We start from the raw sequence: 144,179 nt of genomic DNA, 5'->3' as shown, positions 1-144,179 counted from the left end.
TTCAAACACCATACTTCAGTCATAAGACAGATCTGTAGCTAGGGCAGCGAGGCACAACCTGTGCCAGGCCAGCAAAGATTACATTTAGAGAAGGAGGGAGAGCTAGGACACTGCACCCCAGAGCATGGACTTTTTTCCCAAATTCGGCCCCAAACCTGCTCAGAATTGCTGCCGGAATGGGAACAGGGTATTTTCGCCCACTGTGGGGAAGTAACCTGTGTTTGGAAAACAGTACTGGCAAAACTTTGATATTGACATTTTTTTTAATTTTAATTTTTCTATTTTGATATTTTGTACTTTGATTTTGGTATTTTGATGTTGTACTTTTTATATTTTAAATGTTAATGTTTGCATTTATATATATATATAGGATATATATATATATATATATATATATATATATATATATATATATATTTTAATTTTGATCTTTTTGGGGGTTTTATATTTTAGCATTTTTATTTAAATTGTTTGAGTTTTGGTTTTTCATTTTTGTATTTGGATATTTTTGATTTATTTGTGAAAAATATTTTAATTTTAAATTGTGGATTTTGTTGGGTTTTTCTGACATTTGATATCTGTATGGAAGATGAAATTTTGTGAGTTGCAATGTTCGGATACAGTGTAGCCAGCTCACTTTGTTTTAAGTTAATTTTATTTTACATTTCTGTTCCAGTGTACCAGCCTTACCTTTCATCTTTCATTATTGCACAATGCCAGTGTCCACCCTTTTTGTACCAGTTTTTCCTCCCAGCTTCCTTTGTTGTGAGATCTCTGCTTTCCCGGGAGCACGTGAACTTTTCTTCTGCTCCCTGAAAGTCTTGAAAGTCAGGGAGACTCTGACTCATCGGCACATGCTCTTCTCCAACTGGGTGTTCTGGCTCCCCGTGGGTCCCCAAAGCCAATCCTTAAATGTCCAACATTAGCCAGTTTTTGCTTGCTCTGCTCCCGCTGCTCCTCCCTCCTACATTAACAGACGACCAAGAGAGCTCTTTTCTCCAGATCTGCCATTTGGCAGCCAATGCACTCAATTAAACCAACTGCTGGGCCTGTGCCCATTATGCCTCCCCATCAGAATGCACAGTACCCACTCTAGAACATACCTGCCATTTTCTCATCTGCCATCCTTGGAAGACCAGTGCACACCTGAAAATAAGAGGCTCTAACTGTGAGGAGGAGAAGGGGGAGAAGATGTAGCCACCACCACCAGATGCCAGTCCACAGTGCTCCGGTCACACGAGCACCCCTTGGTACGAAGAAAATGGAACAATGCAGCCCCACCTCATACCTTACATTACCTGCTGGCTGTGGAAGCTACCCTTACCTTAGTGCCACCAACCAGGCACCTGATTGGCACCTGAAGAACTCTTCTGGAACTGAGGTAGCAAAGACTACAAGCAGCTGCCCGAACTCTGGAGCGGCAGCTGCACCCTGGGCCATGTGGTGCCCACCATCAAATGCTGTGACCTACAACAAGTCCATCAACACCTACACTCCTCTGAAAGACGCACAGCAGTATGGCACCACCCCAGATGGGTATCATGAGAGTGGTATGGGCTGTATATCAGGACATTCTGTAAGTGGTGGTGAATGAGGTTGCTGTATTATTGGGAACTTTGGCAACAGAGCACAGGGAGTTGAAAAAAACAGGCTAAAAAACTACAATCTGATATTGGCTTCCCATGGCGGAGTGGGTGCAGTTATTGGATCAGAGCAGTGTGTGCATTTGTTTGAGACTCCTCTGATAAAATGTTTGACAATGCCGCTCACATCATCTGCATTGGGGCCTCCCCAACGATACCTCCAGGAAGGAATAAGAGACGGCTTCAGCTCCTCTGGGGACACATGCTTTTACGTGTCATGTATGTTGATGGGAGTTTGTTTGCCCTAGTTACCATCTGCAAACTCTGCCTCATATCAAGGTGGTGCCAGATCCCTGGACCCTGCTTGACCATGGCATACGCCCCTCACATCTAAAATATGGACTCTGTAAACAAAGTATTTGTGGAGTGGGAGTGGGACACCGATGGGTGAGACGCAGTATCCCCCTTCTTCTTTCAACACCTTTTCCCCATCCTACCATGCAGGACATGCCAAAGCACTGCCCCCATCCCTTTTCCACACAAACACTTTCGCAAACACTTTCGCTCTTCACAAAAGACAATGGACTCATACCAGGGTCATTTACCTGACGTGTCCCAATACAAGGGTCAGGCAAGGTCAGGCAATTGTCCAGAATCACACACACCTGACAGCTCTTTCCCTTCCCCACAGGGATAGAAGGTGGAGCAAAAGAGCACAGTACGAGCAAGGCAGACCGCAATGCGAGACAGCTATCCAGGTCCGGCAGTTCAAGAGTAGTAGAAGGGCGACAGATATCGAGAGGCTGACGAGGACAGACACAACCTAGCCCTTTTTGACAAACCCTCAGCAGACGGAATCGTAAAACCAAGGACAATAGCCCAAGTGTGCGGCAACAGATGCCGACAGTACACAGAGCGTGTCTACGCTGATAGGCAGGAGCGAGTGAAGGCGCCCGCTACCGTGGTACCGGCCTTGACTCAAGATACAAGGGAAAGCCAAGCAGTTCATCACAGCCGGTGAGTTGAAGGGAAAGCTGAAAAGAACCGGGCTGTGGTGAATGAAAGTCGCAAAGTGAGAAGTTCAAATAACTGTAAAATAGTAAAGGGGGAGACCAGCTGCAGAAGGGGACCGGCACCACGTGGGTGCTGCTCCGATAAACCCTGGTCGATCTGCGTCTGAGTGAAAAGTAAAGATTCCAGAAGGCCATAGGAGAGTCGCCAACTTGGGTCAAAGTGGTCACGCAGGAGGTCAAGCAAAATCCCTTTACAGTTGAAAGCCTTTGACCTAACAACTGTTAGTGGAAAGCATTGAGAGCAAATGTGAATGTGAAGTTGGCAAGAGTGAACCCAGGAAGAGGGATACTGACGAAGAGGGGGCAAAGTCTAAAGTCTCAAGAAACATTGTGTTGACAAGAGTGAACCCGACCAAGGGATTTCCACTGGAACTGTTTAACAAGACATTAAGATTTGTGAAGCAAGAAGTATTACAAGACAAGGGGAAGGGAAGCGCCCCCTTGTTATTTGGGATCCTAGCCCGGCCGAGGGAGATCCAGGGGTGGAAAGCTATCACCCAAGGTATATTTAGAGCAAAAAAGCCAAGCGGTTCATCACAGCCAGTGAGTTGAAGGGAGAGCCGATAAGAAACAGGCTGTGGTGAATGAAAGTCGCAAAGTGGCAAAGTGAGAAGTTTAAAGAACTGTGAAATAGTAAAGGGGAGACCAGCTGCATCAGGCCTCGAAGGCAAGAGACCTTTTAATGCAAAAAGACTTTACTATTGAAGAACCTGTTAGCTGGAATGGAACTGTCGGCTCGTGCAGAGAAACCTCGAGCGTGTGCTATGCCCCAAAGATCCACCTTGTCCCGTGCTAAAAACACGGGGACAGGAGACGTCAAGGCGATCACATCCTGACTTATTATTTGAACACTGTTTCCTGTATTTCGATACCCTATCTCACACACTTTCTGTAATTAGTTGTAAGGAATTGGCAATAGTTTTTTTTAAGTATAGGCACTTTTATTTTGACACAACGCCACTAGGACTGCCTTATTTTTCATTTGATGATCGATGCTTGCTCCTATCTTAGATTTAGGTTTAGCGTAGGTGTTTTTTCACCCTGCATTCATTGTTCAATAAACACTCTTGAACTGTGATCACTTGTGTCTGTCTTTACTGTTGCCTCTATAAGTTCCTTACAGAGAGGAGCCCTTCCATCTCCTTCCTTTGCTGTTGTCCCTGGATGTTTGTCCACCTTTCATGTCCCTACACCCTTCTTCCTTAGTCCCTTCATCCCCCTTCCTGTGACAGCTGTGGAGGAGGGGGCTGTGCAGCCACCATTATGTCCATCCTGGGCTGTTTGCCCACCTTTCTTGCCTCTGTCCCCTTGTTTCCTTCATCCCCTTACTGAGACACCCATGAATCGCCACCCTTTTTCCTGTCACTTCGACCCTGGGAAATATTTTGACCTCCTGAGGAACACTTCTCCTCCCGTGTGGGGGGGGGGAAGTAACAGCTGTGGAGGGGGACCGGTGCCTGCATGTGTCATCCTACATGTCATAATCCCCGCCCCTTCCCCCCTCCCTCCTTGGACGCTGTGGGCGGGCTCCGAAGGGGTGGAGCAACAGCATTTCAAGTGGACAAAGAACCAGGGCTCGGTCTCTTTCTTGGCTGCAGTGGTGGATGTGTGGGTGGGGCAGGGGAGCTACAGAGAACCAAGCGGGTACACTTTTCCCAATCTGGCTTACTCCCTTTCCATCCCTGTGAGCCCCTCTCTGCCCCTGCCTCTGCCCCATTGACTCTCGCTCTCTCTCTGTCCATCGGGCCCTCACTCTCTGACTGTGCCCTTCACTCTCTGACTGTGCCTCTCACTCTCTGATTGTGCCCCTCACTCTCTGTCACTCACCCTCCCTAACTCTCTCTCTCTCTCTCTCTGTCTCCCTCACCCTCACTCTCCCTCCCTCACTCGCTCTTTCCATGTCTCCCTCACTCACTCTCACTCTCTCTCACTCTCTCTCACGCTCTCCCTCTCTCTCTCTCTCTCTCTCTGTCTCCCTCACTCTTCCTCACTCTCCTTCTTGGTGTGCCTAGCCAGTATTCCTCTCATCCCATTGTGCGTGCAGACCCGTGCAGTCCAGCATCCATGTCTAATGTGCCTAACTAACTCTGCTGCAATGAGCCTACTTCCATGTCTGTAATAAATGTGTTTCCTGATTTCTGCAAAGAAGTTGATGCCTTCTTTTGTGTTCTCACTTTCTTGGGTAGCCTGCCTGCTATTGCCAGAGGGGGGACCCAGTCCGCATACACAACACACACCTACCGGGGTCTGTTAATTCCCTCACCCAAAAAAGTGGTTCTGTCTGGGGCCTCCCACACAGCCATCCCCATTTTGGCCTGCCTTCCACTTCCACAGGGGCCTCGCCCTTGGCTGCTCCTTCGCCTTCTTTCGCAGGCCTGCCAAAGTGGGACACACTTTCTGGGCTTTAAAGAAGTCAGTCTGATCAGGGCCCCCAGCTGATGCAAACTCATCCAGCTTGGGCAGGTCCTTCAGATCTGAGCTCACCTGGTCCTCCACCTCAGGTTCCTGTGCTGCGCCAAGCAACTCTGATGTCACTGAGTGCTCTGTACCAAAGTAGGCTCCTGAGTAGCTACTGGCCCCTCTCCCACAGGAGTAGGTGACTCAGCAGTCTGTGGAACTGGACTAGGGGCTACGAGCCACGCCACTCCATCCAACAAGCCCTCTGGAAGCACTCCAGGCCCTAAGGCTCTGAGAGTCTTCAATCTGGCAGTCTCTTAGGCTCTCGATCTGATAGCCGCCTTGACTTTCTCGGGATTAGGAAGATCATTACCCAACATACATGGGACAGGGATGGAGTCTTTCACTGCTACACTGTTTCACCTCACCAGCTGAGCTCTACTATCACCAAGGGGCACTTATTCTTTCCGTCAAACCCACTAATCCTACAATTAGGCCCATCAATATACTGACCTGGTTGTACCCACTGCTGGGTGACAGTAGTGAGGCTAGCTGCGGTGTCTCGGACCACAGGAGTTCTGTGTCCATTGATATACACATGTTCTAGAAAGAGTTCAGTATTATTGGGAACTGGGATATCTTCTGCAGACCCGGTACCGTTCCCACTCAGTGTACCAATCCACGATGGGCCACTCCTTCGCCTAGCGGGAAGTCCTCCTCTAGGAGGCCCACACTAATGATGGCCTCCTCCACGAGTCCAACATTCACTATGGCTTGCTTGTGTAAGTCCTTGCAAGTAGGATCCTTTTCCTATGGCCCAGCTCCTTACACAAAACAACCTTTGGGTGGTGAGAACGCAGGTACCCCAGTGTTAGGGGTGCCTGAGCTCTTCTTTTCAGCGTGTACGGCTGAACTAAAGGTTTGGTATTTCCCTTCATTCTTTTGGGGACCTGACTTTGAAGAGGATTGTGTTGGACCTTTGTCCTTCCCATCCTTGTTAACTTTATTGTCCGAAGATTTCTCTTCCGGTTTGGGTGTGCTCGCCTGAGCCTTTTTCTGGACTTGGGTACTCACAAACCTGTTGGCAGCCTTTTCAAGCTACCTAGGGTCGGTGGTAGTCTTGTCCACAAGATGCTGGTGTAGGTCAACCTCACAATTCTTCAATACATGCTCACACGCAATCAAACTGTACATCCCATTAAATGTGTCAACTTTGTTACCAGCCACCCACCCGCTCAGATATTTCAATGACAAGTGTGTGGATGCTTCAAATGTCTGCCCACTTTTCTTTCCAAGCTCTTGAGATACTGTTCAGGGGTTTTACAGAACTTCCCGAGGAGGGCCATCTTCATGCTTCATAAACGGGCCTTTCCTCAGGAGTTAACTGAAGAATTGCATCAGTCCCAGGTGTCGGTAAGCGACCCATCATGGCTGCACCCCACAGTACCTTGTTCAACCCCTGTAACTGAAAAGCAAGCACAAGCACTTCAAACCCAGTAAAAAATATCCTTCCCCACCTCGAAAGCCTGCAATAAGTCTTTGGGGATTATCCCGGTCACCCGGGTTTGAGCCACTACCACGGATTTTGCTAGAGGTGGATCTGTTGGCCTCCTTCTTGCCGAGTGCCAGTCTGCGCAGCTCTATTGCCCTGTCCCACTCGGTAGCGACCTTGTCCCGCTGTTTTTGTTCCTCCAGTGCTAGTCTCCACATCTTTAACACTGGGACAATTACTGGGCCACTTAGAGACTGTGCCGAGGCCTGGAACCTGTGGGATGTTGCACTAGTCCCTGACCTCCGTGACACGCTAGAGTGTTGAGAAAACCCACTTGCCCCGACTGGATGGTTGGTGAGAAACACTGCTTATGCTATCTCCCTCGTCATTTCCACTACCGCTCCCGGAAGGCCGTCTTCATTCGGGTGGACAGGGCTAACCTGTCCCCTGTGGTCTCCTCCCCAACCGCCCTCGCTTCTACCCAAGCTTGGAGGCTGGTCAGCAGCTCAGGTTTATTAACCTTACTGCTGTAGGGAAGTCCCCTCTCTTGACATAGGACGCACAGGACACCCTTGGTCATGCCTTTCACAGTATATGTGTGTGTCAAAATCCATGATTATTACAATTACCTAGCATTGTCTAAACGTTGCCTGCAACAGCACTTTTATCGTTGGGTGGCTAAGCTGTGCGCAAGGCTCCAACTCGATCCGACCACCTGCCACCTATGTGAGGAATCAACTTTGGGGGCACCAGTGGTCCAGGGGCAAATATCGGTTTCTAAACCATCAATCTGCTCCACACCGCTATTACACCAGAAGAGATCCGAACAGATTGGAAACCCAAGCAAATTATAAACCTCATTGAACAATTTTGGTAACGCGGGCAGGCTTATCCCAAAAGGTTGTGGATCGTTGGTTAGTTGACACACAGTGAGAATACAATTATTACCCAATGATGAAATGGGCTGTCCAGTCAAGGTTGTATAAAAATATCTACTTTATTAGTATTACAACAGAGGTCTAGCACACTACGATGCACTCTGGATCCTGACAGGAGGGTAATTGGTATAGTAATTAATTGCCATAGTTCAAGGATACTTGGTTTCAACACAAAGAGAGCAATGGGTTGTAAAATGTGACTAGGGGCCTTCGGAGAAGGACCAGAGGGACAGAACTACAATGTAACTGGTGCTTGTAGGTGAAGGACCAGGGGGACAGAACTACAATGTACCTGATGCTTGTAGGTGTTTTTGGTGCTCAACAGGGTTGAGTCGGTTTCATGGCACTTTGCAGCTTCTGTGACAGAGTTCAAGACGGGAAAATGCTGTGGGTATCAGGCAGGAGGCAGTTCGGCGAACAAGGCTGGACAGACAGCTACAGGCTGGCCTACACGGCAGCTGGGGTCAGGAATCATTGTCTCAGTACTGGTCTGCGGTTCTGAAGCACTGGTTGAGGCGTCTCGGACGGCGCTAAAGACTGCGGCATAACAACACTCAGTGGTGCAGTCGGTTGCAGCTCGAGAGGCTCGACTGGCTTGAAAATGTCCTTTAAGGCAGACATCGGTAGGTGCTTGTCGATGAACTTCTCCTAGCTTCTTCACTGGGCTTGTGATGTCCTTTAAGGCGGACGGCCCAAAGCTGAGAAGAGTGTTGCAGGCAACTGCCTTGTCCTTAGCTTGGTTCAAAGACTCTCTGGCACTTCCCACATAGAAATCTTGCTGCAGAGCCGAGCAGGGCATGCAGTATGCTGGCTGGGTACCAGTTCTGGAGCTGCTGGAGGGTCCTCTCAATTCAGAATCTCCCTCTGTCCCCTGGGAGATGTTGAGGGGAGGGATCTTGCTTCCCTCTTGGAGGTCTTGACCAATGTTGAGTTCTTCTTGCTACTCCTTGCAAAGTCTTCAGATGATCTGCCCAAAAGAGGGGCTCAACCCTCTTTTGAAGCCAAATGGACCAAAGGGATTGCTGTAGGCTAAGCCTACCTTAATAAACCAATGCTGGGTCCTGTGAGAGAGGCATGGTATCAAGAGAGTCACAGACTCAAAGGTAACAGTTTCAAAACCCTTTATTTAACAAAGTTCCAGGGTTGGTGTAATACCTAACTGGCCCTAAATTTAAAGGGGTTGTTCCCTCAATTGATGTTTCTAAGGGCCGCTGATGTCTGAAAGTCCAAAACCTAAATCTGTCTGTATCTAAACCTATGCTTGCCCTCACTCTTTGACAAAATGTGATAGGAAGTTTTCTTAAAGAAAAATAGAGGTTCAAGAAAAAGGAAATGTAAACCACAGCTGGTTTCAGGTAGTCTTACCAATAGGTGTACACAAGTGGGTGAAATATGTAGGGGTTTTTTGTTGATACCAACTCTGTTTAAACCATGCACCTGGTGTCTGTTGCTATTCGAGACTGAGTCGCAGATGTGTGGGGCAAAAAAAGAGGCAAAGACCCCCACCTCTTGGATCAACAGTGAAAAACTGCTCGCCTCACACTTTTAAAAAACGGCGCCACACTTGATAAATAAGTTTTTCTGGGTTTAAAGATCCTTGTTCAATAAAACATAATTGACAAACACTGCCCTTAAGGATAACACGTGTTTTGACACATCAGTGTCCTTGTGAAATCCGGGCTAGTACAAACTAATTCGGCCGACGCAAGGAGACTATGGACTAAACTTTGCAGGAGGATTTAACCCGAGAATCTATGGCCTCACAGATTGGAACATGTAATATGAGTTTTGTACTAGCCCGGATTTGAAAAGGACACTGATGTGTCGTAACACGTGTTATCCTTAAGGGCAGTGTTTTTCAATTATGTTTTATTGAACAAGGATCTATAAACTCAGAAAAACATATTTATCAAGTGTGGCGCAGTTTTTTTAAAGTATGAGGCGAGCATTTTTTTACCAATAGGTGTAGTTCTGCAAGTGCAAGATAGTTCAATTCAAAAGGGGAGCCCTTGGAACCTTCCACACAGGGCTCTTACACAAATCGACAAAGTTCATAAGGTCTCTGGGTCTCCTGGGGTTCCCTTCCCCAAGCTCGGACTCCTCTGGTTCCAAACAAAAATACACTGTTCTTGTCAGACCTCTCAGTGTTCCCTTCCCCAAGTCTAGTCCTCTCTTTACAAAGTTTAACAATATCTCTTGGACAATTCTTGTTAGGCCTCTCAAGGTTCCCTTCCCCAAGCCTAGGCCCCTTTCGTCTTCAAACAAAGTTCTCCTGGTGAGGATGTACCTTTCACTGTACAGTTCTTAAATGGGGGTTGTATCAGAGACTTTAGAAACAAGCTGGGCCGTTTGCTCCTTCCAGGCACGACCACTCTGACCTCCTCTCCTTACTTTCTGTACCTTTCTTCTGACACCTTTTCCCTTATGTGCCTCTTTCAGTCTGTTCTTTTCCACTTTGCTGTGCCTCCTGCACGCCTTCTTTTCTATTGTGCACACTTGCACCCTCTTTTCATCTTGTATGCCTCTTGCACACTTCTCTTGCCTTTATCGTGCACCTGGCACCCTCTGTTCCTTTGGTTGTGCACCCTTGCACCTTCTTTTAACTTTGTCATGTCGCTTGTTCTTTTCTTTTTCAACCTTCGGGTCGCTCATACCCTCTTTTCGCTTTCTCTTGCTTTTACTTTCACTTTTCCAGTCTGGCAGGTCACTTGCACTCTATTTCCTGTTTTGGGTCACTCGCACCCGCTCTTTTTTCTCTGATATTCCTTAAGGTTCACTTTCCTCTCTCTTTACTTCAGTGTTGATAGCACATCTTTTTTTCAAGCTTTCTTTCTTGCTTTCCGCTCTCTTTACTTTCTCGCTTGCTTTTGGTTTTCTTTACCTTTGTGCCACTTGTAAATCTCTTCTGTCTTCATTCCCCGCTCCAGCCACCTGCACGCTTCTGAGTTTCTCACTTCACTGTCAGGAAACTCACCGGGTAGCGCAGAGCTGGCAAGCGGTCTCCTCGGGATACACTGGGTTGAGGTCAGGGTCTCACCACCTGCCGCTCAAACACCCTTGGGACCGGCACACGTCCCAAGGGAACAAACATCTTACTGGACTCGACCAGCAGGTCGTAGTCTGCCTCACTCTGGCTCTCAGGAGACACGGCTCCTCAGCCACGCTGCAGTCCCTCAAACCCACCAGGCCAGTGTCTCAATACACCACTCCCCTCCCTCCGGACTCTCCAGGCTTCTCTTCCTGCATCTTCCCGCACCTTGACTCCTCTGGTCAGTCGGCATCCCCAGCTTGCTCATTGCTTCTGGCAAAACAACACCTTTTATACTGGTTTAAAGAGTCAATTGGAGTCAGGTGTGCACAGTTGGAATAGAGTGCCTGACCTTGCCTGACTCTATTAGTGGGACAACCTAGTGGTAGGTTGTAGTAGGCCCTGTCTTGTTTCCCAATGGGTAATCATCATTGTTCTTAGTCATATCTTCCTCTTCTCAGTGTTTGTTGGAAATGGGGAGGGGGAGATGAAAGGTGACTGTAGATTAGATTTATTTAGTAAAACATTAGTAGGTGACTGACAGGGGATACAGGAAAATCCTCTAGCCTTGGTTTTAAAGGGATAGCTTTCCCTCTTGGTAGGTTACTCTGTACCCCTGACTTACTGACATAAGCATAGGATTTGATAGTATTCCCTGTGGTCTAGAGTAGTGGAAGGTGAATGCATAATTCCCTTAAGACCATGGGCCTCATTACACGGTAGGCGGTAAGGGTTTACCGGTACCGGTGTTTTACCAGTACCGGTAAACCCTTACCGCCTTACTACGAGGTCCCTTTGCAGGTTGGTACATTAACGCCTACTTTTAGCAGGCGTTAAAAAACAAACCCGCAAAGGGACCGGGGTGCTAATTAGCGCCTTCCCCTTTCCCATTATGCCCTATGGGGCAAAAATGGGAATGGGGAAGGGCAATGGAAGAAGAAGGAATTACCGCCTTCCCAACCTTGGAATAGGGCAGTAATTCCCCTTTCCTCCAAGGCGGTACCAGTAAATTACCGGCATGAACCATGGCGCTAATAGCGCCATGGTTTACCGCCTACCGTGTAATGAGGCCCCATGTCTTTGTCTTATTCAATAGTTTTTCTCACCTAGTTTCCTATAATAAAATCCTTTATTGTCCTCTCTTGAATCAGGGTTACTGAGGCCTAGATCAGAGAGGATGGAACCAAAATATCGAATAAAAGCTTCTAGGACTTCTTCTTCCCCATTTATCATCCCCTTGGGATACCGCATCTCTCCTTTGGACGCTCTTCCCGCAGTTCCCAAGGACCCCCTGCCCAGGTGATTCTCCCTCGCTTGTCAGCCCCCCAGGTTTGGGATCCAAGAGCGATGACCCTCCCCTGGCCAACTGAACAGTGGATCCCTGGGGACTACTTGTGAGAACGCCCTCAGGTTTCCCACATAATCTTCCCACAGAACACCAGCTACCCACATAGGGTTACTTTGTTTGTGAATTTGAGGTTTCTTATTTTCCTTTTCCTTAGGTTCTTCTTTGGATTGGGCATAGAGGATATTTACACTAGATAATTTTACTATCGTTTTATGACCTACCCATTTTAATCAAAACTTTTTAATGTTGGTAAACCCAGGAGATCTACCCTGTTTAAGAGACAATATCTAGTGAGATATCCAGAACCTTGACAAGAAAAACCTTTCCGGTTTAAGGGGGGGAGATATGGATAGAGAGAATGGTACTTCTCTATCTGCAGTACCTATCGCCGGTGTAATTGTCCCGGTTCTTCCTAGGGTGACCAATTCTTGATAATTGGTTGCCATTTGTAAAGCCACAGGACATGGTTCATTAAAGCGGTTGTTTCCCCCCATGAGTAACATGATTCCTCAGCATCTAGTGATGCTGGACATGAAGAGAGACTCTCATTCCCTCTCCTCATAGTGTATAACTCGTGGCCTCTACCTTCAGACTCAGATAGTTCTGATCTCAGTGGGTCTTTAAAGGATATTCCTAGGGAGGAAGACTAGGGAGGAAGACATTTGTTTTTCTTCATTCAAAGGGAAATCTGCTATGGTTTTTCTTTCTCTATGTATTTCTGTAGCTCGAAGGAAAAGGATACTGGTATCAGAAGGCTTGATTCCCCCTTTTCTCTCTGGGACCAACCCCGGCTCAGAATGTTATATGGGCCCTGTGATAGACGACATGGGATATAAAAATGTCTCACATGAGGAGTAAGGATCATGTCCTCTATGTGATCCTCTGAGTCTTCGTGGAAGGCTGCAATATATTCATCTTCTTCCAGTCGCATTTCAGGCTCATAAGCAAGTCTTTAGAATCAGTGGGATCGATAGGGACTCCTATTATCCTACGAGATCTATGGATAATTCACTGGTGAGAGGTCTCAATAGAGAAGAACAAGTTACTTACCAACTGGTAACGTTATTTAGACTGGATGTTCCTCCAACGTATTCCTCATCTTAGATGTATTCCATCCAGCTTTAGCTGCTTCGGAAATGTTTTCTCGGCAGAGGGCAAAGTGCGTCGATGTCGTTGAGTGGAGGTCCTGTGGAGGCCTCAGTCGAGGGTGACATCATCGGGTATACAAGTAGCACACGCGGCACCCTTTGGCCTCAGTACTGTTTTTCCTCCTCTTGCTCTGTTTTATAGATAGTGTAGGTAGCCAGGTGTCAGCCTTGCGAGAGTTGAAGTGGCAATAACCCGGAAAATCTATAGAGGGGTAGGATGGGAGGGCGATGAGGAATACGTTGGAGGAACATCCAGTCGAAAGAACGTTACCAGTTGGTAAGTAACTTTTTCTTCGAATGGATTGTGTCTTCCAACGTATTCCTCATCTTAGATAGACTCCCAAAGCAGTGTAGAAAGCTCTCTGGAGGAGGGAGTCAATTTTTCATATTATTATATGGCCAAATATAGCACTTCTTTACCAAGTGCAAGCTCTTTAGACTTGGAAGCATCCAGACAGAAAAAGTGTGCAGCGATGACCAAGTTGCTATGCATCTGGTGGAATGGGCCCTTAAGCCTTCTGGTGGGTCTTTGCCCGCCAATCTGTAGCATTCTGAAATGCAAAGCACAATCCAACGTGATATGGTTTGTTTTGACACCGATTGACCCAATTTCCTTCCGGTGTAGCCAATGAAAAGTTGATTATCCACTCTATGCTTGGAAAGCCTAGAAATGTAAAAGCTTAGAGCCCTCCTCGGATCCAGCCTGTGCAATCTTTCCGCCTCCTTACTGGGATGAGGTGGAGGGTAGAACACGGGCAGAATAATTTTCTGATTTAAATGGAAATCAGACACAACTTTAGGGTTTAACCCTCAATACCACTATGTCCATGTGGAACACAGTTTAGGGTGACCCAGAAGACAGTGCCTGCAATTCGCTCACTCGTCTTGCAGATGTTAAAGCAACCAGGAAAGCTGTTTTCAATGTTAATAATCTTAATGGACAAGTGTGCAAGGGTTCAAATGGGGCACACATTAAAATCTTTAACACCAGATTAAGGTCCCAAACTGGGACTTGGAAAGGGTATGGAGGGAACACATTGGTGAGTCCCTTTAAGAATTGTATTATCAAAGGAATTTTAAAGTAGGAACATTCTTCTGAAGAGCGCTTGAAAATGGAAAGCGCTGCAAGATAACCTTTAATGGTCCCAACATTTAGGCCTCTATGTGCTAGGGACAGGAGAAAGGACAACACTTTCGGGATAGGACATAGAAAAGGATCAACATTCTTTTCTTTGCACCAATTGCAAAACCTTTTCCAACGGCAATGGTATAGAGATTTTATTGCTGGCCTTCTTGCCGAAAGCAACCCCTCCATGACGTCATCTGGAAGGTCCCAAACCTAGTATCTCAGCCTTTCAGATACCAAGCATGAAGGTTCAGAGTCTTGACCTCTGGATGGAGAACCTGGCCCTCCATTTGTGAGAGAAGGTCCTCTCTCTGAGGAAGACGTAAAGGAGGGCAGATGGATATGTCTAGAAGGTCCGGGTACCACGTTCTCCTGGCCCAATCCAGGGCAATTAGGATCATGCGGTGTCTGAACTGTCTCAATCTCCTGATGACCTGAGGAATGACAGGACTCAGAGGGGACGCGTATAGTAGTGGGAAGTTCCACTCCACCACAAACGCATCCCCAAAGGGTGAAGATCTCCTGAAGGACTTCCTGAGCCAGTTCCCACTCGTGGGACACCATGCTCTGCCTGCTCAGAGTGTCCGCCGTCATATTCTCCTCCTCGGCCAGATGAACTGCTGTTAAGGAGATTCCTTCTTGAATTGCCCAATAGCAGAGCCGCATTGCCTCTCTGCACAGAGGTAGTGACCCTACACCTCCTCTTTTGTTCAGATAATGCATGGCCACTGTGTTGTCTGTCATTATCAGGACATTTTTTCCTCGGATAGATGGCAGAAAATCCTTCAGCGCTAGTCTGATTGCTCTCAGCTCTAAAAGGTTGATGTGTAGTTTGGACTCTGATGGAGACCGACGACCGCTGATAGTCAGATCGTTGGCATGAGCTCCCCACCCCATAAGTGAAGCATCCATCACTACTGTAATCTCTGGCCATGTTTGCCAAAAATGTTCTCCTTTTAGGATGTTCTCTGTGCAAGTCCACCACCGAAGATCCTGCTGAACCTTGTTCGGAATCTGAAGGAGATCCGTCATTTGACCTGAGAACTGGGACCATTGAGTCTTTAGAGCCATTGAAGGGATGTCACCCTGAGGTGTGCCTCTGGCACTAGGAAAATGCAGGATGCCATGAGTCCGAGCAACCTTAAGAAGTCGTAGGCCTGGAGATTTTGGCCATTTTTGGAATTTTGAAACCATCTGAAGAATGTCTTGAGCCCTCAACTTGGGAGGCAAGCTCTTTCCCAAGGATGTGTCTAATACAGCCCCTATGTACTGTAGCTGTTGGGAAGGTGTCATTTGTGACTTCTTGAAATTGAGGGAGAAGCCCAGTCTGTGGAGGAAGTGGCAGGTGACTTTCAGATGATCCAGGGTTTGTTCGCCAGAACGTGCCCTGATCAACCAATCGTCCAGGTAGGGGTAGACGTGAATCCCCCATCTCCTGAGGTGCACTGCCACCACTACCATTAACTTGGTGAAGATCCTTGGGGCAGAAGTCAACCCGAATGGCAGGACTCGAAACTGATGTGTGAGTCGCCAACTACGAACATCAGGTATTTTCTGTGCTTGAGATGAATTGTCACATGAAAATAAGCCTCCTGGAGGTCCAATGAACACCAACCAATCATGAAGCTGAAGGGCCTGAAGGATCTGAGAAAGAGTGACCGTCTTGAACTTGTCCTTCCTGAGGAACTTGTTCAAGCTTCTTAAATCCAAGATGGGTCTCAGTCGTTCGTCCTTTTTGGGAATCAATAAAATAGGGGGAGTACCTTCCCTTGTTCCTTTCCGCTACAGGTACTGTTTCTATAGCACCTTTCTTCAGCAGAGTTATGACTTCCTGCTGTAGGAGCGGATCTGGAAACTTCAAAGAGTGTCTCCCTGGTGGATTGCTTTGAGGTTGCATTAGAAAAGGAAGGGAGTAACCTTGGACTATTATTTCTAGAGCCCAAACATCTGAAGTAATGGCCCCACCATTCTTGCAGATGCTGTGAGAGCCTGCCTCCCACAGGCGTCTTATGTTGCAAGTCCTCAAAGTGGTTTTGTGGTGGTTGCTGCAGCCACTGATGGTAAAGAGGCTGCAGCGGGGGCTGGCTTTGCACTTTTTCCTCATCCACCACGAGTGGCTTTTTTCTGGCCTCTTTGATTGGCCATTCCTCTCGCCTTTCCATATGAGGAGTAATAACGATAGGATCGTCCCCTCCAAGATTTTCCTGATGCACGAAAAGGCTGAGGTTGCCTAATAGCAGCTCCTAATGATTTGGCAGCCGCTTTTGAGGTCTGCAACCTCTCAAGGCTCTCGTCAGCCTTGTTGCCAAAAAGGTGAGACCCCGTTAAAGGGTATGTTCAAAGGACGGTTTTGCACGTCCGGTGCAAAACCTGAGTTTCGCATCCACGCAAATCTATGCATTAGCGTACTAGTGGCCATGGACCTGCTCACACTATCTGCAGTGTCCAACCCAGACTGAAGGTATTCCTGCATGGCCTCCTTTCCATCTCTAACAATGGCTAGGAATCCTTCACTTTCATCCCCTTCTGGTATGTGCTCCGCCACCATTGCAATGCACTCCTACAGAGTGTACGAAAATGTTGCCAAGGCACATGTGGAGTTGGCCAATTTTAACGCCATACTCCCAGCTGAAAATACCTTGTGCGCCCAACCATCCACACGCTTGTCGTCTCTATCCGGAGGGATGGAAGGGTATGCCACCTTATTTGAAGATGTGGCTGTCTGGACCACCAGACTCTCGGGAGTAGGGTGTGTTGACAGTTAGCCAGGGTCGCCACTGGAAGGGCGGAATTTTGAAGTGAGGGACTTATTCACCGGAGGAATGGAGTCCGGGGTCTCCCAATTTTTGGCCACCCTATTTTGTAAGGCTACATGGAAGGGTAAAATCAGATCTTCAGTGGGACCATAATCCAATATATCGATCAAATCATCTTGGATGAACTGAGTTGGTGGTCTAGCCCATCCTACATATTCAACCACCTTTTGTCATTAATTGCCTGTATGAGGGATTGGCATGTTCCCCTGTTTCTGGCTTTTCAGGTGAAGTATCAATTCCACTTGCATTATGCAAGGTTTCCAGCAGATCCCTCATCCTGCTTTCCTCAGAAATCAGGCATTCATGGACATTTGGGGTGCCATATTCCAGTCCAAAAGGAACATCCTCCTCCTCAGACCTCTCCTGTTCTTCAAAAATTGAAGTTAAGGATTTGAAATATTCTTTCCTCGGAAGAGGTTTGAAAACCTTTTCTGGGAGAGGTGTATCAGTGGAGCCTGAAGACTTTACAGCCTTTGCAGCCTTTTCTTTTGCTGTTATTTTGCCAGCTTCTGGCTGAATTGGAGCTTTTAGGACATTTGGCGCCAAGGGCTTCGGGGTGTGTTGGGTTCTGCAGGGCGTTGGTGACCTCGAACGGTCGACTCGACTCGAGCAGTCTTTTTCGCTGGGCGTCCTGGAGGGTTCCCGATCCTTTCTCCTTCGATCACCCGGGCTCGAGGGTACGCGAGTGTCAGAACGGTAACGCTCCCGGCCGGCTTCCGAAGAAGGCGCGGACCGAGGCTTAGCCTTTTCAAACACCTCCATCATTTTTATTCTAAATGCTTCCCATTCTTCAGAGAATGTTTTGTGGGGAATTTCATTCTTTTGAGGGATTTGTCCGAGGACGAGGTGGAAGGGGACCGGTGACGTCTTTTGTTGGACTTTTTCGTCAAAGACAAAGAGTGGTGTGAACCACTTCGGGACCTAGACCGATGCTTTTGCCTTTCTCGTCGAGGAGATTTCTCCTCACGGGTCCTCGACTCAATGCTAGAGGCTTTTCGGTCAGGTTTTTGACCTACCTGCAGTTTTCCCTTCCTCTCTCGCAAGGCCTTCCCCGTCATTGCCTGACACTTCGTACAGGCCTCCATGTCGTGGCCTTCACCGAGGCACCGCAGACATTCTCGGTGCAGGTACATGATGGACATTTTCGAACCGCAGGATTTACATTTTTTGAACCCCGAACGCGGGGTAGTTGGGGTTGACGACAAGGACATTATTGAATATCTTCTTCAGTAACTGCATCACAAAACTACTCGAGGCGCACTGAGTCTCTGAAGCAACACGTACTGTGGAAAAACAGAACTCAGGCCAACGCGCGTGCTACTTGTATACCCAATGATGTCACACTTGACGGAGACCTCCGAGGGACCTCGACTCGATGACATCGATGCACGGCATCCTCTGCCGAGAATTATTTTTCTGAAGCAGCTAAAGCTGGATGGAATGCATCTAAGATGAGGAATACGTTGGAGGACACAATCCATTTGAAAGCCTACTTTAGGGTCTAATGTTTATATTTTACGCATGATACGTGGGTAATTGATTACATGATCGTATTTATTAACTAGTTCCTTGTTAGATACGGTGATATAGGTGAGCGCGCACTGTGAGAGTTTTTTCGGTCCATCTTTACTACATCTTTGATGTGCCTTAATAGGAATTCGAGTTTTACAGGGCAACTGTGACCTAATATACTTTACTATATATGGTGATAAAAGTGAGCATGCACCTATGGATTCTCATTAAAATTAGAGTATACCTTTTTGCGTATTTTGATTTTAGGCGCACTTTGACTTGCTTCTGCATCCATGCATATAGATTTTGCATCGTGATTGTCAACCACAGCCTATCATTATCTTAACGTGGCTGTTATTACTTTACTGCATCAACCTATTTATAAGGTAGGATCTGTTGGTTTTATTATGTATCGGTCATCAGGATATTACTGATCTCTTGATCCTCATGGCAATTTTTGTCCATGTTGCAGGTGACTGGCATTTTAGCCTGAACTACTAGTTCAAGCAATACACCACTTAATGTCACTTTAGAAACTAATCATCCTGTCAAGGTATGTTTCCCTATGGCTATCCTCACACACCATTTTTCTTTGCCATCTGATCCCTGATTGCATGGTTTCAACTGACATTTCAACTGACATAGTGAATCAATTATTTTGCAGATTTTACGATTTGGATCTTTCTGAATAGGGTAAGCCCAATGTATAGAAGTGTACATTATCTGTATGGTACACTATCTCTTAGTGCCAAACTTCCCATAGTCTCTATTCACCACAGCTATACATTTGATATAGAAGAGAGCATGCTTTACATTATTCACAAATATGCATTTAGTTGCACTATAAGGTGTTCTAATCTAAAGATAGTCCTAAGGATTCCACATCCCAATGGCATGTCTATCCTTTTTAACACGTGTTCCAATCATTTTACTTAGATACAGACGATGGATGTTTGTAATATTGACACATAATGTTTATCTTGCCAATTTCGGTTTTTTTTCTGTTCTTTTTTGTTTCCCTTTGGAGCACACTTTTGATTCAACCACCCATCTCCGTCCTGAAATGCGGTATGTTTGGGTGCCTTGCACATATTTATTTTTCTTGTTTGTACCATTTTTGTCATATAACATGCATTGTGTTAATATGTGAATATCTGTGGTATTTGTTTTATTATTATAATTTGATCCCAATACTACAATGTAATTCTATTGTAAACAGCCTTGAAAACGACCAGGAGGTTGAAACACGTGTCGACTGTACCATTGCACCAACTTGTGGAATAAACCACATTCATTACAGACTTTATAGAACTGTGTCATACCACGTTTTGTCTATATTTTTCGATCACCAATCAGAGCCAGAGGGCCCGCCCCAATCTTCAATCCTTTCATTAGCAGGTCTCTATAGGTCTGGGTATGTATTGAGGTGTGTGTCTAAGGTGGAAATATTCTCCCTCTCCTGATTCCCCTAAAAGTATTTTAAAGAGGGTTCCCGCTCTGCCCATAAAGGGTCTGACAGGTTAATAATAAGGAGTGGAGACCTTAAAGCTGGTGTATCTGGTTTTGGAGACACTCCTTCCTCATTTTCCTGAGTCTCATAAGTTCCTCTTCTAGGTTCTTGGGATCGAACTCCATAACATGACCCCATTCCCTGCAAAATAGGCAACGTTCTGGGTGTCCAGTCAACTGGTCGAAAAAAAACTGGTCGACAGCAATTTGGTCGACGCAATTTGGTCGAAAACCAAATGGTCGAATTTATTTTTCGGGTTTTTGTTTAGTAAAAAAAGGGGTTTTTAGAGAAAAAAAGGGGGTTTGGGGGGAGACCCCCCCAAAAAAATGAAAAAAAGGGTTAAAATAAAAAAAACAAAAAAATCGACCATTTGGTTTTCGATCAAATTGGTTCGACCATTTGTCTGGTCGACCAATTTTTTTCGACCAAATGTCTGGCAACCAACGTTCTGTATCAGAGGATTCTAACTCCTCTGTGGAAGCAATAAAACATATAGAGTGATCTTCTCCTGTCCTGCTTCCTTAGAGGCTCAGATGTTAGGTTGTCCTGCAGAATCTTTTGCTCTAACTGCGTTATTACAGAGAGGGGTTCTAGTGAGAGAGTCATAAACTCAGATGATACTTTGAGTCCTCTCGAAGAGGTTTTTCTTGGACTGGTATTTCTTTCTTTTCCATTAGGTGGTGAGAAAGTTTTTCCAGGGCGTTGTACTCCCCTAGTTCTCCCTTGTTCTCTTCAGTGGATGGCTACCATGGCGTCTCACGTTCTAAGTTTCCTAATTTTTGGAGTTTGGTCCACTACTCTCACACCTGACTAGATCTTCCTTTTTGGGTGTGTCATTGAGAGATGATTCTGGGGAAGATGATTCCTGTTCTTTAAGCTCAAGAGGGCAGTAATCTGGAGGGAATCTTAACTCTTTCCCTGAAGGATCTGGGACCTCTAAGGAAATGGGCAGGTAGTCAGGTGGCCCCCTTTTGTTGGAAAGATATGTTATTTCCGATGCCCTATCCCTCTTAGGGTGAGATACCTGTTCCCCCTTTCCGCTGAATAGGTCAGGATGGTCATCCTGGGAGAGATCAAGTGTCTTTGGGATTTTGATGGTGGTTAGCAGTTCCCACATGCTTTCACAGATCAAGTCACCCACTATCTCTCCCCTGCTGATTTTCACTGCGGCAGAAGAGAAATTGAGTAAAATAAATTTCAATTCATTCCCACAAGAGAGAAGGAGTAGCATCTTTCAGGCTAGGTGAACTGCTGATGCGGAGACACCTTATGTTGCCCAGCACCAGAGCTGCATTGCATCTCTGCACACTGGTAGTGACCCTACACCTCCTCTCTTGTTGAGGTAGTACATGGCCACTGTGTTGCCCGTCATTGTCAGGACATTATTTCCTCGTACAGAGGGCAGAAAGGCCTTCAGCGCTAGTTTGATGACCCTCAGCTTCAAAAAGTTGATGTGTAGGTAGGACTTCGATTGAGACCAATGAACGATGATTGTCAGATTGTTGGTATCGGCTCCCCACCCCGTGAGTGAGGCATCCTAGACTACTGTTATCTCCGGACATGGTTGCTAAAAGGGTTTCTATCTTCAGAATGTTGTCCTCAGATGCCGACAACATAAGATCCTGTGAGGCTCTGCTCAGAACCTGAAGAAGGTCTGACATCCTGCCTGAGAGTTGTGACCATTGAGTCCTGAGAGCCCACTGGAGAAATCTCAGGCAAGCCTCTGGCACCAGAAAAAAACAGGATGCCATGAGGCTGAGCAACCTCAGAAAGTCGAAGGCTGGAAGACGCTGGGCATTATGGAATTTGGTGACCATCTGCAGAATGTGTTGAGCCCTCACCTCAGGTGGCATGGCTTTCCCCGAGATTGCATCCAGGACTGCTCCGATAAACCAGAGTCTTTGTGATGGTATTATGTGGGACTTCTTGAAGTTGAGGGAGAAGCCTACTCTGTGGAGGGAGTGGCAGGTGATACTGAATCGTCCAGGCAGGGGTAGTCATGAATCCCCCCTCTCCTGATACTCGCTGCCACCACAGCCATTTACTTGGGGAAAAACCTTGGGGCGGAAGTCACCCCGAATGGCAAAACTCGAAATTGATAATGAGAACCGCCAACCGCAAACCTCTGTACCTTCTGTGCTTGTGATGCATAGGCATATGAAAGTAAGCATCTGGAAGGTGCAAAGATACCATCCATTCTTGGAATTTGAGGGCCTGAAGGATCTGAGAAAGGGTAACCATCTTTAGGTTACGTAAATCTAAGATAGGTCTCAATCCTCCGACCTTCTTGGGGATTAGAAAATACGGGGAGTACCAACCCTTGTTCCTCTCTTCTTACAGGTCGGTACATGTAAACAGGTTCTATAGCACCTTTCTCTAGCAGGGTCAAAATGTCCTGCACAAGGAGCGGATTTGGAATTTTGAAAGAGTTATTCCGCGGTGGATAATCCTGAGACCTTTGTAGAAAAGGAAGGCAGTAACCATGGGCTACCGTTTCCACTCTCCCTCATGCACGACAAGGGAAACCTTTTTGGCCTCTGTGACAGGCCTGTGCTTTCCCTCTTCCAGCTGTGAAGTAGAATTGAAAGGACTTACCCCATCAAGACGATGTACTGGGGTAAGAATGCTTTGGCTGTCTGATTGCAGCACTGAGAGACTTAGCCATCACTTTAGAGGTCTGCAGCTTTTCCAGACTTTCATCAGCCTTGCTGCCAAACAGCCCTGAGCCATCAAAAGGCATATTGAGAAGCCTAGATTGTACATCTGATGCAAATCCAGACTTTCTCAACCACGCAAAGCTGTGCAGCAAGGTACTCGTTGGCATGGATCTGCTAACACTATCTGCAGTATCCAGACCTGACTGAAGGCATTCACACATTGCCTCCTTAACACACTTGATGATAGCCAGAAATCGGTCTCTTTCTTCCCCTTTGGGAATGTGGTCAGCTGCCATTGCTACGAAGAAATCCCACAGGGTGAATGTAAACTTTGGCAAGGCACAAAGCCATACTCCCAGCAGTAAAGATCTTTCGTGCCCAAGCGTCCACCTGCTTGTCATCCCTGTCCGGAGGAATAGTAGGGTATGCAGATTGTTTGGTGGATGTGTTTGCTTAAACTACTAAACTTTCCGGAGTTGGATGTTTAGTTAAATATTCTGGGTCACTGCTGGATGGTTTGTATTTTCTAGAGATGTGCTTGTTAACTGCCAAAGCAGTCTCTGGAGATTCCCAATTTGCTGTACCTCTTTTCTGGAGAGCCACATGCAAAGGTTAAATTAGATCTCTCTGCGGACACTCATCTAATATGTCAGTCAAATCATCCTGATCAAATGGCAGAGCAGGTCTGCTTGACCCCAAGAATCCCACTACCTTGATCATTAGCTGTCTATATGAAGCATCAGCATGGTCAGAAGGGTCTGGCTTTCCAAATTCTAATTCGGGTGATGTATCCACCCCACTGGCTGTTTGTAGCTTCTCGTACAAATCTTTCATTCTAGAAATGAATGCTTCTGGTAGGTTTGGGGTACCAAATTGCAAGCCAAAAGGTGGAGTGTTATCATCTGAAGGCTCATGGACTTCATATATTGATGCTGAGGCCTTTAAAAAAATCCCTTTTTTGGCAAAGGTTTATATGTATTTTCCTGCATCGGTGGGGGCTTTGACAGCTTCAATAAAGTTATTGATAATGATTTCAGAGTATCTTTCAACTGTGTCGTCGATGATTTCGACACTGGCATCGAAGTCCCCGACATCGAAGGCGTCAATTCAATTACAGTCGAAGTTGCCGACTTTTTCTTCTTCGAAGAAAACTTCGAAGGACTCGAGTCTTGGCTTGTCGAAGCCCTGAACCATTTTTCGTCAGACCGAGGCTTTGATGGCTCTCAATGCTTATGTCTCGGACTCAAAGGTTCCCTTTGTTGTCTTTATACAGAGCAACACGGGCATGGTCTTTCACCTTCTCTTTCGAGGGGGTCGGGCCGCCTTCTTCAACACTTTAATCATTTTTCTCCAAAGCCCATCCCACTTAGTCAGGCAGTCAGATTTGGTCAGGCATATGATTCTCTCTGGAGAGGAATCACTTGAGGTCGAAGGAGATCTGTGCTGTCTTTTCTTTGTCTTTTTTAAAGAAGCCAAAGAATGATGCAATCGACTCCTCGATCGAGATCATTTGGATTTTTTCCTACGAGGAGATTCTCTCGACTCGTCGGATTTTCTCTTCTTCGAAAAACTCGTAGGTGACTTTGAGGGGTCCTACCTACGGCTAGTTTACCTTTATGCTCCCGTAGAGCATAATGCCTGACAGGAATTACACTCCGAAGTGCGATGTTCAGTGCCGAGACACCACAGACAGATCCAGTGGGGGTTGGTAAGCGAACATTTTGCCCCACAGTCTTGACATGTCTTGAAACCTGTCTTAGGCATCGATGGAGCCAACGATGAAGACATTGCCATAATGAAATTTGTTCAGTGAAGAACCAAAGCGCAACATAATTCTTCGAAGCAAATGCTCAGAAAAACAGAACTGAAGCCAACAGGCGCGGTACACGCTACTTATACTGATGACAATGTTGAATGGAGGCCCTCGAGGGACATCGAGTCGACGTTATCGATGCACAGTGCCCTTTATCGAGAATTATTTTTTGCAAAGCAGTTGAAGATGGAAAGACTATTATTCAAAAGATGAGGAATACGTGGGAGGACAGAATCCATTCACAATAATGGTTCAAGAAAAAGGAAGTGTAAACCACAGCTATTTTCAGGTAATCTTACCAATAGGTGTAGATCTGCCAGTGCAAGATAGTTCAATTCAAAAGGGGAGCCCTTGGAACCTTCCACACAGGTCTCTTGCAGGAAATCAACAAAGCACACAATGGCCCTCATTACGACCCTGGCGGAAATCGAAAAACGATGGCGGAAATGCAATACCGCCATCGAATAGCGCTCGGTGCGACTATGACCCGTCACCGCAAAGTACGAAGCCATTAGCGACACCGTAGTGAACGCCAACGCTAACTGCACCAAGCACGCGCGCGCGCGCCATGCCAAACCGCAAACACCACCATGGTGCAACGGTACGCCAATTCCGACCCTAGCGGACATGTACCTAACGCCATCAGGCATGGCGTAATGTACCATTCCGCCATGGCGAGAAGTACGGCATCGCGAATCAACCGTAAACGGCCCCACTGAGTGCCTGTACACCGCTCCCTGCCCACAAAGTACAACTCCCCGTAGGTGCAATGAAGCCACAATGCAACCATTGAAATATACAAGTCACCCATGCATGCCAACGAACAAAAGAAACACAACAGGGGCCAATGGGAGCTGCAGGGCACAGATGGCACGAATACAGAAGCCATCCCAATGGACATGACCACAGTCCCCCACCAAGAAACGCACGCAAACACAGGCACCTGTGACCAGCCATATTCCGAAAATCACATCATTCCACCAGTCCACCTGGCTGACCGGCATCTGTCACACAAAACCCAATCCCCCGCCCCTGAGCATGACAACATTCAAACTGTCATATTGCCAGCCCCCATCCCTGACCTCACTGGGCTTCGTAGGCAAACGCGCCCAGTACAGTACCACGCAACTAAACCCCGAAGCCGGAACCCGATGCAGATCTCCTCACAATACATCGCCCCCCAAATTGGCATATGCCACATCACTTGCAAAGAAAACGCTACACGGGCCAAATCCGAATAGAAATTTAATGCACATCAAAATCACCAAGCCCATACAGCCATCAGGCCATGAACTCCAAAACACCAATCACCATTGTGGGCTGCTTCCGCAAGAAATGACCAGCCACTACCTGTGTGTCGCCCTGTTCCCCCATGGTACACAGAGCCACAATCACGTACGAAAAGGCAACATGGAAGCGCACAGAACCGCATGCCCGTCCCAATGGGGAGGCACTAGTCCAGCTGAAAGGCCGAAATGTTGCTCCGAGCCACCAGTACTGCATAAGGGCATGTGGCCCATTGGCGATCGTCCCATAAGATCGTAATGCTGCTCCACTGATTAACACGAAGCAGCAGGTGTCGGGAGTAAAACCCATCTGCAGGAGTGGCATACAGATGGCAGTGGCAAAAGGGGAGGAGATACCTGTCAACCAAAAGAAAAGAAAAAGAACAGAATGGCCATCAGAACTACATTCCAACTACTCACTTCAATGATCACACGAAATCCACAGCCATATGCATGCTAGCCCAACCAAAAGGATCATCACCACCCCAAAACCACTTGCGACTCATAGCCATCTATATCGAGGTGCAAACACCATCACAAACGAGTGTACCTGTGCATGCGTCTGTCAAAACAGATTCCATCAGATGGGAATGTTAACGTGCATGGACACAAGTGTCTGAGGGCGCCTCGAGACAGGGAGGGCTCAACAAGGCCAGATGGACGATGGTCCCACAATGGCAGCCCTGCATCACATAGCGTAGGGGAGGCGGATAGATCCCAAGAAGCCCTGTACATGGCAAACTCTGCATCAAATCACCTGCCCATGCATCCATCCATCATTCCCTCATCCCGGGATCAAAATGCCTGAATAATTACTCACATAACATTAGAAACATCCATTGAGTCCGTGCGTTATGCAGCCTGCTAAATCCACAGTGCCCCAGCCCGTAATTCCAGTGTTGTGAAGTAACATGTTTTTGGGAACGGACGGCCTCATCGCCCACGTAGCTATTGCGCATCCCAAACTATTCATATCAATCATTGCTCCCTCGCCATGGGCCCTGTCTCAAGGACATAGAACAATAGAACGTTACATTTGCAGTCAGACCTGTGGGCATTTCCTCGCCGCTAGCTGGAAACCGAAAGCGCCGCCCCTCGAATTCCTCATTTGCAACATCACGTCGAAAAGGCATCTGTGGCCGTTTGAAATCACTAATTATTCCATCGAGTGCGGCTGTGTGTGAAAATGGCAACTGCCTTCACCCACGAATGGGACGCCCCGCCCGTCGTTGAACCTCGGTGCAGTGATGCATGAGGGTCCACCGTTACTCGAGTACTACGTTCCACTGACCCCTCACAAGTCAGTTCGCGACTGCACAGATAGTAAGTGAAACAATGGGACCACAGCAGAATGAACATATCAAACAATCTTACACGGCCATCGGGTACAAATACATGGTTGCAATAGCAAGATACAATTCCCCGATTTGCAGCGTTGTGCGCGGGACGTGCTCGGCCAAAGGGGAGAGCAGTTTGCACAGGTGGAATCAATCACCACAGGTGGAGGCCATACAGCCTGAAAACACATAAATTGCACAGCCAGTCTCCTCCCACAACCACACCGAAATGCTACCGGCAGGACTCGCGATGTTGGCCCTGGGGGACCTGATAGCACTGCAAGCGCTCCGACTCCAAGAAGAAGACGAACACCAACTACAACCAGCCGCACGGAGGAGACGCAGGAGGAGGAGGAGGGCAAGGCAGGGCCAGCAAGGGCCGCCAGCACAGCCACTACCACCACGCAGGCAGCCCGCAATCCCACGCCTCCGAGCACATCCGTTCAACCTCACTGATGAGCAGATCCACACCCTCTACCGTCTGGACCGGGACACCATAGCCGCCATTGTGGACATGACACAGGCTGACCTTGTCAGCATGATAGATAGCCCAACCGCCATCCCACCCCTACTGAAGGTGGTGTCTGTACTCCACTTCCTGGCCACAGGCACCTACCAGCACACAGTCGGACAGTTGCATGGCATTTCTCAGCCACTGTTCTCACGGACACTATTGCAAGTGCTCGATGCCCTCCTGAAGCACGCAGACGACTACATCTCTCTACCACGCTCGGAGCAGGACATAACCAACACAAAAGTGGGATTCCATGCACTTGCCGGCATACCGGGTTGCATTGGTGCCATCGACTGCACCCATGTGGAATTGGTCGTCCCACATGCCATGGAGGCCCAGTACCGCAACCGAAAACAATTTCATTCCCTGAATGTACAGATGGTGTGTGACTCCAACAGGATCATTACACATTGTTGTGCCCGATTCCCTGGATCAACCCATGATTCGATGGTCTTGAGGAACTCTACAATACCATGCTACATGGAGCGACACGCAGGGAACAGATCCTGGCTACTCGGTGAGTCTCATTACATGCATGATGATGTGGGGTATGTGAATTGGCATTGACCTGCCAGGAAGGGGGGCGGGGTGTGCGTACGTATCAATGGCATTCCACATCATACGTTTCTCGTCCACATACAGGTGATGCTGGATATCCACTGAAGAGATGGCTCCTCACACCAGTCCGGAACCCACGGGACCAGCATGACGAGGACTACAACCATGCCCACTCACGTACCCGTGTAGTCATTGAACAGGCATTCGGCCTACTGAAGACCCGTTTCCGCTGCCTCAGCAGGTCTGGCGGGGCACTCCTGTACCGCCATGAGAAGGTTGCAAAGATGGTGATGGCATGTGTCATGCTCCACAAAATGTGCGTACGTAGAAATGTGCCCATGCCCCCTGACGCAGAACTGCAAGCACCTGATGATGGTCATGATGAGGGTGGGGATGTGGCAGCACCTCATGGAGTCTGCGAGGCACCGGAGGCCCGTGACATTCGTCAGCATCTCATTGATGTATGCTTCTAGCACTCACGCCTGGTGGCTGATACATGGACACGGGACTCGTGGCACTGCGTGTGTCTGGGACATGCACAATATGGACTGTACGCCTATGATGGCCTAGTACACAGAGATCAATGTCCACACTTCTCATTGGTTGATCGTGCACTTTTTATGGCATATGTGATATCATGTTAAACACCCTATCGACCCGCCACCCAAGTGAGCCCAACACACCCCCTCCACCCTCCTACCTCCCCCCCGAACACCAGTGTCCAAAGATGCTCATTGTAAGTGGGCTGTCGCTATTGCATGCCCCCTCTGCGGGTATCAGGGGCACCCCTGCCTGTGGAGCGCAGGTTCCTCCCAGATCTACGTTGGGGGCTGCCCTGGACGGAACTTGCAACGGATGATGTGTCTGCCTGCTCACGTCCATGCATGTCCCTGAGGGTTTGCGAGAGCTCAGTGAGCACACGGCGCACTGCGGCAAGTTCGGCACATACGTCTTTGGACGTCGCATGCAGTTCCCCCCTCAGGCTCTCGGTGCTTCTCTCAATTTGTGCCCTTAGCGTCTCTGTACCTCTCGCCATTTCTGCCCTAAGTGTCTCAGTTGATGTTTCTATGTCTGCCTTAGTGCCCCCACATTCATCGGCATGGTCCTTGAGGAGTGTGGCCAGTTGCTGCTGTTGTTCGATCAACTGGTCGAGGGACTGTTGCCTCTGCTGGGCCATGGCCATTTGCGGGGGTGTCACAGAGGGGCTGTTGTCCTCATGTTGCCTTGCCACAGGGCTTGTGGGGGATGGCCAGTCGTCGTCTGGTGGGTGCCCCTGCGTGGTATCCTCATGTTGTACGGGATGGAACAGACAGGGGGATTGGGACAGGTCATGGATGGATCTGACTTCGGCATCCCCGTTTTCTGTGTCCGAGCATGCTGCCATCAATGGGGTGTCACCTATGGTGCTGCTGCCACCAGAGGCAGTGCCTTCTGTGGCATCCATTGGGGGGACCTGTGGTGGTGGTGTTGTGGGCATGCTGGCTGCTGGGGTGCCTGTTGATGTTCCCTCCTCTGTGCTGCCACCTGATTTGTGCTGCTGCCGTGTCTTGATGCGTGCAGCTGAGGTGGAGGGTCTCTGGCCGTTGGTCTTGGCCCTCTTTGCAGGTGTGCTGGTAGGGGTGTCCTGTAGCTCGTCGTTTGGATCGGACCCTGTGGTGGAGTAAAGGAGGGCGAGGGTTATTGATGGGTCTGTGGGAATTGGAATGGCATTGTATCACATGCATTGGGGTGGTACCTGAGGGTGATTTGGGTCGGGGCCTTGTAGGTGCTTTGATTTGTGTGTGGAGTGAGGGTGCAGTTGTCTGGCAGCCTGCAGTTAGGGTGTGCCTGCTGCACGTGTAGTGCGTGTATTAGGGGTTTTTAATTATTTATGTATTTATTGTGGGTTTTAACGTGCGCTTGCAGGCCGATGTGTGTGGACGTTCTCCTGGACATGTGTTTCTGTTGCACTATGTGGACGCATGGTACTTCACATGGATGGACTGTGTGGATTTGGCATTGTTTTATCTGGCCCACCTACCTGAATCTTCGGATGTCTGCACTCCTTTCTCCATCCCTCCGACTCCCTCTATGCTCTCCATTCCGATGGTGGAGGCACAGATTTCTTCCCAGGGGGTCAACTTGATGGGTGATTCAGGACCTCCCCCGGTGGCTGTGGCAATGTTGCGGTTGGCAGAGAGTATGCTGCGGACGCGTATCCGCAGGTCGTCCCATCGCTTGCGGCATTGCTGTGGGGTGCGGGGTGCGGTCCCCACCGCACTTACCCGCTGTGCCACCAGAGCCCATATGGCCTTCTTGTTTGCAAGTGCCGTCCTGGTCATTTGCGTGCAGAAGACGACGGCAGCATTCTCCTGGAGGGACTCTGTTAGCACGGTGAGTTCCTCACGGGAGAAGTGGACCTGCCGCTTGCAGTCGCACGCTTTCTTCGCTACTTTTCCCATTTTTCTTGGTTTCGCTAGGGTGGTTGACGGGTTGGGGTGTGTTTCAGGGTAGTGATTTTAGTGGTTGTGTGGTTTTAGTGTATTTATGGGTGTACGCCGGGATGTTTCCCGTTCCGGGCCCATGTTTTAACTTCCGTTTCCGTATATTTCCGGCCACCGTACTTTCCGGTAGGCGCACACTGCGGTGACCGCTAAGAGGGGTGGCGGTATTGCACCTAGGGCGCCGTACGGCGGCGGTGTGGGCCGTTTTAGGGTCATTTCCGCCATTGCGGACTTTGCACTTCCGCCATGCCGTGGTGCTCGTGCCCGATGGGTCGGAATGGGCCGCACTTTGCTCCTTCGTGCAATGGCGGAAACGCTATTTACGCTGTGGCGCTCCGGTCAGTCGCTTTCCGCCAGGGTCGTAATGAGGGCCAATGTCTCTGGGTCTCTTGGGGCTCCCTTCCCCAAGCTCGGACTCCTCTGGTTCCAAACAAAAATACACAGTTCTTTTCAGGCCTCTCAGGGTTCGCTTTCCCCAAGTCAAGGCATTTTTTACAAAGTTCAATAATGTCTCTTGCACAATTCTTGTGAGGCCTCTCAAGGTTCCCTTCCCCAAGCCTAGACCCCTTTCGACTTCAAACAAAGTTCAACTGGTTAGGATGTACCTTTCATTGTATAGTTCTTACATGGCGATAGTATCAGAGACTTTTGAAAATGCTGGGCACTTTGCTTCTCCCAGGCATGAACACTCTGACCTCTAACCCCTCTCCTTACATTCTGTACCTTTCTTCTGTCACATTTTCCCTTATGTGCCTCTTTCACTCTGTTCTTTTCCACTTCACTGTGCCTCCTTCATGCCTTCTTTTCTATTCTGCACACTTGCACCCCCTTTTTATCTTGTCGTACCTCTTACACACTTCTCTTGTCTTCATCATGCCCCTGGAACACTCTGTTCCTTTGGCTGTGCACCCTTGCACCTTCTTTTCACTTTGTTGTGCTGCTTGCACTTTCCCTTTTCAACCTTCGGGTCACTCGTACCCTCTTTTCGCTTTCTCTCGCGTTTACACTTTTCCAGTCTGGTGGGTCACTTGCACCCTCTTTTCTGTTTTGGGTCACTCGCACCCTCTATTTTTTCTCTGACATTCCTTAAAGTTCACTTTCCTCTTATCTCTCTTTAATTCAGCACCGCTTGCGCATCTTTCTTCAAGTTTTCTTTCTTGCTTTTCACTCTCTTTACTTTCTCTCTCCCTTTCGGCTTTCTTTACCTTTGTGCCGCTTGTAAATCCCTTCTGTCTTCACTCCTTGCTCCCGAGTTTCTCCCTTCACTGTCATGAAACTCACTGGGTAGCGCAGCGCTGGCAAGCAATCGCCTCGGGATACACTGGGTCATGGTCAGGGTCTCACCACCTGCTGGTGTAAACAGTCAATTGGAGTCAGGTGTGCACAGTTGGACTAGAGTGCCTGACCTTGCCTGACTATTAGTGGAACAACATAGTAGTAGGTTGTAGTAGGCCCTGTATTGCTTCCCAATGCTTTTCCTATGGGTAATCTTAGTTGTATCTTCCGCCTCTCAGTGTTTGCTGGAAATGGGGAGGGGGAGATGAAAGGTGACTGTAGATTAGATGTATTTAGTAAAACAGTAGCTGACTGGCAGGGGATATAGGAAAATCCTCTAGCCTTGGTTTTAATTAAAGGGATAGCTTTCCCTCTTGGTTGGTCACTCTGTAACGCTGACCTACTGACAAATAAGCGTGAGACGGTGAGACGAGAGTATTCTCTGTGCTCTAGGGAAGGTGAATGCATATTTCCCTTACGATCTTGCCTTTGTCTTATTGTGTCTTTTTTCTCACCTAGATTCCTATTATAAAATCCTTTCCTGTCCTCTTTTGGATCGGGGTTACTGAGGCCTGGATCAGGGAAGATGGAACCAACATATCCCATAAATGCTTCCAGGACTTCTTCCCCATTTTTCATCCCGTTGGGATACCACGTCTCACTTTTGGACGCTCTCCCCGCAGTTCCCAAGGACCCCTTGCCCAGATGATCTTTTCTCGCTTGTCCGCCCCCAGGTTTGGGATCCAAGAGCGATGGCCCTCCTCTGGCCACCTGAGCAGTGGATCCCCGGGGACTACTTGTGAGAACGCCCTCATGTTTCTCACAGTCCCCACCAACAATCTCCTTTATGCATGAAGTCATAAACAGAGTGCTTTGTAACAGAAAAGGCAAAGGGGTGAAAACATGTAATACTTAGTCTCACCCATCTTCCCGTCTGTTGTGGATCAAAAGGTCTCTGTGGTCAGTGGAGCTCTCTGTGGTTCCTTATTAAAGCAGCAGGTCTCGCTTGAAGCAGCAGCAAGACCAGACTTTCTGTTTCCATCAATCCATATACTCGTACCTTCTGAATGAATTTTCCCTGCAGGGATAACTACTGTAACATGCAGTCGCATTCATGACATTTTGCTGTCAATCGAAACTGAAGGTGGGAGCTGGCATCAGGTGGAGACAGTGAATATGAAAGGGTGTTGGGGGTTTCCTGTCTCCTTTGTTAGCCTCTACAGCCAGGTCCAATGTGGGCCTGTTTGAATTCAACTCTGATTAGCATGCAAAGCTGCTACCAGCAACATAGCTAAACAAAAGGACAGAGCAGATCTGTGGAGGCTTTGTTAGTTAATTAAGCTGGCCATGGCAGGGGGAAGATTTGGCTCTCCCCCTTCTGAGATGACATGGTGTAATCCTGGCTGTCATATCCCAACTAAATATGACAGGGGGTACTGCGCCTGTAGGCTGTGTCCACTCAGAATACACAGGTGTATGTGTATGTCGTGTGGTGAGCATAGGAAAATGTGTCTGCATTAGCCCGACACATTATCCGGAGATTGATCTACCATCATTTTATTTCATTTAAAAATTTTAAAAAACCCAGGTGAGTGCACACTCACCGTGCAGATGGTCGAATTCCTCACAGGTAGAATGTGTCACTAATCGTTTTCCGGGGTAACGTTGGTCCAGGGGCGACTATCGGTTTCTAAACCATCAATCATCCCCAGACCTCTAATACACCAAAACTGGATCTGAACAGATTGGAATAACAAGCAAATTAGAAACCTTGTTGTATAATTTTGGTAACATGGACGGAACAGCAGGCTTATCTCCGAAATGTCATGGATCGCTGGTTAGTTGCAACACAGTGAAAAATACAATTATTACCCGCCGATTAAAGAGACTGTCCAGTCAAGGTTGTATCAAAAATATCTACTTTATTTATATCACAACAGACAGTTCTAGCAACACTACAAAATGCAACCTACCCTCTAAAGGAATGCAGAGGACAGACAGTTTCAAAGAAGGAAAAGGGATGCACTCTGGATACTGACAGGAGGGTAGTCGGTATGGTTTGTAACCACAACAGTTTAAGGTTTCTTGGCTTCAGCACAAAGGGAGCAATGGGTCTTAAAATGTCTTTACGGCCCTTCTGGGAAGGACCAGAGGAACAGAACCACAACGTACCTTGTGCTGTAGGTGTTCTTGATGCTCGAAAAGGTTGAGTCGGCTTCAGGGAGCTTTGCAGGATTATGTGACAGAGCTCAAGGCAGGAATCAGCTGCGGGTATCAGGCAGCAAGACAATTCGGCGAGCAAAGCTGGACAAATGGCTGCAGGCTGTCCGGCACGGTGGCTCGGGCTCAGGAATTGTTGTCTCAGTACTGGTCAGCGGTTTTGAAGCAATGGTTGCGACGTCTTGGATGTCTTTAAGCAACTGTAACTTGACACTGGTCAGTGTTGCAGTCTGTTGCAGCTCAAGGAACGCAACTGGCTCGAAAATGTTCTTTAAGGCTGAATTCGGTAGATGCTCGTTGAAACACTCCTCCCAGCTTCTTCAATGGACTTGTGTCATCGTTAAGGTGGACGGCCCAAAGCTGAGGAGTGCGTTGCAGGAAGCTGCCTTGTCCTTGGTTGTAAATTCAGAGACCTTCTGGCGCTTCCTACTTAGGAAGCAGCTGCAGAGCCTAGCAGAGCACACTGTGTGCTAGCTGGGTACCAGTTCTGGAGTGGCCAGAGGGTCGCCTGAGTTCTTTATCTCCCTATGTTCCCTGGGAGATGTTTAGGGGAGGGATCTTGCTTCCCCCTTTGGAGGTCCTGGCCTTCCTTCACTGGCGGGAGATGTAAGGAAGACTTTACCTTCAGCCAGGGTCCAATCTTGCTACTTCTTGCGAAGTCTTCAGATGATCTGCCAAAAGAGCGGCTCAGCCCTCTTTTAAAGCTAAATAGGCCACAGTGATTGGTGTAGGCTACGCCTTTCCTTAATGAACCAATACTGGGGTCCATACCAACAATCTCTTGTATTCATGAGGTCTTAACCAGAGTGCTTTGCAACAGGAAAGATAAAGGGGTGAAAACATGTAATACTTAGTCCCACCCATCTTCCTGCCTGTTGTTGATCAAAGAGTCTCTCTGGTTAATGGATTTCTCTATGGTTCCTGTTTAAAGCGGCAGGTGCCCCTTGAAGCTGAGGCGAGACCAGACTCTCTGACGCCTGCAAACCACATTCTCTTACCTGATGAATGGGGTCCCCCTACCAGGGAGGTTTACTGTAAACACGCAGTCCCAGACATGACAGTTCACTGTCAATGACACTGAGGGTAGGAGCTGGCTTCAGATTGACACAGTTACATATGAAAGGTTGTTGGGGTTTCCTATCTCCTTTATTAGCCTCTGCACCCAGGTCCCATGTAGGCTGGTTTGAAGTGCACTATGTTAGTATTGTAATTAATGCCACCAGCTACAGGGCTGAACAAAAGAGCAGGGAGCCTTTGTTAGTTAATCAGGATGGCTATGGCAGCGGGACGCCAGTGCTCCCCCTTCCCGAAGATGACATAGTGTACTTCTGGCTATCACATTGCAACTAAATATGACAGGGCAGACTGTACCAGTAGGCTGTGTCCACCCAGAGCACATGGCTCAATGCGTTTGTTGTGGTGTGAGCATATGAAAATGTGTGTGGATTTGCCCCACACATATACCTGAGGTTGGTCTACCATCATTCCATTTAATTAAAAATTTCAAAAAAGCCCAGGTGAGCACACACCTGTGTGCGGATGGTCGAATTCCTCACAGAATGCATTAGCTTTCTAAGTCCCTGTTAACTCTCCCAGATGGGAGCTTGAGAGTGAAAGAAGTAACAGAAAAGTAGTGGAATGTTTTTCTCATAGAACACAAACTTTGCTATAAGTCGAAAGTCCCTGAGTGAACGAAATTCAAAAGGAGCTCAAGGATATGCTCAGACTTGCCATTAAGTGGAGGCACGTTGCTTACTGATCACGTGTCTGAGACGGTGGGATATGCAGTTTTGCTATTTTTATTATAAATATGGCCTTGTGAATGCAAAGTGCAGTTGCCTAACGCTGGTGGCACTGAAATTGCTGGGCGGTACGCATCCTCATCCCTGAAAACAAGGCTTAGGGTGCTTTTATGAAGTGTAAAACACAGAGATATGCCTCTGTAAAATACAAACAGAAGGAGTGCTTTTTTTGCATACGCAAGCTGGTAACAACACGGCGTTTATGCCGCTGACGACGGGAAAGACCCGAAGCAAAATGGAGGAGGCAGCACGTTAACCGCTGCAGGGTCCTCAAGCAACTTTTCCCCTCCCCCTGGGAAAGGGGAGGTAAGGCGGCGGAACGGCGCCAAAAATCCCTGACGCCCGCGAAGGGCGAAACAAAGGAAGGGGGTGGGGCAAGCCTCTTTATAGGCGGCGGGGTCCGACTGCAGAGACATCTCGCTCCTGAAGTGGGACCCTGCCGACAACTCACCGTGCTGAAGGAAGGATTTCGTTTCTACTCGCCATGGAAGAAGGTTTTCGTTGGGAAACAAAGAAAGGAGGTAATAATACGCATAATGAAGTAAATAGTGGATTCTAGTGTTAAAGAGGCCCTTTAGTAAGGAAGCTGGACTGGCAGCTTGTCCTTTCCAAGTAAGTGCGAGTCTAAAGCGGCGAGCTGCCCTTGGCCTGGGTTCCAGCATGGTGTGCTGTTCCGGTCGGGTAAGGGGCGTCGGGTCATGGCCCCCGAGGGAGAAGGGAGTGGCAAAGGAGAGAGCCAAGCAGATAGCACGGAGAGGAGGGTGCTAGAAGAAACATAGGTTGGAAGCACTGCCTGTTCTCCGAAACGCCTTCTGGCATGGGGCTGGCAGGAGATAACGCGAGCGGGGGTTGGTTTTTCAGGATGTTCCATGGAGTATAGCCCTACTCGCATATTTACAGACTTTTCCATCGGGGTTCTGCTAAATGTCTGAGGCCTCCCGTCCAGCCGGTCAAGTAGCACAGTGAGCAGAGCACTAGCTCTTGACATAGCTAACGCAGGTACGAATCCAGGCAGTGCCCAACTCAGCCTTTCATCCTTTCGAGGTCGATAAATGAGCGCCACACACTGTGGGTAACAATTCGTAGCGCTATAGAAATGCACACTACGCTAGGCCTTTGTTTTGGAACTTATTGCTTTACTGGAATGAACATTCGGAGTGGCACTGGATTGCGTAGATTTGTAACTGTTGTATTGTACAGTGGTACTAAATGTAGGAAACGGCTCTAGCAAGCCCCGTTTGATAAAAGAAAGGTTGTACTTTCAGGGGGACGAAACATTGCCCTGTGGCACCGGCAAATATTATGATGGTAAATGGCCTGTGTAGTAGCATGTGAGCTAAGGATTTTCAGTATTACAATTTGTAAGGGGGCTTACATTAGTATAGGTCATGGTGTCTTGGCATCACTGGCAGGGTCCTGTGCTATATTGGAGTGTTGGTGGACTGCGGGAGTTGTTTTAGTTGGTACTGCGGCGTGTATGGGGTCGTTGTATAGCACATTGCCACCTGCCCTGGCATCAGGCGATATTTCCAGCTGCAAACTCTGGGCTAGTGGTGCAGGGGATTGCTGTTGCCGGTACAGGATATACGTATAATTGTCCAAGGCAAGATTTTATGTAACCAACCGGCAGGCCGTTGTAAAGCTATGGAGCACTTCTGATAGAAACAGCTCATAGAACGGCAAAGTAGTACATGACATGAGTTACCGAAATGACCCTGCGCTTTTGTAAGATGCGAGTTGGAATCATCCAGTAGCAGTTTATCAACGCGGGGCAACACCTTAAAGTAAGTTGTGAAGATGTCTCCCCATATATGAAGAAGGTTACAAGGGGCTTGAGCGAGAGCCTCCGCCACACACGAGTGTTTCGTAAATCGGCGGTTGATGAGTGGGGGAACATGTGTCGTGGGTGATCACATGAATGTGAACTAGGATGCTTGTCCACGATGTACCTTGCAGTTTCAGAAGTTGGGGGGAAGGACATCGGACGGGGATGACTGGGGATTTGAAGCAAACAGTGACACAGTGACTCCAAGTGTAGAGTTATTTAGAACGTGCAGCTTGGTTCATGGGAAATGCGTTCACGTATTTGGTGCATTTATAATGCGGCTGGATAGACTTTTTAAATGATTTCTGTAAAATCATCTTGGGGTGCGGATGGTCGTTGCTGTGTTATGAAGGTGGGTCGCTACAATGTACGCTCCATGTCAACCTTTGAGCGCAGGGCGCATTCCCAGTGCGGTCGTGGGGTTATATTGCTGGCTATTTGGCGCTAGGCTGCGCATTAGGTATGCAGGAAAAAGGGAGTTCCTTGGAGGTCGCGCACAGCGTGGTGGAAGGCCCCTTTTGGTTTAAAAAACACACGGTTTCTAGGACACTGATTTGCTTAGAAAAATGTTGTAGGGACAGGGGTATTGTGCGCTCCAAAATCGATATTATGGGTGATGTCTTTGGGAGTTAAAACTTTTGGGCAAATCCGACATTTGTTTCAGAAGGGGATGTTATCAGTTAGCAACTGCGAGTGTATTGGAGGAACAGCCTTAGTGCACAATATCGCATAGAGGTAGGCCGTATGCAGGAGAAACAATAATCAGGGTGCCCCGAGCGGCTGGTGTGCCACTTATTCAAAATATCAGGCTTCACCTGGTGCCGGAGGGGTGGCATCCGTGGCTGGGGGTATCACCATCAGTTATGGGTTACATTTGTGCAGCTTAATTTCTACCGGGGAGAGGCACCACGTTACAGTGGCAGCAAGAGGGCAACGCAGTGTACAGGTGGCAGCATGGATGGAGGTAGAGCTAGAACGTGTACGGGGTATTATGGTTCAATTCAGCTCTGGCACGAGCAGAAGGGTTCACAATTACGATCACCTACGTTACAGTCATGGGGCATTAACCTGCGTGGTGGCCAGACGATGCCTTTCACCACGTTGGGAACGGGCGCGCATAGCAGGTTCCCTAAAAGATGGGATTAAGGTGGCCAATGGGGGAGTTAGGAACGTAAAGACCGCAGGTTCAGTAGGTTTCACATGGCGGTTGAAGGTCTGGCGAGGGGGTTAATCATGGCCTTCTCAAAGGAGTCACGCTTGAGCAGGGCCGTTGCACAGGGATATGTAGGCTAAAAACGGGCACCTGCAATCAGAAATTGGGATACAAATTGCTCGGGAGCAGTGGGTGAAGGAGGGCTGGACTTGCGATGCTCAAGGAGAGCCGGCTGCATTGCAAGTTGCGGTACAGAGTCATGTTTCGCGGGAGGCCAGCACCTAAACAGAGCTGCATGACAGGAGTGAGCTCTCACTTTGACAGCTGGGCAATACCACGGACACAGGTTCGAATCCCGACAGGGCCAAACCCAGCAGTGCAACAAGAAAAAGCAGCGCACAGTTACCTGAATGTTCATAGCGCTATTTAATGCAGAAGTAGTATCATTCCGCTGGGGAGCGGGACGACACGAACCAGGCCAGGGTCCAGCACCGGGTCTGCCCAGAGAAAATGCTGGCCATTAAGCATATTGGTTAATGTTAGCAGAGAGGCGGCTCCGCGTCAGGGGCTTCTTGTGGGCTCCGGGGTCGAGATTTTAATGGATTCGCAATAGTTTGTATTTTAAATGAAGAGGCGCATCGGTTAACAAGACCCAATCAAGTACGGCTTTGCCAGCCTTTACACCAGACTAGGAGACAGGCGTTGCAGTTAAAAGGAAGATATCTGGTGTGTGTAAAAGGACATTACTCTATCGGAACTGTTCCCCATAGCAGTAGCATTCAAGTTGTGGGGGGAACACCTAGAGAACAAAAAAGTGGCCTTATGGTCGGATAATCTGGCAGTGGTCCAGATTATCAACACAAGGTCATCTAGCAATCAGAGGGTGCTAAGGCTACTCAGGGAACTCACCAAAAGTCTGTTAAGTTTGAACATTGAGGTCAGGGCACGGCACATTCCCGGTATCAAAAATACGGCCGCTGATTCTCTGTCTCGTTTACAGTGGGACAGGTTCCAGGAAAGCTGCCCCGAAGCAAGGAAGGAAATGGCTCAGTTCGAGGAGCAGTGGTGGGGGATGATTGGGGGGATCTGAGCTCCTGGGTAGAGACAGCACTGGCGCCAGGTACGGCTCAGAGGTACAGGGCATGTTGGGAACGTTTTACGCAATTCCGAGAAGAGGTGCTATCAGGCGTTCAGGGTGAGAACCCGGTACGGGCCTTTGTGGGCTGGTGCTGGAAGACGGGGAAGACCCGAGCATGGGTTGGGTACCAGTTGGCGGCCATAGCGCATTACGCCAAGCTTAAGGGGGAGAAGGACCCCACCAAGAAGCACTACATCACACTGGCCATAAGAGGCTGGGCTAAGCAAATAGTACCAAAACCAGATGAGAGACGACCCATTGATATTTTAAAACTGCATGGGTTAATTAAATGTCTGGAAACCGTGTGTAACGGCGAGGCCGAGAGGGTACTGTTCACGGCTGCCGTTACGGTGCCGTTCTTTGGGGCTCTCAGGGTCAGCGAGCTGGTGCCGGAGAATAAAGATGGCAAGGGGAACGGGTTTTTGCGATTAAGGGATGTACAAGTGGGCAGCTCCCAGGTGGTCATCTATGTGAAAAGATCAAAGACGGATCAGAAAGGGAAAGGGGCGGCAGTATCGCTGCAGGCCATGCAAACGAGTAGAGTATGCCCAGTGGCGGCGGCAGCCAACTTCCTCCGGCAGCGGCAGCCATCAGAGACAGAGGCACCGTGGCTCTTGCACAGGGACGGGTCCGCATTAAGCCACTTCCGGTTTAAAAAAGTGATGGGCCAGGGCCTGGCAAAGATGGGGTTAACGGAGGGCCGGTTTGGGACACATTCATTTCGAATAGGGGCCGCCACCTCTGCGGCGGTCAGGGGCTTGGGGGCGGAGGTGATCAAGAGGTTGGGAAGATGGTCTTCGGGGTGTTACAAAAGATATATCAGGCCGGAAAAGATGTGAGTTAACCATGCCATTCCCTCCACTTCTCATTCCCCAGCGCTGCAAGGAAAGAGGAAGCGCACTGTGTGGGGGGAGGGGCACTCGTTCATCTCAAGAGCCAAGGCGAGCTGGACTCTGCAGCAGGAGGAACTGACAGCCGGCGAGTTCCGGATTGAGTGGCATGGGGTGCCGGGGATGAGATGGGCGCAGCTGCAGGGGCTGCTGTGTAAAATCCTGGGTAGGCAACAGAAGCCCGAGGTGCTGGTAATCCACTTGGGGGGGAATGACGTGACCAGCCTGGGGAGGGGGGTTTTGTTGATGAACATTACGCTCTCTTTACAGGAGATTTCGGCACAGTTGGGCGAAACGGAGATTATATGGTCAGAAGTGATTCCCAGGGCAGAATGGAGGGGGTCCGAGAACCATTCAGCAGTTGAGAAATCAAGGAGGAAATTGAATGGGGCCATGGCAAAATTCTGCAGGGGCAGAGGCTTCCACCAAATCAGGCAAATCATTTTCCCGAATACTTTCTGAAGGATGGGGTGCACCTACTGGCAATGGGAATGGAGCTCTTTTTCTGGAACATTTGTCCCAAACTGCTGGAGTTGTGAAACAGGGACAGGAAGAAGGGGAGCCACGGTGGGCGGTAACCCACCTAGTGGCGTGGCAGTGTTTGGGCGACCAAGCACAAAGGATAGACTCCGGACGAGCCAGAAGGAAACCGGAATGGGTCTTCGCTCTTCCGGACCAGTGCCTCTTGGGGGCCGAACGGTGGGGGCGTCTGGTAGTAACAACTAAGGTTCAGCTTCCCCCAAAAATGAAACGGTGCTCTCCCCACCCACGGAGACCTGCATGGGCAGGATAGGCTCAGGTGCAAAGGGTCGAGGGAGTTGGGGGCCTACTATGGAAACTATACAAAAGTATAGGGGGAAGCTAAGGAGATCCGACATGGAGCAAGCACCACACTTGCAGACTGAAGTCACAAATGTGTACAATAATTCTGTTGTGATGAAAATAAAACTGCGGCCAAGTTTGCCATCTGAAATACTGTGTCATGCCAATTCCATTGCTCGAGTAGAAATGATGCACAAAGAACGAATTGGTAATAAAGGCAAATGGACAAATGCAGGGGTTATCGTGATGCTAAAGTCGACTCTGATGACACGGGGGCCACTTAAGAGCTCTTCATGGCCCAATCCTTGGGCCACTTGGCAATTTTGCATATCGACAACACCGGCTGTAGCCAGCTGGCAGCTGTGCCTGATACAAATACAGACACTGCCTATGATCGACTTGTTCGAGTTTCACCTTGTTCAACAATGTATTGAACTTTTTAAACATGCAAAACTCTAAAGCAAATTCGCAATGGTTCATATTTTCTTTTATCGGGGCGCGCAAGGACTGTTTTGTGGCTACGTTATTGGGATTTACCCCGTGCACCCCTGCCATTTACGTGGGCTCCAGGCACACTTTAACAGTTCCGTAACGTTAGCTCCTTCCAGCAGGCATTTCACATGCCCTAACCTTTACTTAGCAGCCCTGGCTAGCGGGTAAGCATTATTATTTTTCAAGGGGTCTTTAAAAACAGTGCCACTGGGAACTGAGGCATTTCCAATCCTATGTAGATTCACTGGAAACCAAGGAACGCAAGTAGATTGGACAACTAGGCCTCCGTAGGCCCCGACTAGATAATATCATGGCAAGAATATAAACTTCTCCTTTATTCATGAACTAGCAAAGGAATGTAATTTACAAGCTTCTTGCATTCGCGCTAGAAAAGTGTAAAATAAAGCATTATTAGTGACAGAAGGACAATAATAACCCAACCCAATCTATAAAAAAAAAAAAAAAAACAGGACTCAAATGACAACGCATCTACGCATGCTTTCGATATCTGCCTAGAAAGCATCCAGACATATGCCTGGGGTCTGCAACCTTTGGCTCTCCGACGTTTTGGACTACAACTCCCATCAACCCTAATTGGCATAGTTAATCATAGGATTCATAGTCCAAAATATCTGGAGTGCTGCAGGTTGCAAACCTCTGACATATGTTATGCTGTTTGCTAGTTGTATAGCGCCTCGTGCCCTTGTTATAGCTTTGAGGCGCTGTGAGGAAGAATGCCCTTTGGAAGACCGCTGTCTGTGCAAGCATGGAAATAAACAAGCATTACTTTGCTAAGCAGAACAGTAAATGGAATTAGGTGACTAGTTAATTACTGGCAGAGGTGACTAGTTTAAAACATTATAAAATCATGCTGAGCAATGGGTTCGGGTGCAGAGATGACTGCTATGTCAGTGACAGGGTGACAGATGAACAACATTTTTCGGGGCACTCAGCTGTATTCTATGGGTTGCAGAACAAGAGGTAGAATGGGCATTATAAATAGTCTATCATCCTCTAGGGCAACTGTCTCCGGATGTACGTTGGTTTGCGGGAGCATTAAGCCTTTGCCCCTTTCTCATCGGCATCTATGCTTTGAGCCTTATGCACATACCATAGAGGTATACAAATGCAAACTATCTTGCACTCCACTCCCACCACTCATTCCCTTTCTTACCTATATGTGTATTTTACCTTTCTCCCCATTTTCTCTTTCCCCTTCTTTGCTACCGTTTTCTCTCCTAAATCAAAGTCCCCCCTGGCTGGGGTACAATGTGGACCGCTCTGGACAGGCTTCAGGGCGGCTAGGTCACTGATGGGGTGAAGATTTCAGGGTAAAAAACGACTTAAAAGAACCTAACATAACATGCACGTGCTTCATGAAGGCTTCCTATGCTTAGCAGGACCAGCACGGATGCATAAATACATCCCTTGGATCGTCAGCAGCAGCCATATCTGCGAGGGGTCAGAAATGTGGGCCGGACAACTTGGTAAAGGTTTTTCACAAGAAGCCATTCTATTATCTTAAAGGGGTTTGTTAACGCCTCACTATCCCTAACTTAATGAGGATTTTCCCTGCCTACCAAAATACATTAATGGAAAACACTCTTACAAAAGGAATCTGTCGCTAATACTTATGCATACATCAAACTCATAAAGGAAATATATGGCAATTCAAATATAACATAGATCTAATAAATGTATATCCTTGTAACCTGGGTTGGCTCCCCTTCCCCAGATTCAAAATAGGATGTTCTTCTATGCACCTTATCCCTTTCTCCTACCCCCCCACCCCCTGCACTTGCACGTTTTGAAATACGATATTATTTGTCTCCAAGAGACCTGGCTTCTCCAACCTCCGATCATCGATGGCTACGAGACAAACATAGTCGCAGCCAAAAAAGGCTCAACAGGAAGGCCGACTGCCGGCCTACTCGTGGCAATCCGAAGTGGCCGTGGCTTAACAAACATCAAAAAATTAAAAGAGACCCACTACATGTTAATGATGAAGCTAAACCGGTCACCTGCTACGGAGACTAACACACCCCAGACAAAGTCAATGATTATCATCACCATATACTGGAACCCGGCCACAATAAATACCCAAAAATTCATCAAGGAACTGGAACGAGAAATTGACTGGATTCACCTAAACCAGCAAGTAGACCACATACTCGTATGTGGGGATCTCAACATCAGCTGTCAAAACCTTGCCGACCCTCCTACTTTAAAATCTAAAGGTCCACCAACAGATGAGAGGGTATCCAAATGGTCGAACTTAATGGACTCCAGAGCATTCTTCAACCTTGACCACGTCTTCTACGACCCAAAAAGATGTCCAACCTGGGAGAGAGCAAACTCTAAATCAACAATCTACTACATCTTCGTCTCCCGGCCGTTACTAAACCTAGTAACATCATTCAACGTCATAAGAACAGAAGAGAGTGACCACAACCTCTTAGAAACCACCTGGTCTTCGGCCCCACCTAAAAACATCTCGATACCAACCAACATAAAACCAACAACCCAAGGCACAAGACTGAGAATGAACGAAAGAGCAATAAGCACCTTGACGGCAACCTATAAAGATCTTACTACACGCGAACAGCCTTCGTTGGTCAACTATACTCCATTGTTGACTTCATTTAGACTCCCAAGTGGAAAGAATAGCCACACTAGACCCCAACAGAAGCACACTTTCGATAAACTAATCTAAGAAAAGAAGAGGGAGCTAAGAAGAGCAAAAAGACAAGCATGGAAAGTTAATCCCCAATCAGCAAAAAACTCTCATTACAACAGCAGTCAAAGCCTACAAAAATTGGCTGAAAGGCCATCGCCACAACCTCTATCAACAGGACGCAGAAAACATTCTCACGGCAATAAACGGCAACTACGCGAGAGACTTCTGGACTCTCATCCACTCAGTTACACCTGGAGCCCTCCCTTGCCAACTTAACGGAATCGCCGCTGCAGTTTGGGAGACCTACTTTGAAACCCTATTCCAACACCCAGCCACCACCCAGGATTTAGCGAGCGGCACTGACTCCCCATGGATCAAGTTAGATGACTCTGAAGACATCCAAATTCAAATAAGAAAACTAAAACCATCGCGTGCCCCTGGACCGGATGGAATAAGAAACTTTGATCTGAAATCACATCCGGAAGCGTGGTCCTCACTCCTGAGCATAATCTTCAGACGCTGCTCGGCTTCCAAATCTATTCCATCATCATGGACCTGCGCGAACAATGTCCCAATTTATAAAAAAGGAAACAGGGCTGATCCAGCAAACTTTCGCCCCATAGCCCTTCTGGATCCAATAGGTAAACATTTTGGTTCCCTTCTCTTGCAACACTTCACCAGGTGGGCAAACAACGCCCCTTGTCAAGACAACCTTCAAACCGGCTTCAAGAAGAACTTAGGCACGAACGCCAACATTTTGATATTGAATACACTGAAAAATACAATCCTGAAAGGCAAACCCAGCCTATACATCACGTTCGTGGACCTAACCCAGGCGTTCGACAAAGTGGACCGTGCAAGATTATGGCAGAAACTAACTCAATGGGAATGCCCTCCCGAGCTCTTGAATCCAATCAAGGCTTTATACTCCAATACGTCAATGAGAGTCCGGTTAAACCAACAAGGGACCCTATCTGGGGTGATAAAAACAGACAGAGGGGTAAAACAAGGCTGCCCGCTGGCACCCGCCCTATTTTGGACCTACCTAGGTGATTTTCAAGACTCAGAAAAACGAATCCGTTCATTTCCACCAAAGTTAGGAGGAGCACAGATCAGTCGCCTGCTGTTCGCAGACGATCTGATCCTATTGGACCACACCCCAATAGGTCTCCAACGACAACTGAATAACCTGCAAAGGTACATGGCCGAAAACAACTTGGAAATCAACAAGTCAAAAACAAAAACGATGGTGCTCCAAAAAACATCTAAACCGAAGGAAAAGATTTGCCCTCACTTGGGACCGGCCCAAATCGAAATTGTGACTAACTTTAAATACTTGGGTGTCACGTTAGACAGCTCCTTGAAAGAAAAAGCTATGCAAGAAGTTCTCATCGCGAAAGCTAAGAAGCTATCCATACAGGGGGAAGGCCATAGACATCAAATTCGGACATTATTCGCTAATCCCAGTGAGAGACTGTTATAAGAAAAAGGTAATACCATCGCTAATCTACGGGACAGACGCTATGCCAAACCTCCCACCAGAGCTTTGGCCTAAATTGGAAGCCTCGTTCTGGAGAAGAATTCTTGGCCTCCCAAAATCGACCCCAATCGCCTCGATCAGGAGAGAACTTGGCCTACTATCCTTGCGAACCACAGTAGCGCTAAACAGCATCCTATTATATAGGAAATGTATCATGCCAGATTCCCCGTACGCCTACCGTCTGATAAATCAAGAACTTGAACTGAAATCATGCAAAACACTCCAGAACTGGGAATCCAAGATGCTCAACATTTTATACTCAGTGGATAGCTGCAACGAAGAACTGATAACCAATCCAGTTAAAACCTCTAAAAAAATCAAAGAGTGGGATTGGATAAAAACTCTAGAATCAGCAAATAAATACAAATTGACCAGCCACCTCCCACCATTCTTCAACAAACTGGACATGTTGCAAACATACCTCAAACTTTTCCCAAGTAGATCAGCTCGACTCTACTTTTTGAAAATTCGACTGAACCTCCTGGGGACAAATGAAATTTTGGCTATTAGAGGCTTAACGCCAACAAACGCATGTCGCTGCTGCAAATCCACCACAGAAAGAGAAACAATCCGCCATCTCCTCCTGAACTGCCCCGAGACACGCGACATCCGCCTCACCTACTTGAAGAACAACATCTCTGACTTTTCTTCACTAGATGAGGAAAATTGCTGGAATAAGATGATCGCTGGCGACAAACCAGGCTGGGCCCTGGCGACTGTAAACATCATGCAATATATCATCAACGTGAAGCTTCCACTCCACGTTCCGAACATTCTCCCCATCACGACCAACTAACCTAAAAGGGACTCATGAGATACACATAACTTGATCCTTCACGTCCCTGACGGGTTTGTTTGGCTCTTGTTTCCACTCACCTGTCTTCGTTTTGGTTTTGGATTTGCATTGATGGTCTACTTTCTCTCTCTCTTTTACAAGAAGAAAACTCGTTAATCTGTTATCCTTTCTGTTTTGGCCTTCGGACTAGAAGAAAATTCAATCCACTGCTTTGTTAAAAAATCCGAAGTGATTAAATAAACAAAAAAAAAAAATACAATTTTCACTCAAACGCTTAAATAAGCAATTGCCTTTATGTAGACAAGTTTGTATCATAAAGTTCTTCTTGCTGCAAAAGTCTTCCACTGGGACTTTAACCAACAGTTCAGTTATTCGACAAGTCTTTATCTCTCTACGTATAACAAAATGTTCAACATAACTTCTTCCACTTGAGAAACACACTTTACAATTCTTCTGTCTCAACAGCACAGTTTTGTCAGGATGAGTCCACAATTCATGAAACACTTTAGTGACCTTGCCACTTCTTCTTCTTGACAACCTTCAACCACAATGATACTTCAATGATTCCTTTCTGGTCCACGAACCTGCCAGGTAAACCACTAAAAAGTCCTTACCCTGGTATACTTGCCTGCCTAGACTAAAAGCTCCTAACTCTACTACCAGTACTCTGTGGTGGGTTTCTAAACTTTCTAGAAAACAGTCTTTAACTTTCAAGAACATCAAAATGTGCAACTTCTTCTGGGAAGACATGAGAGATATTGGTGCTGTTTATTCCGTTGTTTTATTTGCCACATGCAGTGCAGGTCATGCTTCCCCCCTCCTTGATACTCTCTATCAGGAGGGCATCACTCCTGCAATTCTTGTTTTCCCACTTTTACATCAGGTAACTGCTGACAGTGTTTCTTTAACACATTTGCCCTTCTTTGGCTTTGGCAATACTTGTTGATGTCTTTTTCAACTATTGCCTCTTCCTCACTCTGGCAACAATGGTTACAATCTCTCTCTAACAATGCTCTCTTGTTGTTTAGCCAATATGATCAACATGTTTGAAATATTGACCCCTCTTTACTTTGGCAACGGTGGTTGCAATGGGCTGGCTTCATTATTGCCCTTTCATTATTTTGGCAATGGTTTTTATAGTTAGCCTGCTTAAGTGTTCCTTCTTCTTGTCTTGGCAATAGTATTAGCTTAGATAGTAATGATTGTAACTTTTTCTTTCTTGTCTGTTTAACAAGTTATGCTTATGCCACTGTGACTTCCTGATATTAGTTTGGTATTCAAAAATACTTTCAGTGGCCAGCGGTCAATCACGGAGTGATGTGTACACTGCCATGCTTCGCTCTGCTTCTTCTGCTGCCTTTCACGCAGCAGACTGCTTCGGGTTTCCCACGGCCCACGCTGACCAGGAAAGGAGCTTCTTTTGCTCCCAGCGCACTAGGTGCTCGCCAGCCACTGGGAAACAGCACACAATTCGGAAAGCCTTTCTCTCCAGGGACCAAGCTTGCTACCACACCGCTTTCCGCTGCGCTGCCTCTGCATTCAAAGTCCTCAGCAGTGGATACCCTCTCAGGACCGACATCCGCATTACAATTGTGGCGTCTCCAGCATCTCCTTTCTTCCTCCACCTCAACTGCTGCCGGTGACCTCTGCAACTACTCCACCTACTTGCTGTTCTAATGGCCTGCACCTGAGAGGGCCTTATATATTCAAAAGTCCCGCTCAGGTGTGGTTCATTAGAACCACTAGACTGTATCTTGCAGTTTAGAGCCTCTGGACCCCTCTTCCTCATCTCATTACTTAGGGCATTGTGTGACTTGAGGTCCCCAATGTTCGGATTACTTTTTCCTGTCTGAATACCAATTCCAGTTTTATTGGATTTGCTCTGGGTATTAATTAGACCTCCAAAGAAGGGTTTTAAAGGGGTTGCGGGTTGGTCCCGATTTAAGGAAGAGGCATGCTCATCAGAAGCCTGGATATTAAAGTTCTGATTTCCACATATATTGTTCTCTTGTTGCATACAAGAGCTTTTACTATCATCAGTATGGGGGATAACTGCATGAAGGGGAGCCTTCCTCTGGGCAACAGTACCTTAAATATTCAGGCATTGCAGAAGATAAGTACTGCGTCTCTCCTACCAGAATCCCCCTGTTCCTCCGGGGGCCTTCTCCTCCCAGGTGATCCACCTGGCTAATACCACCTGAGGAGTTATGATCAGGTAGCAGCTGCCTGCCCCTGGCCACCTCGGAGGTAACTTTAGGCAAGGATTCTGTGAGGTTTCTGCAGGATTCATCACATATCCAAGGGGCTAATTCACTCACATTTTGCTGATATGCCTAAACCGTACTCCTTCCAGGATTATAGCCTCATGGTGGGATGCACTGCAGCATCAGATCAAATCAGGTGGGGAACTGGCAGGTGATGGGTCGATTCGGTATCTCGAATCGGTTGAGTCTGCTCGAAGAGGTGCAACGATGTAATTAGGTTCTTCAGTGGCTATCAGCTCGAAAAAGGCTGTAGGTGCATGTAGGCGATGGGGTGAGATAGCAGCTCAATGGTTCAACAGCGGAGCAAAAGCGATGAGTGTCGAAGACAGCTCTGTGTGCTTTCAGAGGCTCGAAAAGGATCTTGAGATGCACAAGCTTGCTTTAAAATGGAGTGAAGCTGGAAAACAATGTCCAGAGTGGTTTCGCGACTTCTGGTCATTGGGGACCCCATCCAGGGTCAAAGTAACCTCCCAGGCAGGGACGTTTTTAGAGAACACTTGCAAGGTCTGTCACCTCCACTGAGGAGTTTCCTGGGCACCTTAGTAGCCTACTGCAAGCTACCAAGTTTAGGTAGCTTGCAGTAGGACTTGTCCAGCCAGCACATCACCCCAAATGCTACTCTTGGATGGTTGAGGGAAAAAGGCTTTACATTTTCTTGGAAGACTTTCTCTTCACCTCTATGGAAGAGGACAGGAAGAGGACATTGGCACAAACTGTACTCCAACAAAGTTGTAACTCTTTGTGAGGGGGCGGACAACTTTGTGAAGGTTTTTCAAAAGATGCCATTTTATTAAACTCAAAATGTTTTTGATAAAACGCCTCACTGTCCCTATCCTGTCAAGGATTGCCCTGCCTAAAATTAACTAAAAGAACCACTCTAACAAAAGGATTCTGTCCCTCACACTTGTACATACAACAAACTCAATAAGGTAACATATGGCAATTAAGAAACAACAAAATGAACAGTTATATTCAAAATCAGGTAATTCTTTCTCCTTGTATCCTGGTTGAGTCTCCCTTCCCCGGATTCAATCAGGATTTCGATCAACAGTTGAAAAGAATCAGGAAATCCTGTCTTGCAACAAAGTTCCAGTATAGTTCCAACAATTCTCTCAATTGGACCTGGCCAACAGTTCAAAATGTTCAACAAATCTTTGGTCCCTCCAGTTGGGAACATTTCTTCAGAGAATAAGTATACTTCCACAGTTCATCAAGAATAACAAAAAGGCTTCTGTCAGTTAACAGTTGTAACAGTTGACAAAATACTTGCATCAGCAATATTGATTTGTCAGGATGATTCCACAACTATTCACAATGTGCTTTTGTGGCCTTGCCACTTCATCTTCATTACTTTTAACCGCACCACCGTAGTTCAATGACTTCTGCCTGGTACACTCACATGTCAGGCCTACATTACACGGTCCCTTGTCCTGGTGTACTCTCCTGACAGGACTAGCACAACTACTACTACTACTACAACAAGTACTTATGTGGTTTTGTTTTTCTTCATACAACTACAAAAGCCTCATGATTTGATCAACACGTTTTACTACTTCTTTGGGGAAAACATGAGGCACATTTGTGCTGTTTGTTACAAACCTTTGATTGCCACAATCAATGCAGGCTATAGTCCTCTCCTCCTGAACACCTTCTGTCAGAAGGGCAGTCTTCCTGTCACTTTTGTTTGCCAACTCTGGCACCAACCAAGTACGGATAATGGTTTCTTCTCACTCTTGATCTTCTTTGGCTTAGGCAATGCTTATTTAGGTCAGTTTCCCATATAGCTTATTTTTCCCTTTGACAATAGTGTATATAAACAACTGGTTTCTTAATTGCCCTTTCTTGGCTTTGGCAAACTGGTATCTTTTTAACTGTATTTGCTATTGCACTCTTTTGGCTTTGGCAACAGTTGTTTATATTGGTTTCTAACAATATTGCCCTCTTGTGTTGTTGTTAGTTATTCTGACCTTCAAAAATACAATGACACTTGGCTGGCCTGTTCGCCAAGTTCTTATATTGCCACTTTCTCCACTTCATATCAGCTTGCTATTCAGAATAATTATCCTTCTGCTTCACATCAGTTCGACATACATAATATTTGTATTTCTGCCAATTCACTCTTCTTTCATTCGTTCGATATTCAAAATTCCAAGGCTTGGCCAGCGGGCGGTTACAGAGTGCTCCGCGGTCACAGTATACTAGTGAACTCACTGGGTTTGGCTTGCGTGTTTGCTTGCGCTGCTAGCTTCAGGTTGTCTGCTTCTTCTGCTCCAGGTGGCATGGAAAACTAATTCGCTCTGTCTTCCCTGGCCCGTGCTGGTCCGAAAAGGAGCGTTCTTTGCTCCAAAGGCTCTCTGTTGCTCGCCTGCAACCAGAGCCCGCCTTAACATGGGGAAAGCTTCTTACTTTTACACTTCTCGCCGTGCTACGTCTGCAATTTTCTTGAAAGGGCTTGCATTTGAAGCAGTGGTTCTCAGCTAGCCCCTATGGAGTTATCCTGTCTTCTCAAGGAGGTGACAAGCCTTTCCAGAGAGATCAAGAGGAAGGTTTCCTGGGCTGTGCCCACATGGTTGATTTGGGTGAAACCCAGTTTCCAGACACTGATAGACAAAAGGCCCTGTTAGTGAATCACTAGCAACCAAGCTGACAATAATATGGCACCAAGAAGTTTTGCTCAGTATAATTGTGGATTCCCAGAGACCACCAAATCAAAATCAGACATGGCTTATATTTAGATTTACATCAGCTACTAAGTTCTGGGAGCACACAATTATATAATTCAAAATCAGGACTACCCATGGTTAAAGGCAGAGCCAGACTTGGAATTTTGATTCCATCAACTATTGGCAGGAATGCACATGTAATTCTGTAATTAACATATTGTCAAACTACTAGGCAGATGTTGTGAGGTGTCATTTAAAAATCTCAGCAGAGTTACATGTTTGCACTATGCTATTCAGCATGGAGCATTATGAAAGGAAGGTCTGATTAGCAAAACCCAATTTCAGAGGCAAATCTACTCACATCATTTAATTATAAATAACAACGAAACAAACAACACATAGCCAAGTCCAACACCACATGGCAGCTACCAACCGAAAAACACACCTACGCTCAGTGAACAGTGTCACCAAACTGAAACAGTGAACAGCACATCACAGCTCTCTTGATCTGTTTTCCCGCTGAGTCCTACTAAGTTACCTGCCACCCCCCTTGCTTTACAGATCCACCAGAGCGCCAAGAGACCACACAGGTGTCAACAGTGCGTGGTATAAGAACCTTTAACATAACATAATAAATACAAATGTCCCAGACTTTTCCATACGTACGGATGGCAGTCTGTCACAATAGCAACTACAAGCAATACACTTGGAATAAGCGTATAGACATGAAATATGCACATTTGCACACAATATAAGTAAGCACAATACACGACTTGATGACTCATGACTTGACATGACAGGCTGGTGAAGGCAAGGTTTTAATGGTGGTGCTGCCTGACTAGTCTGCAGCATTTAACAGCATCTGTCACCTGAGCCTTCTGAAGCATCTCTAGAATATTGGAGTACCAGAGAATACATTAGCCTTGATCGCTTCTTACATTGACAACAGCAAATAGTGATTCCTTCTTATGCCTCACCCATCTATAGCGTATAGTGGGCCTCATTACTACCCTGGCGCTAATGGGTTAACAGCGCCGTAAAAGACTGCGGCGCCGTTAACCCATTAGCGCCTGATTATGAGGTCCCTTTGCGGGACCCGACCTGAACGGCTGGTCTAGACCAGCCGTTAAAGTAGGGACCCGCAAAGGGACCTTGGTGCTAAGTACGGTACCGCAATTTGCGGTACTGTACTTAGCGCCTTCCCCATTCCCATTGAGCCCTATGGGGCAAAAATGGGAATGGGGAAGGGCCATGGAGGAAGGGGGAATTACCGCCCTGCCAACCTTGTAATGGGGTGGTAATTCCCCCTTTCTCCACGGCAGAGTCGGTAAGTTACCGGCATGGACCATGGTGCTATTAGCACAATGGTTTTCCGCCTGGGTCGTAATGAGGCCCAGTATGTTGTGTGGTAGGGCTCATCCCTCTCCCTGCTACTTTATCGCCCTGATTAAGTAGATACAGAAAAAGTGTGTATGCCTTCATGACACCCAACTTTTGTTTAAGATCAAGAAGAATGCACAACATGCCTGCTCCTTATTGAAACGTGAATGGGAGGGCAACGTTTTTAAAATGAACCCATCACAAAACTTAGATCCTTACCCAAACTCAAAGTATCTCATGGTCAAAACATACTTGGCCGTCCCATTTGGGATTTTCTCCTGTTCCGGTTTCAAAAGCCAAGAAGATGGAGTCCTATTATATGCACAACGCTCTATGTCAGCTCACATTTCTGACACATTGACAAATGTTTTCGGAGTCTAAAAAAGCTGATGCACACCCTTCCCTTTCTCACATTTCCCTGTAAGGTTCACATCATCCTGTCCACAGTCATGGTGCTTTTGGATTATGCAAATAGTTTCTATTTTTATAAATATCTTTTAAGTATCTATTTTAATAAATGATACACAATCTCCAGAAGAGAAAGGTCCTCGTCCAGCCGCAGTCACCTCACTGTTCCCTGCGAGTGGTTAAGGGGCAGTGCTCTTCTCTGCCTTGGATGCCTTCGGTCTTCAGCACTATAGCAGAGGATTTTGAATTGAATGGCACTCTCAGAGGTCCAAAGGTGTATCCTTCTCTTGATGGTCCATAGATGAAGAAGGGTATCAGGTGTGCCGCCTCCACTTGTATAGACAAAATACCACAGGGAATTGGTCAAAGCAAGCCTGCTGGAAGGAGTCCAATCCATGTTGTCGTAACAAGTGCCCTTTGCCTTGCAATATCACATCCAGACTGCCTTGCTTGCAGGATATAGAGGGGCCAGGAAAATGGAAGAGAGCTATATTTTTTAATTGTGATCTGGTTTCAGAATTAAACCTTACACAACATTTCAATCGGTACTAGGAAGAGAAAATATACAATAACAATTTCCATCCTTCAGTGCCGCCTTTGCCACGATCAGCTACCACGTCGGGGTTCCTCTCCTCTTCTCCACGCGGCGCCCAGTCTGCCCCGCCTTCCCGCTAGGCCCCTATGGTGGCGAGGGGAGCGGAGGCTTCGACTGTCGGAGGACAGTCTTCCTCCACCCCTTTGCCGGCAGCGCTGACAGAGGAGGAAGGCACCACCCGGGTAGCGAGCGATCACCCGGTCGTGGAAGGCTCGGATCGGAACCGGAAACTGGTCCGAGAGCAGACGACAGAGTGGCCCGGACGGACTCCGCCAGTGGATGAGGAGTTCTTCCCCCACATCGTGGATGCGCCTAGCCCCATACACCAGCAGCAGCCGTCTGCAAATCGGACCGCTGGTTCGCAGGGGGGTCCGGAAGGGGGCTTTGCATACCCAACAGGCCCGACTCCAATGCCCACGTTGATCTTGGCTCAAATTCACGCCATAAATGAGCCGACGGAGCCAACAACGGAATCTCAGCGACAGAGCAATACTGATTTATCACTCAAAGCTCCACACAAAAAAATAACAACTAGTAGCCTTCCTATGGAAGAATAATCAGCGCCTGACCTAAGGTCACCAAGCAACGCTGAAACAAGCGCTGTTGGTCGCTTAACCCCTAAAGACCCCTTTCCTCCACAACAAGAAACATCAACTCACCTACCTCACGGCAACGAGACGCAGACCTCGAGGTGTCTGACTTTGAAGCTACAGAGCCCCAAACCATGGAAAAAGTCAACAAACAAGTTATCCAACCCAAAAAAGCACTAATTTCAAAAAATAAATGTAGAAAAAAGACACAGGGAAGAAAACCCTGCCCCGTCCGCTCTTATCCTCAGCCCTCAAAGATTTCTTCAAAAAACAATGCAAAAGAAAGGTGGACAAAGCCCAAGAACTTTCAGATGCAGAAATCTTGGAGGCAATCCAAGACCTTCCTCCAGCGACTAAAGCTAGAAAAACTATGGCAAACGCAAAACAACCATCCACGTTGCCACCTTTTGAAACACTGGAACTAGAAAAAAACAATGCTACCCAAGGAGCCCCACCAACAACGGAGAAACAAAACAAGGACACTGTAACCATCCTAAACGCGTCCATACCCAATCATCCCCAAGCTGAAAAAATCTCAGCTAGGTCAGTTAAAACAACCCCCAATTCTCCAAGAAAGGCAGCACAAGAAAACAACCTTAAGAAACCCTCGCCACCCAATGAAGAAGGGGTAATTGAGATAACATCAGTACCCAATAAGGAGATCTTTCCAAAAGATGATCCACCTACTGGAACAAAACCACTACTTCTCCCAGCTTCGAGTCAGGACATCATTCATGGGAGCCAACCGATGAGCCAACTTGAACCAGATCACTTGCCCTTGAAACCAAAAAACTTGGACAGACCTACTCAAACAGAAGACAGTTTTGTCCTAACAGAACCATCATCGCCGTCTACACCTAGAGCCCGTTCTCCTCCAAGAAATAGGAGGTTAAGTGAAATTGCCACCTGAAACTTCAAGGACTCACCGGCAAAAAAAATTGATCTTGGCACAATCATGTTGGCTGTAACAATAGCCCTAGCTCCGTTCGGGAAATTGTATGAAAACATCAATGACTCGTTAAAAGACAGCATCACAGTTACAGCAATGATGCATACAATCTTGATCTTCGTGGAGGGATTCATCACCGCCCTGGACCAAAGAAACAAGAAACACATATACTCCTGGGATATGAGGCTGTCCCTAGTGGAAGAGAAATTAAAGTTCCTTAAAACCACGAGTCACGGAAAACCAACTTCATCCGATAAGGAAACACAGACACTCCCCCAATCCCAACCTGTGAAATCGGCTCCACTTTTTGTAAAATCAAAAGACAAAAACCCTCCTCAATTGATTGCGGCACCTAAATCTGCGCCACCGAACGACTCATCTCAAAAAGCTATCCAAACAACGAAAAAGCAACCTCTGCTGAAACTCGCTACCTGCTCTCAACAAGATTCCACCAATATAGGAGAAGTAACTGTGTCCGACCCACTGCTTTCCTCAAACAAGAATACTAAAACATTTTTGGGAGAGACCACGGACGCTGTACGGGACATTGAAAACACTACCAACACAAAGTCTCATTCCACCCCTTCCCCTAGGAGGAATTTATGATCCAAAGCTCCATGATCGATCTAACGCAACACTGGGACTCAATAGAAATTCTGGAACCGCAAACTGAAACTACAAACACCAAACCTCAACTGTCAAACTTACTCCGCAGTCCCAAAAAATACAACAACAAACCACTATCTTCAAACCTTCATTCGGAGCTTAATGACAGAACACCAATGTCGAAAGACATGAGCATTGAACAACTTTACCAAAAACTAAAGACAACCCAATCGAACGCTTCGGTTGGGTACAGTCACACCAAAGAACAAAAAACTCCATCAGTGCATCTGAAAGAGGACGCTTCTAGATCAAAAAGCCTAACAACAAACTCCGTCCGTCTGTTCAAAATTGAACAAAAACAGACTGATGACCACTACATGATTTTAAATAGAAGAACGGTCCTCAAGATCCTCAAACAAGTGGACATGCTTCAAGCTCTAAAGTCAGACGACTTCACCCGTATAGAGCCCTATCATAGGAACAACCAAGCAAAGGCCTACCTCCACATTAAAAACTTGGCACTTCGTGAAATCCCTCAAGATGTATATGTGAAACTAGCACATGTGGGCTTCATCCTGACTGAGATCCAGGTGGTAAATACCGTTAAGAAACAGACTGAAAACTACAAGAAATCGCCCACCCAAAACTACAGATATTAATCGCAAACAGAGGACTTATACAGATTGGCAAGAAGGAGAAGATCTCCATCTCCATTGGGAAAATCTGACTATAACCACACCAGACTGACCTGGAAACAAGCAAACAGATCTTACCAACCGAAATACGACCCAGCCTACAATGGCAGAACCGAAGCAAGAAGAGAGCTTAGAAACCACAAAGAGTACGGAAGACACCAAACACTCTCTAGCCCTTCAAGAACCCGCCAGTACAAACGAAGGTCCTCACCACAACATTGTTGTGAAAGCAAAAAACAAATATCAGACTCGACCACTGCCTGCCCAGAAGTCATGCCAAAAAAGGCCAGCTGGTCATGGATACGGGACGCTTGATACCAGGCCTTAAAAATAGCAGCAAACGCGGGGTGCCAATCATCCATCACAGCCACCCCACCCTACCCACGGAGACCTACGTAACCCAACTCTGTCCATAGCTTCATGGAATACCAGAGGCCATATGCAACTAACCAAGCCTGACAGATATAACTTGGGAGCACACGATATTCTCTGCCTCCAAGAAACTTGGTTGCTGGACAAACCAGCTCTAGATGGGTACACTTTAGAGATCTCACCCGCCTTCAAAGGCCCTCTAGGTAGACCATCTTCAGGCTTACTGATAGCCATTCTGACAGGATCAAACATAACCATCACCAAGATAATAACAGCAACCTATGGATTCTTGGCAGTTCTTGCGACATGGGACGACGAAACTCCAACAGAATCAATATTTCCCCAGGAACCTTTTGCCATAATCAATGTATACTGGAATCCTCAAAAAACATCTTCAGCAAATTTCTGCGATGCAGCAGCCAACATTATCGACGAGATTATGATCAAACACCAGACCTCGAATATCTTTATCTGTGGAGACCTTAATGCAAACTGCACAAACTCTAACCCGCCTAAGACGAATTTGCCTGCTCGAACCACGCCGGAGGAAAGAGGAAAATCGTGGGTAACGCTAATGAAGTCTAAAAATCTCCAAAATGCAGCAAACGCTACCAGCTGCCAAAATCTGTTACCTACGTGGGAGTGCGATCAGTCATCCGCAACTCTTGACTACATTTTTGTTTCTGAAAAGATCTACACGAGCATAGTCTTGTTCGCAGTAACTAGAACCAAAGCAAGTGATCACAATTTATTGAATCTTACCTGCAACATCAGAGTTCGAGATCAGCAATTTTACAAAACCTTGATCGAGATAAATTCTCAGCTAACTCGCTTGCGTGTGACCATTAAAGACATTAAAACTCTGTCAGATAAATACAAAATCTTAACTTCTGACACCGAAGCACAAGACGCTACCTTCAGGGGCAGCTACATCCCTCTGCTACTAGCTTATAAAAAACCTCAGAAACACTCGCACAATTCTGCATTAAATCACAACCACACTTACAACCGGAATTTGGTGATCAGACGAGGCCATCTAAGGAAATTTAATAAAGAAGCAGCGATTTTGAACACAACAACGCTATGGAAATCCTACCGTACTGAGTTGAGACTCTATAAGCAGTGGCTAAGAAACACCAGATCTGCTCTCTATCAATCAGACGCAGAAAATATGATGAAGGTCTTAACAAACAAAAAAACTCAAGAATTCTGGACACTTGTTAACAAAACAAACCACCATCCCAACTCTCAAATGATAAACTCAGACTCTGAAGCTAATTGGATCACCCACTTTTCGCAACTCTTTGAGTCCCCCACTCCTTCCACGGATAGAACAAACCAACTTACAGAGGGAACCTGGGTGGACCTGTCAGATAAAGAAGAAATAAAAAAAGTAATCTTAAAATTGAAACTGTCGAGAGCACCTGGACCTGACGGACTGGCAAACTCTGATCTAAAGCAACATCCTGAGGACTGGTCAGCGGTCATGAGTATGATCTTTAAAGACTGCAAAGAATGGAAGATACTCCCGAGCTCTTGGACCCAAGCAGTCATTGTCCCAATCTTCAAAAAAGGCATCAGAGAGGATCCCTCCAACTACCGGCCCATAGCATTGATTGATGTCATCGGCAAGGTCTTTGTAACAATCCTCCTGACCCACTTTCAGAAATGGGCACGATCGTCACTGGCCGCTGACCCACTCCAAACAGGATTCCAGAAGAATGCAAGCACAGGTGCTAACATAATGATTTTGAACATCCTTAAAGAAAAAGTCCTGCTAGGTGCTCCTCAAATCTTTCTCGCTTTTGTAGATCTAACCCAGGCCTTCGACAGAGTTGATAGGCCAAAACTGTGGAACAAACTGAAGGAGTGGAATTGTCCCAAAGAAATCCTCGACCCCATTATTGCCCTTCACTCCAACACCAGTCTATCTGTCCAATTGAACCACCAAAGGCTACTTTCCGACCATATACCATCTCACCGTGGAGTGAAACAGGGCTGTCCACTGGCTCCAGCACTTTTCATATCTTTCCTTGGTGACTTCAAAGACTCTCAAGACTCGATTAGATCATTCCCACCTAAAGTCGGAAATACAAGGGTCACTAGACCACTATATGCCGATGACCTGATAATCTTGGATCACACACAGGTCGGCCTTCAACGGCAACTGGAAAACCTGGCCCAATACACCAAGGAGAATAACCTGGAGATTAACAAATCAAAAACAAAAATATTAACAAAAAGAAAGAGACCTTACAGTGGTATCTAGACCAGTCGAAAATCGAAATCGTCTCTACATTTAAGTACTTGGGAGTCGAAATCGATAGCTCCAAGAAAGGACTGAGCATGCAGCAAGCCCTATGAGCAAAGACCAAAAACCTAACCTCCCAATTACATGCAGTTGACAGGAAATACGGCAAATATAGTCTACTCCCGGCTATTCAGTTCTACAAATCAAAAGTAATTCCGTCACTAACTTACGGCATGGACTCAACACCGCAATCCCATCTACGCTGTGGACCAAATTGGAAGGCTACATTTGGAGAGCAGTATTAGGCCTACCAAAATCTACAGCCTCTGCAGCAATAAGACGAGAATTTGATTTACTTTCCTTAGAGGCAGTGGTGGTCCAGAGTACCATCCAACTTTTCCGAAAAATTCAGAATCCTGAGAGCCTAGAAATATACCACATGATCGCCGTGGAAATCGCCAATGGAAGTAACAAATCCCTAAAAGACTGGGTCAGTACACAAAGACTCATTCTGCAGGAGATAGCATGTTCTGAAGAAGAACTAGTCCAAATCCACTAAGAATCAAATCAAAAATGGAATGGCTAGACTGGATAAAAACAAATGAGAAAGCAGTTTCAAACAAACTACTAGCCCACCTGCCACCGGTCTTTAACAAACTTAAAGAGCCCATGGGGTATTGCACAAAATACCCAAGTAAACTCTTAATGAAAACCCTACTGAAAGCACGTCTTAACCTGTTACCCACTCAAGAAATCGTAGCAATCAGAACAGCATCTGATGAAAAAGCATGCAGACTCTGTAAAGATCCTCTATCTACAAAATCAATTAGACAGCTTCTGATGGTTTGTCCGACAATGGACCAAGAAAGAAAAGCTTTCCTCGGCCCCTTGTCCATTAACTCTTTCGTCGATGGCGAAAACACATGGTGGTATCGCCTTATTACAGGAGCCCAAACTATATGGCTAATAGCATCGGCTAACTTTCTAAACATTGCCTTGGAGACGGTCTCCCAACTGCAACAGGCAAAGCCATCCAGTTAGAAGACGAAGACCTCGGGACCCTCTTGAAGTCTATCCACCCACAGAACCTTCTTTTTTTCTTGGTCCCTGTTGAGGACGCTCAGTCAAAACAGTAAACACTTCTCATCAGGATCAAAAATCGCAAATTTGTGTTTTTCTTTCTGCACTATGAAAACGTCCTTGTAAAAATCTAAATAGATTAAATACAAATAAAAGAAATACAATAACAGAAATCCACATAGAAAATAGTCAACATATATAACAAACCATTATATTTCTAAAAGTATTTAATTCATTTGGATAACTCCATAAAAAAGTTTCAATTAAATTTTATCTGCAGTAATTCGAAGAGTGCAAATAAAAAAAGTGATATTACAAGTGAAATGCTATCTCCTTCTCCTTCCATCATTCTTGACCAAAGTGACTCACTCGCCTGTACAAATTGAGAACATACAACATACAAAAGGCTCAGTAATACAATGAACCTAAACCTAACATATATGGTACGGACCATATTACATGGAAACACATGAATGTACTTATATACTCTGTCACGTCTCCTCATAAAATTTGAATACTCAACTAATCTTACTTAAAAGGGCAATAGTGGCCATCCAGTCAAAGGCCTAAAGCATTTTCTTTACCTTGCTCGGGTTTTCAATCAATTATATTCTATCAGACTCAATGAAATGTAATAATTAAGTCATACTTCAACTGAATTCAGTAAGTGATGGAATAGTACACTCCACAAGAGCCATGTTAAGATCAACAAAAAGAGACTTCTGTGGGGGATCCAGAATGTTCAGGTAAATGCTCAATTTCTTCCACAGTACCACTGTGCTGAGAGAAATGAGGCAAAGAAAGGGGTAGTCCCAAAACTCTCTTTGACATTATGCCCCGATTAGACTTGAGATATAGACCCAAATCTGTCAAACCCATCTTAAGCTCATAAGTGATTGCCAGAACTATTTTGGCCATATAGAACTTCAATGCAGGAATTAGAGAGAACTTACACAGTCTCTTTTAGACCCGACTCAACTGACCAATCAGAGGTTGTAGCATGTCTCTCACTTCCTGTTTTGTCGTGGATATACTGTTGTTACCAGAGATGTTAAAACCAAGGTGACTCATGGTATGAACTCTTTCCAAGTTGGCACATCCAATGCACCAGTTCACTCGTTTTGGTTTACACTTTGTTGAGAAAAGAATAATTTTGGATTTCACAGCCGAAAAAAAAAGTTAAAACAAAAACGGCAGCTGCAGACAGAAAAAGTTGTCAGTTTTTTCTTTCTGTGGTGGCCATAGTAAACAAAGAAAATGCCCACCGGCCATTGAAGTAAATTGAAAAAAAAAGTAAACAAAAGAATGACCGCCATGGAACAGGGAGAAGGGACTACATCTAGTCCCATCTCCCTTTCCATAACGGCCTGTCGCAGATCGGGAGCAGACATGCTGGGGACTGAGGTGTTCCCAGCGCATCCGCTCTCGAAATGGAAAAAAGAAGGTAATTAGGGGTGGGAGGGCAGTAAGGTAATTCGGTGGAAGCGGGGTCGGGGAGAAAACTTACCTGATTCCCTGAGATGGTGGCTGCCAGCCGTGAGGCTGCTCAGGGCAGCGGGATTACCATGTGGTAATGCCCGCATTCTGAGCCTCCCCATTGGCTGGGATGCCGCCACATCCCCCTTGCCGGGTACTAATGCCCATTGAGTAGTCAGCAAATTTGGACTATTTCCTCTGTAAACCCACAGGTGTGAGATCAAAGAAAATACAATTTTCAGCAAGGGCTAATCAATGTAGCCTCACATTTCCCAGTCACACCAGATAAGCTTTCGCAGACTCCCATAAGTCACCCACACCTGCATTGTATACATTTAAAAGAAACAGGGCAAGGGCACAGCCTTGGCTCAACCCTAAGAACGTCTCAATTTACCTAGACAATACACCATCCTTTATAAACCTAATCTTAACATAGGTGATTTAGTGCAGCAAAGATATACATTTTACAAAAACATCAGGAATCCCTTTACTCAATAATGTGTGCCACATTCTCCAATGATTAACCTGATTGAAGGCACAGGACATGTCCATAGACGCCATGTACACAGATGCCTGTGAACCCTTGCAAAACGGAATCCTGAATATGGGCCAATATTGACCCATTTAAAGTTGCTTCAAGAGACTTACAAAAACCTACTTGGCACTTGCTCAGCATATTTGATTTGTCTACGCATTCTTCAAGTTCCTCTAATAGCAAAGAAACAAAAACATTACTCATGGCATCTAGTATGGCTATCGGCCGATAATTAACCAGTTTAGAGCTATTTCCCTTTTTGAAGATGGCTATTATGATAGACAAGTTCCAGGAGTGGGGCACCACATTGGTTCTAATAATTTCTCCAAATAGATGACAAAGGATTTTAGACTACAAGTTGGGGCGGTTTTTAACGTTAAAGGTGCCAACAAATCCAGATGACTTGATATCACAAATAATGTTCTTAATAACCTGGACATCCAGAGTATTGGATACAAGTAACTCAGAGGCAACATTGGGTATTACAGTAACAGTTGATTCGGGCAATTTTGTAAATATGTGTTCATAGTAAGACACCCATTCATTCTCTTCTATAACACAGGCATCCACCAGGAATCTTTCTCTAAAATTGAATTAGTCAATTTCCAAAATCTAGTGTAGTTTAAACTCCCAAGAGAGCATAAGGCTTTTTGGCTGTCATTGCAAGGTATAAAATAAGCAGTGTCTCGTAGAAATTTGCTTTGCAATTCTGTAGGTTTTCTAATTAAATTGGCACTTGTGTAGCAAAACTAGCTATTTAAGCTACCCTGTTCAATGAAAGTACAGCTCACCCTGCAATCCTCTCTTGCCTTCAGGGCACTCTCCGCCCTCTTTTCTCTGTGGAAGCTCAAAGGGACAAATGGAGAGAGAACAACTGTAATCCTCTTCTCCATTCTTAAGTGCTAAATGGCTGTGTGGGAGTGCAAGGAAAGATGTTCTTTTCTGTTTCATATAATTGCAAACCAGAGGTAAATTGGTAAGATACTTACTAAGCTAACTATACACAGTCTGGCAAAACACAGTATGGGTTGTGGTGAAGAATCCTGTGGATCCCCAACTAAAACCCTGCCTAAGGTCTCCTCCTGGGTGGCCAGGGGAGTGCAGACACTTCCCGATCCCAACCTTGGGGTGGTGTACTGCAGGAGGATCACCTGGATGGAGACAGGGCCCAGCGTAGTGAGAGGGTTACCTCTGAAAAGGATACTCTTACCACTATACCAGAAGAGGTTATGGCTTATTGTCATTTCAATATTTCTAAACCTCGTGGTAAAACAAAGATGGTAAATCCTAAGGCCGTAACCCCACAACATATTATACCAGAAGAACAATTCTTGTTTATCCCTAAAAACAAATACCCTCCTCAATACCAAAGGTTCACTACAAGGAATGGCGGAAATGTTCCCTTCTCTACACCTTCCTCCTCTAATAAAGCAGAGATCGAAATTGAAATTTGATACACAGGAGCTAAAAGCAGCTCCTGTGTATCCAGCATTGACCAAGAGCTACCACTGGAATACCAGGAGCTAGTACATGGCGTTCCACAAATCCAATTTCCACATTAGATGAAATCCTATTACTTTGTCAATTATTTATTAACCCTTATGCTTTAAATGTGATATCGGTATGTCCTAAAATTGCAGAAAATGCACAGAGTTAACTTCAGGTAGGTGTGTTTTTTCAGCATCCACTGGCCTGGGGAGTCAAAAGTAGCTCCTGGTAGCTGTTGATGTCAAGCTAACCAGGCACTTTTAGGCTACAAGCAGGAGATAAATAGCTCCCAGCTCCCCTCAATTTCGTACCCTGTAAGGTTAACACCTATAGCCCCTCTGTTGAAATGACTAAGGGATTAAAGCCAACCATAACACTATACAAGAAGTGGAAAAACCTGGTTTCACTAAAGTGAACTACATGTCCTAGTATCCCATAGGAACTAAGACAAAGAAGAGCACTAAAGAGGTGTGTAGAAGTGAGGAACAGGCAACTAGGTCTAACAGCTCGTACAAAGGTCAGGCAATTGGCAGTAATGGCCTGCACCTGAAATCAATTGCCCCACCTAAGAGGAATAAAAGGCTGCAGCATGAGAGAGAAGCTGGAAGTAGTAGTAGAAGCAGAAGAGCACACAGCTTGCTGTTCATGAGGAAGTGTGATCACTTAAGGGCTGCCGGGACACAAGGAAAGCAGATTTCACCTGCAAGTTCTAAGAGGGTCCTGTGTTCACAAACCCTGCCTTGCCGTGGCTGCACTGAGAGAGACGTGCTGAGAGTGAAGGTCTTCCCAGGTGCGCCTAGTGACTGATTGCAGAGCCGTGATTGTGCCGCAACCCGAGGCCTGTGTAAAGAAGCAAGCTGAGGGACAGAGGAGTGAAGGAGACTCCCCGGCTATAAGGCCGGATCAGAGACACATGCTGCAGAGGGCTGTGGGACCCAAGTGTGCCTAAAGTGGTAGAAGAAGAAGAAGTCGGGAAGTGTAAGCAGCCCACAACTGCAGTGTTCCTGGAGCTGGTGGGTGAGACTGGGCGTTCAGGTTCACTCAAAAACCCTTGCCGGTAATGGTAACCAGTCTAAAGGCGTTCACTTATAAAGAAAAGCGAGATTAAACTGTTTGTCGTTGCGAAAGGTTTTCTTTTCAATGGAAATGTATCACATGCGCTTCTAGTAGAAAATATAGTGCTCGCGTATAAAGAAAAGTATTTCATTTCCATTGTTGAAGTCCTAATGATGCCAGATTGGTCGCGTGTCGTTAATTGAAGGGAGAATGGTTTTCTAAATTACTCCGAAAACCTAATGCAGACTTTCACAATTGTTACAGGATCTTATGGCATCAAAGGAAGGTCACGTGTAACCAACTGTGATTCCCGATCGGAGTGTAAAAGTATCTCTGTGCTAATACAGGGGAATACAAATATTTACAGACACTTAAGGTTAAAGATCTGACTTAAGGAGTGGTTGCATGTACCTAAATCTGTTTGTCCTTGTCAGGGGTAAGACTGGCCTTGGGCCCAGTAGTATTGGGACTGTGGGGCCAGGGACCATGAAGAAACCCGGATCCAAAGGGTTTCCGTACTTTAAAGGGCTGTTGTGCCCTTTCTGCAGACAGATCCAGCGTTCAGCCCGCCGGAACTACAATTCCCAGCAGGCTTCGCGGGCCTGCGAGCCAATGGGAAGCCGCGCTGGGTGTGGCACGCGACGAATGCGCATGCGCAAGCTCCAAGGCACGGGGCTTGTGCTCGAGACGCCGAGGAGAGAGGACGTGAGCCCAGCAGCTCCCCGGAATCCATACGCGAGGGGCCAAGAGCCACAGGAACCACGATCCGGCCCCTCGCAGACACAAGATAAGTGCCGCTCACCCCAGGGAGAGTCAGGGATCCTAGGGGAAGCGCAGGGGGCATATCCCGACCCCGTCTAGAGCCCCTGCGCATCACGCAAAAGCTAAGTGGGCGGATTCACGGGAAAGTCGTGTTTGCTAACTGAAGGAAGTGTGCATGGTTTCGAGTGCATTCATCTCTTGGGAAAAGCGCCGGAAGGGCGCGTGAGATGAAGCACTAGCTTGGGGAACCCGGTCTGAGGAAAGACCGCGTTCTGACACCCGGTCTGAGGGAAGACCGTGTTTTTGGGCAAAAAGTAACATTGGGGCTTGATAAGCCACGTGCGGCAGCGCACCCTAAAATTCCTGGATTGTTTATTTTCAAACGCTGAATGCGTGTTGAGAGAGTTTGCAAGAGAGTGTGAGACCAGCAGAACGTATGACAAACGCTAATGCTTGTCCTTTGTTTTCTTTTAGTTTGAACCCGATTCGAACCTGAATCTCGGACTGCAAGGACGTGGCACAGGACTTGACAGTCTTGCAGGACAGGACTTTAAAGACTAAAGCAAAGCTAAGTGTGCTAGTGCATGTGACTGTGTTCATGAAAATGTAAATGGGCTAATGTCAACAATTGTTTGTTGCTACCTCGGTATGTTGCTGTAAGCTCAAAAGAGCACCTTCAGGTTTGTTCAAGGGGTCTGGTGAGGGTGGCAGCACCTTTACATGTAGAGGTGTTACGGCAGTTCCATCAGCCAGTTTGAGGAACGTGTGCAGACATCGTTTACCCTAAAATCCCCAGTCCTATCCATAACTTCTTCCCAACCCTCAATCCGGTAATCCTAAAATCCCTTTACCTATTCAATCATCGAGACCCTAACCCTCCTTCCCCGCTCTGGTTAAGGAGGCCTGTGTAAAGCTCTGTCTTGCAGGCACTGAAACCATTGAGGGGTGGTTGGTACTGCGTCACTCCTGCACCTAGGACCTGAGCATCTCTGACAGAAGCACAAGCCCACGTATAGTCAGGCGCCTGAGTGGTGTAGCCAACCCCCATCACCATTATGGAAGAGATCGCCAAGGTTTTGCAGGACCTGCAAAGCGAACTAGCGGCGTCCAGACAGGACTATGCCACGTTGTCAGCGCAGGTACGAAGTCTGGCCGCGCAAACAGCACCTTTGCCGGGTCACGCACCAGTACAGGTGCAAGTCACCCCAGAGCCCCTGATTCCTCTGGCTCCACCTGAGCGTTATGCAGGAGACCCGCAGAAATTCTCTACCTTTATTACGCAATGCCGCCTCCATTTCCTTACGAAACCGGCAGCATTCCGATCCAATCAGTCTAGGACTGCTTTCGTTATCTCCTATCTCACAGGCGATGCAGCAGCATGGGCAAATCCCCTAGTCCAAAAGGACAATACTATCCTTCATGATTGGGACGAGTTTCTCAGTGAATTTGAGAAAATATTCAATCGTAGGGCTGCTACCCTGTGTAAGGATCGGGAATTGCTGACATTGAGGCAGGGAAATAAGGAACTAGTGACATATGTCACTCAGTTCAATCGGTTGATAGCCGAAGCCGAATGGCCACGCGATAAATGCATGTCCCTATTTTATCAGGGATGATTTGAAAGATCTTATTGCCCAAGTTGACCCCCAACCCCGAGAATGCTCGAATATGATTGATCTGGCTATGCGATTGGATCATCGTCAAGCGGAGCGACGGGGGGATAGGAAGAAAGGAGAGTCACGTCCAGCAGCAAGGTTTGACCAATTTAAAGGGGCACGAGGATCAATGGACAAGTCCGATGGAGACGAGCCGATGCAAATTGGGTCGGTTCGTGGTCCCCTATCAAAGGAAGAAAAAGAACGAAGGAGAAAGGATGGTGTATGCATGTACTGTGGGAAGCCCGGACACTTTGTTCGTGAATGCCCCACAAAGCCCAAGACTCAGGGAAACGCCTCGGCTCGTCGGTAGTGGGGGTCACCCGGTCGAGCCTGACTGATTGCAGGGCCCCGATAGAAGGTAGTCCCAATTTTGCCCCACACATTTCGGTAAGGGGGTGTCTTGGTTTTCAGGGTATATCAAAAGAGGTCACCATGTTGATTTACTCGGGGGCAACGGGTAATTTTATAGATATCCAGTTTGCGGCCAGGTTGGGTATCCCTATCCAGCAAAAGGCAAAACCTGAGCCCGTACGCGCGGTAGATGGTACACCTCTATGCTCGGGACCCATCACACATAACACTCATTTAGTGACCCTGAGTTGTGGTATTGGGCATTGGGAATACATTACCTTTGACTTAATTGCTGCCCCGCAGTTCGGCCTTATCTTAGGGTTACCTTGGTTGAGAAAACATGATCCTCTGGTTTGTTGGACCTCCGGTTTGATAAAATTTAGCTCTCCTTATTGTCGGGAGCATTGTAAACAGCCGGTGGCTGCGGCCTTTCAACTCGCAGGCATTACCGATGTTCAACCCGAAGCGCGCTTAGAAGAACTACCCACAGAGTATTCAGACTTTGTAGACGTCTTCAATAAGAAAGCCGCTGAAACTCTGCCCCCACATCGGCCATTTGATTGCCGGATCGATTTAGAGCCAGGGGCAACGTTACCGTGCAGCCGTATATACGCCTTGACCGAGGCTGAAAACAAACACCTTCGGGAGTATATTACAGCCAACTTGCAAAATGGCTTTATTAGACACTCTAATTCTCCAGTATCTTCTCCCTTGTTCTTCGTACCGAAGAAGTCCGGAGAACTCAGGACTTGCATAGATTACCGCGGGGTGAATCGGATAACCATCAAAAACCGTTACCCACTTCCACTCATCCCCGTCCTTCTAGATCAGGTTAGGGACGCGGTTATCTATACTAAGCTGGATCTTCGTGGGGCTTACCATCTTGTGCGGGTGCGCGAAGGTGACGAGTGGAAAACCGCCTTCCGAACAAAATTCGGATTGTATGAATATCAGGTTATGCCATTTGGTCTCTGTAACGCACCTGCTGCCTTCCAGCATTTCCTAGATGAGGTTCTTCGGGAATATTTGGACGTATGTGCCGTCGTGTACATCGATGACATCCTCATTTATTCCCATAGCCTAGAAGATCACGTTCAGCATGTACGCGCTGTTTTACAAAAGTTAAGGGAATACCATTTATATGCCAAACTCGAGAAATGTGAATTCCACCGTACTACCGTGGAATTCTTGGGGTACTACCTTACTCCGACAGGCGTACAAATGGATACAAAAAAGGTGAAGGCCATTCTTGATTGCCCCCGCCAGCCAATGTCAAAGACGTACAATCCTTTCTAGGATTTGCAAACTTCTACAGACGGTTCGTCCAGAATCCAGAATTTCTCTGAGCTGGTTACTCCAATCACGAGACTTCTTCGCAAGGGCTGCCCGTTTATTTGGGACGCCTTGGCTGAGCAGGGATTTCAACGGCTCAAGAAGGCCTTTACCGATGCACCGGTATTGAAACATCCGGCTTGTCCCAGCCATTTCTGGTGGAAACGGACGCTTCCAGCCATGCGCTGGGAGCTGTTCTGTCCCAACGTGATCCTCAGAAGGGGCTCTTACACCCAGTAGCCTATTATTCAAGGAAGCTGCTTCCAGCAGAAGTCAACTACGTCATTGCAGACAGGGAACTATTGGCCATAAAGGCAGCCTTTGGCGAATGGCGGCACTACTTGATGGGGGCACGTCACACAGTGACGGTTATTACCGACCATCGCAATCTTCAGTTTATTAGGACTGCCAAGACCTTGAGTCCACGTCAATTGCGTTGGGCCCAATATTTCGCAGAATTTGATTTTATAATCACATACAGACCTGGAACGAACAATCGGAAAGCTGACATTTTGTCCCGCTATCCAGATAAGGTCTCTGAGGAAGTAAAAATCGTGTCTCGGCCAATAGTCCCTCGGGTGCAAATACTGGGTTTAACTACCAACATCTTTGAGAGCATCCAAAAGGAACTTTCCGTGCATGACCTTCACCAATGGTGCAAGCAGGACCCTCAGCACACCATTTTGGATGGGCTCCCATATCATGAGCAATCGTTGTACTTGCCTACACCCCAGCTACAAAAACAGGCGATGTCATGGTGCCACGATTCCTCCCTAGCGGGTCATCCCGGTAAGGCAAAGACTCTAGAATTGGTGGGGAGACATTTTTGGTGGCCAAAGTGGCGGCTTGATGTCCAGCAATATGTACAACAGTGTGCAATATGTGCTCGGAACAAAGCCGATCACCAGAAACCAGCAGGCCTCCTACGTCCCCTGCCAACACCAACTACTCCTTGGCATACAGTTACCATGGACCTAATAGTTGAATTTCCACAAGTGCAGGGCTTTACCTCCATACTGGTGGTAGTGGATGCCTTTTCTAAAATGGCCCATTTTATCCCCTGCAAAGGGGTTCCAACAGCTAAAGAAATCGCTGAATTATTCCTGCAAAACGTGGTTCGGCTTCATGGCCTTCCGTGCCGTATAATCACAGATAGGGGTCCACAGTTCACCTCCAGGTTCTGGCGCGAATTTTGTAACATCATTGGTATGGAAGTTCGGTTATCCTCGGGATATCATCCCGAGACGGACGGCCAAACCGAACGCGTGAACCAGGGGCTTGAGCAGTTCCTGCGTTGCTTAGCCGCAGGACGGGAGACAACATGGGTTCAACATACTTGGCTTGCAGAAATGGCATATAATAATGCTGTTCATTCTTCCACAAAACGATCCCCGTTCTTCTGCTTGTATGGAAGACATCCACGGATTTTACCTTCATCCGTCCCAACAGCAGAAACGGCACTGCCTACATTAGCAGGACAACGGATCGGAATAGAGCAGGTTTGGAAGGAGGTGCAGGATAATCTCGTAAAAGCCAAAAAAATGTACAAAACTTATGCCGATAAACATCGACGTGCTAGCCCTGTATACCATAAAAATGATTTGGTATGGTTGTCCACTCGTAATTTACGATTAGAGGGACCCAAAAAGTTACAACCTCGCTATCTAGGCCCATTTAGCATTGAGAAAGTAATCAACCCAGTAGCGGTACGACTGGCCCTGCCCTCTCAGATGAAAATCCACCCGACTTTCCATACGTCACTGTTGAAACCAGCCCCGCCTGGGGTACGCACTCAAAAAACACCCCCGGTACTTGTACAGGGGGAGCCGGAATATGAAGTCCGAGCAATTCTGAACTCTAAAAAAAAGAATGGCCAAGTCTATTATTTAATCGACTGGGTGGGATACGGGCCTGAAGACCGCTCCTGGGAACCCTCACACCATGTACATGCCCCGCGATTGCTGCGGACCTTTCACAAAAACTGCCCTGAAAAACCTGGGGACCTGCCTTCCGTGGGAGGGGGAGTGCTGTCAGGGGTAAGACTGGCCTTGGGCCCAGTACTATTGGGACTGTGGGGCCAGGGACCATGAAGAAACCCGGATCCAAAGGGTTTCCGTACTTTAAAGGGCTGTTGTGCCCTTTCTGCAGACAGATCCAGCGTTCAGCCCGCCGGAACAACAATTCCCAGCAGGCTTCGCGGGCCTGCGAGCCAATGGGAAGCCGCGCTGGGTGTGGCACGCGACGAATGCGCATGCGCAAGCTCCAAGGCACGGGGCTTGTGCTCGAGACGCCGAGGAGAGAGGACGTGAGCCCAGCAGCTCCCCGGAATCCATACGCGAGGGGCCAAGAGCCACAGGAACCACGATCCGGCCCCTCGCAGACACAAGATAAGTGCTGCTCACCCCAGGGAGAGTCAGGGATCCTAGGGGAAGCGCAGGGGGCATATCCCGACCCCTTCTAGAGCCCCTGCGCATCACGCAAAAGCTAAGTGGGCGGATTCACGGGAAAGTCGTGTTTGTTAACTGAAGGAAGTGTGCATGGTTTCGAGTGCATTCATCTCTTGGGAAAAGCGCCGGAAGGGCGCGTGAGATGAAGCACTAGCTTGGGGAACCCGGTCTGAGGAAAGACCGCGTTCTGACACCCGGTCTGAGGGAAGACCGTGTTTTTGGGCAAAAAGTAACATTGTGGCTTGATAAGCCACGTGCGGCAGCGCACCCTAAAATTCCTGGATTGTTTATTTTCAAACGCTGAATGCGTGTTGAGAGAGTTTGCAAGAGAGTGTGAGACCAGCAGAACGTATGACAAACGCTAATGCTTGTCCTTTGTTTTCTTTTAGTTTGAACCCGATTCGAACCTGAATCTCGGACTGCAAGGACGTGGCAGAGGACCCGACAGTCTTGCAGGACAGGACTTTAAAGACTAAAGCAAAGCTAAGTGTGCTAGTGCATGTGACTGTGTTCATGAAAATGTAAATGGGCTAATGTCAACAATTGTTTGTTGCTACCTCGGTATGTTGCTGTAAGCTCAAAAGAGCACCTTCAGGTTTGTTCAAGGGGTCTGGTGAGGGTGGCAGCACCTTTACATGTAGAGGTGTTACGGCAGTTCCATCAGCCAGTTTGAGGAACGTGTGCAGACATCGTTTACCCTAAAATCCCCAGTCCTATCCATAACTTCTTCCCAACCCTCAATCCGGTAATCCTAAAATCCCTTTACCTATCCAATCATCGAGACCCTAACCCTCCTTCCCCGCTCTGGTTAAGGAGGCCTGTGTAAAGCTCTGTCTTGCAGGCACTGAAACCATTGAGGGGGTGGTTGGTACTGCGTCGCTCCTGCGCCTAGGACCTGAGCATCTCTGACAGTCCTTTGAAGACAGAACTTGCTAACATTAAGAACAAGTATTCTTTAAACTCAGAAGTTGCTGTATTAACAAGAAGAACATGCATTACCCAAGCCAAGAGGCGAACCCCTTCGATAGTGAAGAAAAGCCTGTTTAAACCTATCCACCTAGCTGATGAAGTTGTCAAAGGTCCAGTGTCCTCTGATACAAGTGTGACATCGCTATATGAAGTTGGAAATGTGGAAATTCAGCTTCAAGGTAGCGACTGGAATCAAGAAGGTGTGAACAAAGCTGGAGAAGGGAGCTGGCTGCTTGTAAAAGTATAGGACAAATAATCTGTAATGCTGAGACTGTTGAAGTGGAGAGAAAGACAGCCTGGAAGAAGAGGCAGGTTATCTTTGTGGCAGTAAAAGCAGAAAGAAGAGGCAAACAAGCTGCCATTTCCTTGGAGCTTAGGATAAGAAGAGTGCCTTGCTTACCCATAGAGGCCAAAGTGTTTGTCTTTTAAAATGCCTAACTATCCTGAAGTATAATGTTGAAGCAGAAATACCAGAACTGTGGTTGTGTATAATACTGTCAGTGGATGTCACATTGAAGTTGGTTGAAGTAGAGGTATACTGTGGAACCAGGGAGTCTGTCTCCACAATAACATTAATGGAAGGGTGGTTGTCAAGAGGAAAGCAGTAACCCAAGAAGAAGCATCCTGACAATTATACCAAATGTACTGTAGAGGTTAAGAACACTTGTAGAGTTGAAAAGGAGAAGTTGCTAATCTATTCTTTTGAACTGTGGCAAAGCAAACTTGGAAGGAAGACATCCAAGATTACCATTGGTGGTATTTTCTTGGCTGGAATCGGAAGGGCAACTTTTCAACAGAAAGCTGAAGAACTGTTACCAGTGGATTGTTGTTTGGTGAACTTCTGTTTCATTTAGAACTTACACAAACTGGTTCAAGACTAATTTTCTTTTTGAACATTTGGGGAAATTGACTTTGGACAATCCTGGGGAAGGGATTTACCCAGGTCAGGTGAAGGTCATCCAAATTGCTGGCTGTTGTTTATTCACTCATTTATGGTGTTTATGATTTACTTTGAATACTTTGTTGTTTATTGTGAGGTGCCAATTATGTTTATGCTAGAAGTAATCCCCCATAGTTTGTAAACTAGGCAGGGAACTCCCTGATAGAGTAGGAGGCTTAGTGAGGATGTATTTGCACTTTTTATCATTAATAAAATGTTTAATTTTGAGAATGCCACAAGCAGTTGTCCACCTCGCACTACTGACCCTTCAAAGTGTTAACTTTATTTTTTTAGAGCCAGTCCTGCAATTCCATTCCACAACATGTAAGTTGTTACATAATGCAACATTATAGCATTTTTACTGTAAAACTCTGCATTGTCTCCATGCTTTACAGTAAAGTTTAGGTTAGTGTATCTGAATCTCATACAGTCAATTATATTTCATTTTGTTGGGATAGATACATCACTTTTGAAAATTAATGAACATGATCACATGGCTAAATGCCGTTGATGGCAAACCTAGCTCTGTGATCTGCTGGTTGCATACATCTTTGAAATTGTTGCTCAACCCATGAGGTGATCTAATACTTCTTTACATTCTATATTATCTCCCTGTTGCTTTATATCAGCTCCCCTGAAAGTGAGATGCACGCAAACTACAATATTCCACCTAGTTTGGCCAGTCCTATGCCTGCTACGCCACCCAATCTGCTTAGTCTCTTCCTTTTTTCTTACATAATGAATACATAAAGCTAAGTAGATGTTTACACAAAATAGTGATTCATAGTTCCGTCCAGTCTGTGCATCTACAGATCTACTGCAGTACCATGCACCGAAGTTGGTCGCCAGAACTCCCTTTGCTCTATGATTATGCTTGCATCATATATTAGCATCTGTGGGAGAGAGGTGACCAGACTGTTTTCAGAGCCATTTCTACAGTAGCAAACCTTTCACATTTTACAGATGCTCATCCATGGCTTGTATACCTGCCCACTTGCGTAGTCAAGTAGATTTTATGAAGGGTACCACTTGCTTTTATTTAACATTTACTTTGCAGTGTAAATAAATGTTTCACTGTGCATGGGTTGCAGCAGTGTGCCAAACAAAGTGGGCTTGTGGTGACAGGCACCATTTTACAGAAAGCGCATTTACATTTTTTGTCATCCATTGCCAAGGTTCGAGTGCATTCCTCTCAGGCCGAGTAGGCAAACTGTTACTTGACCTGCAGGTCTAGCAGAATTGTAAAGATTTGGCAAGGCTTACCTCATCTCGCTAATGTCTTACTTCAGCGGGACACAGAAATGATGCATTGTTGCTAATTTTATGTCTTGGGTAAAAATAACTTCTGGTGACAAAAAAAATATTAGTACAACATTGCTAATCAAGTAGCGTCTTAGTAAAATTCCTATATCTTTGGTGATCGAGAGATTGACCAATCAAATGCCTAATTTTGGTGCACTTCTCTCTTTTGGCTTTGACTATCCAATATGTCAAATGTATGAGAGTAAATTATAGGGGCATAACAGATGCCTCTGCCAGTTAACTGTTGCAAACACCTGGTAACAGGGGTCATTGACAGATTGTACCCCAAATAATCCCCAAAAGTTATCAAAACAATTTTCATTATATGAGTCATTCAATAGTCGTGTAAATGTTTTCAAAAGACGTTTGTTCCAGTTGACACTGCAGCCCCTCTTATTCGTTTCAATTGGTGCCAAAGGTTAAGAAACCTCCAGTAATTCAAACGGAAGGTTAACATCACATTTTATCATTGAATGGTCACTAAACTTCCCATTCTCAATGGATAGGGGTGAACAGGTTGAATTTAAATTACCAGAAATAAAAACATGGTCTATCCAGGAAAAGGGCTCCCCTCTACTCCAGGAAAAAACATCATCAGTTGATTCAAAACCGTTTGGAACTAAAATGGACAAATAAAATAATAAATTCCCTCCACAACTTTCTCTTTGTCTAATCCATGAGAAAGTCTAGAACTAGAAACATCATTACTTTTTAACAGATCATCCGCACATGGAGGAATTGAAGTCACCTCAGACAATAATGTTATGATCATTCACATCCCCTTACCAATAACCCAATACAGCATCAATTGCATCATGTATGTCATCAGTTTTACATTTCTGAGGGTTCCAATATAGGTCTATAAGCAACATGTCTTCAGCCCTGCACTCAAACCCCAGCCCTGAGGCTAATAATCCTTCATTGGATGTTTGAATTAAGTGGATCCATGCTTTTATATTAATAGCCACGGCTATGGCTAGACCGCCTGAGGGACATCCACTAACACCTATTTTAGCATCTCTTGTAAACATATGATAACCTTTCAGGATAAGTGAAGTTAATGCCATGGTCTCCTGAAATAGCAAGGTACCAAATCCTAAAAAAAATAGACTCTTGTTTTGTTGTCTTAACAAGAGAGCACTATCAGAAAGAAAGATGGCGGAACCCCTCTGAGGTCTACCTTCCATCTCCGGATTCTCTACCTTCACCCCCTTCCCGTGCCTGCTGGCCACCAGTGATGAGCACCCTGGTGTGAGGCTGTTTTTGTTATGTCAGTGCTGTGTGAGGAGCCAGGAATTAAACTAAGACACAAGTTAGCTACTTTTTGTGTTAAAGACTTACTGAAAATAAAAGGGTTTGGAAAATACCTCTCTGACCCTGCTCTAAGAGGAATTACCCCTACCTAAACCAAAACTAAGGAATGGCCTGTGTGACTACGTCAAAATCAAACTGTCCTTGTGTCTCAAAGTTCTATTCTGGCCCTCACACTAAAACTAAATGTTAAAGTTGAAATGGGAAAGGTCTGTAACCTTTTGAAGTTCTTGCAAAAGTCTTGATAAAAGAAGAATAAATAGTTCCAACACAAAACGTTCTTTATATCAGGAGAGCTCTTGTTCCACAATGGGGTTCCCTTCCCCTGGGGTTCTCTGCCTTGAAGTTTGAAGCCACAATGTTCTTTACATTGGAAGAGCTCTTGTTTCCTTCCCCTGGGTTTCTCTTACCTCACACACAACTGTTCTTGCTGTCTTATCTGGTCCACAGTTGTACTGTCCCACACAAAGCTTCCTGGCTTTGTGATTCTTTTGCCAGGACTAGGCTTTTCTTTATATGCTTAACACAGTTCTGATATTTCTGAACTTAGATGTTCTTAACTGCCTGACATACTCTCCTGCCATGATGTCTGCTGTTACACACATGTAACTTGCCTGGTATACTCTCCTGCCAGGGCTTTTTATTCTTGCACACTTGCAATTGCCTGGTATACTTTTCTGCCAGTGCTTCTCATGTTCATGAACTTGTAATGGCCCGGTTTTTGCTTTAGCCAGGGCTTCTTGCAATCACATAAGGTTTCTAACAATTTCCACAACTGTATAATCTCTTGAATGGATATCACATCCTCTTGATATACATTTTGTTTTGATGCTCCCATGTATTTACATTCCATACATTCACACACTGATAAGGGTTTTACTTCTCTTCCCCTTTTTACAGTTAGTTTGTTTTCTCGCTTTCTGTGGTTCTTGTTACAATTATTGGTATCTGGCGGGGTTTCTGATACGCCCCGGGAGTCCCCAACGGCTTTGGCCTGACACACCAGCTCTTGCTGGTGTTCTGGGACTCGTTTGCCGACGCTTGATGAAGGGTCGCCGCCTGGTTTGCCTTTGTTGCTTTTTCCCCTTCAGTGTATCATCCCTCGTGGCGTCTCCTCCACAAACCCACCTTCCTTCTGGCTCCGGTAAGCAAAGGTTTGCTGGGGCAGTCGACAAATGACCTGAAGTCTTCCCCTGGCTCCTGGTATCTCGAGAGAACAACTCGCTCTGTCAGCATCTCCCCTCTTCTCTGCTGGTGAGGTGTCCAGCTCTACCACGCTTGCTTCTGCTTTTCCGTTCTCTGAGCCTCGCGGACCGATGAAACTTCTTCTCGCCAACAGTAGCCTCTTGCATCTTATTGCCGCCCTTTAAATTTCCCGGGCACAGGCATTTACGGGGAAAGGCTAGAACGGTTGCTGGACTTCTGGTTTCTCTCGTTCTGCGTTACTCGTCCCCTCTTCTTCGTCACAGTATTTGTGGAAATATTGAACAAGAAGTCTATTGTTAGTCATTGAAACTTGGACCTGGAGAAGGTGGTCTTGTAATTTCTACAAGATAGATCAAGGTTGGAGGTTTGGCTCATTTGATGTGGGGAAAGGTTTTTCCTATGCTTCAAAGGGGGAGGTGCAGATGAATGACAATAAGCCAGAAGGGTCTGCGATAAAGGAAGATTATCCTTAAGGGTAAATGGGGGATACCAGCTCTCATCCAATGAAGCCATGTAATCTTCCCAGAGGTTGTTGTCTCCCATGTGATCCTCCCTTATATATACTCCCAGGGTCAGGATCAGTTAATGGCTGCTGTCCCCTGGCCACATGGGAGGAGACCACCACCAGGGAATCAGTGATGACTGCATTGGATTCCTCACAGCTGCCTCTGAAGCACCATTCCCAGGAGACCTCCGGGGGGAATTTAATATGCCCTGAGGGAAGTTGCCTCCCCACCTACTGGAGAATCAAACAAAACAGCTTCCTGGCTATTGTTTCACAAGGAAGCTGTGGAGACATTCAGCCTAGGTGCCAATAAACATCAGTCATGTCATGGTTAAGCCCTGCTCAATGAGTTGACACTTGTGATATCAAATTGATGTGGCTTCATAATGGTGTGCTCTTTATCAGTTACCATGCCACAACCGCATTACACAACTCCCCCTACCCAAAAAGGGTTGAAGACCACCCTATTAACAGTCTGGCCCATCCTCCGGGTGAGAAAATATACTGAGGTCATCTGCCTTGAACTGTTGAGAGCATGCTTTGGTGGTAGCCCCATACAACATCTCTGTAGAGATATGGCCCAATGCCAAAGCTCTGGACTCCTCTCAACTGTTGGCCAGTGGACCTTTTTTCCCCATCAGCCCCCCGATAAGGTAGACGATAGGCTGATCAACCCTTTTCAGGCTCAGCTGCGCTCATTCTGTTCCGATTTCAGATTTACAGGTGCTTGTCTGCATATATTCCTTTCCCAGCGTCTGGGAATTCTAGAACTGGGAGAACCTCGGGGACTAGGGCCTCAAGTGCTTCGCCCTGAAGACTGCTGCAAATATATCTGGATCAAGGAGGTTGTTACCTAACAGACAACCTGCTGGAATGCAGTATTTGACTGTAACACAATGATGGGTTTGTTTCGGGGTCTGTGAAACACCACCTGATGAACATAAAGAGGGTGGCCAGCATGGAGAAAAGTAAATATATTCACCTGTGCAGACAGTGATGGGAATTTACGAACACCACTGTCCATTCAAGGTTAAGGTTCAATACCATCTCAAGATTAATACAATTTTTTAATGTAATGAGAACAAAAATTAAGATTTGAATCAACTATCAAACTGGAATATATTAGATACAACTAAGCAAATATTAAACTGGAACATATGTGATACAACTATTGATATATAATTTGGATTTTATTGACAACATTGAACATTGTAACATTTTACCATAATCATAGGTCAAAAAAAAAGAAAGCATGCTGGCGTTTTAAAAGACCTTTAAGTCAGACGTATAATAAAGATTGAAACAAGAGGAGCTTTTGGATGGAGGTTTTTCAAATCAATGGGGTCCCTGCGGGTCACACGGGTGCTGGTTAAGGGGTGGTCATGCTGGAATCTCTACAACACTAAATGAGGCGAATTCACACATACACGCTTCTTCGCTCCATGCCCGAGCATGGCTGGCCACAGATTAGCCTGACCTATGGGCCTCTGCACTCCAGTGAACACCCAATCTTAACGAACATAGGGGCTTATGCCACCCATTTAGTGAGCAAAGTGTTAGGCATGCACAATTGACTGTACTGAAAATATCCTATATCAGACAGCAAACCATTAAATTGAGCTCCGATTTCTCTGCAAATAGAGACGAAACCTTTAGGAGGACACGGTTGAGAAAAGGCAGCCCTGCAGGTGAAACAAGTCACGAAATAAAAAAATAAAATGAACAAAACCTGCAGTTACTGTCACAATAGCAGTGACTGGTAAACAGTGAATAATGCAGGGCGTGGAACTGACAGAGGGACAAGTTATGTCAAGTTCTACTTCACTCTCTCAGCTGCACTTAATGGCACATGTTTTCGCAGCTGTGGTGAGAAGGGCTCACCACATTCTACTCCCGCTTTCCTTCAAATCATTTGCCCCAGTAGTTGTGCCCTTCCTCCTCCCCCCATCACCCTCACCCTCTCAGCAAAAAAAGGACGTGTTGAGTATTGACTTCAGCCTGCAGTGGTTCAGGACGGCCAGGCTGGGGGAGGGGGCTCCCGTTGCTGTTGAGTGACATCTGCAATCAACATCGCCTTCCAAGGCGGAGGCCATCGGCGTATTATGTTACGCTCGTTTACATTCCCCCAGATTCCCCTCCCTCTACCTCATCTCGTTTCCCAAAAATGTGGCACTCTAATGCACAGCTTTATTTTCACGAGATCAGGGAGAGAAGAGCAATTCCCGATCCACGCGTTCGGCTTTATATACTGTGCTCGTTGCTAAACATTGTGTACAGTTAACATTTAGGTACAACTTGTAGAAATTAAAGTAGCTTCTCATATTCATTTTAGACTGTTCTCCATATATTTCCTCCCTAATGCAGATTTAAAATCATATTTCCGTCTTAAAATAGACAAATACTCATCAATAGTTAGAGATAAGCAGATTGGACAAGGGGGGTCTTTAACTTCCATGCTATTGAACTGAAGGTTAGCAGATGCTCATGTGGGAAGTTTCCCCATTCTTTCATAGCATTCTACAGGTGGGAGGAGGGGAGGGTCGATTGGTACCTCGCCCCTGCCGGATAGCACCAAACAGGAACCACACAGACTCTCGTAGATCACCTCAACAAAGCCGGACATTTAGGAACTGAAGGCCTATAGGTAAAAGACCCGCCTGCCGGGGCTGCTCACCTCACCGACCCACAATATGCCATTGCTACAAGAAGGGGATGCAGACCCCCTTACCTGAAGTCACCAAACAGGAATCATTTAGACACTCATACATCACTTCAAATAATCCGACAAGGCAGCAGATGGGGAGAGCCTAGAGATACCCAACCAGCCAGGAGATCACTCGCATCACCAACCCCACAGATCTACACCAGTACATTCCTTTAGGTAGGAGATGGGTAGAGTCTAGAGATACCCAACCAGCCAGGAGATCACTCACATCACCAACCCCACAGATCTACACCAGTACATTCCTTTAGTTAGGAGATGGGGAGAGCCTAGAGATACCCAACCAGCCAGGAGATCACTCGCATCACCAACCCCACAGATCTACACCAGTACATTCCTTTAGGTAGGAGATGGGGAGAGCCTAGAGATACCCAACCAGCCAGGAGATCACTCACATCACCAACCCCACAGATCTTCACCAGTACATTCCTTTAGGTAGGAGATGGGGAGAGCCTAGAGACACCCAACCAGCCAGGAGATCACTCGCATCACCAACCCCACAGATCTACACCAGTACATTCCTTTAGGTAGGAGATGGGTAGAGTCTAGGGCTAACGAACCCATTTTCTGAAAATACCAAACAAGTATGGCACACATCATCATCACAACAATCCTGAACAGGCAGGCGATCGGAAGGCCTACGGGTATCCTCTGTGATGAGTCGCAGTGCCGCGACTCCCACAATAGACTTAGCCGCAGCTATCTGGTGATGGGAGCAGCAATGGCACGGCTCACGCCACGTGGAGGGACAGCGGGCCGTCCACCCCACGCGTGCCCAGACTGGAGTTCCAGGAGCAAGCAGAGAAGCATGCTCATAGCTGCAGGAGGGAAGTGGAGAGACGCTGGCAGAGAGGTGCTGCAAGACCTAAGAGTAAAGGCGATAGACTTTTCCTTCGGCAGCACCAGCACAAGTCTAAGATGTTTACAATACCATAGAATCTGTGGTAGGACCTGGATTTGAATCCCAACAGAGGAACATTTTGGGAAGGTAAGGGAGCACCTAAATTAATAAACTAAGAACTTGGCCCAAGGGCAAGACTAATAACATTTTAAAGCGGCCCAGGATAATAGAAGAATAAATAAAAAGGAAATAAAGAAAATGAACATACAATTGAAGTGATAGAAGCCCAACTGGCCAATAGAAAGAGAGCCTACACACAGGCGGACCAGAGTGGAAACGCCCTTCTAGCCAATCCTGTAAGTAGGGCTTTCCACCAATCACAGCTAACAGGATGAGGAGGAGTCTTGCTATTGGCGTAAAGCGCTATATTAAAATGTAATCAATACAATACAATTAGCTCACTCTGAACTTGTCTCAGTCAGGGACAAGTTCCATGTGCTTCTCTCCAGATGCTGGTGAAGGGAAGAGGAGCAATATCCTGAAGGATGAGGAGTTACGACTGGGTGACGAAACCTGGACAACGCTGGTGCACTGCCTGCAAGTTGTGGAAATAAAGGCTTGGTATCATCAATGAAGACCGACACAAATGAGACACAGTTCAAGGGTGTTTATTGAATTTTAAAGGGTTGGTTAAACGGCTATCTAAACATAAATCTAAGGATGGGAGCAAGCTACAACCATCAAATAATAATAACGTAGTCCTAGTGAAGTCGGTCAAAATAAAAGGACCTATGCTAAAAAAACTATTGCCAATCCTTACTTCTAAATACAAAATGGTGTGGGACAGTAGTGTATGTAAAAAAGGAAAAGTGTTCAAGAAACAATATGTTCGGGCCGTTGAACATTTGGCCTTCCTACTCCACGCTTTCAGCACAGGACAAGGCAGCCTGCTCGAGCCTCGTGCACACTCTGACTTCCTCTGCACGAGGACACAGTTCAATGGTTGAGCTGGTTTCACACCACCCTGGCAGAGTCTTTAAGAAACAAAAAGGATTCTCAGAAGAAAGGTATCTTGTCAAAATACAGGCTTCCTCCACCTTGAAACAAAGTTCACTTTGCTTGTCAAACAGACTTACTTTGTCAGAATACAGGCTTCCTCTGCCTTGAAACAGAAGTTTACTTTACTTGTCAAAACACCCAGTATTACCTTCTTTCCCAGTAACTGCTGGTACTTGAAGTTCCTTTTGTTACTCATACAGTTCAAAATCTCAGTATTAATGCCTTCTTTGACAAAATCTCTTTGCCATCCAAAGTCTCTTACTGCAGAGGGTCTGATGTAGCAAACAAAAACACAAAAGTTCCTTTCCTTTGTCAAGATTCTCATATTCATAAGTTCACAATTGGTCTCCCTCCCTCGGGCTTGGACCACAGCCCCCCTCGTCTGGCGCTCAAACTCCTTTTATACAATGTTCACAATTCACAACTTCGTCTCCCTCATCCGGGCTCGGATCATGGATCCCCCTCGTCCGGGCTCAGATCCCTTTTTACACAATGTTCACAATTTGGTCTCCCTCATCTGGGCTCAGACCATGGATACTCCTGTTCTGGGCTGAGATCCCTTTTGACACCAGAATCAAAGACTTTCAACTGTGCATGGGATTTTGCTTCACCCTCCCCAGAACCACTTTGATTTACAATTCTTTAAATTCTACTTCTGCCTTTTCTCAGCTGGATACCTTACAGAGATCTTCGATTGGGCACACAAGCAGTGCCGGACCACTCTGTCTCAAAACTTTGTTCTTTTGGACTACAAGTCCCAGAATGCCTATTTGAGGTTGTGTTCCCACTTTGCCTGTTACGGGCACTTTTGGGATTTACACAAGGTTCTTGACACAAAAGGTTGTCCTGCCTTAGCTTCCCTTGAGTCACAGGGTCTCCATCTTTTACCCTCAGTGATGAGGTGCTAGCAGGTCCTCAATGGGGATTCACTTGAAGTCAGGGTCCCTGCAACTGCCCCTCAACTACCTGGATTTCTTGAACTCACCCAGGGAGCCAGCACTGATTAAAACACTATCAGAAAAGTGTAGCTGGAGTTTTGGTTCCCTGGTGCACAGCTCCACTGCCACACTCTAGCCCCCTTTGTACTCACAGACCTCAGTGTCTTGGCAGTCCATCCCCCTTCTGGCTTCCCAAAGTTCTCCCAGCTTCTGACTTCTCCTTCTAGTCTTCGCGGGTTCCTTCAGCATCCCCTGCTTGCTCAGAGTGTGCCGGGGTGGTGGGCAGTGGGGATGGGGGGGGGTTGGCTGACCTTTTATACTCCTTGAAAGAGTTGATTGGAGACAGGTGTGAGTAGTTGTCCCTCCCTGCCTGACTCTGCCTGACCTCATTATCGGGACAACATGGAGACTGCCCATAGGAATCGATTGCCCATTGTTTCTATGGGCAATCCTCACGACTCCCATCTGCCTCTTCTTCATCCCAGTTGTTTGACTTCTATAATGGAAGTAGGGATTGTGAGAGTTGTAGGTTTTCCTGGAGATCATGGAAAAACCATGTATGTTTTTGTCAGAATGAAGGGGGTAAATTCATTGTGATGGGTACATTGATTTTCTATTGGGTTTTAATTTCCCTGGTTGTTTTCTCCTTTTTCTTACAGAAAGGTACTGCGGTATGATGGGACTCCGCTGACAATATCCCATGACAACTGAGGGGATGTCGGGTAGGGGTGTATCGAGGACCCGTTGCCCGGGTGATCCTCCCTCACTCGTCCGCCCCCCAGGGTTGGGATCCAAGAGTGATGGCCCTCCCCTGGCCACCTGAACAAAGGATCCCCGGGAATAGCCTGGGAGAAACGCCTCAGGTTTCTCACAGTTGCCTGAGCCTGTAGGCAAATGATTGACCCAGGAGCAGAAGGAGAGTAACCCTGCAGTCACACCTAAGCCAAAAAGGTGGAAGAGCTGACCTGCCTGAGAAGAGGCCGAGGAAACTGATTGACCCAAGGGGAAGAAGGAGAGAATGCTTTATTTATGTTTTATTTTGGGCCAGTGCCCCATCAAACCCTGTGTGTTTTAACCCCTGAACCCCCACCCATTTTAATCCCCTGCTGCCCCACCTATATATTTTGTTAGAAATGCAATGGCTTTCGATGGATTTGTATCTGTAAAAAAGTATTGAAATATTTTTTTTCGGTAAAATCACCGGATATCCACTTGCAGTACCACCTAAGCCAAAACGGTGCAAGAGCTGGGCCACTTGAGAAGTCTGGGAAGAGGCAAAGGCAAAACCTCCATTATTTGTATTGTATTTTGTATTTTATTAAATTTATAGAGCACCTTCTGCCAAAGGCACTGTACAATAAAAGAATAAAAAGAAACAGTACAATCATGAATGAAACAGATGAATACAAATTTACATCAACAGTGAAAGGAAAATCATTTTGTTTTTACTGTTAACAAACTAGAGATGCAAGAGGATAAGGTTTAAGATTAGTTTGGAAAATACAGAGAAGAAGAAGAACCACATGAAAGAGGAAGGACATTCCAATGCTTGGAAGCTAAAAGCAAAAAAGAAACAAAATGAGACGAGGCACAAGGTGGCTTAGGAACAGTCAAAAGAAATAGATTCTGAGATAGCAAGGAGCGCAAAGGAACATAAAATGAAAGTAAGGATGAGAGATAGAGGGGCAAGGCAGTGAGTACACTTAAAAACAATTGAGAGAAATGATACAAAAAACGTGATTCAAAAGGAAGTAATGAGATTGAGAGTGAAGAAAAAGTAATAGAGGAATGGCGAGGTAGAAAAAGAAGAAGACAAACAGAAGAATTATAAATAGAAAGAAGAGGGAAAAGATGACAAGCAGGGAGACCAAGAAATAATGATGAGCATTAATTAATGTTAGGGAAAACCAGAGAAAAAAGAAGTTCAGTCGTGTGTGTGAGAAACAAGAAGGTGTCTCACCCAGTATCCTAGAGCGATCTGTCATCCAGGTGGCCAGGACACAGCCATCGCTTTTGGATCCAGTTCCTGGGGGTAGACCAGTGTGGGAGGATTACCTGGGTGAGGGGTCTTCGGGGAGTGGGAGTGGGACACCGGACGGCGAGACACGGTATCCCCTTCCTTATAAGAACTTTACCCCTATCCAAGTAGGATATTTAAGAATGCCAACCCCCGCCCCATTACAACACCAACATTTTCTCATGGACAGCCCGCTATGAGAGAAAACGGACTATCATCTGAGTCGACCTGACAAGTCCCAATACAATAGTTAGGCAAGGTCAGGAAATTACTGACCATCACACACACACACCTGACTTCCATTAAACATCCCCACACGGATAAAAGGCAGAGCAAGGCATAAGCAGCCCAACTTTGCAGGTTCTGCAAAAAACGTTTAGCCAATCGGTCCAATCTGCGGCACTGGAGCAAGTCTCAAACGGGTCCAAACCCTCTGCTTTGGGCCTATGGGCCTGGCTTCCTAAAGCTCTTACATCAAGAAAGTCCAAATAGCAATCCAAGCACCCGGACTACAGCCCTCAAAGAGCAGCAACCCACCGACGCTGCTAAACACAACATACGCCTTTGTTCTTGGAACAGTAGGGGCTTCCAGCACCTGACCTCCCCTGGAGAAATCCATCTTGGCGATTACGACATACTCTGCCTACAAGAAACTAGGCTCATGAAACAACCAACTTTAGATGGCTACAAACTTTCCTTGGCGCTGGCCCTCAAGAGTACTAAAGGCCGTCCCTCCTCTGGCCTCTTGACAGCAATCTGCATGGGACACGGTTTAAAATTGGACAAAGTCTTAAGTGCAAATCAACACCTTTCTGCTCAAATGGTTCCATCAAAGTGACTGTGATAAAAAAAAACAATGCATGCCCTTAGCCATTCTAAATACATACTGGAATCCTGCAAAAATAGAAGTGTCAACCTTTCTCAGAGAAATGGAAACAGCAATCGATGAGATCCTAACAGTTCATTCAGTGCCACACATATTTATCTGTGGAGACTTAAACGCTGCACGTGCACCACAAAAACCTAAAAAATCCTTGACCCCGGCTGACCTCAGAGGTACTCAGTGGCACGACTTGATGAAATCCAGAAAGCTCCAAAGTCTGGACTTGGTTTTTCCTGACCAGTCCCGTCCACCGACATGGTCCAACGGTGTGTCTCAGTCATCAATCGACCACATATTCATTTTGCGACCGTTTTTAGACTTGATCTCGTCCTTCGAGGTAAAGCTAACCAAGGCTAGCGACCACAATCCTCTAATTACATTGTGGCAAAGTATAAACAACCCTGTGGTAACGCTGACTTACCAGCCTGAATTAAACACACAAGGAAACAGACTACTCCTCTCAGCGAAAGACATTAAAGATCTGCCTAATAAATACAAAAGGACCAAATCCAGCGAATTGGAGTATGTGACCGATTATGGCCCCTTGTTAACAACATACAAGAAGCCCTGTCTAAAAACGAGATTGTCCACTAAATCTGTGAAGCACTCGCATGGCCTACTGCTCGTTGAAAAACGACGAGAATACCGAAAAGCCACTAGACTTGCAGCTAAATTAGACACTGACCAAGCAAAAATTGTCCAATCGAAAGCAAAATCTATCTAACGTGCCTGGCTAAGATCACACCAAAGGAAACTATACCAACAGGATTCCGAAGCCATACTGAGATCCATCTGGACTAAAAATTCGAGAGAATTCTGGTCATTGTTAAATTCCAAGTCATCTACTAGGAGTGAAAATATCCAAAATGTGATTGGCGAAGCAACCTGGGAAAAGTAAATAAAGGAAACTTTTAAATTGCCAATGGGCCAGAAAACCCCTACGCCAGAAAGTCGTGAGACCCCTTGGACGAAAGTAAACAACCAAGAAGAAATCTATGATTCAATAAACAAACTGAAAAACTCAAGGGCACCGGATCCAGAGGGCATCACAAACATCGACCTAAAGTCCCATCCTGAAGCCTGGTCTACTTTCATCAGCCAAGTCTTCTCAAGATGTTCAGACTCTAAATCAATTCCTGCTTCTTGGACCACAGCTACTATCATTCCAATATACAAGAAAGGTGACATCAACGATACCTCAAATTATCGGCCAATCGCGTTGCTTGATCCTATAGGAAAGTTATTTGTCTCACTTCTACTGAAAAGTTTTCAAATATGGGCTTGCGACGCTCTGTGTAATGATCCATTCCAATCTGGATTTAAGAAGAACCTGGGAACTGCAGTCAACATCCTCATAATAAGCATCTTGAAAACTAAAGTGCTAGAAGGAGGCCCCAGGCTACACTTGGCCTTCATCGACTTCTCCCAAGCGTTCGATAGAGTCGACAGGACCCACGTCTGTGCGAGTCAGATTAAACAGCCAAGGAACTCTCTCAGCAAATATTATGATCCAAAGGGGAGTCAAGCAAGGGTGCCCGCTGGCCCCCTCCCTTTTTTTGGCCTATCTTGGTGACTTTCAAGCAGCAGAAACCTCTGTTAGATCATTTCCACCGCAGTTGGGCCAACATAAAATCAGCAGGTTACTCTACGCCGATGATCTCATATTACTTGATCAGATGCCTATAGGATTACAGCGCCAACTAGACAACCTTTTCTTATATGCAACAACCAACAACTTGGAAGTAAACAAAGGGAAAACAAAAATAGTCATCTTATAAAAAATCAACAAAGAAAACTGAAAAATTAAAATGGTTCTTCCAATCGGCCGAGATTGAAAAAGTAAAAAGCTTTAAATATCTGGGAATCATACTGGACAACACTAAAAAAGAAACAGCCATGCAAGAATATCTAAGAACAAAAATCAGGAAATTGGCGACATAAGGAAAAGTAAACGACCAAAAGCTTGGTCGCTTCTCAACGATACCAGCGATTGATTTCTACAAAATGAAAGTAGTTTGGGCCATAACCTATGGTACAGAGGCAATGACACTGCTTCCGAGAGACATCTGGCCGAAACTTGAAGCTTACTTTTGGCTAACAGTTCTCGGCCTTCCAGCCTCTACCCCCGTAGCATCAATACGCAGAGAACTGAGTCTTCTGTCCCTACAAGGGACCTTGAATTGCAATTCTTTGAGACTATACAGGACTATTTTGCTCCCTGAAAGCCCCCTGCCCTACAGAATCATTAAAGCAGAACTAGAAGTTGAATCGAACAAATCTGTACAATCTTGGAGGTTATATATCTCCACGCTTCTGAAGTCTATTGAGAGTGACGAAAACGACCTGATGAAAAATCCAGCAAAAATCATGAAAAAAATCAAGGAGCTAGATTGGATCACGACTCTGGCAAAAGCCATGGAGAACAAGTTAACGCTGCATTTGCCACCAAACATAAAGAAATTAAACAAACCTTCAGGGATAAATCAAAAAATTCCCAAACAGACAAGCCATAAACTGTCTTCTAAGAGTGAGACTAAATCTGCTACCAACTAATGAAATTAAAGCCATCAGAGGACTTTCAAATACAGCACACTGCATATTATGCCGGAACACAAACGAAATAGAGACAGTTTGCCACCTGCTCTTAGGTTGCCCAGAAACAAAATCAACTAGGACAGCTTATATGCAGCACTTCTCGTCTGATCCTTCGCTAGACAGCGAATCTTGTTGGTGGTCAAGAATGATCAGTGGGGACAAACCAACCTGGTTAATGGCCACTTCCAAACTCGTCCAACAAATTATGTCCAAGCTGGACTCCTTGGCTTATCTGGAAATGACCACAGAAAGTTATGATACCTCCCAGTCTCTACTATTACACGAGATCCCAGGTTAGTTGAAATTCCGTGTGATCCACTCTACTTAGTTACCAGTTCGAAAAGGCCAAAAAGGGCTGAAAAAACCAGTGAATCTTAATTTTAAACTTGCATGTAGACTATCCAAAAGACTATTTGAGCAACAGACTTTGAAAAGTTCTTTGTAAAAATCAATTCCTTTTGATTCATACAAATAAATAAAAAAAAATAAAAAAATAAAAGGCAGAGCACGAGAGCACTCGAGGAAACAGCAACTCCAAAATGGCAGTTTAACAAGAGGAGAAAGATGGCGAAACAGAAGGGGATTGCAAGGAGTGAAGTTCCCTTGATCTTTGCGACAAGGAACCGTTGCTTTCATGAGCCCTCGAGATTGGAAAGCGTAAGACCAGAAAAACAGGCTGAAGAATCCTGCATTGTGTGTCGGAGATACACAGGGCCCTCCCCAAGAATCAAGGCCAGGAGAATTACCTGCCGTGGTACCGTCTTTGACTCCAAGAACAAAGCAGCGTCAGAGAAATCAACACAGCCGGTGAGTTGGGTAAAATGATACAAGGCTGATCTATGTTGAATCCAAGGTTGAAAGCAGCAACATTGTATGGCGGGCGCTGGAGCGAACATTGTTTGAAATACGTGTTATGAAAGAATCAAGTAAAGTTGAACTGCTGATGAGTGATGGAACTTTGAAATGAAGATACAATACCTTTGACAGAGTGGTCCGGCACCACGTGGGTGCTCAATCGAAGATCTCTGTTAAGGTATCCAGCTAAAAAGTGAAAGATCTGTAGAGAATTGTGAATTGAAGTGGTCCTGCGATGGGTCAAGCCAAACCCTGTGCACAATCGAAAGTCTTCGATGTTGATACAGTACAGAGCATTTGTGGCAAAATTGATAAAGTTGGTCCGAGCCCGGCAGAGGGAGATCAATTGAAAGCGTTGTGTTAAAGTGGGTCTGAGGCCGACAGAGGGGATCCGGGGTGAAGCCAAAATCACCAAGAAGGTTTTGTCTTGGAGTGGGTCTGAGCCGGGTGGAGGGGTACCCAGGGTGAACAGAAAATCACCTGAGAATTTGTACGTGTGAAATCCTAAGAAGATGGGTCTAAGCTTGGCAGAGTGGTACCCGAGTGAACAGAAAATCACCCGAGAATTTGTAGGTGTGAATCCTCAAGGAGAAAGGAACTTTGTTGTTTCTCGTATTGCATCAGGCCCTCTGGAAAAGAGACTTTGAATGGCAAAGAGACTTTGGCACAGAAGGCCATGAGGTTGAAATTTTGAAGTGCACCCTCTTGCTAGAGAAGCCAAAGACTGTGCAAAGCTTGAGTGTGCAGCCTTGCCCCATGCTGAAAACGTAGGGAAGGGAAGCCAGCAACTTGAATATCCTGACATTTCATTTCTCAAACACTTTTCTTTCACATAACATTGTTTCCCACACTATTTGTATTTAGAAGTAAGGTTTGGCAATAGGTTTATTGGTATAGGCTCTTCTATTTTGACAAGACACCACTAGGACTGCGTTGTTATTAGATGGTCGTAGCTTGCTCTCAATTTTAGATTTAGGTTTAGATAAGCATTTTTCAAACCCAATTGAAGTTCAATAAACACCCTTGAACTGTGATCACTTGTGTCTGTCTTACTGTTTGATACCATGCCTTATACATGAAAAGAAAGATAAGCGCAAGCACGACAAATGTTAGACAGAGCATTATGACAGGAACGAGCAATAGAGACAATATGGAGGGAAAAAGAGAGAAAAAAATCAAAGATAACATCCAGATTGCGCGCTGAACGAGAGAAGGAAAGAGTTGATAGAAGAAAGGAAAGAGGAGGGGGAGAAGGGCTTGGAGAAATAGTTGAGGGGGAAAGACCAAAACCTTAGTTTTTGAGGGATTTAGATATAGGAAATGAGAAGACATTCAATTTTGGACAGCTGCAAAACAGTTTGAGACAGTGGAGTGTAGAACAGAGTCAAAGGAAGAAAGAGAAAAGAAATGTGTGCAACATCAGTGTAAAGCTGAAATGAAAGGTTAAAAGAAGAGATAGGAGCAGAAAGAGATGCAGTGTAGAGAGAGAAAAGAAGAGGATCCAGCACTGAACCCTGGATGACACCATAAAGAAGAGAAGGTGAAGAAGAAGAATGTCCAGCCGAGGTAACAGAACAAGTCTGTTGTGAAAGATAAGAACCAATTAAAAACAGACCCAGAAATACCCAGTGTGTAAAGAGAGTGGCGAACTGTGAGTAGAATTAGAAGCATGAAGTGCAGTTTCAGTAGAGTGAGATGGACGAAAGCCAGACTGCAAGGGGGGAGAAGAGAGTGAAGACTCAGATAACGGGTTTCCTGGGAATAGGGAGCCTGTTCAAGAAATTTTGAGAGAAAATGTAAGAGAGAAATAGGACGAACGTTAGCAGGGGACGACAGATCAAGAGAAGGTTTTTTAAGGATCCGAATAATAAGCGCATGATTAAAAGGCGCTGGGAAAAAAGTGTAGGAATGAAGAGTTCATGAGGGAAGCAAGATAAGGAGAGAGATTGAGTATACTCTGGGAATAAGAGAAGAAAGGAGAGGGTCAGAAAGAGAAGCTATAGGATGAGCATGAGTTAAAGGAGCAGAATTGTCAAGATGCGTAAAAGGGGACAACCTCGAGAAAGAGTATAGTGATAAGACAGGAGAAGAAGAAGAAGAAAAAGAAGAGAGAGAAAAAAGGTAGTCGAAGATTAGCTGCTTTAGATGTAAAGTAGTTAGCGAAATCAGATGAAGAAAGAGAAGAGAAAACAGAAGTATCAGGGGCTTTAGGAGAACAAATATTTGGTAGAAGCTGATAGAGACGTCAAGGGTGATGAGATAGAGAAAGTGTGAGTTCAGGAACATAGGATTTCTTTCCAGTGAGTAGAGCAGAATCAAATGAAGAATGTAACATTGAAAGTCAAGTAAGATGAGAGGAAGAATGAGAGCTTTTCCAGAGCCTTTCTGCTTTACGCAAGTTACGACGGAGAGAAATAAGGATTGGAGTAAGCCAAGGTTGTGAAGTTTTGTGAGTCAGAAAAAAGGATGTAGAGGGAAAGTGGAGTAACAGATTGTAAAGAAGAGTGGTGAGTACTAGCAGCTGAGTCAGGTGGAAGAGAGGCATAGGACAACATTGGAGGAAGAGAAGAGCTCAGTAAGAGAGAAAAGAAGGAGAGTCAAAGGAGGAGAGATTACGGCGCATACATGTAGTAAAAAAGGGAACAGGAAGAACAGAAAGAGAAAGAGAAAAAGAAAGAAGGGATCAGAAGCATAGAAAGGAGAAGAAGTCATTGGAGGAAGAGAAGAAGAGGCAAGAGCCATACTGATGAGAAGAAGTAGAAGGAAGAAAGTGCAAGTGATAAGAATCCGCAAGAGAGTAATAAAGGAACTGAAGAATTATTAGCAGGAAAGTTAAGATCCCCAAGAAGAAAAAAAGGAGCCGAAGATGGAAGAAGATAAGACAAGAGAAGATCAAGATGGTCTACGAAGTCAGTATTTAGGCCAGGGCAGCGATAGACAACAAGAAGAGAAACAGGGAAAGGATTGAAGAAGGAAGAAAAATGATATTCAAAAGAGGGAAAGCTACGAAGATTAGAGCTAGAGGATAGAAGAGTTCAAGAGGAATTAAAGAGAATTCCAATATCCGTATCGTCGGGCTGCCGGAGGGGAAAGAGAATCCTGACCTGATCAACTATGTCGAAACCTGCTACTGCAAGAAATCGGAGCTTGCCTACTTACGCAAGGGTTCACAGTAGAGAGAGGGCACAGGACCTTAACGAAAAGACCGCCACCAGGGGCTCCTCCGAGGCTGGTCATCGCTAAAATTCTGAACTATAAAGATAGGCAGAAGATCCTAGAATATTAACGCTAGGAAGGCACCATTAACAGGGCGTCGACCTCTATAACGGCATACCCAGACTACACCTTTCAGGTGCAGCGGCAGAGGTTGAGCTACGTATCGATCAAAAGACAACTACAGGAATCTGGCTTTAAATATACGTTGCTCTACCCGGCGAGACTGAAGGTGCTGCATTAAGACAACATGATCTTCTTCGAGTCTCTGGCGGAGGCGACGAGAAGGATGGACATGCAGAACTGCCCGGCGAGTGCGGACGACCAGGCAGAAGGCGGTGGAGATAAGTGAACCAACATCTACTCTGATGTGGATTTGCCGTGTAGGAGGTGGGATACGTGGAGATAGTCTAAGGGACGCTAGTTGGATAAATGACTCTGAGCAATTTAATACGGACTTGCACTAAGCGAGAGTGGATCTTTCCACTTACTTTTGACATAGACATTTGGACTGGAATAGAGTATGGAATAATATGGCAAATGTGTAGACAGACTGGCGGCATCATTGAATGCAGTAAACTGGGGCATTAGGACGGGAGACAGACAGGAGAGGTGCTCTCATCCCCGTAGTTAATTTAGGAGTGATACTAATAGACTAGTACCCCCCCACTGAGCGTGGAGTAGTGACAGTGGTTACAAAAAGGGCTAGGTGCGGGTTGGCCTAAGATCCAGGGATGGAGCTGGGCTACAGTTGGGTTGGGGAGGGGAGAGAGGAAAGAGGGGAGTTGGGATGTATGTGAGGGGGGAGGGAGAGGGAGTTGGGGGGTTATGGGTGGGATGGGGCGTGGGGAGGGAGTTTGTCAGGGGTGTTAAAGGGTGGAGGGTGAGCTTACACCGGTACATCATTGCAGAGGATGAAGGGGGTGAAGGACGGAACAGGATATGGATAAGATGGGGGATCTCAAGATAGGGACATGGAATGTAAGGGTGCCCAATAGTTATTTAAAAGGAATAAGGTCATGATGTACTTGAAGAGACAGAGAAATGACATTGCCTTATTGCAGGAGACTCACTTAACTAAAGAGAAACAGGAGTTGGTGGGGAGGAAATGGAAGGGGACCACCATAGGGTCAGCATATTCAGCGTACGCTAGAGGGGTTATTACATGGATTGCATTGCATGTCCCCTTCAAACTGTTACAGTCTACCATAGAGCCAGATGAGAGGATGGTACTAATAAGGGGATTAGTGGAAAATAGGGAGCTGAGCAATGTCAACACGTATACCCGAATCAAGATGCTACGGGCTACTTCAGGACCTTATACAACAAAAACAGTCCCTACTTGGGGTGGGGGGGCAGGTACATGGGGAGGAGACTTTAATTGTACACTGGACCTCAAGGTAGATAGATCAGATATGAAGATAGACAAACCTACCCCGGCAGCCAAAGCCCTGATGACTCTATTGAGAGATTTCAATCTGGTGAATGTGTGGAGGATGCACCACGCACAAGACAGGCATTATTCCCACTATTCCGCCCCACATAACCTATACACGAGACCAGACTACATATTTGCTGCATCGGAGTTGACGGGGGAGCTGGTGAGGTCAGAATACAAAGCAAGAGTCCTTTCTGACCCTAGGTGGCATGTATTGCCATGTTATAATTAGAGGCAAGTGCCTCTAATTATAACATGGCAATACATGCCACCTAGGGCACAGATCCTCACATGGAAACTTAGGGCCGAAGCTTTGAAAGATGCCATATTTAGGGAGGAAAAGAAAAAAGTGGAATATTTTTAACATAACACAAGAAGTGTAGACTCGGCTGGCACTGTGTGGGAGGCATTTAAGGTGGTGATGAGGGGTGCAGCAATATCCAAATCCAAAGGTCTGCAGGGAGGAATAGTACGGCAGCTGCAAGAAGTGGATAAGAAAATAGAGGCAATTATGCGAAATGGCAAGCACTCCCCTGAGGAGGCTGGAACGATAAGACAGTTGCAACAGGATTGTGGGGAGCATTGGGTGTGATTATTTAACTTGAGCTATAAAAAATATGTGGAAAGACAACACGCGGGGGGAGAAAAGCCGGGCAGGCTACTAGCCTGGATCTATAGGAGTGAGACACCCAGGCAAACAATTAGGGCAGAATGGGGAATGGATGGACAAATGCTAGATACCCAAGAAGAGGTCCACAGAGGCTTTCTAGAGTTTTATCAGCAATTGTATGGGGATGTTGAGGAGGGTGAAGGAGAGGAGGTGACTGAAACGTTGGCAGATATTGGCCTTCCCAAGTTGGGGACTGCAGAGAGGGAGGCCTTGGAGGTTCCAATTACAGGGGAGGAACTAGAGGCGGTGATTAAATTGTTGCCTACTAGTAAGGCTCCAGGGGCAGATGGACTCCCTAGCGATTTCTAAAAAACATACAGGGCAGAAGTGGTCCCCCAGCTGTTGGCAATGCTAAACGAAGCTCTGGATAGAGGGATACTGCCGGAGTCCCTGAGGAAAGTGATCATTATCCTGTCATGGCCACTGGAAAGTGGGCCAGTCCTTCCTCATCCTCAGGGTCCAATTGGACCCAGCCCTGGCACCTCTGGTGCCAGGCTCATGTGAAAGTGTGCCTTGAACACTCTGTGCCAATGGCAGGTGCAGCTGGGCCTGGCGTGGCTGTAGAACAGCATTGGAAGGCACGTGCCAGAGTCCCTGGGAAGGGCAAGGTGGAGTCAGTAGGCAGGGCTAAAGGGAGGGGCCGTAGCCAGCCTATATAAGGCCAACCCATCCATGTGTCTTCGCTTCACGTTATTCTGCTTTCAGTAGCTTAACGCTCTCCGCTGTGCTTACTTGTGCATCACTGGATTCCTGCAGCTCCATTCCTGAACACAACAGGTTAGAACTCATACGGATAACGAACGCTTGGCCACGCCATACAAGAGACTAGAGTTTCCTTATAAAGGGCAACTCACCTGTCACTGTTGAAACTCCATCAGTCTCTAGGGACATCCCGGACCCTCCTCGGCTCCGATTGACTTCTTCGTGCATATGGGGATGGAATGAGACATTGCAAGACTTATTACAGACAAAATACAGACAGCCTAATCGAACAATAGTCATAACTAAAAGACTTAACTTCTAAGTGGATTGGTCGTAGAGGGTCTGGATCAATACTTTCCCGGACCAGTGAAGCAACTCGGTCCGTTCTATGCACCCCTGCTAGGATAAGCAGGACGGATAGCTCAACATTACAAAACAATTACAAACAACAGGTGAGCTTGTATGAGAAGGTGCTTGCACACTGTATTTTGGCACAAAAGGGTTGGGGAAAGTCATGATATCCCCACCCCTTTTCATTGCCTCTAATCTTCACTCAGGGGCAACACCAGTATCTCGAGCAGCAGGCCCAGCAGCAACCTGGAGGGGGAGATGATTCCGAGGAGTTAAGTCAAGGGAGGGCTCCAACGAAGCCCCAACGCCCCCCACGGAGACCAGGTGAGCGTAACAGAACGCAAAGCCTCTCCAAATCTCTACCTGGGCGTTATGGACATTTCTGAAACCGACCAGTTAGCCCAACTATTGGGGGAGCTAAGGGCCGAGGTGCATGTCTCAAGACAAGAGACTAATTCCCTGAGGAGAGACCTTATTGTAGCCCGAGAATGAACAGATGATCTGGCATGACACATGCTCCAGGCACATGCAGGACAGGTCCCGTTACCCGGGATTACACCAACTCCTTTGCCACAGCCCTCACCACCCGTGTAGGTGGTACTCCCAGGGGCGGTTCCACTGATCCACCGGAACGCTTCTTTGGCGACCCGAACAAATACGCTGTGTTCATGAACCAGTGCCGCCTCCACTTTTTGTGCCGACCAGGAGCCTTATCTAACGACAGTGCAAGGGTGGCCTTTGTGCTTTCTTATTTGGGAGGCTGTGCAGCTGATTGGTCTATACCATTAGTGGCCCAGGAGGATCCAACAGGAATTGGAAAAACTGTTTGCAAGGCACACCCAAGGACAAGCATTAGACTACTATCCCTGAGACAAGGAAACCACGACTTATTGACTTATATTGCCAACTTCAACCGCCTCGTAACCCAGACCAACTGGCCGGAGGAGAAACGGACCACACTTTTTTACAGGGGGCTTTGTGGTGAGTTAAAGGACATACTAGCTCAAGTTGTTAATCCACCCGAATGCTGTGCAGACTATATCAATCTAACTGTCTAACTGTGCAATTGGACCATCGATTACAAGACCGAAAAACGGATCGCACAAGGGCGAAAGGGAAATCAGTCTACATAAGGCGACGGGACACTCAAACCACGGGTCATAAAACCCCTGAAACTATGCTGTTAGGGGGATTACGAGCTCCCATTGTTAAGGCTGAAATAGAAAAAAGGAGGGAACAACGGCTTTGTTTATATTGCGGAAAGGCTGGACATTTCTTACGAGATTGCCCTACTAAACCCCCCAAGAAGGTGGTAGGTGCCACGGACAATGACAATGAAGACAAGCAACAGAAGCCGGAAAACTCAGATGCCTGGCAAGTGTAGAGGTCCACTTGTCGAGCGGAATCAAGAGAGTTGTACAACCTCACACCTGGTCATTCCGGTATTAAAAGCTCATCACCAACAACCTTCAAGAGTACATGCTCTCGAAGCCTACATTGATAGTGGCGCAGTGGGAAATTACATCGATCGGGGGTTGGCTGCATGGATAGGCCTCCCACTTCAGCAAATCGTCACTGCTGTGGCCAGTAACTAAACACACTGATGAGGTAATGCTGACATGTCAGGATGGTCATCGGGAAAGCATTTTGTTTGATCTCATAGGGGCCTTCCAGTTCCAAATGATCCTAGGAATGCCATGGTTTGAAACCTATAACCCAAGGATCGACTGGCGCACAAGAAAGCTGACCTTCCCCCGAGAATGTGCCAAGAGCTTCTACCTTAAGGATGTGAGCAAACTGCAATACAAGGAGAAGTCCATCCTGGGAATGTCGGGTTCATTGCCTTCCCAATAGCAAGACTTTGCGGACATATTCCAAAAGGAACAAGCCAACACCCTGCCACCACACAGAACTTAAAATTGCAATATCGATCTAGTCCCTAGAGCACAAGTTCCCTGCAGCAGGATCTATGCTCTGACTGAGCAAGAAAATCAGCATCTACGAACATACCTCAATCAGTACCTAGCTAATGGGTTCATCCGCCCATCCAAGTCTCCAGCCTCCTCAGCTCTCTTCTTCGTGCCAAAGAAGGAAGGGGACCTCAGGACCTGTATAGATTATAGGGCGTTAAACCAGATTACTGTGAAAAATAGGTATCCTCTGCCACTCATTCCTGAACTACTCGACCAAGTAAAGAATGCTCAAATCTATACAAAGTTAGATCTACAAGGAGCTTACCATCTGGTCAGAGTGAAAAAAGGTGACGAATGGAAGACAGCATTCCGAACCAAATACAGGCTTTTCGAGTATCAGGTCACGCCCTTTGGGCTATGAAACGCACCAGCCGTATTCCGGTTCTTTATGAACGACATACTCCACGAACTGCTGGGTGTCTGTGTCCTTGTTTATATCGACAATATCCTCATCTATTCGGCATCCAAGGAGGAGCACGTGGGCCATGTAAGAGCCATTTTGGAAAAACTCCGTAAGAACCGGTTATACGCCAAACTGGAAAAAATGTTTTCCACGTTACGGAAGTCGAGTTCTTGGGCTTTATGCTTACCCCACGAGGGGTAAATATGGACACTCGTAAAGTGGAAGCTATTCTTCAATGGCCATCCCCGACATTAACCAAAGGAGTGCAGAGTGTACTCGGGTTTCCAATGTCTACCGGCGATTCATCCCAGGATTTTCTCAAATCGTCCACCCTATCACCTCTTTGCTAAGAAAGAATAAAAAGTTTTCTTGGACGCCCGACGCTGAAAAGGCATTCCAGGAATTGAAATCGGCTTTCACTTCAGCCTCTGTTCGCCGGCATCCACGACCCGACCTACCTTACGTGGTTGAGACCGACGCCGCCAGCGTGGCTATGGGGGCAGTGTAATCACAGAGAGACCCAGACACCGGACAGTTACATCCTATAGCATTTTGGTCCCGTAAGTTTACAGCACCAGAAAAGAACTATGCCATAACCGACAAACAACTGTTGGCGATCAAAGGAGCCCTTAAAAACTGCAGACACTACCTCCTGGGGGCTAGGCATACTGTCACCGTTATCACGGATCATCACAATTTGCAGTATTTAAAAGCAGCCAAAGCCCAATCTTCTCGTCGGATTCGCTGGGCTTTCTTCTTCGCAGAGTATGATTTCATAATCACGTACCGACCAGGAGTGCGGAACGGAAAAGCTGATGCTCTGTCACGAATGGGCGATAACAAAGACGCATTTATACCATCAGAACCAGTACCCATTATTCCGGAGGAACGAATTCAGAACCAGATCGCAGTAACCGCCTGTTGGGAAGAATTGAAGGTTGACCTCCAATCTCAAATGGATCAAACAGCCCAACAAGAATGGTTAAATAAGGGAGAACAGTACTCCGTCACGGACAACTTACCCTATTATCAGGGGAGACTATACATTAGGGATAAAAAAACTCAAGACTAGATTATAGCCAACTACCACGAATCATTAATGGAGGGACACCATGGGATTACTAAAACACGGGCCAAGATCAGGAAGAATTATTGGTGGCTAACTTGGAGAATGGATGTGGCCCAATTTATTGCGACCAGCAGAGTTTGTGCACAGCAGAAATCCCAAAAGGCCAGCTCCAAAGGATTATTACGTCCCCTAAGCATACCACCGGTCCCTTGGCATACATTATCCATGGACTTCATTACAGACTTGCCTCCCTGTGACGGCTTCAATACAATTTTAGTGGTGGTGGATTTGTTTTCTAAAATGGCACACTTTATTCCACTAAAAGGACTTCCTACTGCTGGAACCCTGGCCACCGTATTCCTTGAGCATGTAGTTAAATTACATGACTTCCCTTCAGTACTGATCTCTGATTGGGGGACAGAATTCGTCTCAGCCTTCTGGAGGAGTTGTTGCAAGATAGCGCAAATTGATCTTCGCCTCTCTACCAGTCATCAACCCCAGACTGATGGTCAAACTGAAAGGGCTAATCAGATGCTAGAGAAATACCAGAGATGCATGCTGCAGCAGACTGAAGCATCCTGGAAGAATGTTCTTTGGTTAACTGAATTTGCTTACAATAACTCTATCCACACTAGCACGGGACAGACCCCATTCTGTATCATGAATGGTCGGCACCCTCGGACATCTTCCTTTGACCCGCTTGATGAGCTAGAAATGCCGGCAATTACCTCCCTACATAAGACTATTACACAAACCCTCAAGGAAGCAACCAAGAGCTTAATTAAAGCCAAAGAACAGCAAAAGAAGTTCGCTGACAGGCATAGAAGGGAAGCTCCACATTTCCAAATCGGAGATAAAGTATGGTTGGCTGCCAGAAATATACAACTAAAAGGGCCTCAGGCCTTCCGCCCCAGGTATCTTGGGCCCTATCCCATCAAAGCCATCTTCAACCCAGCTGCAGTAAAGCTAGATCTACCCGACAATATGTGAATTCATCCAGTATTTCACGTTTCCCTCTTAAAGCCTGTGAAGCCTGAGACTAGGATCAAAAAACCACCGGAACCTGTAATTATTGAAGGAGAACCAAATACGAGGTTAAGGACATTTTAGATTCTAAAATGGTACGGTCAAAACTGTACTACTTAATCGACTGGAAGGGTTATGGACCTGAAGATCACACTTGGGAGCCTGTGGAATTTGTCCATGCACCTAGACTAATCAGGCGGTTTCATCATAACAATCCCACCAAGCCTGGACCAGGGAGAGGATCGCCCATGAGAGGGGCTTGCGGGAGAGTGTTGTCATGGCCACTGGACAAGGGGCCAGTCCTTCCTCATCCTCAGGGGCCAATTGGACCCAGTCGTGGCACCTCTGGCACCAGGCTCATGTAAAAGTGTGCCTTGCACACTCTGTGCCAATGGCAGGTGCAGCTGGACCGGGCGTGGCCGTAGAACAGCATTGGAAGGCACGTGCCAGAGTCCCTGGGAAGGGCAAGGTGGAGTCAGTAGGTGGGGCTAAAGGGAGGGGCCTGAGCCAGCCTATATAAGGCCAACCCGTCCACGTGCCTTTGCTTCACGTTATTCTGCTTTCAGCAGCGTAACGCTCTCCGCTGTGCTTACCTGTGCATCACTGGATTCCTGCACCTCCATTCCTGAAGACACCTCTGAGGAAGCTCCTTACCTGCTGCCAGCCGCTACATCGCTGTGCGTGCATCTTAGCTGCATTCCATCACTGCCGGAGCCGGAGTCTTCATCTTACCTGCATTCCATCACTGCCAGAGCCAGAGTCTTCATCTTACCTAATCCGGGCACCCTGTTACCCGAAGCTCCTCTTCTCTCCATTTTGTTCCCGGTATCTTCATCCTGCAACCGCAAATCTTCATCGAGCATCTGGACGCAATTCTTCGCCGTCGGCCTGCACCTGCGAGAAAAGAAAGAACACTACAGGTTAGAACTCATACGAATAACGAACGCTTGGCCACGCCATAGAAGAGACTAGAGTTTCCTTAAAAAGGGCAACTCACCTGTCACTCTTGAAACTCCATCAGTCTCTAGGGACTTCCCGGACCCTCCTCGGCTCCGATTTACCTCTTCGTACCTATGGCGATGGAATGAGACATTGCAAGAATTTTTATAGACAAAATACAGACAGCCAAATCAAACAATAGTCATAACTAAGAGACTTACCTTCTAAGTGGATTGGTCACAGCTGGTCTGGATCAACATTTCCACGGACCAGTGAATCAGCTTGGTCCGTTGTATGTGCCCCTACTAGGATAAGCAGGACGGATAGCTCAATATTACAAAACAACAGGTGAGCTCGTATGAGAAGGCATTTGCACACTGTATTTTGGCACAAAAGGGTTGGGGGAAGTCACGATATCCCCACTCCATTTTCATTGCCTCTCATCTTCACTCAGGGGCAACACCAGTATCTCGAGCAGCAGGCCCAGCAGTAACCTGGAGGGGGAGACAATTCCGAGAAGTTAAGTCAAGGGAGGGCTCCAACCATGCCCCAACGCCCCCGCGGAGACCAGGTGAGCGTAACATATCCCACGTTTTAAGCCCAACAAACCTTATATGGACTGCGGGTCATAACGACCGCTGTCCATGCTTAATCAGGATAGCAAGATACTCATGGCAGTGTTGGCGAATAGACTGAGACCAGTTATTAACAAACTCATACATCCTGACCAGACTGGGTATGTAACGGGCAGGAGTATATCGGATAATCTTTGAAGGCTACATCACGTTATAGAACAAACGGAAGAGGACGCACAGGAGGTTGCTATAATTTCATTAGATGCAGTGAAGGCCTTCGACTAGGTCAAGTGGCCTTGGCTGATGGCAACCTTGAAGGAGTATGGGGTTGGGCCCATGTACTTGAGATGTGTCCACAGCTGCATTACAGTACGCCCCTAGCCCGCGTTAAGACGGGATCGACGGTATCAGATCGATATCAGCCTAGTAGGGGTACTAGACAGGGATGCCCGTGGTACCCGATGCTGTTTATTTTAGCACTGGACCCTCTGGCGATATACCTGAGGCAGCAATATGGAGAGGTAGGGATCAGCACAAAGGGAGGGCAACATTTGATATCAATGTATGCTGATGATATGCTGCTTATCTACGATACCCTGAAGAGAACCTACAGTATATTCTGGAAGTGATGGGGAGATACGTGGCGCTGTCAGGCATAACTGTAAATCCCAAGAAGTCATGTTTATTTCCCCTAGGCAGATATAAAGGGATACCTCGGGAGGAACTGCCGGTACTACAGATACAGTGGGAGACCAGAACCTTCAGGTACCTGGGGATCGAAGTATACCATACGGCTGAGTCTGAATATAAGCATAACACTGAGAAGGCAGTGGCTAACTTTGAATGCAGTATGAGGTTCTGGGCCAAGCTCCCCTTGACCATGAAGGGGAGAGCCGCATTACTGAAGAAGGTAGTGCTGCCTAAATTACTGCATTTCTTTAGGAACATACTATACATAATACCGAAACGATTCTTTGTCAAGCTTGAAAGCATATGTAGAGGGTTTGTATGGCACAATACTAGAAGCAGGACAGCTTTGTGGAAGCTGCAGAAAACATATGACCTAGGGGGTATCAAATTGCCCAACTTTGAGATTTACTATCTGGCCAGTCAGTTACAATATGTGGTTAGATGGTTATCGGAAGACTCATCATCAGAGTCCAGACTGTTGAGGGCTGAGTGTAGCCCGTTCTTTTAAAAAGAATGGATATGGGTGCCGAAGCAGCAGCAAGACAGGGAGGTAAGGATGTTAGACCTGGCATGGAAAATTTGGCGGAGAGCATGTCGTATCATGGTGAACCCAACCCCATATTCCCCACAAATGCCGCTAGTGGCATTGAAAGGAGTTGACGAGCAATAAAGGATGATAGTTCGCAAGCAGTGGGAATAGCTACGTTAAGGGATATTTGGCAAGAGGGGAAGGCAGTGGGGTTTGACACACTGATGGCAGATACCGGTCTACATCAAGGACAATATATTACCTATACTAGGCTGGTGCAAATGATAAAAGATACATGGTCAGAAATAGAACTGGAGGATCCGCCCGATATGGCCATAGAGACATTCTAGGATATGTCGGACGGTGGTCATGAAGTTTCCCGAATCTATGAACTACTGATGTCAAGGGTGGGGAAGGAGGTGCTCCAGTTAAGACAGGAGTGGGAAGAGGAATCTGGGGAAACTATGAATGACGTGTTGTGGAGGAGGGTACAGAGATACCATAAGAAAGTATTCAGGAATGCGCGGTTGCAGCAAATCCAATTATATATCATTCATAGGGCGTACTTGACCCCCCAGAGGATTGCAAGGTTCAAGAATGCTGGGGTACAAACATGCCCCAAATGCGGGGAGGAGGATGTGGGAATGATAAATATATTCTGGGTGTGCTCTGAAATAAGGAAATTCTGGGGGGAGGTGGCCCACCTCTTGTCCGAGAAAGGGATTAAACTGGAGGTAGAATCTCTGTGGGCATTCATGGTGGGGGGATTTTCTAGACCGCGTAAGCTAGCACATGTCAGCAAACTCAAGGACTTGGCCTATATATTAGCTAAGCGTAGAATTGCCATGGGTTGGAAAGCAACTAATAGACCAAGAGTGGATATGTGGTGGCAAGACCTTCTGAAATGGGTAGACACGGAAACAGTGGTGTGAAGTGAGGCTGCTAACAGAGGGGGGTGGGAGAAGAAGCAGAGACGTTGAGAGTCTGGAGGCATTTGGTAGCTACTTTGTCAGAATCGACCCTGACCAACCTTGATGATGAGGATTCTTTGGAGGGTGAGGGGAGGATGACACCCCAAGAAAAGACGACCACAGGTGGAGATGGAGAGTAAGCTGGGGGGGAGGGTAGAGGGACTACAGTGGATGGAACATGATACGGTATACGTTAAGACTGGAATTCACTGTTAGTTCTGTTTTGGTTGTTGTGTTTGTTTGTTAAAATTGATAAAAAGTATTTAATTTTTTTTAAAAAACAGTATAAAGAAAGGCCTGAATTGCTGAATTATCCGGAGTGATCCAAGTCTCTGTAAAACAGAGAAAATGAAGATTAGAATGGAGAATAATATCAAGAATAGAATGTGATTTATTACAGACAGAGCAAGCATTTAGAAGACCAAAATGGAATTGCGGAGAAGCTTCATAGGAAGTAGGAGGCCAAGACAAGTTAGAAACATGAGCGGACAGAAGATAGCACTGGAGAAGTGCGATAGGTTATCCTGGATGGAATAGGATAAGACATAAGGAAAGAGAAAAAGATAAAAAGAAGGAAAATAAACAAATAAATGACTAGTCGGCACCAGGGGTGGACTGGTGTTACGTCTCCCGTTGCTCGCCCCATTAAGAATCACACAACCACAAGCCCCACACCATACCTAACAACAAGAGCAGTCCCTCCACATAGAAAGAACCAGCAGTTTGCCTGGCGTAAGAGGACACCAGCCTGTAGCCCCGGCGTCTACCGTCCTTTGTTTCGCTGGCAGTTACCATGGAGGCACGCTCACGGCTGGTCACGCCCACGGAGACTCCCACGGCAACGAACATCCAGCGTTCCGTGACCACGTGATCACGTCATGTCTCACACATCCGTGAGACACATCACGTGGTTACTTAATCAGTTTAAAAGCATCTTGGCAACTTGGGTACAGCGCTTCACAGCTGATCTCTTGAGGATTGTGTAGCGCCTTGGTTTACCTGTTTCTGATCACGGATTTTGCGACCTCAGACTGTTCTTTGGATTTGTCTTGCCTGCCCCTCCGATTTCTGTTACTTGGATTCCACCTTGTTTTCCCCGGCACCTTGACCTTGGAACTCTCTTGGACTGCCTTTGGATTATCCTCTCTGAATCTAGAATCTTGGAACTTGGTTTTTGAACTTCCTGCCCTACTGGTCCATCTACATCAGACCCAGATGTGTCCCACCTTCGAGCCGTGCAGAACGCTTCTTTCACCACTACCAACAATCTGTGGCTCTTACCACATTTAGGACACCACTTGCAACACTCCTGGGTAAGCCTTGTTAATACTGATTGTTACCCGCTACCCGTATCAATTGCACTGCTCCTGTTTAACCATTAACTATTGCCTTGCAGCGGTTAGGGGTCCTTCCGGCGTTCCTGCTTCCTGATTGACGGCTCAACACACCTGTGGCCTCAAAGATTGCACAGACAGTGTATCCTTTCTGTCTGTGCGGTACTTGGGGACGGAAGTTCAATAATCTGCACGACCATCAAGATCAGAACAGACTGTGAAGCCTTCCTGGTCGTCCAGAGTATGGATACCTCCTCCGGGGACCCTGTGACCGCTCTAATGCAAGCGGTTGTGGCCCTTAGGACCGACATGGCCGCAGCCACAACGGCTATCCACCACAGACTCGATGCCCTACAAAGCACACGTGCTCCCTTGCCTGCAGATGCCGAGTTTGGCGACCCCACCCCCGCAGATCCATCTGCACACCCGTCCACAGCATCCACAGTCCCCTCTCCAGTGGTCCTTCCAACCTTTTTCCTCTTGCTGCCCCCGAACGCTATCAGGGGGATCCCAGGAAATATCGTACCTTTCTCAACCAGTGCAAACTTCACTTCTTGTGTAGACCCCAGCTTTTTCCTGACTCTGTTACCAAAGCAGCTTTCCTTCTTTCTCACCTGTCAGGTGTAGCGGCCATTTGGGCGAACCTGTTATTAGAGAGTGATCACCCTGCACTATACAATTTCAATCTACTGGTGACAGAAATGGCAAAGGTTTTTGATACCAGGTATAAGGCACAATCCCGAGACCTGGAATTGCTTGATCTTACACAGGGTAAACAAACTCTGATTGATTACATCACCCATTTCAATCAATTGGCTGCAGAGACCTCGCGGCCTGAAGAAAAGAAAGCCATAGTGTTCTACCGCAGTCTCTGTAGCCACATGAAAGACGCTCTTTCTGTAGTGCCGGCTCTTCCCTGAGTTAGTGGATCTGGCCCTACAGGTGGACGCTCGCAGGTCTGAGAGGAAAGCAGAGACGGCTTTTTCCAATCAGACACTCCCAGCCCCATCCGTCTCTGTTCCGGAACCCATGCAAATCGGTGGGATCCGGAGTCCCATCACTCAGGCCGAATGGGAACGTCGGAGAACCGACAACGCCTGTTTCTACTGTGGTACTTTAGGGCACTATGTTAAAGAATGTCCTTGCCGCCCTAAAAATAAAACTTTGGGTTTTCAGAAGGCTCGCCCCTAGGCATGGGGGTACGGGCGGGTCCTTCTCTGACCCCCAATGAACCTGTATTCGTTCCCATCAAACCGATTACGGTCCAGGCCCAGCTGAAGCCAGCCGGAGATTTGGTACACTCAGTACAGATTGTGATTGACTCCGGGGCCACTGGCTGCTTTATTGATATTTCGCTGGCTTATGACCTTAATCTACCCTTGATCAAGAAAAAGTATCCAAAGCCGGTACAAGCGGTCGATGGTACCTCACTTGTCTCTGGTCCCATTGAGTATCAGACCGCTCCCATGTTAGTGCTGATTCAGGGCACGCACCAAGAGACGTTAGCGTTCGACCTCATTTCCACGCCACAGTTCGCTATCATTTTAGGCATTCCATGGCTTAAACAACACAATCCCTTGATTAATTGGGGCAGTGGACAGGTCACATTTGAATCTGAAGTTTGCCAACACTTCTGTTTGATCGAGTCCGCTACGATTTCATCCCCGGCCACTGTCCTTGGGGCTATGGCCTCCGCCAGCCTTGAGGAGACAGATCCATCTATGAACGTCCCACACACTGTGGGGGCCATTACAGCTGGGATTCCCACTGTCTATCATGAATTCCGAGAGGTCTTTGACAAAGTCACGGCAGAAGGCCTACCACCACATCGACCCTATGATTGCCCCATTGATTTGGTTCCTGGGGCAACTATACCAAAGGGCAGAAATACTTCTTATCTCCATCGGAAGAGTTAGTACTCAAGGAATACATCCAACAAGCCCTACGTTTAGGTCACATACGACCCTCTAGCTCCCCAGCTGCTAGTCCGATCTTTTTTGTGCCCAAGAAAGAGGGTGACTTACGTCCCTGTGTTGATTACAGACGATTGAACGCCGTTACCATCAAGAATCGGTATCCCTTACCCCTCATCTCCACGCTATTAGACCGATTGACCAAGGCATCCATCTTTACTAAGTTGGATCTTCGGGGGGCGTACAACTTGGTTCGTATGCGTAGCGGAGACGAGTGGAAGACGGCATTTTGTACTCGACAAGGGCTGTTCGAGTATACTGTAATGCCTTTCGGTCTCTGCAATGCCCCCGCTACGTTTCAGCGTTTTGTTAACGAGGTGTTCTCTGACGTCTTAGATGTTTTTGTTGTGGCCTACCTAGACGATATATTGATATTTTCGTCCTCACTGGAGGAACACATAGGCCATGTCACAGAAGTCCTGACTCGGCTAAAAAGACATTCCTTGTACGCCAAACCCGAGAAATGTGTATTTCATACTAGGGAAGTTGAGTTCCTAGGCTTTCTTATTACACCTGGAGGTCTATCCATGAACATGTCCAAAGTCCGTGCCATCATTGACTGGCCCGCTCCCACCTGTCTCAAACAGCTTCAGACATTTTTGGGCTTTGCCAACTTTTATCAGCGTTTCATTGCCGGTTTTTCATCCATTGTTTCACCACTGACTGCCTTGACCAGTCCTCGGGTCCCGTTTTGTTGGACCTCAGAACATCAGCGTTCTTTTGAGACACTCAAAGCTAGATTTACCAGAGCTCCTGTACTAAAGCACCCCGACCCCGAACTCCTGTTTGTTGTGGAGGCCGATGCCTCTTCCTTTGCATTAGGCGCAGTGCTCTCCCAACCCTGTCCCTCCACGGGTCAGTTGCATCCCGTAGCATTCCACTCAAGGAAATTTACACCTTCCGAGTCCCACTACACAGTTACCGAGAAGGAGTTGCTGGCCATTAAGGATGCATTATTGACCTGGCGACATCATCTCATTGGGGCCAAACATCAAACCGTGGTTTACACAGATCACAAAAACCTGCAGGACCTGGCCTCCCTTAAATGTTTGAACAGCAGACAAGTGCGTTGGCACCTGTTTTTTGCCGCCGTGACTTTGTGGTAAAACATAGACCAGGACTTTCACATGGTAAGGCCGATGCTTTATCTCGCTCGCCCGGAGGGGATTCTTTTCCCCTATACCCAGATACTCTTCTGAACGAAGGTCATGTCATATGCATTTGCACTCCTCCTCCCTCCATGCTAACTCTCATCCGACAGTGGGTTTCACATAATCCACAAGTACTAACAGAATGGGATTTGGTACTTCAGGAAGGGTTGCCCTTCATACAGGATACGTTATTCCTCCCCACTAGCGATGTACGTAACCAGGCACTTGCTTGGTCTCACGATGCGGCCATCAATGGGCACCCTGGACAGCATCGCACTTTGGAGTTACTAAAGCGATGGTGTTGGTGGCCATCTATGAGACGTGACGTGCAACATTACGTAAACACTTGCTCCATCTGTGCACAGTGCAAGACACGCAGGGGTCGTCCCGTGGGTCTCCTTCAGCCCCTACCTATTCCTCCCAGACCATGGCATACGGTCTCTATGGACCTCATTACAGATTTGCCTCGCAGACACGGGTACGACTCCATCTGGGTGGTAGTCGATTCCTATACTAAGATGGCCCGTTTCATTCCTTGCCACGGGATTCCCTCAGCCCCTGTACTGGCCCAACTATTCTTCAAGTCGATCTTCTGTCTCTTCGGTCTTCCACAAGTCATTGTATCCGATCGCGGTACACAGTTCACATCCCGTTTTTGGCAGGCCCTTACCAAGATCCTTGGCATTGATGCACGCTTCTCCTCAGCCTACCACCCGGAGAGCGATGGCCAGACCGAGAGGGTAAATCAGGCTCTCAAACAGTACCTGCGATGCTTGACCCTTCACTACCAGGATACATGGTTGAACCTACTCCATTTGGCCGAATAGCATACAACAATGCCTGGCATTCGTCCACCGGGTTCTCCCCCTTCTATTCACTCTATGGGCAGCATCCTCGCTCTCTTCCTCTTCCCGATTTTTCTTTCTCCTCCACTCCCGCCGCCAATCTCTGTGCTCAGGATCTGCAATCTATCCATGCCCAGACATTGGTTCATTTGCGGGAAGCCCAAGACTCTATGAAAACCAAGGCCGACAAGAAACGAGTGGTGGCTCCTGCTTATCAGGTTGGGGACCGTGTTTGGCTGTCAACTCATCATTTGCGGATTCCTGGTTACCGGAAACTGTTGCCCCGGTTTGTCGGTCCCTACAAGATTTCACATGTTCTGAACCCAGTAGCCTTACGACTCTCTATTCCCTCTTCCTGGCATATCCACCCGGTGTTCCACACTTCCCTACTCAAGCCCTGTCTTTCTGCCACACGGATGGTCCGATCTCCTGCCCCTGTTTGTGTGTCCTCCCCGGATACGTATGAGATCAGTGCTATTCTGGGTTCTCGTCTCTGCAGGGGTCGCCTCCAGTATCTGGTTGACTGGTTGGGGTATGGCCCTGAAGAACGCTCCTGGGTTCCCTCCCGGGACGTCCATGCCCCACGTCTGGTTGCTCGCTTTCATCGAGATAACCCGTCCAGCCCACGGGGTCGTGGGCCTTTGGGGGGGGGGCTCTGTTACGTCTCCTGTTGCTCGCCCCATTAAGAATCACACAACCACAATCCCCACACCACACCGTCAACAAAAGCAGTCCCTGCACATAGAAAGAACCAGCAGTTTGCCTGGCGTAAGAGGACACCAGCCTGTAGCCCCGGCGTCTACCGTCCTTTGTTTCGTTGGCAGTTACCATGGAGGCGCGCTCACGGCTGGTCACGCCCACGGAGACTCCCATGGCAACGAACATCCAGCGTTCCGTGACCACGTGATCACGTCATGTCTCACACGTCCGTGAGACACATCACGTGGTTACTTAATCAGTTTAAAAGCATCTTGGCAACATGGGTACAGCGCTTCACAGCTGATCTCTTGAGGATTGTGTAGCGCCTTGGTTTACCTGTTTCTGATCACGGATTTTGCGACCTCGGACTGTTCTTTGGATTTGTTCTGCCTGCCCCTCGGATTTCTGTTACTTGGATTCCACCTTGTTTTCCCTGGCAACTTGACCTTGGAACTCTCTTGGACTGCCTTTGGATTATCCTCTCTGAATCTAGAATCTTGGAACTTGGTTTTTGAACTTCCTGCCTTACTGGTCTATCTACATCAGACCCAGGTGTGTCCCACCTTCGAGCCGTGCAGAACGCTTCTTTCACCACTACCAACAATCTGTGGCTCTTACCACATTTAGGACACCACTTGCAACACTCCTGGGTAAGCCTTGTTAATACTGATTGTTACCCGCTACCCGTATCAATTGCACTGCTCCTGTTTAACCATTAACTATTGCCTTGCAGCGGTCAGGGGTCCTTCCGGCGTTCCTGCTACCTGATTGACGGCTCAACACACCTGTGGCCTCAAAGATTGCACAGACAGTGTATCCTTTCTGTCTGTGCGGTACTTGGGGACGGAGGTTCAATAATCTGCACGACCATCAAGATCAGAACAACTGGCCTGTAGGGATCTCTGGAGATTTCCCTGTAGGCCTCTGCACCCTGGGCCTCTTTTGTGTGGTATTTCCAAATTCTCCCATTGGAAAAGGGTTTGTGTGGTATTTCCAAATTCTCCCATTGGAAAAGGGTTGTACTTTCTGAAAATGTGTAATATGGGGACACTTTGAGAATTATTTCCAGGGCTTCTTTGGGCTCACAAGTCCACTGCTGGTTGGCACATGATCTGCCACAAACAGAAATAAAATAGTTTTACAGACCCTGGTACAGAGACCAGGACAGAAGCAGGACCCCTGAAGAGAAGAGAGGCAAACCATGAAGAGAACTAGGGCAAACCAAGACCCTTATAGAGAAGAGGGGCACAAATCCCCTGAAGAGGCAAGGGGCAAGGGACAAAAACCCAGGTCCTCTCAAGATGTGAAGAGTAAAAGAGAGGGAAAGTAGGTAAGGAAGACTCCTGAAGAAGAGTAGCAATGCCAAGCCCCTTGAAAAGGAGAGGGGCAAGGCAAAAGGAAAGAGAATATCCCAGAGAAAAGTGCCACCAAGAAAGAAGCGAGAATACCCCATGGGGAGGGTAAGAGACAGAAGCCAGAATGAGTGGCACAAACCCCTGGAGGAAGACAGGGGAAGGTCAGAACCACTGAAAGAAAGGCAGGTGTATGTTCAAATAGAGAAAGAAGGAGAACAAACCCCAACAGAGGTTTGGGCACAAAAGACCACTGGAAGTGCAAGAGGGGTAGGAGCTAAAAGCTGGGCAAGAAAGCGAGAAGAACCCAGAATCCTAATAGGAGGTTGGGGAAATTTGCCAAACACTCAAGAGCAAGGGATGAAAAAACCAGAAGACTAGGATTATGAATTATAGCGCTGGACCAAGCTGATCCCTCACTTATGAGCCTCTGCACCTGGAAGCCATCGACAGCCATCTTTGCATAAACGGCCGCATTGGTTATCTACCCAAAGAAACCTGAAGAGAAGACACATTTGAATTGCTGGACTTTGTCAATCAAGAAGAGGATTTTGAGTTAGATATTTTACCCTCACCACTTTTCACCCAAGGAAAGGACTTTAATTTCATTTTCCACATTATACCGTTTGATTTGGCTATTCAGAAAACTCACTTTTTAGGAACTTTTGATTCAAGAAATCCTTTTTTAAAGCTTATTAGTTTGGATAGGTGAGTTTACTTTACGGTTTTTAGTACTTTGGTCAACGTTTTACTATATAGGTGAAGTTTGCGTTATTCGCACAGGGATGGACTTCATTTATCATTTATATTTGAACATTTTGCTTTACTCCTCAAACCCTGTTGTGACTTACACTTGTGTAATAAAGAGTTTTCTTTGAAAAGACCCAAAGTCTGATACCCTTCTGTTCGCCATATCATCACACCTCTCACCTCACCCACCCCACAGAGCTTCACAAGTAAATCCTGACCACCACTCAGAACACCAGCCGCCAATCAAGATGGTTATCAGTGACACAAGGTTATTTACTTGGCACAAGTGCCCTTTATAAATCCAAATGTACCTTAACATAACCGGGCCACATTACAATTACGGCAATGTAGTTAAAAACAATGGTAAAATGGTGGTAACAGAGGATTACCGCCACTGTAAAGCCACTTTCTCACACCAACACACTACATTTATTGGAGGTGAAAGGAAGATTTTACCTTCTGCGCATAACTGGAGGTAAATCCTCTTTTTCACCTCCATAAAACAGTGGATTTACTGCAGAGGAATGACTGCTTGTGGTAAATCTGGAAAAGTACTTTCCCAAGTCCTACAGAATCCAAAAATGGTTATATGTATACAGCCTTGCCACCACTTGTAATCCTGTGGAATTTACGCAGGACTGGGTGGCAGTAACACTAAATGGTTTTGGCGGTAAATCCACAGATACACACATCTGATAACCACTGGAGAGAGAATGGTGTAACATTTTTAGAATGACACACCCCTGCCTGGATGCTTGGAAATTAATGCTTAATCTCCTTGCTTCCACAGAATAGAGGCATTGGACTTGATGACCGCAACATCATTAGTTCCAACCTTCTGTTTGGAATGACAGACCAAATGCACACTTGAAGAAACAGCCAATGGTCCTTTGGAAACACCATGTATAAAGTCTTGACCAAACTATGTATCCAGGATAGGCAAACACATAGAAATCTCTCAGTCAAAAACAATGGATTTGATGCAGAGTAAGTAGTACTTGCAAAGACTTTATCAATAGCTGGTTTTCTGATCAGACATTAATTTGAATAATGTTAATGCAACAACGTCTTTTTTTTACTGTGATTTCAGCTTTGCAGTCTTTTCTGTTTAAAAGCAAGAAACAACCAAGATTTGCCATGGAAATCAACTGGATGAGACAGGGTGCAACTATGGCCCCATCGCTTTTAACAGGCAGAGTCCAATCTTGCATTGCACTAAGACCATACAAGTATTTACAAAATTTAGACTCCAAGCTAAATGTTTAAGATGTGATTTTAACATCTTGGCAACGTCAAACGGGCTCGAAGAGGGACATAAAAAGTAGTGTCAGTCACCAAAAAGGGGCACCACTTTCATACATCTAGATTTGCCGATGATGATGAAAAGTTGTTTGAGTAGTATCTGTACGTCCTTTGGATAAATACTAATCTAAAGGTGAGATCTGTTAATCCGCATCATATTGTTATGCCAAGAAGAGTTCCCTGGGTGGGCTGGTCAAATAAATCCATCGAAGGGGACTGCATTGTGGAGACCTTTGCAAAACCAATAGTTGCTGAAAATGTGGTAAATTGCAATATGGGGTCTTATCAGAACAGAACAAGTGCTCCCTTTGAACTTCTTCTATCCGGCAGGGGGAATGTACAATGCCGGCGGGACGAAAAACACACTTGGGGACTACTTGTGGTTAACTGACCTGGTGTATACCCTCATGGTTCGCACATATGTAACACACAGGTCTATAATTGAATTCATTTACATTTTTTATATTGCTGTTATATGCACCGTAACTGGCCCTCCGTTCTATCTAGGCCCTCCAGAGATGTCTCAGCACTAGAGAGCACTGGTGTGCAGCTTATCTAGGGTTAGAATACAGATAAGAGAGGCTTGCCCTGGTGTATGCAGGCAACAAAACTGGTCTGGTGAGTACCAATGCATAGCTCTCAACTCACCCGCTTTTGGCGGGTGTCACCCGCCTTGCAAAGGGCTGACTCACCCGCCAGGCCTCCTGCACGCCCATTCATTCCAATGGGCGTCTCACCCGCCAGAAATAAAATCGGGTGATTTCACCCGCCTTTGCAAGACAAATGGTTGAGAGCTATGCCAATGTTTAAAATTCACCCTTTCTGTGGGCAATTACAAATAAACCCTCGGGTGTGCTGGAGGCCATACATGCTGATAATCCCTTTTTAATGTTCCCTGTTTAGCGACACCACAATAGGTTTATAAAATATAAACTAAATATTTGTACTCAATTTAACATATGGAAAATATACCAAGTGGAACCTCGGGTACACTGACTCCAAGGAGTCTCTTTTTATAAATGGTGCTTATCCACTTAATTTCCTCCGCCCCTCAAAACAAAAGAACAGGCCTACCGGTTTCAGTGGCTTCTATACAATGTACCACTTTCTTCAGGGCCTCGATACCAGTTTGGGCACCGACAAAAAGAGAGAAGCAATACTTGGCTAGAGATGGTCACTGCATCCCGATTGCAGTGTCTGCCAGGCCGTAATATTGTGGGGCTTAATGATGCCTCTTCTGATTATGGGGACTGAATAATACGCCCCACACAATCCTTCTCAGCGTGGTTCATGTCGGGAATCTTTGAAAACCCACGGCGGCTCGCAAGTTATTCTGAGCTCGGCAGTTCCGTCTGACTGCGGGAAGCAGCCTGGCATTCAGCTGCCTATTGCCCCCATGCCTTAGCAAGCACAGGGAATCGCTCACAAGAATCGATGAATATGGTGTAAGGGGGGACAAGCCCACAGACGCATGGTGTAGAAGGTGGGTCAGAGCCCAAATGTTATTTGACTCTTGGAAATTGCTTTGAGTGTCTCACCTTAAGGAAGGCATGGTATCACAAGTATGACACTGACACAAGTGCTACAAGTTTCAAAACCTTTATTAAATTATTGGGCTTTGGAAAGACTCCTGCTTTGCCCTATAGCTATGATGGGAGTAGTCCCTATCATCAAATAATAAAGAAAGCACATTGCTAGTGAGTCTATGTAAAATCAAAATGGCCTATACTAACAAAACCTAATGCCTGCCCTATCTCTTACACAAAAGTGTATAAAGGGGAATGTGTATGCAAAGGAAAGTCAGTGTTATAACATGAAGGATCAAGGTGGCTGAGTCAGCTCTCCTCCCTAGATTGGACAGCAAGGAGTAAGGTGTCCCCCCGTAAACAGGATGACACACTCTGGCTCAGGTTATTAAAAAAAGGCAGTTCAAAACGTGGGTCGAGGCCTTCCACGTTAAAGTCACTTATTCCAGTTTTCCAAAAGTTCTTTCACACTTCAACAAAAATTCATGTAGGTCTCCCTATGTCAGGCTCAGACCTCTCAACACAAAAGGTACCTGATTCAACGTCACATAGGTCTCCCTCAGTCAGGCTCGGACCTCGCAATCACAGCACTTGCAGCGGTTCCCTTCCCCAAGCTTTATTCACATTCTTTAGGGGTTTCCTTCCCCTAACTTATTTCATATTCCAGGTCCCCATCGGTCGGGCTCGGACCTTCCACTGATGTCAAAGACCTTCGAATGTGGTCTTCGAGGCTTTTTCCTTAGACCTTCACAGGACCGCTTTGACTTTCACTTTATCTCTCCCTTATGGTATTTGCCCCAGTGTCTCTTGGTCTTGGTAGTTCCACAACACAATCAGAAAAGTTCAAAGAAATCTTTCTCTTAAAGCAATCACCTTTTAACTTCCCCGCTCAACAGGATTAATTTTGACCACTGCGCATTTCAGAGTTTGTTCCCTTTGTTGCTTTTTAACAAGGCATCAAACATTTCACATAGACTTTCAAGTGGGCTACTGTCTTTCGCCAGACCACTGCGCTACTCTGCATCACTGGCTTGACAGTTATCGGAATCTTTTAAGCTCATTACTGATTTGCTTTCTTTCGGGTCTCATCAGTACGCGCGCAACCTTCAATTGTCAAATACACAGTTGCGGCTTCAATCTTTCCTTGACACAAACCGCGCTTTCATGTCTTTCGCTAACTCATCCGTTGTGTGTATTCCTTTCTTTTCTCTGCGGCTTTGATTCACAAGTCAAGGTGTATACCACAGGATTGGCCTTGCCTCACCAACTCTGTCGTTCACCCGGGATGGTAGCTGGCATCCTTGAAACACAGTGCAGGCTTCTTCTCGTCTGGGATTTGGCTTTCTCCATGTATCCTTCACGGTTTTTCCAGAAGCAATGACCTCCTGCAGGGATCTTCAGGGTCTCTCTATCCCTCGCTCAAGTGCCTCAATTGGTCAGCATGCCCCAGTGGGTTCGCCTTCGCGCAAGAAGATCTGCTCCTTCTCGTGTATTACCTTGCTCAGAGTGTGTCTCTATGTTCCGCCTTTTATCCGTGTAGGGGGAGCTAATGGGTATCGGATGTATGCGATTAAGGTCAAGTGCCTGACTTTGTCTGGCCTGATTAACGGGACATGTCCAATGGGATATGTAAGGGTTAGCCTCTTTACTCTGTCATCCTCTACCTTGACCCAGTGTTTGTGTTGGACTGTTGGACTTTACTCCCAGTGGACTGAGAGTAAAAAGGCTAACCCTTACATATCTGTCTTGATATTGTACAAAATCTTCCTCGGGGCCAGCCCTTTGAGAGCAAAAATACCCAATTCAGCCCAAAATACAGGTTCTATTGTGCTGAGCAGTGATCTCATGCTATTGACAAATGACACCCTCAAAGTTTTAGCATATTTATTCTAAGCAGTGAATTTCATATACATTTGGGATTCAAGTTAGAGAATATTACAAAGCATAAAACAAAGAGCAATGCAAAATATAGTGAAACATGGAACTTAGATAAACATAGAGAAACATAGAGAAATATAGAGAAACATAGAGAAACATAGAGAAACACAGTCTTACGTCCCTTAATCTCAGCCCTGGGAGACCTGGGTTTCTCATAGAAAAACAAGGCTGGAGGACACCGTGAGAGCCAATTCCGGGCACCTGACTGTACACGAATCAAGTCCACAGGCGATCTCCCCCTGATCCCATGTGTGCATGGATATTTTATAATCTCTTGCTGTCAGTCACCATGACGCATAGTTCCAGAACTTTCCCTGTGAGGCTGGTTCATGGAAAAAACCCAGCTCTCTCTGAGATGCTCCCTGCTCGCTCCTACCCCCTCCCTTGGTTCCCATCTGCGCTGGCTGAGGAATGTCTTATCAGTACCTTCCCAGAGAAAAGGAAGATTAGCTTGGAGCCAGGGCTACCGTTAGTGAGGCTGAATATTCTAAGGGAAGCAGGGATGTATTAACCCCATCTGCAAGCTCTAAAAGGCATGCACTCATAGCTTAGTGTTTATAGCGCTTAAGACTGGCTATCTAAGCGCTATATAGGTGCCATGATGTTCCAAACACTCCAAAAACCTATTAGCTACATAGCTAGGGGCCCTCCCTGCCTGTCTATCAACAATGCTTAATTTGACCTATTTCATACTAGGCCTGCATATCCCTTGTAGCTCACTACTGCATAATGGAAGTGCTACAACAGACTACTGTCAGCATTTTTAGCACATACTTTGAATACACTATTGGCTTTCAGCGGCTAATGCTGTCATCTAAAGCCCTGATTGGCAAGGTTGCAATTTCGTGTATCACTACAATATCTCATTGGACAAGTCCTGCTAATCGGGTCAGGCAAAGTCAGGCACTTGACTTTTTTTTAACATGTTTTTATTGTTTTTTGAACAAGAGAGAAAACAAAAAGCAAGTCCGATATTCCCACCCCAAAAGCCACAAATCCCACTCACCTTCCTTATCCCTCCCAAAAATTCCAAACGGTGCATACTGTGAGTTACTGCCAAAGGTACGTAAAGAGGAGTAGTAATGTCAGTGGTATTCACTCCCTCAGTGAACTGGTTTCAGTAGGGGGCTGGGGTTCCTCCTTCACTGCGCAGAGACAAAAACTATAATTAGTGAGCAAAAGAGGTGGTTGTACAAGTCCGATCAAGGTGAAGTATTGACCACAGTGTTCTTTTATCTATAAGATCTGAGAGGGGCCCAATAGTCTATTGGTCTGCTGCCGGCTGGTAGCAACATTGCAGTTTCTCTCAGTTCACACAAGTTCATTCAATTCAGGCAGGCCAGGAAGGTCGGGTATATTGTTTACCCGATGTTTTGGCAATGAGGGATCTGACCTCAACAGAGGCCATACAGAGGAGCCTCCTCTCAGTCCGGGGGCCGTCTGTTATGAGGGCCAGTACCCAAAACTCGGGTGAGTACTCCCGCAGGGAAGGTAACATTTCGACCATTGCTTTTTGCACCTCCCCCCAAAACTGCTGAATATAGGGACATGATCACACCACATGATAATCGTCTGCACCTTCCCAGGGGCACCTATTGCATGAAGAGGATCTGTCCTGGTAAAATCAATGTAATCTCACCGTAACTAACCTGATGTGCAAATTTAAAATGTGTCAGGCAAAATCGATTGTTCAGGGAAAGGCCTTTCGTCTGCAGGCATATATGTTTCCAGTGGGGGTCTGAGAGTGTCCTGCCCATTCCATTTGCCCCTTTCCTTCAAGGCCTCCCGGGGGATAAATTGTCCATCAACAATGAGATCCCCAAATGCGTTAACCCAGAGACGTTCAAAGTGTTGGCGAAAAAAAACCTCCAGCGTGACAGGGATCCTCCTCACTGCGTACACTGGGAGGTCGGGGGAGTGGTAGGGCCCAGTGTCCAACAGGCAGCCCAGGTGCTCTCTGGCCTTGCATGTAATCTCCACTGGGTGTATCGCAGATTGGGACGTTGGACAGGGGGCCCCTCATACCAATACCCTCATGTCATACAGGAAATGCATACATTTCTCTATTGTGTTGTGAGGCAACGCCGGGGAGGGGCTCCGCCACCAGATAGAGTATTGTATATGCGTGTCCAAGAAGTAATGAAACATGTAGGGATACCCGAGGCCACCCTCTGCATATGGAAGACATAGTGCTGTATGAGACTTTAGCATGTCTGCCAACCCACACCGAGTGGATCAACAGGGACCGAAGCCTGGACCAGAACCCAGACGGGGGCCAGTTAGGCATGTTGTTGAAGATGTCCAGTAATTTAGGTAGGAGGACCATCTTGGCCAGCTATATCCTAGCCGCCTATGACAACGGGAGCAGGATCCACCCCTCGACCCTGCCCTCTAAGTGGTCTAGGGTCCTCAGATAGTTCTCAGCATAAAGAATGAATATCACTCTGGGTCACCGCCCGCGTCAAGGGCATCAATTCAGACTTAGAACAATTCATTCTAAGACCCGACAGTTCTCCAAAGAGTGTGATGCTTGTACTAGTGGGTGCAGATTATCTCGGGGGTGTTTAATATAAAGCAACAAATCGTCCACGTATGCAGAAACTATGGAGACGTGAGAATGTCTCCTGATACCGCGGTGTGCAGATGGGTTGCTAGGGGGGGATAAGGGGGTTATAGCCCCTGGTCTTTTGGTTGTAGCCCCGGATAGAATCTCAGGAGCTACAACCAAAAGGCTATCCAGCCCCCAGTCTCGACAGTTCCGACATTAGCGTAGCCCCGGGTCTTTTCCAGACCTGGCACCACTCCTGGCGGTGTGTATGTTGTTCCCCAATGACACAGGCAACCAGCTCCATAGCCAGCGCAAATAGGATGGGAGAAAGTGAGCACCCCTGCTTCGTCCCACTGATCAGGAACATGAATTCCGACTGAAGGTGGTTGGTGTATATTCCCGCCCTAGTGGCCGTGTAGAGGAGTCTGATCCATTGCAAATATCCCAGGCCCAGACCGGATCTGGGAAGGACTTTCGAACATGAATCAAAAGCCTTCTCAGCGTGGAAAGCAGCTATGGCCATGGGGACGTCAGGATTCACATTATGCATCAGAATGAATAAACTTCTGAGATTATTTTGAGGGGACCTGCCAGGTATAAATCCAGCCTGGTTGGGAGGACTAGGGCTGGCATGTGGCGTAACAGACGGTCAGCAAGCATTTTCGCAAGGATTTTATTGTCTGTGTTTATTAAGGATAGCAGGCGATAAGAGGAGCAGTTACTTGGCTCTTTTCCTGGTTTCAGGAGAATGGTGACAACGCTGTTCTAGAAGATTTGGGCAGGACCCCCAAGGAGAATGTGGATTCAAACATACTACACAAGTGGGGGACCACTAGGTCACTATGTTCTCTATAAAATTCTGCAGTCATTTCTATTTGTATTTGTATTTATTGTGTTTATATAGCGCTTTACTCCAAAGCGCTTTACAATTTAATAACAAAAATACATAGAAAATGATAACAGTAGAAGCAAATTACAAAACATGAATCAAACCAGAAAAACAGTATGTAGAACAATTTGCCTAAGAGGCTAAATAAGAAATGGGGGGGTGAAGAAGGGGAAGGAAGAGGGAGACAGAATGGTGAATAGAGTGAGGAAGCAAGAGGAGGGGAGGAAACGCAAGAGGGAAAGGGGTAAGTAAAGAGAAGTGTGTGGGGGACACTAGAGGGGAGAGAGAGAGAAAGGTGAAAGGGGGAGGAGAGAGTCAGGGTGGGGAATGGAGAAGGAGAGATTTCAAGGAAGCACGGAAGGAGGAATAGGTGAGGATGGAGCAGATAGAAGGAGGTAGGGAGTACCAGTGAACGGGGCAATGAGCTGAAAGGAGCGGAAACGAGAAGAGGCACATGGGGGCGGGGGTAGAGAAAGTAGGAAAAAACATTGGCAGATGGGAGGGAGCGGGAGGTAAGGGAGTGTAGAATGAAAGAAGAGAGGAGAGATATGGGGGAGCAAGGTCATGGAGCGATTTAAAGACGAGACAGAGGACGTGAAATTTAAATTGGGAGTGAAAGGGAAACCAGCCAAGGTAAGAGAGCGAGTTGGAGATGGAGTTGCGAGGAGAGAGAAGACAGATGGTACGGATATCAAAGTGGTAGAGGGATTTGAGGGGGGCAAGGTGGGAAGCAGGGAGACCGAAGAGGAGAAAAGAGCAATAGAAAAGACGAGAGAAGGTGAGAGAGGAGATTAAAAGCTTGGTAGCATGGAAGGTGAGAGAAGAGCAGACTTTACGAATATTGAAAAGGTGGTAGCAACATGCACGAGAGGTAAGATAAATATGGTGGTTAAAGGAGAGGGAGGAGTCAAAGTGTACGTCTAGATTAGGGGCCTGACCTCCTTGGAAGGAGCGGATTGCAGCTATGATAAACTCTTCGGAAGGGGGCACATTCAGACTGCCACCTACTTAAGGGTCTAGCCAGCCTAGGGCCACTTGGTCCAGATATTGCGTAATGGCATCACACAAAGCCTGAGACTTTGAGGTGTATAGCCTCTCGTAGTAGTCACGAAAGACCTCATTTATCATCCCAGAGTCGCAAGTAGTGGGTCCCGAAAGGGTGGTGATTTCAATTACATCTTCCAATTGTCGCTCCCACCTGATGGCCAAAGCCAGCTTACGGCTGGGGCGGTCTCCCTCCCCGTATTTAGCAGCAGCTATAGGGTCCCCTAGAAACCTCTCCTCCCTCTCCATGAACAAGCACATAGCCTCTCTCTTCTCCCCAAGTTCTTGTTGAAGGGCGGATGAATCGTCTACCTGACGACGCTTGAGTTCTCCGATTTCCTGCTTGAGGGAGGACATAGAGGTACGCAGATCTTCTAATATGCCTCCCTCCGGTGATATGCAGCACCCCCTAACATATCCCTTAAAGGCTTCCGATATTACCCCGTTGTCTGGGACTGAACCTGCGTTGGCATGAAAAAAAGTATCAATATCTTGAGCGATTCCATCTCGAAAAGGAGGCATCCTGAATCGCGCAAGCCCGGAATCACCAGCACAACTGCCCAGGGGTATGGGGGGGCTGCAAAGAGACCAGCTTGTGTAGTGCGTGGTAGGTAGCAATATCTAGCCAGGCCTGTGCTGCCCTGGCTGGGTAGTTTGAGACGTTGAGGACCTATCCACATCTAGAGACAGTGCGACATTAAAGTCTCCTGCCCAGAGGATCTCGCAGCGGGAATATTTATGAAGTTAGGAGGCATATCTTCCGAAAAATTCGGGACTGTATGTATTAGGTGCATATGCATTTATAATGAGCATTCTCAGTGCCTGGATCTCCACAGCAGCAGCAGGAACCGGCCCTCCTAATCTCCCAACTGTTCATGCAGCCGAAACTCCATTGTGCGGTGGATGTAAATGGCCACCCTTCTATAGTGTGATGTAAAGGAGGACACTTACCTGTGTATCCCCCAGCCTGGTAGCGTCAGGGGATTAGTGTTCTTGGGTAAGTGTGTCTCTTGAAGACACAGGCCCTCATTACGACCCTGGCGGAAAGTAACTGACCTGACCGCCATAGCGTAAATAGCGTTTCCGCCATTGCACGATGGAGTAAAGTGCGGCTAATTCCGACCCATCGGGCACGAGCATTACGCCATGGCGGAAGTGCAAAGTCCGCGATGGCGGAAATGTCCCCAAAACGCCCCTCACCACCGTCGTACGGCGCCCTAGGTGCAATTCCGCCACCCATCATAGCGGTCACCGTAATGAGCGGTAATCGCAAAATACGGTGACCGTAAATATACGGAAACGGAAGTAAAAACATGGGGCCAGAACGGGAAACAGCACGCCGTACACCTATAAAATCAGAATCCCAACACAATCATTAAAAATCCGACCCTGAGACACATCCCAACCCGTTAGCCACCCTAGTTAAAACAATCAAAATGGGAAAAGTTGCTAAAAAAGCGTGCGACCGCAAGCGGCAGGTCCACTTCTCCCATGAGGAACTCACCGTGCTCACAGAGACCCTCCAGGAGAATGCTGCCGTCGTCTTCTCGACGCAAATGACCAGGACGGCACTTGCGAACAAGAAGGCCATATGGGCCCTGGTGGCACAGCGGGTAAGTGCGGTGGGGACCGCACCCCGCAACCCACAGCAATGCAGAAAGCGATGGGACGACTTGCGGATACGCGTACGGAGCATACTATCTGCCAACCGTAACATTGCCACAGCTACCGGGGGAGGATCGGAATCACCCATCAAGTTGACCCCCTGGGAAGAAATCTGTGCCTCCACCATTGGAATGGAGAGTATAGAGGGAGTCGGAGGGATGGAGAAAGGAGTGCAGACATCCGAAGAATCAGGTAGGTGGGCCAAATAAAACAATGCTAAATCCACAATGTCCAATCATGTGAAGTACCATGTGTCCACATAGTGCAACAGAAACACATGTCCAGGAGAACGTCCACATACATTGGCCTGATAGCGCACTTTAAAAGTCACATTAAATACATAAATAATTAAAAATCCTAAAAACACCCTCTACACGTGCAGCATGCACACCCTAACTGCAGGCTGCAAAACAACTGCATCCTCAATCCACACAAAAATGAAACCACCTCCAAGGCCCTGACCCAAATCACCCTCAGGTACCACCCCAATGCATGTGATACATTGCCATTCCAATTTCCACAGACCCATAAATAACGCTCGCCCTCCTTTACTCCACCACAGGGTCCGATTCAAACGACGAGCTCCAGGACACCCCTACCAGCACACCTGCAAAGAGGGCCAAGACCAACGGCCAAAGACCCTCCACCTCAGCTGCACGGATCAAGACACGGCAGCAGCACAAATCAAGTGGCAGCCCACAGGAGGGGACTTCAACAGGCACCCCAGCAGCCAGCATGGCCACAACAGCAGCACCACAGGTCCCCCCAATGGATGCCACAGAAGGCACTGCTTCTGGTGGCAGCAGCACCATAGGTGACACTGCATTAATGGCAGCATGCTCCGACACAGAAAACGGTGCTGTCGATGTAGGACCCATCCATGACCTGTCTCAATCCCCCTGTTTGTTTCATCCCGTACACCATGAGGATACCACGCAGGGGCACCCACAAGACGACGACTGGCCATCCCCCACAAGCCCTGTGGCAAGGCAACATGAGGTGATCAGCCCCTCTGTGACACCACCGCAAATGGGCATGGCCCAGCAGAGGCAACAGTCCCTCGACCAGGTGATCGTGCAACAGCAGCAACTGGCCACGCTCCTCAAGGAGCATGCTGATGAATGTGGGGGTTCTAAGGCAGTCATAGAAACATCTACTGAGACACTTAGGGCACAAATGGAGAGAAGTACAGAGACACTAAGGGTACAAATGGAGAGAAGCACCGAGAGCCTGAGGGGGGAACTGCATGCGACGTCCAAAGACGTATGTGGTGAACTTGCCGCTGTGCGCCGTGTGCTCACTGAGTTCTCACAAACCCTTAGGGACATGCATGGACGTGAGCAGGCAGAGACATCATCCGTTGCAAGTTCCGTCCAGGGCAGCCCCCAACGTAGATCTGGGAGGAACCTGCGCTCCACAGGCAGGGGTGCCCCTGATACCCGGAGAGGGGGCTTGCAATAGCGTCTGCCCACTGACAATGAGCATCTTTGGACACTGGTGTTCGGGGGGGAGGTAGGAGGGTGGAGGGGGGGTGTTGGGCTTTCTTGGGTGGCGGGTCGATGGGGTGTGTAATATAATTTCACATATGCTATAAACATTACATAATCACCCAATGAGATGTGTGGACATTGATCTTTGTGTACGAGGCCTTTATTGGCGTACAGTCCACATTGTGCATGTTCCAGACACACACAGTGCCACAAGTCCCGTGTCCATGTATCAGCCACCAGGCGTGAGTGCTAGAAGCATGAATCTATGATATTCTGACGAATTTCACGGGCCTCCTGTGCCTCGCGGACTCCTTGAGGTGCTGCCACATCCCCACCCTCATCATGACCATCTTCAGGTGCTTGCAGTTCTGCGTCAGGGGGCATGGGCACATTTCTACGTACGCACATGTTGTGTAGCATGACACATGCCATGACCATCTTTGCAACCTTCTCATGGCGGTACAGGAGTGCCCCGCCAGACCTGCTGAGGCAGCGGAAACGAGCCTTCAGTAGGCCGAATGCCTGTTCAATGACTACACGGGTATGTGAGTGGGCATGGTTTTAGTCCTCCTCATGCTGGTTCTGTGGGTTCCGGAGTGGTGTAAGGAGCCATCTCTTCAGTGGATACCCGGCATCACCTGTATGTGGACAATAAAGGATGTTTGTGGAATGACATTGCTACGTACGCATCCCCCCCCCCTTCCTGCCAGGTCATTGCCGCATCACATACCCCACATTATCATGCATGAAATGAGACTCACCGAGTAGCCAGGATCTGTTCCCTGCATGTCGCTCCATGTAGCGTGGTATTGTAGAGTTCCTCAAGACCATAGAATCATGGGTTGATCCAGGAAATCGGGCACAACAATGTGTAAAGATCCTCTTGGAGTCACACACCATCTGTACATTAAGAGAATGATATTGTTTCCGGTTGCGGTACTGGGCCTCCATGGCATGTGGGACAACCAATTCCACATGGGTGCAGTCGATGGCACCAATGCAACCCGGTATGCCGGCCAGTGCATGGAATCCAACTTTTGTGTTTGTAATCTCCTGCTCCGAGCGTGGTAAAGAGATGTAGTCGTCTGCGTGCTTCAGGAGGGCATCGAGCACTTGCGATAGTGTCCGTGACAACAGTGGCTGTGAAATGCCATGCAACTGTCCGACTGTGTGCTGGTAGGTGCCTGTGGCCAGGAAGTGGAGTACAGACACCACCTTCAGTAGGGGTGGGATGGCGGTTGGGCTATCTATCATGCTGACAAGGTCAGCGTGTGTCATGTTCACAATGGCGGTTATGGTGTCCCCGTCCAAACGGTAGAGGGTGTGGATCTGCTCAGCAGTGAGGTTGAACGGATGAGCTTGGAGGCGTGGGATTGCGGGCTGCCTGCGTGGTGGTAGTGGCTGTGCTGGTGGCCCTTGCTGGCCCTGCCTTGCCCTCCTCCTCCTCCTGCGTCTCCTCTGTGAGGCCGGTTGTTGTAGTAGTTGGTGTTCGTCTTCTTCTTGAAGTTGTAGTACTTGCAGTGCTATCAGGTCCCCCAGGGCCAACATCGCTAGTCCTGCCGGTAGCATTTTGGAGTGGGTGTGGTTGTGGGAGGGGGTTGGGTGTGCAATTTATGGGTTTTCAGGCTGTATAGCCTCCACCTGTGGTGATTCATTCCACCTGTGCCAGCTGCAATCCCCTTTGGGCGAGCACGTCCCGCACACAACGCTGCAATGTGACGCATGGCATCTTGCTATTACAATCATGTATTTAATCCCGATGGCAGTGAAATATTGGTTTATATGTTCATTCTGCTATGGTCCCATTGTTTCACATACTATCTTTGCAGTCGCGAACAAATTTGTGAAGGGTCAGTGGAATGTAGTACTCGATTAACGGTGGACCCTCATGCAGCACTGTACCGAGGTTCACCGACGGGCGGGGCGTCCCATTTGTGAGTGAAGCCAGTTGCCATTTTCACACACTGCCGCACTACATGGATGAATTTGTGATTTCAAGCGGTCACAGATGCCTTATCGACGTGATATTGCAAATGAGGAATTCGAAGGACAGCGCTTTCGGTTTTCAGCTAGCGGCGAGGAGACGCCCACAGGTCTGACTGCAAATATAACGTTCTATTGTTTAATGTCCTTGGGACAGGGGCCATGGCGAGAATGCAATGATTGATATGAATAGTATGGGATGCGCAATAGCGTAGTGGACGATAAGGCAGGACCTTCCCAAATACATGTTACTTCACAACACTAGAATTCCGGGCTGGAGCACAGTGGATTTTGCAGACTGCATTACGCACAGACTCAATGGAAGTTTCAAATGTGATGTGAGTAAATAATCAGGCGTTTTCATACCGGGATGAGGGAATGATGTATGGATGCATGGACAGATGATTTAATTGAGTGTTTGCCATGTACATGGCTTTTCGGGATCTATCCCCTTCCCCTGCGCTATGTGATGCAGAGCTGCCATAGTGGGACCATCGTCTATCTGCCCTTGTTGAACCCTCCCTGTCTCGACGCGCCTTCAAACACTTGTGTCTATGCACGTTACGAATCCCATCTAATGGATTCTGTCTTAACAGACGCATGCACACAAACACTCGTTTGTAATAGTGTTTTCACCTCGATTTATATAGTTATGATTGGCAAGTGATTTTTGGGTGGAAATAATCCTTTTGAGTGGGCTAGCATGCATATGGCTGTGGATTTAGTGTGATCATTGAAGTGAGTAATACAAATGAAGTTCTGATGCCCATGCTATTCTTTTTCATTTCATTTGGGTGACAGGTATCTCCTCCCCTTTTGCCGTTGCCATCTGTATGCCACTCCTGCAGATGGCTTTTACTCCCGACACCTGCTGCTTCGAGTTAATCAGTGGAGCACTATTACGATCTTATGGGACGATCGCCAATGGGCCACATGCCCTTACGCAGTACTAATGGCTAGGAGCTACATATCAGCCTTTCAGCTGGACTAGTGCCTACCTAATGGGACGGCCCTGCGGTTCTCGGCGCTTCCATGTTGCCTTTTTGAACGTGAATGTAGCCCCTGTGTACCATGAAGGAACAGGGCGTCACACAAGAAGAAGCTGGTCATTTATTGCGGATGCAGCCCACAGTAATGAAAAATATTTTGGAGTTTATGACCTAATAGCTGTATGGGCTTGGTGAATTTGATGTGCATTAAAATTTGATTCTGATTTCAACCGTGTAGCGTTATTCTTTGCAAGTAATGTAGCATATTCCTATTTGTGGAGCGGTGTATTGTGAGGAGATCTGCATTGGGTTCCGGCTTCTGAGTATAGTTGCGTGGTACTGTACTGGCCGCGTTTGCCTACGAAGCCCAGTAAGGTCAGGGATGGGGCCTGCCATTATGACTGTTTTAATGATGTCATGCTCAGGGGCGGGGGATTAGCTTTTGTGTAACAGATGCCGGTCAGCCAGGTGGATTGGTGGAATGATGTGATTATCAGTAAATGGCTGGTCACAGGTGCCTGTGTTTGCGTGCGTTTCTTGGAGGGAGACTGAGATCATGTCCATTGGAATAGCTTCTGTATTCGTGCCATCTGTGCCCTGCAGCTCCCATTGGCCCCTCTTGAGATGAGCCTGGCTGCTCAGTCACTCTGCCAACTTGTGTGGTACATGCTTATGCTGATGGTTGGTTTGTTTACTGGCAAGGGTACAGGGCTAGTGCAGTCTCCCTCAGGATACTGCTTTGAATGTTGCCTTACACTGGTGTCAAGCGATGGGGGCCTGTTGTTGTTTTGTCTCATGTTTCAGTTCATATTGCTGTACTTGAACCTTCACGTGCCTGTGCTGCATCAGTACGGCAATGGTGACATGCCAAATATGGATGGCCACTCACAAGGCACTTGGAGCCCCTACATTCATTTGTTCGTTGGCATGCATGGGTGACTTGTACATTTCACTGGTTGCATTGTGTAACTTCATTGCACCTACGAGGTGTTGTGCAATGTGGGCAGGGAGTGGTGTACAGGCACTCAGTAGGGCCATTTACGGTTGGTTCACGATGCCGTAATTCTCACCATGGCGGAATGGTACTTTCCGCCATGCTTGATGGCGTTAAGTGAATGTCCGCTAGGGTCAGCATTCGCGTACCGTTGCGCCATGGTGGTAATTATGGTTTTGCATGGCGCGCGTGCGCGTACTTGGTGCAGTTTGCGTTGGCGTTCACTACGGTGTCGCTGATGGCATCGTACTTTACGGTGACGGGTCATAATCGCACCGAGCGGTATTCGATGGCGGTATTACATTTCCGCCATCGTTTTTCGATTTCCGCCAGGGTCGTAATGAGGGCCACAGAACGTTAACACTATGGTTCTTTGCATAATTGTCAATGAGTCTTGTTTTTTTTTATTAGTAAACCCCTGTACATTCCATGTTAACACACAGATATTATTCAGCCCCATAATGAAACCCAATGTGAATATTGGACAGAGACAGTTCGGGCCTAACTATAGTGCCCGCAGAGGGGGGGTCAGGCTTGACTATCGTAACCAGGAGAGGCCTACCCAATTCCACACCAGCAATTGGACCCACAAATATGCACCACCAACCGACCCAAACGAATACCCTGTTACCCACCCCCCACTCACGGCAGAAACCTAAACATACTGGCAGTGAGTCCGACCCAAAAACTCCCAGCAAACAACTAGGTGACCAACAACAATTGCAGTGGCTGCGGGAACGAGGAGCCGGCGGCGGCAGATGGGCTCCAGTGGCTTGGTCTCATTACTTGACGATAGGAAACCTCCCGGGCCGATGCCAGGTTAATGTGCTGCAAAAGACAAGAAGCAGCAAAGCTTTTAATGAAGGGCGCATCTTAAGTCATGGATCATGGACTGGGGAGTGGTGCAGATCGGGCAGTTCCTGTGCAAATCTTTCCGCTGCTTCAGGTGTCGTAAAGAACAAAGCTTCCCCATGTGCATAACCAGGAGCTTGGCCGGTAACATCATTGTATATTGGAAACTTTTCCGACAAAGGATATTCTTGGCCGACTGGAAGGATCTCCGTTTTTCCTGCACCTGGGGACTAAAATCAGAAAACAGGTGAATGGGGTTGCTGTTGGCACTCTTGTTCTAAACGGGCAAAAAGTGGGGGTGCATGCTTCCTGTCGGTGGCAGTTAACCAATGGAACTCTCTCCCTCCACATCTAAGAGCGGAACAATCCTACTGGTCCTTCAGAAAGGCACTGAGAACCTGGCTATTCAGCTAAGCCACCTGACTTTAAACATGGCTACTCACCTAAGCAACCCAACTATTGCATAGCTATGCTCCACCCTGATCATAATTGAGTGTAACTGGTTGTAACAGCGTCTTGATGCATGAGGGTTTTTGTGCGCTTAATAAATGTAAAATAAATAAATAAAAATGAATGTATTTCATGGTCTGTATTTAATCTAAACTTGGTCATCCGTAAGAAAAACATATGTTTTGCTTCTTTCTGTCTTAATATTCTCTCCTGATCGCCACCTCTGGTGTTAATATAATAATAATTATAATTGTTAATTTATAACATGCTTAATACCAGGAGTGGTTTCTAAGTGCAGGATCGGGATTTAAACCTGTTTTGCGCTGCGTTGTCTTGCTTCCAAGACAAAAGCGTTGCCCCAACCTATTCTTCCTGTTCAAATAAATTCCACAAAATCTCAATTGGTCCATTGAGTAATTTCAATGTGTTTTCTCCTAATGTATCACTAGAGGGTGTTTCCTATATTTGATCTTAATTCATCTTAAGTGTTCATATATTCTTTAAGAGGTCTTGTGGTTCTTCCTATGTACACTTTTTTGCAAATACAGGTGATCGCATATATTACAAAATTGCTATTACAGTTATTCAATTGGTTGATCGATGTCCTTTTATTTTGGACATCAGTAAATTCCACTAGGTTATTGAATGTAAATTTACAATGACTGCAGTTCATACATTTAAAGAAACCCTTTACTGGTTGTTTCATCCAACTGGGCATGTCTTTGATTAAAGGTTTGTCTTGCAAAATATTTGGAGCTAATAGATTTCTTAATGTTTTAGCTTTTTTGAAGTGTGGTTCTCCTATTTAAAGGAATGTAGTTCTTTATCTAATCACATTATGTTCAATTTTGTATATAAGATTACTTTGAGAGCTGTATGTGGTTGCGAATAAGCATGTATCATTCTCAGTACTAACCTTTTGTTTAAGAATAAGTAAGCTCCCTGCATTTGCTTTCACAGCTACATTTCTAGCCTTATTCATGTGTGTTACCTCATAACCTCTTTCTTTAAATTTCTTATTCAAAATGTGACAATGTTCCACAAAAAATGCATTGGTAGAACAATTCATTTTAGCTTGCAAAACATCTCCTCTTGGTATGTAGTTGATTGTTGTTTTTTATGACATCTTGAAGCTTGTATAATAGTATTAGCTACTTTTGGATTTCAATATGTTTGAGTTTCAATTTGATCATTTAATGATTGAGCTATTGCCCTGAAGAAGCTCACCAGAGGTCGGTAATATTTTAAGATCTTGCAAGTGAAACATGTGTTGGCATAGAGATGGCATGGCACTTCAATATGTCAGAAGTTTGAAAAATATGTGTATACAGTCATGAGTTTGTTGAATATGAATATGCTTACAGAAATACTTTCTATTGAACACATCTGGACAGAAGAGGTTTCACCAGAAACATTTTAATATTTTTATTGTGATAACTAAGGAATTCCTTTGGTCAGGGAATTACTACTGAAAAAAAGTAATGTTGGTTGTTTGTATATGACGATTTGATGTAATGAATTAAATTAGATCAATTATAGAAACATTTTACAATTGATGTGGTTGCACGTAAAGTTGTCGCAAAAAAGAACCAAGCTCCAAATACATAATGAGTAGATGCTTCATGAGGAAGACAGTGAATTTACAACACAAACACTTTCTCACGGACAGCCCGTTATGAGAGAAAACAGACTAACACCCGAGCCGTATACCTGACGTGTCCCAATACAATGGTCAGACAAGTTTAGGCAATTATTGACCATCACACACACACACACACACACACACACCTGACTTCCATTAAGCTTCCCCACACAGATAAAAGGCAGAGCACGAGAGCACACTCTGAGCAAGGCAATACAAACAAGGAAACAGCAGTTCCAAGATGGCAGTTTTGCAAGGAGGGAAGTACCCTTGACCTTTTCGACAAGGAACCATTGCTTTCATGAGCCCTCGAGATTAGAAAGCGTACGACCAGGAAAATAGGCTGAAGAATCCTGCATTGTGTGTTAGAGATACCCAGGACCCTCCCACACCAAGAATCAAGGCAGGGAGAATTACCGGCCCTGGTACTGTCCTTGGCTCCAAGAACAAAGCAGCGTTAATGAAATCAACACAGCCGATGAGTTGGGGAAAACGATACAAGGCCGGTCTGTGTTGCAGCCAAGGTTGCAAGCAGCAACATTGTATGGCTGTCATGATGCCTACCCCCGGGCCTCCAGAGCAAATCCATCAGCCCCGGGAGCAGGCATCACATTCCCTGGAAAGGGCCCAACAACCCCTGTTAGGGGCCATCTGGACTCAGTCCTGGCGCCTTTGGCGCCAGGCTCATAGGAGACATCAGTCCTGGCGCCAGAGGCGCCAGGCTCATCAGCGGGAACCTACCTGAGGCAGACCATGCTGCATACTTACCTGAAGCAGACAATGCTGCAAGAAGCCACAAGCCAAATGAGGCTTAGGAGGGACTATTTTTTACTCGGGTGGGGCTGTGGAAGAATACTTACCTGGGACTACTTACAAGGCTATTTAAACCACGCCCGGACAGCAGCACACGCTTCGCGTTATTCTGCATCCAGCAGCGTAACGCTCACCGTGCCTGCAGCAGCATCCAGACTTCAGCCACGCCGCCTCGGACCCGGAGCACCTAGAAACAAGGGAAAGAAAAGAGAAAGGTTAGAAGAAGTTCAAGACCAGCTTCTTACCTGATTCCAAAGCCACTGCATCATCGAACCAAAGGAAAGGCCTTATTTTAAAGGCGTCGCATCGCCAACAGCAGCGCCGCGCTACACTCACCGTTCTTCGCAGCATCTTCACGCTTCGCCGCAGTCTCCGGCATGTTCCCGTCGCACTCCGGCTCCTAGGAGAAAGCAAAAGACAATAAGGTGAGCCAAGGGAACTTAAAGAGGATTACTAGTTACCACCAAGAGACTTGCCTGATTTACCACCGGGGGAACCAATCCTCTTCTCGGGTCGGCGCAGCTCGCACTGCACCATCGCCGCACCCCGGCCCCTAAGGGGAAAATAGAAAGCACAACAGCGTGAATCAAAGGGACTATTAAGAGGAGCCACCTCCCGCCATAGACTTACCGGATTTTACCGCCGGAGGTATTCACCTCGACTCTTGTCTAAACTCAGCACCTAAAAAGGGAAAATACCACGGATTACGGAATCGGTTAAGAGTGAAGGTCTGGCAATTGAACTCTTACGAACTGCATACTTACAGCGCCTTGCCGGGAGAGTCAAGATAGCTCAGGAACTCACCACTTCCGTCGACCAGTGAAGCAACTGGTCCTTCTCGCGCCCCTGCGCTCGAAGCAGGATGGAGAGCTCATCCTTTCAAACCATAAGGTGAGACTTTTGAGGGAACATCAGAGGTGGTCAGTAGAGAGGACAACTGGGGGTGGAGGGGGGTGTTTCACGCTATACTCCATAGGTGGTTAATTCCCCCTTCTCCATTCACAGAAGAATATTCCTATGGGCCAGACAGACGAAACTAGGAGGGCCAGTCCAGTCCATCATCTCAGCCCTACGCATTACACTGGAGGAGGCCACAGCAGTCCAGACCAGATCGGCGCCTCTGTGGGAGTCAGGTGAGCGTAACAGAACGCAAAGCCTCAATATAATTTCCCACCTGGGCGTTATGGAGACCTCAGAAACAGACCAACTAGCCCAATTACTAGGGGAATTAAGGGCTGAAGTGCATTCTGCTCGTCAGGAGACCAATGCTCTTAGGAGAGAACTGATCCTGTCAAAGGAGCGCACAGATGACCTTGCTAGACAACTATTACAAAATCAGGCAGGACATGCACCCCTGCCTGGTTCTGGGGGAAATCCAGCTCCTGCGGTATCAAGCAACCCTGTGCAAATAACACTACCTGGAAATATACCATTGGCTCCACCCGAATGTTTTGCCGGAGATCCCAAAAGGTTCGCCGTGTTTATGAACCAATGTCGCTTGCACTTTTTATGCAGACCAGGGGCCTTCCCAAATGATCAAGCCAAGGTAGCTTTTTTATTGTCATATCTCAGCGGCAGTGCAGCCGATTGGTCAATCCCACTGGTTACTCAGGACGACCCAATTCTCCGGGACTTTCAGGGCTTTCAAACAAGCATGGAAAGACTAGTTGCCCGGCACTCTCAGGGACAGGCCCTGGATAACGAACTTCTGTCCCTACGACAGGGTAATCAGGATCTCCTATCCTACATTGCAACCTTTAATAGGTTGATCGTGGAAACGGGGTGGCCTGAGGAAAAACGAATCACGTTATTTCATCAAGGACTTCGAGGGGAACTCAAGGATGTCCTGGCTCAAGTCGTGAACCCGCCTCAAGACTGCGCTGAATATATAGACTTAGTGGTCCAGTTAGATCACAGACTTCAGAACAGAAAAGCAGATCGGGCCAAGCTTGAGAATCGGGTGTTGGTCAAAACCCACGTTAACCCCAAAGGAGCCAATGGTTCAGAACCCATGCAAATCGGAGGAATAAAAGAACCCTTAACCCAGAAGGAAAGAGAGAGGAGACGACAAATGCAATTGTGTCTTTATTGTGGTAGCCCCAGGCATTTTCTACGAGATTGCTCTGTAAAACCGCCCAAGAAGGCGGTAGGAGCCGCTGATAAGAGTCATATGGAGTCAGACTCGGGAAACGACCACGCCCGACAAGCGTAGAGGTCCGCTTGCCGAGCTCGAAGAAGGTTACCCAGACCTCGCATTTCACCATGCCAATGGTCCTCCTAGATCCTGAGCAGCCATCACGTATACATGCAGTAAAAGCATACATCGATAGTGGGGCCATAGGAAACTATTTGGACTGCAAATTGGCTTCCAGGATGAATCTGCCTCTCTGCCGGAAAGCCATCTCCGATGTCATCACCACAGTCGATGGAACCGAAATTGCCTCTGGGCCTGTAACTCATTCCACCGCAGAGATGACACTAGTGGGTCAGGACGGACATCGAGAGACTATTGTGTTTGATGTAATCAAAACTCCACAGTTCCAGATAATACTGGGGATACCTTGGTTAGAAACACATAATCCTTGTATTGATTGGCGAGAGAAGAGAATAACCTTCCCGGATTGTGCACAAACCTGTTATCCAAAGAAAAACCTGAACGCAGGCCTGGCTACCGTAATCACCGCAGTCATGCAACTATCTCCAGAATACCAAGAATTCCAGGACGTCTTCCAAAAGGAACAGGCTAACACCTTACCTCCCCACAGATCGTTCGATTGTCAAATCGATCTTGTTCCCGGTGCACAACCCACTTGTAGCAGAATTTATGTCCTTACGGAACCCGAGAATCTTCACCTACGACAGTATTTAGACCAGTACCTTGCAAATGGTTTTATTCGCCCATCCAAGTCCCCTGCATCTTCAGCTTTGTTCTTCGTGCCCAAAAAGGAAGGAGACCTTAGAACATGTATAGACTACCGCGCATTAAACCAAATTACGGTAAAAAAACAATACCCTTTGCCTCTGATTCCCGAATTACTGGATCAAGTAAAAAATGCCTGCATCTACAGCAAGTTGGACCTCCGTGGGGCATATCATCTGGTACGTGTTAAGAAAGGCGACGAATGGAAGACTGCCTTTCGCACTAAGTACGGACTATGTGAATATCAGGTGATGCCTTTCGGGTTGTGTAACGCACCGGCAGCCTTCCAGTATTTTATGAACGATGTCCTTCGTGAACTCATCGACGTCTGTGTCGTTGTATACATAGATGATATCCTAGTGTACTCCTCCTCAGAATCCGACCACGTGAAGCACGTTCGAGCAGTTCTTGAGAAACTACGCCAGCATAAGTTATATTCAAAATTGGAAAAATGTGTTTTTCATTCTACGGAAGTCGAATTCCCTGGATTTATCCTGACCCCAAAGGGAGTTAGAATGGACTCTCGAAAAGTGGACGCTATCCTCAAATGGCCTTCGCCCAGCTCAGTTAAAGGAGTAGAAAGCATGCTTGGATTTGCTAATTTCTACCGCCGGTTTATTCCTGAATTTTCACGTATTGTGCATCCCATCACTGCACTCTTGCGAAAAAACAAACGCTTTCTATGGACCGAAGAGGCAGAAGAGGCCTTCCAAAATCTGAAAAGAAAATTCACCTCTGCACCTGTTTTAAAACACCCACGTCCTGAACTTCCATATGTAGTGGAAACCGATGCATCCAGTTTAGCCATGGGAGCTGTTCTTTCTCAAAAGGACCCTGAAACCGGCCAACTTCATCCAGTGGCATTCTGGTCGAGAAAGTTTTCGGCGCCTGAATTAAACTATGCAGTCACCGATAAGGGGTTGTTGGCCATCAAATCTGCCTTCAAAGCTTGGTGACATTACCTTCTCAGCGCCAGACATACGATCACAGTAATCACCGATCAAAGGAATTTACAATATCTAAAGACTCCCAAGGCCCAATCTTCACACCAACTTAGATGGGCGCTATTTTTTGCAGAATTCGACTTCGTGATCACCTATCGACCAGGTAGTAAAAATGGCAAAGCAGATGCCTTATCCCGTATAGGGATGGGAGAAACATATTCAAATCCCGAACCAGTGCCTATCATTTCTGAAAAAAGGATTCTGGGTGCAACCACTCTGCACACACTAGAAGATATTCACCTAAAGGTACAACGACTTTTCGATTCAGCTGCCCTGCAAGACTGGTTAAAGAAAGGTCAGGATTATTCTGTCAGCAATGACTTACCTTACTATCAAGGTCGTCTATTTTTACCGCACAAAGACTACAAGAACTGGTTATTTCTAATTACCACGATGCGCTCATTGAAGGACACCCAGGAATCGCAAAGACAGAAGCTAAAATCAGGAGACAATTTTGGTGGGCCACTTGGCGAAAGGACGTGAAATCCTTCGTGCTCTCTTGTGGTATCTGTGCCCAAAACAAAAGCCAAAAGAAGAAGCCAGCTGGCCTTTTACAACCTTTGGAAGTTCCGCCTACACCTTTGCACACCTTGTCATTAGACTTTATTACAGATCTGCCCCCATGTAACGGATTTAACACTATTCTAGTTATAGTGGATCTGTTTTCCAAAATGGCTCACTTTATTCCCTTAAGAGGGTTACCTTCTGCTTCGATCCTGGCGAAGGTGTTTCTCGAAAACATTGTACGAATACATGGATTTCCTTCCGTATTAATCTCTGACCGAGGTAGCCAGTTCATTTCGCAGTTCTGGAAAAAATGCTGCCAATTGGCGCAAATTGATGTGAGGTTATCAACCAGTCACCATCCCCAGACCGATGGTCAAACAGAGAGGATCAACCAGATGCTTGAGCAGTACCTGCGTTGTATGCTACACCAGACTGAAGGTAATTGGAAGGATATTCTTTGGATCTCTGAATACGCATACAATAACTCTGTACATTCAGGAACTGGACAAAGTCCCTTTTATACCCTATATGGGCATCATCCGCGAACCTCAGAACTTGACTCACCCCAATACTTAGAAATGCCCGCAGTGAACCATCTGCATGCTACTATTACACAAGCCTTTAAGGAAGCAGCGGAACATTTGAAGCAAGCAAAAGAAAGGTACAAGAAAAATGCCGATCAACATAGAAGTGATGCTCCATCATACCAGATTGGGGACCAAGTTTGGCTGGCCACAAAGCACCTACCTCTAAAAGGTACACGGACCTTTAACCCTCGATATTTGGGACCTTACACTATTAAAGCTATTATCAACCCGGTGGCCGTCAAATTGGAGTTACCTGCTAATATGCAAATTCATCCCGTCTTCCATGTCTCACTTCTAAAGCCAGTACAACCTGGGACAAGATTAACCAAGCCACCTGACCCCATCCTCATAGACGGGGAACCTGAATTCGAAGTTAAGAGTATCCTGGACTCAAAAGGAGTTAAATCAAGACTTTTCTATTTAATCGACTGGAAAGGTTACGGGCCACAAGAAAGGTCATGGGAACCAAGTGACCATGTTCATGCTCCTCGGTTGGTGAGAAAATTCCATCGGGATTTCCCAGACAAACCCAGACCAGAGGGAAGAACGACTTTAGGAGGGGCCTTGGGGGGGAGTGCTGTCATGATGCCTACCCCCGGGCATCCAGAGCAAATCCATCAGCCCCGGGAGCAGGCATCACGTTCCCTGGAAAGGGCCCAACAACCCCTGTTAGGGGCCATCTGGACTCAGTCCTGGTGCCTTTGGCGCCAGGCTCATAGGAGACATCAGTCCTGGCGCCAGAGGCGCCAGGCTCATAAGCGGGAACGTAGCTGAGGCAGACCATGCTGCATACTTACCTGATGCAGACCATGCTGCAAGAAGCCACAAGCCAAATGAGGCTTAGGAGGGACTACTTTTTACTCGGGTGGGGCTGTGGAAGAATACTTACCTGGGACTACTTCCAAGGCTATTTAAATCACGCCCGGACAGCAGCACACGCTTCGCGTTATTCTGCATCCAGCAGCGTAACGTTCACCGTGCCTGCAGCAGCATCCAGACTTCAGCCACGCCCGCCTCGGACCCGGAGCACCTAGAAACAAGGGAAAGAAAAGAGAAAGGTTAGAAGAAGTTCAAGACCAGCTTCTTACCTGATTCCAAAGCCACTGCATCATCGAACCAAAGTAAAAGGCCTTATTTTAAAGGCGTCGCATCGTCAACAGCAGCGCCGCGCTACACTCACCGTTCTTCGCAGCATCTTCACGCTTCGCCGCAGTCTCCGGCATGTTCCCGCCGCACTCCGGCTCCTAGGAGAAAGCAAAAGACAATAAGGTGAGCCAAGGGAACTTAAAGAGGATTACTGGTTACCACCCAGAGACTTGCCTGATTTACCACCGGGGGAACCAATTCTCTTCTCGGGTCGGCGCAGCTCCCACTGCACCATCGCCGCACCCCGGCCCCTAAGGGGAAAATACAAAACACAACAGGGTGAATCAAAGGGACTATTAAGAGGAGCCACCTCCCGCCATAAACTTACCGGATTTTACCGCCGGAGGTATTCACCTCGACTCTTGTCTAAACTCAGCACCTAAAAAGGAAAAAGACCACAGATTACGGAATCGGTTAAGAGTGAAGGTCTGGCAATTGAACTCTTACGAACTGCATACTTACAGCGCCTTGCCGGGAGAGTCAAGATAGCTCAGGAACTCACCACTTCCGTCGACCAGTGAAGCAACTGGTCCTTCTCGCGCCCCTGCGCTCGAAGCAGGATGGAGAGCTCATCCTTTCAAACCATAAGGTGAGACTTTTGAGGGAACATCAGAGGGGGTCAGTAGAGAGGACAACTGAGGGTGGAGGGGGGTGTTTCACGCTATACTCCATAGGTGGTTAATTCCCCCTTCTCCATTCACAGAAGAATATTCCTACGGGCCAGACAGACGAAACTAGGAGGGCCAGACCAGTCCATCATCTCAGCCCTACGCATTACACTGGAGGAGGCCACAGCAGTCCAGACCAGATCGGCGCCTCTGTGGAAGTCAGGTGAGCGTAACAATGGCGAGCGCTGGAACGAACATTGTTTGAAACCATCCTTCCTGACCTAGCCTTCGCCCAACAAAACGATCCAGCACTCACAGAGGCTTACTTACAGGTGGTTCTTGAAGGGGAAGGATTAGAGAAGGGAAGTCATTTTTTCTTCCTAAGGCAAGGATTACTGTACAGAAAGAAAACCTCCATAGAAGGCCTAAGTAAAACTCAGTTAGTAATCCCCAATACCCATCAGAAGATTGTGCTAGAGATTGCACATTTTCATTTGACATGGGGACACTTAGGAAAATCTAAGACCCAGGAGCACATCATTGGGAAGATTTACTGTACTGGCCAGGCATCCATGCTAATATAAGGAACTTCTTTCAGACATTTGAAATATGTCAGAAAACCAGTATGCATATTCCCTTGCCTGTCCCTCTGAACCCTTTACCAATAATAGAAGTCCCTTTCTCCCGGATTGGGATGGATATCATTGAACTGTTGGAAACCGCTAGACTGGGTAACAAATATGTCCTTGTAATCGTTGATTACGCTACCCGATACCCAGACGCATTCCCCATGCGGAACAAAAGAACCCAGCAGATTTCATAACATCTATTGCCATATTTTTCCAGGGTTGGTTTTCCCAAGGAAATTCTAATGGATCAGGGATCCAATTTTATGAGTAAACGCATGGGTCAAGTCCAGGAATTGCTCCATATTGCCATTTTAAGAACCTCAGTTTACCACCCTCAAACAGACAGATGAGTAGAAAGATTTAACAAAACACTTAAGATGAGCCTAAGGAAGTTGGTAGACAAGGACAGGAAGGACTGGTATCGCATGAATCCCTGGGCCCTAATTGCAGTAAGAAAGACCCCTCAGGCGTTCACTGGATTCTCTACTTTTTAACTATTTTATGACAGAGAACCAAGAGATGTCCTAGACATGCTCCGGAAGACCTTGAAAGAAAGAGAAGAGGCACCTATTCCCCTCTCACAAACAGCTACCTGCTTGCGAGAGCATAATAAACTTTTTCGAAATCTAGTCTATACTTGCATGGAAAAAACCAAGCACAACAAAAGTTCACCTATGACAAAAAGGTTAACAAGATCATTTCCAATAGGACAAAAGGAATTAGTCCTCTTACCTACCACTGAAAATAAGCGTGTCTCAAAGTGGCATGGGCCATATGATGTATAAGAGTAAACAGGGACCTGTACCTATAAAATAGACCAACCTGACCGGAAACAAAAGACCCGCCTCTACCACGTAAATCTCTTAAAAGAGTGGAAAGAAAATCCTCTGCAGCCACTGCCTTGATACTGTCTTGTTTGGTACTGGAGGAAATAGATCATTTTGAATTAACTGCCCAAGAGCTATCTAGTCAACAACAAGAAGACTTTAAAGATTTTGTCACAAAATTCCCTGATGTATTCTGTGAGAAACCAGGGAGAGTGTAAGTCACTTATTATATCAGAATTCCAAAGGGAAAAGTGGTCCATTTGAAACCATGTAGACCCCCGGAAGCCCGTAGATAGATAGTGGTTAAGGAAGTGGATAAAATGCTAAGGGACAATATAATCGAGGCATCTTCAGGCCCATGGTCCTCCCCTATTGTATTGATCACAAAATCTGATAATCTGGAGGTTTTGCATAGACTTCCGAAAGGTCAACGCCATCTCTGACTTCGATGCCTATCCCATGCCGCGCTTTGATGAATTGATTGATAAACTAAGAAATGCCACCTTACGGTCAACCCTAGACTTAACTAAGGGGTACTGGCAGGTCCCAGTACATGGACCTGATAAGGAAAAGACAGCTTTCTCGATGCCCATCAGACTATTCCAGTTCAAAGTCCTCCCTTTTGACTTACACATGGCCCTGCCACTTTCCAGCGGCTTATGGACAGGATATTACAGCCCTACTATGATTTCTGTGGGCTTATATTGACGACATAGTCATTTATAGTAAGACTTGGGAGGACCAACTTTTCCATCTCTTTGCTATTATGAGAGCCCCCAGAGAAGCTGGCTTAACTGCCAATCCATCCAAATGTAAACTGGCTCAATCCGCCGTGAAATACATTGGCTTCTTTGTAGGGAATGGCAGTGTCCAGCCTCAACGAGAAAAAGTGAAAGCCGTCCTATATACCCCCACACCTAAAAGCAAGAGAGATCCCAGAGCATTCTGAGGGTTAATCAGTTATTACTGTAGGTTTATCCATAATTTCTCAGACCGAACAGCTAGGTTGACAGACAAATGAAAGAACGCTAAACCCTAGAAGATTCAATGGACTGACAAGGACAATGTATGTTGCAAAAGCTTAAAACACACCCTTTGCCAGAACCTGATCCTAAAGGTAGTAGATTTTTCAAAAGAATTTGTGTTACAAACTGACACCTCTCTTACAGGGTTAGGAGCAGTTTTGTCACAAGTTTGTGATGGATTAAAACACCCTATTCTGTTCACTAGTCGAAAACCCTTCCCATGTTAAAAAACTACTATGTGTTAGAATTAGAGGCCCCTGCCATCAAATGGTCATCACCCATCTAAGTTACTATCTCCTAGGAAGGAAGTTCACACTCATCACTGATCATTCTCCATTAGTGTGGATAAGCCAGAAAAAGGACTCTAACCGTTGAGTCATGCAATGGTTCCTAGACCTGCAACCCTAATGTTTCACTGTGGGGCACCGAAAAGGTAAAGACCAGGTGAACGTCGATTTCCTGTCTCGGTTTCCCTGTGAAAGAGATGGAGCTACATCGCATAGGGGAAGAGCATGAGAGAAACCAGAAGGTGTCTCAACCACTAGTCACCAGTGATCTGTCATCCAGGTGGCCAGGACATGGCCATCGCTTTTGGATCCAGTTTTTGGGGGTGGACCAGTGCGGGAGGATCACCTGGGTAAGGGGTCTTCAGGGAGTGGGAGTAGGACACTGGATGGTGAGACACAGTATCCCCTTCCTTATAACACCTTTACCCCATCCTACCAAGTAGGATATTTAGGAACTCAAACCCACCCCCTTTACAACACAAACACTTTTCACGGACAGCCCGAGAAAAAATAGACTGAGCCGTATACCTGACGTGTCCCAATACAATGGTCAGACAAGGTCAGGCAATTACTGACCATCGCACAAACACACACACACACCTGACTTCCATTAAGCTTCCCCACACGGATAAAAGGCGGAGCACGAGAGCAAACTCTGAGCGAGGCAAAATACACAAGGAAACAGCAGTTCCAAGATGGCAGTTTAACAAGAGGCGAAATACGGGGAAACAGAAGAGGACTGCAAGGAGGGAAGTACCCTTCACCTTTTCGACAAGGAACCGTTGCTTTCATGAGCCCTCGAGATTGGAAAGCGTAAGGCCAGGAAAAAAGGCTGAAGAATCCTGCATTGTGTGTCCGAGATACCCGGGACCATCCCGCGTCAAGAATCAAGGCGGGGAGAATAACCCGGTGTGGAACTGTCCTTGGCTCCAAGAACAAAGCAGTGTCAGTGAAATCAACACAGCCAGTAAGTTGGGGAAAACGATACAAAACCAGTCTGCGTTGAAGCTGAGGTTGCAATCGGCAACATTGTATGGTGAGCGCTGGAACGAACATTGTTTGAAATATGTGTGATAAAAGACGCAAGTAAAGCTGAACTGCTGACGAGTGATTGAACTTTGAAACGAAGATACAATATCTTTGACAGAGTGCTCCACCACCACATGGGTGCTCAGTGAAAGGTCTCTGTAAGGTATCCAGCTAAAAAGTGAAAGAGTTGTAGAGAATTTTGAATTGAAGTGCTCCTGCGACAGGTTAAGCAAAACCCTGCGCACAATCCAAAGTATTCGATGTTCATACAGTAAAGAACATTTGTGGCAAAGTTGATAAGTTTGGTACGAGTCTGGCAGAGCGAGATCAATTGAAAGCTTTGTGTTAAAGTGGGCCTGAGCCCGACAGGAGGGGGGTCCAGGGTGAAACGAAATCCCCCGAAAAGGTTTTGTGTTGAAGTGGGTCTGAGCCCAGCGAAGGGGGACTATGGGTGAACAGAAAATCACCTGAGAATTTGTACG

This window comes from Ambystoma mexicanum, chromosome 11, assembly GCF_040938575.1.
Source record: "Ambystoma mexicanum isolate Mex_15411 chromosome 11, UKY_AmexF1_1, whole genome shotgun sequence".
NCBI lineage: Eukaryota > Metazoa > Chordata > Amphibia > Caudata > Ambystomatidae > Ambystoma > Ambystoma mexicanum.
Note: the sequence above shows the minus strand (reverse complement) of the source record.